A 144,179-nucleotide genomic window follows, 5' to 3' on the forward strand; every position below is an offset into this window, starting at 1 on the left:
CCTGGCCCCAGTTGTGCACTGGTGGTGTCCCTCGGCCTGACCTGCACCCTCTCGCAACCCGGGCCACCTCGGGGGATGTTGAGAGCTGGGACCCCACTGGTGCTAATTCTGAGCATGTGCCAACTCCTATAACCAGACACAGAGACATGGTTCTAAAACGCATGGATGGGGGTGGGGAGTGTGCATTCAATGGAAGAGGAGGGAATGGATGCTGGGAAGACACCACAACGCCCACTATTCTTCCCAGACTCCACAGTCACCCAGATGGTATAGTTGCATTCCAGACAGCACCATTCTCACGAAATGCAATGTGAAGGCTGCCCTTTCCCATCCCCACCTGACGATTTTGCACTTGTGTATGTTTACTCGTTTTGTTTCACAACATCCATGCAAGAATAAGGAAACTAACTCAAGGACAGAGTGATTTTGCCAGAGCCACATAATTAGTTAAAAATGGAAGAACCAGAATTAAAATCCAAGTTTCAGAATTCCTAATTTTTCTCTTTCAAATATCTTCAGTTGAAATATAGACACATCTTTTCTAATTCTGAAGAAGTTTATGCTTTTACAAATGTCACTACAATTCCTATTAACCTTAGAATTAAGATGACATGTTTTATTTGAATGGGTTTGTATCTTTACAATGGAAACAACGTGGTAAGCCAGTCAAAACTCAAACAATTTACTAGTTCTGGGGTGTGTGTGTGTGTGTGTGTGTGTGTGTGTAACAGGAATGTGTTCAGCTGCAAATGACAGAAAAACCAATTAACAAGAATTTAAACAAGATGGGAATTTGTCTCACAAAACAAGAAATCCAGAGCTAGGCAGTCCAAGCTGGTGCGTCAGTTCCATCATTTCAGAAATGTCCCGGATTTCTTTATCTTTCCACCACACTGTCCTAAGTGTTTTGACATTTATCCCCATACTTGCAGCCTCATAGGGACACGACTGGAGCACCATATCCACACACATCCTCATTTCAGGCAGGACAAAGGTAGCACAAACCAGACCAATCATCTGAATGAGCACAGCCCATCACTTGAAGCATTTTTGTAACTCTTCTTGGAAACTGTAACTCTTCAGAGACCCTTACAAGGCACATCAAGAAAACATATTTTTTCATTTACTCTGAGCTTACCAGGTGCCTCCTCACCAGTGCACTCCAGACAGTGTGCTATATGTGCGGATCCAAGGAAAAATTAGGCAGGCCCTTCCTCTCTTCTAGTAAGCCTAAGGGGTAACAAACAACTAATGTGGAATGTAATCGGTGTATAGGTGTATGTGCAAAATGCTCTGGCAGCAGAAAGAAAAAACACACACAATTGATTCTAATTAAAACATTAGGAAAATGCTTTTTTTTTTTTTTGCAAAGAATTCAAGTGAATGCTATACTAGGGATTTCAGAGTTTTGCTTTGAAAGACCATTGAAGTATTTAAAATATATTTTTATTGATTTCAGAGAAGGGAGAGGGAGAGAGAGATAGAAACATCAATTAGAGAGAATCATTGATCGCCGCTTCCTGCACAGAGATTAAGCCCGCAACCTGGGCATGTGCCCTGACCAGGAATCAAACCATGACCTGATGGTTCATAGGTCGATGCTCAGCCACTGAGACATGCCAGCTGGGCACCATTAAAGTATTTTTAAACAAAGGACTGTTAAGAAGTCATGTATTTTGAAAAGGTCTTTCTGGTAGCCATTGGAGCAGGTAAAAGACTGAAGGCAATACCAGCTGGCAAGCTATGTAAATAACTTGGGTTAGAGATTTGAGGGCCTTGACTAGGTCAATGGCCATGGGAATCCAGAGAAAAAGAATCGATTCAAGTGAGGTCTGGTTCAAAATATAATGCTTGATGATCATCTGTTCTTCAGTATTGGCTCTATATGTCATTGTGCTATTTTTAAAAAACTCATCTTCTAAAGATAGATTTTCCACACCACGGGGGGTATTCTAAAGAATGAGTTGCACAGATTCAAACAGATCAGTATGTTCTGTTTCTATAAAGACAAATCAAGAAGCATTATGTATGTAGACAGATAGATAGATAGATGGATTTTGTAAAGATATGGACCCACGTCTTAGTGATTATCTGATGTTGAGTAGGGTCCAGAGTTTATTTTTTTCATCTTGCTAATCGGCATTTTCTATCTTTTTCTATAATTGACAATGTATTATGTAAAAAAGGAGCTATTTTTAATAATTTCATAAAGCTATCGTCATTAAACCTGAGGAGTTGTAACAACGTTAACAATGTCAGCATGGCTAAGGTAAGTTTATTTCCTCGAGTGTATTACTTTGGGACAATGCTCAAGTTGAAATGTGAAAAAGATGATTTCTTTTAAAAACAAACCAACCAAAAGTTCACTATTTTAGAGCTATTCCTTTAACAATTACGGTCTTGGTTATAAAGCACTCCTAAACGGCCTGTCAGCACTAACTTCACTATCGTTCTCTAGATTAGTATCACTTGTAATTTGGTCTCCTTTTCTTTCATGGAAGTAACCACTTCGCTAACCTTCCTGTTGTGCCCAGATTTCAAAGTTCCCAAGACCCCCAGGGAGCCAGTCAGTCCGATGCAAAAGCAAAGAGTCATCTATTTCAAACCCGGGTTTGGCTCCCCTGCCACACTCACCGATGTAACGGTAAGCTCCAGTGGCCGAGAGAGAGAGGCCTGATGGGACAGGGGGTTTTAAAGGGGGGTGGAGTGAGGGCAGGAGAGGGGACTGTGGGCCCCACTGATTGGCCAGGCGCGAGTCGGGTCATCTCTATGGCGCGCAAGTCCCTTGATTGTCATTGGTTAGTTTAAAGAAATCCTGGGCGTGGCCAGCAGGGGCCTGGGCTTCCGGGAAGAAGGCACTCTCCTGAGCACATGGCGGCCGCCCCAAAAATGGAGGACCCAGGGCAAGATGGAGGGTGCAGTCCTAGCCCCCCCCAGGGCGAGCTGAGCCCGGGCTCCAGGGGCCAGTCCGGTTGCTGGGGGTCCAGTAGATCGACCAGTTCCAGCCCAGGCAGGAAGTCCACGTCCTCCGTCTCGTTCCCGGGGGCGTCGGCGATCGCCTCCTCCTCCATCTTCTCGGGCGAGGGCACGCGCCCCGCCCCGCCGCCACTGCTGCTGCTGCGTGGGTCCGGTCCGGGGGCTGTGGGCGGGTGGCAGCCTGAGCCGGGCTCCCGCCGTGGGCTGGGGAGTCTGTGCCCGAGGCCGCCAGCAGCGTGGTCAGGCCCCGAGACGACTGGCCCTTTCACTAGCCTTCCCTCCCCCAAACTCCCATTCCCCACAGGCATAATTAATGAGCACAGGCTTTCAATCTAGGCTTAGGGATATGAAAGCTCCTCCTGCCTCATTCCCAGTTTATGCTTGGATGCCATCACTACTGCACTTCTCGCTGACACTTGCATTGCTGAAAAGTATCTTCTCTACGCTTTTGTACAGAACTCTGTATGTCCTGCTCTCTCTCCCACCTGGGCTGCCGGAAGCATGTTGCTGGTGGTTGGGAATGTGTCTCTCAAGCCCACTTGTTCCCCTGGAACCCTCACTGCAGCTAGCTTCCCAGGGCCCTCTTCCCCCACCTCCAGCCCCAACCCCAGAGTGCAAGCGCATGAAGGAAGGATGGGGTGGTGCACTGAGAGCAAGCTATTTAATAAAAAGCAGAAGAAAACATCAACAAATTAAAATTCCCGACTTGCCTTATTCTGCCAATATTTAAGCATTTTTTTCTATTGAATGTGACTGCCCGTACAGACATCCACACTTCTATTTAGTCTCACACATGAAAAGAGAAAACATAAGGCATGCAATTCTCATCCAAACATTTTAATCACAAATTTCTAAATCCAGTTGAAAACAATAGGAAAGGAATATTTTTTCCCCTAGTATTCTATCAACCTAGCTTGGTAACACAAAATATATTGAATTGTAATTAAAATAAAAGCTTCTACTTATAAAACAGCATTTGAGTTATTGCTGTGCCAAAATATTGCATACTGACTTGCTAAAAGTATGAAATAAGTGTAGGTTTCTTTGTATAGGATGAGTATTTCAGAGGCTTAATAAGGAAGGAAAATCCTGGGAAATAATTAAAAATATATATTTTAAGGAGAATGCTTCAAAGTAATGTATTTATACATATTTTCCCTCCAAGCCTAATTATCAATGAAATACTTTTTGCTGACTATATGGCACTTACCCCATACCTTTTGCTAATTAACATTTATTTTATTTTTTATTTAATATATTTTATTGACTTTTTACAGAGAGGAAGGGAGAGGGATAGTTAGTTAGAAACATCAATCAGCTGCCTCCTGCACACCCCCTACTGGGGATGTGCCCGCAACCAAGGTACATGCCCTTGACAGGAATGGAACCTGGGACCCTTCAGTTCGCAGGCCCACTCTATCCACTAAGCCAAACCGGTTAGGGCGCTAATTAACATTTAAATAGGTGATGACTACAACTATATTAAAACTAGAAAGCCTTTTTCTAAATGAAAGTTAGAATTTATTATTTTTATAAGGTAATACTGAATACTAATTTTATTGTATTCATTATATTTTTGCCTCAGACCTGCTTGTTACAAATTCTGGGTTTGAAAAACATGCAACTTCATCTTATGATGCACGGTAACTAGTACTGAGTTATGCTAATAAAGGAAATACGTGAAACAATAGATAAACATCACCCCATCCTTCGGCTTGTTTCAGAGGTATTTTTGGTTCCTATATTTGCATCTGGGTATCCTTGATCTGAAAATTCAACCTCCAATCAAATAAGAAAGCCACACTCTAAAAATCTGAAGACCTGAATGTCCAGGAATTCCCTATTTTCAATAGGGGATACAGCGCTTTCTCACTCTCCTTTCCTTCCGATCAGCAGGTGTCTCCGCCCCAGCTCCCCTCTCCCCCTCCCCACTGAGAAAAGGAAACAGAGGGGGCGATAAGAAAGGAAATTGTCTTGGTGGCTTGGTGGTGGGGGTAAGGGGTTGTTTTAATTTCATGACTGAAAGCTTTCCTCTTCAGTTTTAAAGTTCTTGCCCATATTAATGATCTGACATTTTAAGGATTACGCAGCAGAGTTTGGGTCTGTCCATCTGTAACTTATAAAAGGAAAGGAACACGAAGGGACAGAGGGATAGGAGGCAGCAAAGGGATGCAGGGAGAGAGCAAGATGCAGGCGCGTGGGAGCGGGAAGGGAGAGGCGGACTTGGCAGTGAAAGGGGTTCGGGAAGAACCGGAATGGAAAGTGTGGCCTGGCCGCCCGGCCCTGCGTTGGCGAAGGTGGAGCCTTCGACGTCTACTCCCCCCTTCCTCAGGCTTTTCCTTTGTAAATGGGGGTCCTCAGGACATCTAGAAAGGATCGGCCACTTGGAGAGCAATGTGCAGGCTGGGGACGCAGGCCTCTCTTGGGGAGAGGAGGGGGCGGCAGGGATGGCAGGGATCAGCAGCGGCCCGGGACAACCGGGTGGGCGCAGGGGAGGGAAAGGCCCCCAGCCCACATCCTGCGGGTCTGGGCGTCCCCAGCCGGGCGGTCCCCGCCCGACAGGCGCCCTTGGGAGCTCTCCATCCATCGCCATCTGAGCGAGACCCTCCGGTACGGACCCCCCACGCCGTGTCCCCGACACACCGCAAACGTGGCGTCCCGGCGTCGGCGGCGCACCTCCGCCCCGGGGCCTCGGGTAAGAGGGGGTGGGCGGGGATGGCGCGGCCCGCGCCCCAGACCCACGAGTGCCAAGCCGGGAGGGGCGGGGGCGGCCGCGGGGTTGGAGAGGCGGGAGCGGCGGCGGCCCGGGCGCGCGCGGGGGTGGCGGCGGGCGGGGCATCCGGGTGCGCGCGGGGCGGGCGCGCGGCGGGGGCGGCGCGGCGGCTGCGGTAGGGAGGGGGGGAAAGCGGGGCCCAGAGCCCTCTTGCGGTCGCGGCGGCAGCAGCGCCAGCCCAGACGCAGCCCGGCCACCGCCGCCGCCTCACGCTCCCGCCGCCCTGGCCGACATGAGCGAGGCGGATCGGGTGCCCTCGCCCGCCGCGCCGCCGGCGGTGGATGAGAGGAAAGGGAAGGACAAGGAGCCGGAGCGCGAGAAGCTGCCGCCCATCGTGTCCGCGGGCGCCAGCGCGACTGCGGTAGGTGCCTGGCGGCGGCCGCGGGACACCCGACGGCGGGCATGGGGAGGGAGGACCAGGGGCACCCAGAGGCCGTGTCTCCTCGGGGATCCCCCGGAATCCCCGGGTAGATGCGCCCAGGCCCCCTTCCCGGGGACGAGTGAGAGCTGTGCCCCGTGGACCGCCGCGATCTCTTGGCCAGCGCACCTTCCACCCTCGGGAAATGGGTGCCCGGGTCCGCGGGCCGTTTTCGGTTATTTTCTGGGTGGGAGGGAGCATTTTCTCTAAGGACCAGCACCTCGGAGTCGGCGTTATCTGTCAGATGAGGATAAGGTGCCAGGCGGGCGGGACTGGGTTTTCCACCGAGCTGTCTGCCTGCCTACCTTTGAGAAGCGGAGATTAGCCCTTTTCCTTCGCTTTTCCTTCCTTCCTCCTTCCGATTGAAGGGGCTCCGCGGCGAGTTTCCCCATCGGTGAGACCTTCGCGTTGCTGTCGGGGTGGTGGGAGGCAGATGCCTCGGTGATGGTTTTCCTCTTCATGTGCTACAGACCTGTGAGGGGAAGAGGGGAGGCCTTTTAACCTGTTTATTTAAACTCAAGTTGCATAGACTTGACAGGGATGATTTCCCAGCTGGATTTTCCTTCTGTTTATTTGATGAGCGCTCTCAGGCTTCAACTACATTTTGCCAGATGATGTAATGGCACATCCCGCTCCCGTTTTTACTGGTGGCTATGGCTCTGGTTACCTGGGAACTCACACACACAAAAAAAATCTCTGATTTTTAAGATTTTTATTTGAAATCATATTTAAAACACTTTGAGAGTTTGCTTTGGTCCATTTAAAGATCATCACTTGTCATGCGGCTGCCAGTGACAAATAGGAAAAGTTTGGAGAGCATGACATGTTTTCTGTTCCTCCGTGCAATTCGTTCCTTAAAACCTCCCTCTTACGTGACTAAAAACTTAACTAAAATAACTCATTCTTCTTTAAAGTAGTGGGAATAATGTTTTGATTTGGTAGGTGTTTCAAAAATATCTAAGGGCCATGATAACTGGAAATTGTTAGGACGAACTCTTTACGTGAAAGCAGTGCAGCAAAGTGGACAGTAATAAATGGCAAATTTAAAATGTGGGTCCAGTTGATTGGTAAATTGGAGTTATGGTTAGAAATTACTTGGGAAAATGCTTTGAAGGAATATGTCACCCATCTGCTGGCAAAACCAGTTCCTTCTGTTGGTACCCCGGCTTCCAGGGCGGATCTAGGGAGTTAATAACTTGCAGCTAGCTTGTGTTTTCACAGTAGCTGTTCTAAATTGATTAAAATAATGCATGCGTGTGCTTTCAGAAACAGGTATCTGAATGGATGTATGCCCTCAAGTGATCGCCCTTCCAAAAATATTCACTTATCTTAGTATAACTGAAAACTTGAAGGTTTGGAATAAAAACTTGGAGGAATTGATGCAGTGTGGACACAGGTCTACAGGCTGTTATCTGAAACCCTTGGGGCTTTGGAATTCAGAGTTTTCAGATTCTAGAAAGGTAATGTAGTACATATATAATATCCACCATAACACCCAATATTCACCATAATCAAGCATATTAAGAGCTCTTCAGTGAAATATGTGTGTGTTCATGCTAAATGAAGAGTATAATTAGCTTAGTATCAGTTCAGATCAGGTTGGATTGTCAAAGAGCTCAACAAAGGTCTGTTTTGTCACCAAATGAGTTACAAAAATCTTTTAGTTTCAAGAGCTTATAGGATTTTGGAAGCGTGAACAACAGATTATGGACTTGTACTACTACTCAAACAAAAGAAGAGTTCAAGTTTTTTTAAATTTTGACTTAAGTTCCGAAAAAACATAGGCTAAATTAGGAGAGAATGAGGATAAGTAGAAAAACTAGAGATTCTGAAGGCAATTTCTGGTACCTTACAAGGTTTTTCAGGGATGGTAGCATTTTTTCCTTTCCTTTTTTTTTTTTTAAATGGCATTCAGAACTTATGGGTCTTTGAATTGACAGGTTTGCCATTAGCACCGATGTTTTGAATCATCACAGGAGGGAAAATGACTTATTCTCAGGTTTTGCGGCAAGAGTTAGAAGAGCAAGGGGAAGATGAGGAACTTGATGATGATGATGATGAGGAGGAGGAGGAGGAGGAGGAGGAGGAAGAGGAGGAGGAGGGGGAGGGGGAGGAGGAGGAGATGTGTGTATTTGTATGTGTGTATTTGTCGAAGAGAGATTTCTAGAGCTGGAGTTCTGAGTTACAGCAGTGAAAAGCCTAAGTCAAGAAAATATGTGCTTGGTCCTCCAGGGCAAGGGAGCCAGGATAGCTGGGATGGTGACAGAGTTCACCAGCAGGTGAGGAAGGCCTTGGTGTGGGGGCAAGGAAAGGCAGCTAGTGTCTGGTTTGTTTTTCAGCCTTCACATGGATTAAACAGAGCTTCTAGGAGTTTGCTTAGGAACCTGATTGCCATCAATAACGTTTTTCTTTGTCATTTTATTTTTAAATATATATATATATATATTTAAACTTTTAGAAATATATATATTTTTATTGATTTCAGAGAGAAAGGGAGAGGTAGAGAGAGTTAGAAACATCAATGATGAGAGAGAATCATTGATCAGCTGCCTCCTGCACGTCACTACTGGGGATTGAGCCTGCAACCCAGGCATGTACCCTTGACCGAAATCAAACCCGGGACCCTTCAGTCCGCAGGCTGACACTTTATCCACTGAGCCAAACCAGCTAGGGCTAAAATATATTTTTATTGATTTCAGAGAAATAGAAACATCAACGATGAGAGAGAATAACTGATCCACTGCCTCCTGCACACCCCCTACTGGAGAGCAAGCCCACAACCTAGGCATGTGCCCTGACCTGGAATTGAACCGTGACCTCCTGGTTTGTAGGTCAAAACTCAGCCACTGAGCCACACCGCCCAGGTTCTTTGAGCCATTTTAGTGATTCTTCCTTTTTACCCCAGGTTAACAGCTCTGTCTATGTAGATTGTGTTTATGACTTAAGTAATGTAGCCCTGCAGTACTAGCTTTTTTCCAAAAATTATGTCATGTTTTAATGAAAGTTTAGAAATAATTTAGAGTGATAGTGCCCTAAAATAATTAGAAGGCCAGGCTGTAATGACCCTAATTAAGCCTAAAGAGTTAGGACTATATCCTGGACGTTTAAAGACAGGTGCAGGGGTGGGAGTGACGATGTTGGAAAGTGGAGACCTAAAGTGATTGATCCTAAGATCACCAAAGTGTGAAGGAAGTCCATTCTAGCCAGGAAATACCTAACACAAAGGTCTTAAAACTGACAGACCACAGAGTTACCTTGGTGCATGTTAAAGTCCTAATTTACAGATCTCATGCTAGAGTACCTTGTTTTCAACCTTTGATACACAGAATAACCTTGGGCCCTGGTCGGCAAACTGAGGCTCGTGAGCCACATGCGGCTCTTTGGCCCCTTGAGTGTGGCTCTTCCTAAGCCTTAGGAGTACCCTAATTAAGTTAATAACAATGTACCTACCTATATAATTTAAGTTTAAAAAATTTGGCTCTCAAAAGAAATTTCAATCATTGTACTATTGATATTTGGCTCTGTTGACTAATGAGTTTGCCGACCACTGACCTAGGGGAACTTTTAAAGCCATATTTGTCCAGGCCCAAATGTAGGCCAATTATATCAATTTCTAGGCATGGGACTCAGGCATTTTCAAAAAATTTCAGGTGTTGGTTGCTAAGATGGGAAATTGACGCTTCATGTACTGAATTAGAAGCTCAATGAAATCTGTATTTTAACCAGACTGCCCGAAGTCTACATGGTTTAGGGAGCAGCATTTGAAGTCGACTAGTGAAAGGTATGGAGGCACAGCAGAAATCAGGTGTGGTGGGGGAATGGTGAGAATCAGCAGTTAAATCAGTTTGAGTTAGAGATGCCCAAGAGGCTCAAATTAGAGCCCTCACAGGACTGTCAGTGTTGGGGTTGGCCTTGCAGCTGTGGAGCGATGATGCCAGTCCACTGAGTGGAGAATATGGAATTTGAAATAGTCATGGGGATGAAGGTTTGATGATGTAAATAGTGAATCTACTGAGGCTGACAGCTTAGAGTAGAGCCGAATATTATAAACTAGTTGCTGATGTAACACAGAAGTTAAAAAAATTGGTGGGTGGGAAAGGAGAAAATGGTCAGAGGAAGAGCAGAAATAACAGTGACAGTGAGGATGAGTTTGTCTACTTCAACATTTACATCAGGTAAACAGAAGGGAGGTTTTCCACATGATAGGGAGGCAAAGAATGAAGTGTCGGGTTTAAGAAAGAGCCTGATTTTACTTAGGTCAGGGAGGTGAAGGGCAAAGGAGGAAACCAGTTTGGGGTTTTAAAGGGAAGTTGCCCACAGTGAAGACCAGGAGATGTGTCAAGTATGTGGACAGTGAGGGGAAGAGTTTGAGGGGAAAAATAAGGGTGTGCAGAGGCTTGGATGGGAAGTCGGCAATAAGAGCGAGAAGTCTGTATATGTCGTGTTGGAAGTACATAAATGGGCTGTGGAGCCACTGTGCCAAAATGTAACTACCAGTTACCATCTATTGTTCAGCTTCTGGGTAGATGTTACCGAAAACACAAAGATAAGGGACTTTTTGTTTTTGTTTTGTTCTGTTTTTCAAAAAAGGTTCCAACTTCTGGGTAGGCAGGGCCAACAGATGACATCACAAAGCAAAGCAGCGTGCGAAAGCCATAGAAACAGTTTGCACTAGAGGAAATCAGAGCGAGATCACTGTGTGCAGAGCTGAGCAGAAAGGCCCTGATGTAAAGGTAATCATTTAAGCTGCTGGCCGTCGAAGGGTGATAGGACTTGGATGGGCAAAAGAAAGTGGGAAACAGCAATCCTGTGGGGAAAACAACATGAACAAGGCTTAAAGGGGAGAACTAGGGAGTAATAAAGCAAGCCCAATGGAAGCATGCTGGGACTGTGTGGGAAGTGGGTAGGATCGCATGGGGGCTGGAGCCAGATCACCAGGCAGAGAAATTTGGACATTTTTTTCCTGTGGTTAGTGGGAAGCCATTGGAGTTTCTTAAATAAAGGAACAACATAATGAAACCAGTGGTAATGGGTGGAGGTACTTAGACTGGAGGGGGGAGGAGGAAGAGTGTGAAGGGAGGAGCTTTGTGGTTAATTCCTGAATTGATGGGTACATCCACTAGGGTGGTAGCCATGTGATCAAGTGTGAGGGATGGAAGAATCTTCATGATGTGGAACCTAGCTAGATAACAGGAATGAAAGAGAAGGAAGCTTAATAAAGAGAAAAGATGCTAGAGTTTCCAGACGAGTTCTGTTAGAGAAAAATGTTTACATAAAAAGGCAATCCAGCCAACATCACTACAAATAAACATATGTATGTGTGAACTTACATAAACCATGCCCATCTAGGTGTCTGAAACATCTCATATACGGAAAATCTTGTGCCTTTTGTCCATTATGTTCTAAACAACAGGTGAGATGACGAAGACTGAAAGTTATAGGGGCGAAGGTGTTTTAAGCAATTTAGTAAGCCACAGATATTATAAGAATATATTATATATGATATGTATGTGATATATTACAAAATATATCATATAAAAATATGTTATATATTATATATTATATATTACTAGAGGCCCAATGCACGAAGATTCGTGCAAGAATGGGCCTTCTTTCCCCTGGCTGCTGGCACCGCCTTCGCTCTGGCCGGAGCCGCCTTTCCACCTTCCTACACTGCCCAGAGGCACAGAGTGGCTGGGGTGGTATGGAACACATGCGTCGTCTCCTTAGCGCCAACGTATGCAAATTAACCCACCACCTTTTTTGGGTTAATTTGCATACACACTCCTGATTGGCTGGTGGGCATCACAAAGGTATGGTCAATTTGCATATTTCTCTTTTATTATTATAGATAAAAATATATCATTCCTTGCTACCCTATCCTGTGGAAAACCTCCCTTCCCAGTTTACCTGATAATCATATATATTTCTCTGCTTTTTCTCCCGTTTTTTTCTAGTATTATAGTTTAGTCTTTGGGTGACAGATCCTTTCTTGCATTGCAGAAATGTTAGATTCCTAAGCTTCATATGAATAACTAGTTGTTCCTAAGTTAATATTTGTAACTTGGTGACATTTTGTAAGCAGTCAATAAACATTGGGGGGGGGAGTGCCTCTTAAAAATAAAAATCACTCACATTTTACTAATTCAGTTGAATTGCAGTCCATCTGAAGTTTGAGCCTAGTCACTAAAGAAAGCTGTATTTCAAATTAACTTGGTTTTGATCCACATTTTTCTATTAAAGAACAAGAAATTGGTGAGGAATGGTGACTGCATCAAATTGCATGTTTTAAAAGTATTTTACCACATATGATAATCTATTGATGCAGTTTCTTCTTTTCCTATGTTATAAATTAAGTGAATAAAACCTCCCATGCCACCTTGCCTTCCTGATAAGTCTTGAAATTTCTTGAGTTTCAGGATCAACATTTCTTTTATATTAAGTCAGGTTAATTTTCAGTTATCTATAAGATTGATTGTATTGTGATGTTTTTGGTGTTAGAATTTTGTTTCAGAATCCACATCCTTATCTCAGCCTAGTCTCCTGTGAAAGATGTGGTTTCTTTCACCTAAAGAAAGCAACTCCTCTTGGGCTGGTGTTATTTAGATTGGGAGGGAAGTTCTCACCTTGAAAGTAGCTAACTTTTCACATCTCACTAGAAGGATGTAGAATAAGCCTCAGCATCCCAACTGTGAAAACACATACAAGAAAGAAAAACAAAACAACTTGACCCAGTAACAGGGCCTAAAAATAGTCACCTTTATAGCCTCTAAATACAGTGGAGGCTTCTCATCTGACGTGGCCCCAACTGGTAGTTTAGGTTCGTTTATTTAAAAAGCTGGTAAAACAGTTTCTTATGTGCTTTGTATTTTAACCTAAAACATAAAAATATTTTTTCACCAATCTTTTAACACAATAACCTTTGCTCAGTATCTCAGGAAGCCACTCACTCTTTTTTTTTTAAAAAAAAAAAATTGTTTTGAGAGAGAGGGGGGAAAGAGAGAGAGAGAGAGAGAGAGAGAGAGAGAGAGAGAGAGAGAGAGAAAGAGAGGGAGAGAAATTTGTTGTTCCACTTATTTATGCATTCATTTTTTGATTCTTGTATGTGCCTGACCGGGAATTGAATCCTCAACCTTGGTATATCGAGATGACGCTCTACCCAACTGAGCTCCTGGGCCAGGGCCTACTCTTTTGTAAAGTAGTTTTTCTGTGCATCACAGATAGTCCCTGAACTCATTGGGATGGAAGCAAGTAACTTATTGCTAAAATATTCATCTTTGGATTTGAAAACTAAATTTCACTGAGGTGTGGCCAAAAGTGTTCAGATTGCCATTGTCTCTACGTACACATCAGAAATTACCAAAGCAGGAAACTCAGTTCTTTTTCATTCAGACATCTTTTATTCTTTGTCTTTAGAATATTTTATACCATATTTAAATTTGTTACCTTTCCAGCAATCCCTTCTTCCAAAATAATGCAGGAAATTGTGAATCAGAATATTAATTCTGTTCTTTTTTCCTAAAGGTATATGTTGGTTTGGATCTAATTTAGGAAAATCTATCTAGTTCAGCTCTGTCCAATTAGGATAATGTGATTCACAAGTGTATTTTAGAATTTTCTAATAGCCAGCTCTGGCCAATGTGGCTCAGTGTTTGGAGCATGGTCCCATGCACCAAAGGGGTCATGGGTTTGATTCCTGGTTAGGGCCTGTACCTAGGAGTCAACCAATCAATGTTTTTCACATCAATGTTTCTCTCTCTCTCCCATCCTAAAAATCAATTTAAGAAAAACAAAACAAAACAAAATTTAATGAAAAAAATTTTCTAATAGCCACATTAAAAGGAATAACAATGAAGAGGTAAAATGATTTTAATAATGTATTTTTAATCCAACATATCCAGAAATTTACCATTTCAACACTTAATCATTATAGATGCATAGTAAGGTATTTTACCTCTTTTTATACTAAGTCCTTGAACACTGTGTATTTTACACTTACTAGTTATCTCACTTTGCACTAGCACATTTCAAGTGCTCAACAGTCAACACTAATGGCAAATGGCTACATTACACAGTGCAGATATAAATTACATCTTCTTCCCAAGATTTCTTAGATTCATTCTTAGTCCTAATTACCCTTTATCCCTATTGTGGCAGTCCTGAAAGTGTGACCCTCCACATCCTATATAATAAAAGCCTAATATGCTAAGTGTGTGGTCAACTGGTTGGCCGTTCAACCAATCAAAGTGTAATATGCTAATGATATGCTAAGGCCGCTCAACCACTCGCTATGATGCACACTGACCACCAGGGGGCAGACAGTCCATCGGTCGACCAGTTGCTATGATGTGCACTGACCACCAGGGGGCAGACGCTCCAACCAGTAGGTTAGCTTGCTGCTGGGGTCCAGCTGAGCAGGACTGAGCAAGATGGGCCAGACATGCCCTGGAGCCCTCCCGTAGTCCCTCCCCGGCTGGCCAATATCCCATGTCTCTCCCCCGGCCCCAATCATGCACCAGTGGGGTCCCTCGGTCTGGCCTGTGCCCTCTCGCAATCTGGGACCCCTCGGGGGATGTCAGAGAGCTGGTTTCAGCCTGATCCCACAGGAGGAGTGCTGCTCAGCCAGAAGCCGGGCTCAAGGCTGGCAAGTGCAGCGGCGGTGGTGGGAGCCTCTCCCGCCTCCACAGCAGCACTAAGAATGTCTGACTGCTGGCTTCAGCCCACTCCCCCTCGGGAGTGGGCCTACACCATCAGTTGGACATCCTCTGAGGGCTCCTGGACTGAGAGAGGGTACAGGCTGGGCTGAGGAACGCCCCCCCACACCCACCCACGGAGTGCATGAATTTTGTGCACTGGGCCTCTAGTCCTTTTATAAGTCCTTGAGGTAAAACTACTTTTACAAAGATACAGAGAGGTTATTTGTCGTATTCCTGCTCATTCTCTCAAGAGTTGACAGGGTAGTTTTCTAGAGGCTACATGACTTGTGATATTGCAAAACTGAATGCAGAAGCAGATGTAAGAATCCAGCTGTCTTCTATTCAACCAGGTGTTAAAAATTCTTCTGAAATTGAACATGTCCTGGTGACTCAATCCTCTTTGACATTTAGCATGCAGACAGCTGAGCCAGTGCAGTCCATTTCCCTATGCATTTGTTACATGCTGTCTCTTCAGTAAATAAAACCTCCAGTCTGACCTGTCTAAATAGATAGCTAAACTGCAATACTAATTTTCACTTGATATAATTTAAAATGCAAGCATTTCCAGCTTGTTTGTAAAGCTAGTAGTTTAAAATGTTATAATTAATGAATTTTATAGACATAGAAATTCAATTTAAAATATTTTAATTCGGAGACTCTAATATAATGAGATATTATGACTTTTAAAAGTTTCATTAGGGAACAGAACCAGCAATTATTCCTGTATCAAATTGTTAGAGAATGTGAACAGAGCCCTGGCCAGTGTGGCTTGAACAGAAATGTTTTATCTTCTAAGGCAGCTTTTGGGGATAGAAGATGAACAAAGTAAATTATACTAAAATATTGAATATAATAGAGCTTGGTGTTCAATACAAAAGCTATTGTGGAAAACCATGAATAACCTTATTGGGGTCTGATAGAAAAATATAAAATTTAACTCAGACATAATCTGTTCCTCAGTAAAGGTTGAAAGTAGGAACTAGTGTATCAAAATAAAATGTTAAATAAGGTTGACAATATTTAATTATGTGTTAGCAGGGGCATAACTGGTACTCTAAGTATTTGTTTATTTAAATTTTTTGAAATTATAATCTTACCTATAAGCTGTGTGATTATACTAGTATAGTCAGAAGGACCATTCAGGTCTATGTTAGGTACTTGTGATATATGAACATGAAATTTTTCTGCTGTTTATTAAACTCTTGGTCAGCCCTTGCTTAGAGAGTCATTTGTTATGCCAGGTTTAAATATTTTGCGTTTTTTTCCTCAATGAATTCTTAGAGTGTTTCCCCCACTGTGTTCCTGGTTTGTACTTATCTTCAACCTATAAAAGCTGGTTGGGTATCCTGCTACTCTCTGTTCTTGAGCACATCCAGCCCTTTTGTAGACTGCCCACATTCCAGGCCTTCATCTGCAGTGCTCTCCTTCTGAGGGACTCAGATAACACTTCCAAACTCCCAGGAAACCAGATGTAATAACTGTGGGAGATGCAATTCTTAGAAGACTTATAATGTTCTCTAACGTTTAATTTAGTCTGAGGTTTGATGTAACGTTAATACCAAATAACTTCTTGATTTGACTCTCTAATTTTTAGCTAATCGGTTTACCGTCGCACAACATACTGCCCTGCTTTTCCTCATGAAAAGTCTTGGGTTACGTCTAAGATTTCTCTTGTGCAAGCTAGTATGGAGCAACTGCCATTGTGAGGGTTTGCTTTTGTTCATCTATAGTAGTGCACTGTCCACCTAAGAAACTGTGCATAATTAATTTCATGTCATCTCATGGATAAAGTATCAAGAGCACAGTCACCTTACAAACAAGAGACTAATTGGGCCAAGGATTTTGTTTCATGTTGTTTAAGTTGTGTTTTTTTTTTATTACAAGGAACAGGAAATCAGGCCATTTATGCCTCCTTTTGGGAAAAATGAGATTTAATGGAATGATGATGTAGATTGGGACCATAAAGCAAACAGGAACAAAAACTGTCTGTTCTCTGTGCCTCTGCTGTTCTCACTCTTGGTTGATCACTTATTTCCATGTTCCTCCATCTAAAATTTGGAAAAAACTCTTCTAATTGACATCCCAGGAAGTATCAATGTCCTTTATCCCAGGCTACCTACTGTGTAGCCTACAGATGATGCCTTTCAGTTGAGTGCCTATCTGCTCCAATCCATGGCCATTCTTGCCAAAAGAACAGCAGTGATGCTATGGGGACCATAGAAGCAAACATTGGATTTGGCAGCTGTGTCTCTTCCCTCCAACCTTTGTACCTTCCAGCCACTGGCCTATCTCCCCTTCCATAAAGCTTCTGTACAGAGCAACCCTGCTCATTGCTTTCATCTTCTAAGTTCCCACTCATTTTTTGTCCATCCATTTCATAGTAGTTTCTGCCACCCATCCCCCTGAATCTGTTGTCTCCACTGTCCCCATGATTTCATAGTTGCTCATTCTTGAGACCTAACCACTTTTCATCATGTGATACTATTGACCACTTTTTTCTTGAAACTTTATCCTTTCCTAGTTTTTAATACCATGCCTTCTTGGATATCTTATCTCTTTGGCCATTCATTCTTAATCTTTGTCAGCTCAGATTATACATCCCAACATTTCCCACGGTTCTGACCTTGTATTAGTTTTGCATAACAGTTGCTACATAACAGCAGAATAATGATGACCCTATCAATTAGAAATATATCATTATTTTGGTGTGAGAAGCATGCTTTTGCCTAATGAGCATTAGTTCCTTTTCTAGTCATTTATAAATCATCCTATATAATAAAAGCCTAACATGCAAATTGACTGAATGGCAAAACGACCAGTCACTGTGATGCACACTGACCACCAGGGGGCAGATGCTCAATGCAGGAGCTGCCCCTGGTGGTCACTGCACTCCCACAGGGGGAGTGCTGTTCAACAAGAAGCCGGGCTCATGGCTGGCGAGCACAGCGGCAGTGGCGGGAGCTTCTCCCGCCTCTGCTGCAGGCGGGTAGTAAGGTTTGAGGAGTCCCAGACTGCAAGAGCCCCAAACTGCGAGAGGAATGTCCCGAGGGGTCCTGGACTGCGAGAGGGCGCAGGCTGGGCTGAGGGAATCCCCTCCCCCGCCAATGCACGAATCTCGTGCACCAGGCCTCTAGTATTTATATAAACTAGTCTAGAATTTTCTCCAAGTTTTTACATATTCTTAAATTATATGCCTTCTTTATGGTGAGATGTCAAAATATGTCTAGTCTTCTGAAATCTGAAATAAAGCATCTTACTTTATTCCTTTTTTTAAAAAAAAAATTTATGGATGGTTCTCTGATTTTCAAAACACTTTACATTCAGACCTGAACTAGCTGTTACCATTTTGCCAGCTTTGACCCAGGCTGCTGCTGTTCTTCATTCCCTGTTACTATGGTCTCAGTTTGGACTTCATTTCTTCATTTCTTCCAATAGGTCTGGTCTAGCTTCTTATATTAACTCCTCTTCAGTCTATTCCCTACACTGCTGCCAGAGTGATTTTTCTAAGGTTTGGATATGATCATGGCATGCCCTGCTTCTAAGTTCTCACTGATTTTTCTCTGTCCCCTTCCAGGGTAAAGCTGTATTCCACAGCCTGAAGGCTTCAGGATAAAGTCTCTGCCTACCTTTCCAGTCTTATATCACTGGGCCATTCTCTGTTTCATATTCTATATTCTAACTACACTGATTTCTAAATCCTATTACTGCTCAGTCTTAGGTAACATCTGTGACAGTTATCAATGAAAAAAACATCCTTAATATATTAAGTTATTGTAGATATTTATAGCTAAGTTAACAAAGGGATTACTGAGGGGCCATTCATTGACTTCATTTTTCCAAATGTGTTATTTTTGTTAATGAGCATGTATAAATGAAGTCTACAGTGTATCAAATTTGGCATTTGTTTCCACTATTATTTAAGATGTTCCGATAGAACAAAACATACAAATGAGCAACTTGGCCCAGTAGTTAAAAATCCTTACTTAAATATTCTAATATTTATATCAAGGGAAGATTTCCTTTTTCAAATGTATAGTTTATTTTGGTTTTATTTTCTTAATCAACATACTAGTTCTGTGAACTTGATCATATTGCTTCAATTTACCAAGATTATGTAAATAATGTTATTTACCAAGTTTATCTTTTTACCTGAACTTTTAAAATTGCATCAAAGGACAAGAAAACCTTCAATGAATTTACCTGTGAAGTATCATATGCATGTTAACTATTGAAAATATTTGTGGAGGTCAGAAAAACTGTGTTACCTAAATACACAGTTAAAATAGCAGTTAACATGAATGGAGTGTGTACTTTGTATAAGGAGCTGTGCTAATTATTTTATGGGCATTATCTCAGTTTAACTTCACAATAACCCAGTAAGGAAAGTACTATTATTATCACCATTTCCAAACGTTATTAATTTATAAGCAGTTAGATGATATGACTATTTTCATTTTATACCTAAAACAATTTAGTCCCAGAAAAGGTAAGTCAATGTTATATACATGTTTTGTATATCTATCCAATATCATCAGATTAAAATCTCTATTATAAATGTTTATGATTTCTGTAATAAATATAGTTAGTAGGAATTTTGCTGCAATGTTACCTTTTTGGTTTTTAGGGTTTGGACAGAGGATCCAAAGGCCAAATTTCGACTTTCAGCAGTTCTATTTCAACTGTCAGCCAGAAGCAAGAAGCCACTGAAAACAGAAGTTCACCCACACACCCTGCTTTCCCTAACATCAAGAACGGTAAAATAAACAAATTTTATAATTATTCATAGTATACATAATCTGAATATCCTGGCTGACAGTATACATTTAAACTATTGAAAGAATAGTTTTTCATTACCCAGCATTGTTCTGACAGGTCTAGTTAGTTAATACAATGAGAAAAATATATAAACTGTGTAAATATTTACAGAAAGGGGCAAAATCATTATTTTTGAGTGGTTGTTATATAGAGTAAGAGAGTGAAATACAAAGCTTATGAATAATAAGGAAGTTTGGTTAGGGAGCCAGACACAATGCAAATATATAGAAACAATAGATTTCCTTTATTTGAGCAGTAATCAATTAGAAGACTTTACAGAAATCATATTGAATACTTAGAAATAAACCTAAAAGAAAGTGAGCAGAACCTAAATGAGAAAAACTATAACACTTTACCAAAAGACTAAAAGGTGGTGTGAAAAGAAAAATTTAACGTAAATATTATAGCAATGTCAGGTACACCCAATGTGCTCTCTATGTTTAGTAAATTTTCAACAGTTTTTTTTGGGGGGGGGATACTTAGGAAAATGATGATCAATTTGATCTATCAGAATAAATATCTGGGAGGATGCAAGAAAAAATGAGGGGTGAGCTCAACCATGGTCGAACCATATATTATAGAGCTTTGCTACTGATAACACAATCACCAAGAGAGCCAACCAGATGGAAATAGATCAGTAAAAAATGTTGAACACAAATGGTATTAAATTATTTTAAAAATGGAATTAGGCCAATGGGCTAAACTGTTGAAAACAGTAACTTTAGATTAAAAAAAAGACACACAACACACACACACACACACACATATCCTATCTAATAATAGAGAAACATTGTAATTAGCCATACCTCCGCTACCCTTCCCATTGGCTAATCAGCAGGATATGCAAATTAACTGCCAACCAAAATGGTGGCAGGCAGCCAGGCAACTTGAAGCGAACAGGAGGCTTGCTTGCTTCAGTGACAGAGGAAGCCAGGTTCCCCGCCTGCCTTGCCGGCCTCTGAGCTTGCAGTTTAAGAAACATTGTTACAAATATAGAAGCTAAACAAAACCCCAGAAACCTGCTTTCAGCCAGCCCGGCTTCAGCCAGTAGGACCGCAACATTGTTTCAATTATAGAACAAACGCAGAGCCCTGCTTTCAGCCAGCCGGAATCTCAGAGCTGGAGTGAGCAGGACCACAACAGTGTTACAATTATAGAACCCAAACAAACCAGATACCTGCTTTCAGCAGCAGAGGCCTCAGAGCTGGAGCCAAGCCTCAGAGCTAAAGCTGGCCCAGAAAAAATGGACAGGTTAGGAGCTTCAGTCACCCGCCAGCCTGAAAACGGCCCTCAGCCCCTCACCCAGACTGGCCAGGCACCCCAGTGGGGACCCCCACCCTGAAGGGTGTGTGACCAGCTGCAAACAGCCATCATCCTCTCATCCAGGCTGGCCAGGCACCCCAGTGGGGACCCCCACCTTGATCCAGGACACCCTTCAGGGCAAACCAGCCGGCCCCCACCCATGCACCAGGCCTCTATCCTATACAGTAAAAGGGTAATATGCCATCCAGCACCAGGATCAGCAGAGGTGCAAGGCCTCCTGGCCCCTGGAGCAGCGTGACAGGGGGCAGCGACCAAACCCCCTGATCAGCCCTGCTCTGTGCCTGATAGGGGGAGCTCCCCAACCCCCTGATCGCCCTGTGGCTCTGTGTGTGACAGGGTACAGCGCCCCAACCTGCCCCCCGCCACGGGCCCTGCTCTGTGTGTGACGGGGTAGAACCATAACCTCCCCATTGGCCCTGCCCTGAGTGTGACAGTGGTGGCGCCCCAACTCCCCTATCAGCCCTGCTCTGTGGGTGATAGAGGGTGGCGCCTCAACCCCCTGATCCGCCCTGCTCTGTGTGTGACAGGGGGCGGTGCCCCAACTCCCCTATAGGCCCTACTCTGTGAGTGACAGGGTGGAGCTCCTCAACCCCCTGGTGGGCCCTGCTCTGTGTGTGACAGGGGGGAGCTCCCCAACCCCCTGATTGGCCCTGCTCTGTGCATGATAGGGGGTGGCGCTGCAACCTCCCTATCGACCCTGCCTTGAGTGTGACAGGGGGCAGTGCCCCAACCCCCCAATCGGCCCTACCCTGAGCGTGACTGAGGGTGGCATTGCAACCTCCCGATCCGCCCTGCTCTGTGCATGACAGAGCACAGCGCCCCAACTCCCCAATCGGCCCTGCTCTGAGCCCGACCAGGGGCTGCACCTAGGGATTGGGCCTGCCCTCTGCCACCCGGGAGCAGGCCTAAGCCAGCAGGTCATTATCTCCCGAGGGGTCCCAGACTGCAAGAGGCACAGGCCGGGCTGAGGACCCCCTTCCCCCCCCCCCCCCCCGAGTGCACCGGGCCTCTAGTATATACATATATATATATCTACAGTATATATACTAGAACACAGGAAATTGTTTTTATAATAAAATTCTTGGAATGACAACAATGCCAGTGGCCATAAAACAATGCCAACAGCCATAAAAAATTGGTAAGTTTGAAAACATAAGAAAATTTAAAACTTCTATAGGAATTTAAAAAGTCATAAAGTTAGCACGGCCATTGTGGATCAGTGGTTAAGCATCTACCTATGACTCACGAGGTCACAGTTCAATTCCCACTCAGGGCACATGCCTGGGATTCGAGCTGGATCCCCAATAAGGGGCGTGCAGGAGGCAGCTGATCAAGGATTCTCTCTCATCACTGATATTTCTATCACTTTTTCCCTCTTCCTCTCTGAAATCAGTAAAAATACATATATTTTAAAGTCATTAAGTTCAAGCATCTCAGTCAGTGAAAAACATGTCCTTGACTCATAAAGATCATGAATATATCTGTAAAATGAGCATTCCATTAGAAAAGAGGCAAAGGGTAGGGACAGACTAATCAAAGCAGGAAATATGGACAATTCATACACATGTGCAACAATGCTTAGTCTCACCAGTATTTAAAGAAGTACAAATTAAAACAAGGATTCACAGTTCCCAACTCATTTGCAGAGAATGAAAGGATTTATATCTGTATTACTGTCTGAAGAGCATGAAAATTGGCACTTTTATGAGTGGAGCGCTTGAAAATTGATAAAAAAACTTTCTGGAGGGCAAATATTGACCTATACTCAACTTTTTAAATGTTCATATACTCACTGACCCAGTAATTTCATTTCTAGGAATTTACTTTAAGGAAATAGTGTAACATAGTGTAACATGGAAAGAATGTACATTATTTATAATAGTTATATTTAAAGCAATCTAAATGAATGGGCTAACTAAATTATGGTAATCCATATTGTAAACACTATGCTTCTATCAAGAAAAATGTGGTATGTATATAAAGTATCAAGGAAAAATGCCTTCAGTACATTGTAAAATGAAAAATGCAAGTTATATACTAACAGGTGAAATAGGACTCCAATTTTTTCAAGCCTAGGCAAATCTTTTTTACTTTTTTGAGCATATTGTATAAAGAGGTAACAGAAACCATTCCATTAGTGGCTTCCTCAGAAAAAGTGGGATTGGGTGCATATTATTAGTATGTTCTATTTCTATGTACAACTCTATATAGTTTTCTCACAGAAAATGTACATCACTTGCATAATTTTAAGTACCCCTTGCTCTGTAGCAAGACAAAACAAATCTGCAAAAGTTTAAATGTCACTCACACCCGAACAGAACAAAACAAACCTAGACATGTTTAAGGACATAGTTCCCGGTAAATTGACTGTGTCCATAAACTGCATGTGGTGTCGGTTACTTCTGCACAGGTTTTTTGTTAACACTTCAAGTTGGTACTGAATCTATGCTACACTCTTTCAGGGTAGTATTTACATTATCCCATAGCCTCCTATGTGTGGACTGTTGATTCAGATTTCTTGGCCCCTGATTCCACACTGATTCCTATCATCTGTTCTGTCTGTACTAGTATCTTGGTCTCTGAACCCAACTTGCTAACTTGTATGCCCACACGCTGCCTGCCGCCTCCTTGGGTGGAAGTATTGACTCTGAATATGTCCACTTACTTGAGCTCCCACCACATGTGGGCTTCCTTCTCCCCTCTCATCTGCACCAGTCTTGGGGAGTCTCGACGCAGTCCTAACTGAAACTGGAGTATTTGTACATGCCAGACTAGAGGAATAGACCTCTTAGCAGACTTCCTTTACCTTCTTGGAGCTCCTAGTGCCGATTTCTCCTAGCTGTTCTGTCCGATGCCACCTGAATTCCGGTGTGGCATGGAGTTAGTATGTCAGGACTACTGCAGAAAGAATTCTTTTACGGAAGGGGAATTAGACTAAATCTTCCAAAAGTAAACATGTTTGTAATTCCTTGATCTTTTGGGAAGCCTCTCTTACTTGCCAATAACGTTCTCTCAACGATGCATCATTCCTGGCAGTTAGTACAGCTTTCTTCCCTCTTCTCTGATAGCAAGACCTGTGCCTGGTATTTTCTAACAGCTTGTCGCCCCGTCTGATCTTCAAGTGGGATGAGAGAAGCTGCAAAAGCCCAGCGTGGGCTTGCCTAGCAGCTGAGGGATGCCTTTCCTCCTGTAGACTACATGACGTGGTATGCCTGTGGAGTTGGCTGTCCTTTTCAAGATCGGCAAGTGTGGGAGTTTTACCTACTATAACAGCTGCCGGGATGATACATCTTTAGAGAAACAGTGTACATGAGAAGTTATGGGGGAAGGGGTAGCACTAACTTCTCTTACTCTTTTGTATCCTCCTTTCTAAAGTGATTATGCCCCTTTCAGACTTATTTAAAACTTCTTTAAACAGCACAGAACATCTTTAAAAGAAATGAATCCATTTCTCCCTAAACCTTTAAAAATATCTTTGCACTCCTGGGTCATTCAGTAAAGAATAGACACGAACTCTGACACTCATGTCAGGGGCCCTGCTGCTCTCCCCACTCAGTCTATCTCGCGAGTTTACTCTAGAAGAGCCCTGCGTGACATAAAGTACAGTTCACACACTCTGGAGAAAGGCATCTCGTGACCTTTGCCACGCTGAAAGCCAAGGGAGGACAGAGTGGCCTTTGGCTCAAATAGTGATCGGATCTGGGTATGAGGGCCTGCGACCTATTCGCAGGTGAACTACCACAGCGTTTCACAGCTTCTCCAAGAGCCAACTTGAGAGGCAGATGGGGAAACAAGCTGTTAGGAGAAACCCTGCACAGGATTTGCCGTCTGGGGAGAGCAAGGGACTTGCAATACAGTAGTTGCTTTCAGATTCCTGTCCAAGACCTCACATGACCCCATCTCCAGGTTTCCCTGGAGAATGAATGGATTTTGGACTAAATCTCGTATATCCTTCCCTAGGTCAGAGTGAGTACCTTGCACGTGGCTTTGCTTAACTCAGGCCCTGGGAGAGATGTTTCTATCAAGAACTCAGAATAGCTTGCTGCGTTTAGTTATTTACTTGTCTATCTCTTTACTGGTTTGTAAGTGCCCTAAGCTTTTCTTTTGGGGAGGGAAAGGGTCATCCTTTTATTTTTTTATATTAAAGTTAATATTTTGAATAGGTAACACATTTATGTGTTTCAAAAATCAAAATCATAAAAATAGGTGTTTCAGATGTCTCACTTTCATCCTCTTCCCTGCTGTCTTTTGTATTCTTTCCTGTGTTTTTTATAAAAATGAAAACATGTAAATATACACTCTCGTTTTCCACCGTTTCTTAATGAAACAATAATTACATACACATTGTCCAGCACCTTGTTTTTTTTAGTTTTGTATGCTGGATATCTTTCCATATCAGGACATAAGGAACTTCCTTATTCTTTTTTACAACCATATTGCATTGTACTGGACATACTAAAACTTACTTAACAATATCCTATTAAAAGAAATTAGTTGTGTTCATTCTTTTGCTATTGTAAACAATGCCACAATGAATGACTCTATACATGTTATTTTGTTCATATATAGGTGTATCTATAGGATATTTCTAGAAGTCTGATTGTTGGGTCCGAGAGTAAATGCATTTACATCTACTTGAGTGTTGAATTCACCTGTGTATCTCCAGGATCCAGATCCCCTGGTACATGGAGTCTTTACTTGGTGCTATAAATGACTTACTCAGTGAGGAAGTATATGGGGGCACTTTTTCTGGGTTTCTGGTCAGTTTGTCCTGTTGGAATGTCAAACCCATCTCAAGGCTATAGTAAATTCTCTAAGTTATGCCAGAGTAAGGCATCTATTCCAGTAGAGATAACCTTCTATGAAGAGGACTTTGGATATTTTTATAACTAGACCCATACAAGAACATTTCACCTATGCTTTTGTTGTGGTTTTACACACACATCATTTAGCTTAGTAAAAATTACATCTCCCCAAACCAGTGAATGTACCTCTTTATTTGGCTCTGATGGCTAACATCCTGTGAGTCAGAGTCTTTTCCCCCTCTTCCTTCCTTTCTCTCTCCCACCTCAATTTTATTTCTTTCCAAATGTTCAGAAAAGTCCTCCTATAGAGTGATATAAACACCAACTGTGATGAGTAATCCACTCTGGTCTCTCCCGGTTTCAGCTCCCTGCCACTACTAAGTAGTCAAAAGCCAAACCAAGGTACAGTGGGGCCTTGACCTACGAGTTTAATTCGTTCCGATACCGAGCTCGTTAACTCAAATTATTCTGTCAACTCAATGCAGAAAATCGGCGGAGAGACAGCTGGTATCTCAAAAAACTCGTTAGTCGGGACACTCGTAAGTCAAGGCCCCATGTATTGAGCTACCTACTCCTAGTAATTGGCACTGTGACCCGTGACAAACTTAGTTCTCATGACCTTCATTTATAGAAAAAGGAAATGGGGCACTAAGTTATAAAATACCCTTCTACACCTAAGTTTTATGATTTAGAGCAATGACGGCGAACCTTTTGAGCTCAGCGTGTCAGCATTTTGAAAAACCCTAACTTAACTCTGGTGCCGTGTCACGTATAGAAATATTTTTATATTTGCAACCATAGTAAAACAAAGACTTATGTTTTTGATATTTATTTTATATATTTAAATGCCATTTAACCAAGAAAAATCAACCAAAAAAATGAGTTCGCGTGTCACCTCTGACACGGGTGTCATAGGTTTGCCATCACTGATTTAGAGGATTAATTTTTCAACATACTGATTTTTTTTTTTCTCCCTGTTGAGTTTTGTTGACATTTCATAATTCACTAGTGTCTACTTCCATGTAAACATAGGGTTCAGTTTTGCTACTTGTTTTTAGACATGGAAGGTTTCACATTACTTGATAGTGGGAATAACATGGGCTTTGTAACTTAACAGGGTGGGTTTGAATCCTGGCTCTGCTGTAACTTACCAGCTGTGTATGATCCTGGAAAAGTTATGTAACCTCTCTGTGCTGGTTTTCCCATCTGTAAAATAGGATAGTAAGGAGCTACCTCATAAGGTGTAAGGATACATGAAGAACAGCATTTGAAAGTGTTCAGTTCCACGCCTTATGGAATTTAGTAAATGTGAGCAGCTGTGTTGTGGGGAAAGGGAGTGTAATGGGGCTGAGCCGCTCTGAGTGAACACATCCAATGCAGCCCCACTTCCCTGAGGTGGCCCTTGAAGGTCTCCAGAACTTTGGGAACGACTGATTTAGGCCATCTCTTTCAAAATGTCAAAACTGAGGCCTAAGGAGTGTCAATGGCTTGTGAATGTTATGAAAGTTAGTAACTGTCTATCCGTAGGACCTCGTCCCTACTGGTGCTTTTTCCATTCTTATTGTTAATTACAAATTACTTTAGAAGAAACTTAGGGTATAGCACTTTGCAACAGTGTGTCACCAGCAGCAAACCTTTTATATCAGCCTTTCCCCTCCAGCAGTAGGGGAATAAGGAACCGGGAGGCCCAGGTTCCTCCTACCGAACACCCAACCTACACAGAAACTCCTGTTTCCCGCGGAAGCTGCTGTTGCCATCTGGCTGGCTGGCCAGGAACAATCTTCCATCTTCTAATCATGGGGCCAATTTCAAACGTTTTGGTGGCTACAGTTACGGAAAGCTACATGTTACTCGTTTTCAACGAGAGACAGCCCATTATAGCACCTTGAAAACACTGAGCTGGCAAAATGTGCCTGATAATCTCGCACCCTTCTACAGAGTTGTATTATGATCTTTACATTTTTAAAAATATACTGCCAGCCTCCACCATAACTTTGACTCTTCTTGCACTGGCTTCAAGTGTTTTACTTAATGTTTCTAAGCAACCAACTAAAATTGGCAACACTATTAAAAGAAAGGGGAAATGATTACTGCTTATCCTTTTAGCACAGAGCGTTCCCAAGTATTGGTTGAATGAAAGCTAAATGACAGGTTTTCACTGATAAATATATTTTGGCCTTTTTCAGTGTATTACAGTATTCTGCACTGCAGAAAAAGCTGCATCTGATAGAACAAATTTGCCTGTTCTATTTATAATATCAGTTTGAGATTTAATTAATCTCATCACCACAGTTATTGATTTTCTCTTTTGAATTAGACTTTAATAACCATCTGGGAGAACAAGCTGAAAGCCTGTCTCTGGAAACAATGCCTTGATATTCGGGAACATGAGAGCAGCTGCAAGCTTTTATACCTCCTTTCTTAATAGCTGAATGTCACATCCTGTAGTTTGGCTCTCATTCACTAATGTGAGCAAGGATTCTGCTTTTATTTCTGACTCAAGTTCCTTCCATTAACATAGTACGCTAACATTTCACATTACTCTTCAGTCCACATTACCTTTGGAACTAAAAATAAATCCGATCTGGGCCTCTGGTTCAGACCTCATCCTGTAATTCTCGTGGCCTTGGCATTACTAGTTCTCCTACGTAAGAATCTCGCCACTCTCGGCTTTGCCAAAATCCAGTTCTCTTCCTAATTAAATTGCACTCTTTCATCTCAGCATGGGCTTAATAAAAATGAGTGGGTATAGAAATGTGTATATATGCTCTGTAAGTGAATAAGGTAATTTATTTTTGAAATCAGAGTCTTTGTTTGTATCTAATAGTGGGTGTTTACAGCCAGGTTGGGAAAGGTGAGTGTGGGAAGGGACAGGAAAGGATGCTATCTGGTGAAGAGGAAGAGAAACTGTAGAGGAGCCTCAAGAGGTAATAGTAACAAGACTGGTTAGTGTTGGAGAGAGGGGACTACGTATCATCTCCTCAGTCACACACTTTGGGGGAAGACCTTGTAAACTGTGGTTTAACAGGCTCTCCAGGTGATTCTGATATACAGTAAGTTTACAAACCATTACTGTTGAGTATAAGAAACTGACATCTCTGTACTACCTTCTAATATGAAGTTTACTTTACTATAGACCTTAACACTAATGAAATGTATCGTAGTCTGTTGAAGTCAGTGGCAGACCCCAGGGATAGGTGCTTGTATGCGAGAGTGGATAAGAGAGGCAGGAAGACTGCAGAGCTGTGTTAGCACTGTGATAAGTGATACGGCTACGTTTGCTTACTTGAAAATATATCCTGATTATATTAGAGGAGAGTTAAATTCTAGATATGTACATTTCCTTATTGTAGAATTTAGAGTCTATAAGATACTAATCTATTCTATTGGCTTGGAAATATTAATACTTGAGAAAACATAATAACCAATGTAAAATGTTTAGAGGGTGGGCTCAACAGCACAATGAAAGGACAGGAATTAAGGAGCTGGAATATAGAGCAATGGAAATTACCCAGTCTAAACAACAGAGAGAAAATAGACTGGAAAGAAAAAAATGAATTGCTCAAGAGACCTGTGGGACTATAACAAAAGATGTTACATCTTTGTCATTGGAGTCTTGGAAGGAGAAAAAAGAGCGTAGGCTGAAAAGTACTCAAAGACATGACTGAAGGCTTCCTACATTTGTCCAAGAGACATAAACCTAGAGATTCAAGAAGCTGAGCAAACTGTGCACAGGATAAACCCAAAGAAATCCACATTAGGACATATAATTAAATCTCTGAAAACTAAAGACAAAAAAAAAAAAATGCTGAAAAGCAGCCAGAGAAACATGACACCTTACCTAGATAGGGGAAAACCATTCAGATAACAGCAGATTTCTCACAGTAACCATGGAGGCCAGAAGGAAGTGGCTGAAAGAACTGCAAACCCAGAAGAATCCTACACCTGGCGAAAATATTTTTCAGGCTGGAGAGGAAATCAATATATTCTCAAATGAAAGAAAACTAAGAATCTGTTACCAGTAGACCTATCCTAAAACAATGCATTAAGAGGTTCTCTAAGCAAAAAGGAAACAAAAGTAGGAACCTTGAAACATCAAGAAAGAAGAACAAGATAAGCAAAAAATAGGTAAATACAACAGACTTTCCTTTTCCTTTTGTGTTTTCTAAGTTATGGTTAACAGTGGAAACAAACATAACACTGTAAAGGAGGTATGTAAAAGGAGGTATGATTTCAACTAGTAAAATGATGACATCAGTAGACTGATAAGTTATCTATATATATAAAAGCCTTGCCCTAACCGGTATGGCTCAGTGGATAGAGCGTCGGCCTGTGGACTGAAGGGTCCCAGGTTCGATTCCAGTCAAGGGCATGTACCTTGGTTGCAGGCACATCCCCAATAGGGGGTGTGCAGGAGGCAGCTGATGGATGTTTCTCTCTCATTGATGTTTTAACTCTCTATCCCTCTCCCTTCCTCTCTTAAAAAATCAATAAATTAAAAAAAAAAAAAAAAGCCTAAGCGACTGTCCGATCATTCGACCGTCCAACAGGTAGCAATGACGTGCAATGACCACCAGGGGGCAGATGCTCCAACTAGTAGCTATGATGCACATTGACCAGGGGGCAGACGCTCAGTGCAGGAGCTGCCGAGCTGTGGTGACTTGGCAGCTGTGGTTCTCGGGTGACGCACCCGGAACTAGAGAGGAGGGAGCCTGAGTTCGGGATGTGTCACCTGAGAACCACCCTCTCGCAACCTGGGACCCCTCAGGGGATCTCAGAGAGCCGGTTTCAGCCCGATCCCCACAGGCCAGGCCGAGGGACCCCACCTGTGCACGAATCTGTGCACCGGGCCTCTAGTGTGTATATAATATCTGGATATCTGGAGCAGCTTTTCAGAAATACTGCAGATAAATCAAAATGGAATTCTGAAAAGTGTTTGCGTAACCCACAAGAAGGCAGGAAGATAAGAAAAAACAAAAAATAAAATGATAGACTTAAGCCCTAACATGTCAATAATCTATAATAATAAAAGCATAATATGCTAATTAGACCGGACATCCTTCTGGACGAAGCCGGGGCAGCGAGACAAGCCTGGGTCCCAGGTGCCTGCTGGCAGCTGGGGGGAAGCCCAGGTCCTGGTGCCAGAGGGAAGCCAGTGCCAGCAGCTGGGGGAAGGAAGGCCTACTCTTGCACAAATTTCATGCATCAGGCCTCTAGTTACATATAAATGGTCTAAAACAGGGGTCCTCAAACTTTTTAAACGGGGCCAGTTCACTGTCCCTCAGACCGCTGGAGCGCCGGAATATAGTTTTTTAAAAAACTATGAACAAATTCCTATGCACACTGCACATATCTTATTTTGAAGTAAAAAAACAAAACGGGAACAAATACAATATTTGTATGTGCATGTGGCCCGCGGGCTGCAGTTTGAGGACCCCTGGTCTAAAAGGATAAGCAGGGCAAATCACCAAAACCATAAGATAGATCTCCTGGGCTAGTTTCCGGGCAGGTGTAAGCGAAGGAAGCATCTGGGCTGTTTGATGGACCTGAGAAAAGGAAAGCTGCAAAATAAGCAACAGGTATCCATTGGAGAGCTCAGGAGGCCAGTGAGAACAAAGGCTGAAATTGGGAGGTACTGCCAAGAGCAAATGAATGCAGAGAGCTCATGCTAAATCTGAAGGGAGCATGTCACCCCTCTGAATTCTCAAAACTGACTAACTAGAGCCCCTTCCAGACCCAGGCCCTATCCTGAGATTAAATTTGATTGATTTGAGCAGCACTGGAACAATAGGGATTAAGGAATGAAGATATCTAAAGCAAAGTGGAGGAGGGAAACAGAGCCTGGAAATCCCAGAAAGCAAGCTACCATATATTTGAGTTCCACATAAAAACAAAACAAAGGGGCTACACCTCCTCCTAAAAGTTTGGGAAACTAATTTCAAATAATATTGGCAGCCCAGCTGGTGTAGCTCGGTGGTTGAGCGTCAACCCATGAACTAGGAGGTCATGGTTTGATTCTGTGTCAGGTCTCATACCTGGGTTGCAGTCTCGATCCCCAATAGGGGGCATGCAGGAGGCAGCAGGTCAATGATTCTCTCCACCATTGATGTTTCTACCCCCTCTCCCTCTCTCTGAAATCAATAAACACGTTTAAAAAAAAATATTGGCAACAGAAAATGAGCAAAATCAAACTCCAGAATTTGTTTTAAAGAATAGTTCATTGGTTTCTTAGAGAGAGAAGAAAGGAGAGGGAGAAAGAAACATTGATCAGCTGCCTCCTGCATGCCCCCTGCCAGGGATCAAGCCCACAACCCAGAAATGCGCCTTTGGGAATCGAAATGTTTACCTCCTGGTATAAGGGATGATGCCCAACCAACTTAAGCCACACCAGCCAGGGAAAAATTCTATAATTTTTTATTACAAAATGTTATTGTACTAAAAAAGAATAAGAAACAGAATAACAGCCACTTGAACAATGAGAGCCCATCAGAAACACATCCACAAAAATAGATAAACCCTATTTCAAGATGAGCTGAAATTCATTAAGAAAATACGACATTTGAAAGAACATGGAATTATAAACATTGAGAAAGGTGGCAATAAAGAAAAGAATTAAAAATATTCTTAAAACTAGGAGAAACACAAAAGTAAACAAACATAACAAATCATGCCGTAAAAGGAATTATAAGAAAAAAGTGGAAATGTTTAAAAATTAATGAAAAAAAGATAAAAAGGAATCTGAGAAATTAATATTAAAATAGGCAGAGTCTACTCAACATATGGGTAGTTGGAGCAAGGAGGGGCTTGTAACACTATCCCTTGACTGGTTAGTGGTTTCAAAGGTGTTTGTTTTATAATAAATACTATTCATTAAGCCATATGTTTGCTCTATGAGATTCTTGTATATTCATTTTATTACATAGTTAAAAGGTTATAAAGTACAACAAAAAGAACAAACAATGAACTATTTGCAAACAGAATAAAATAAAAATTTCATGCAAATTCTTAAGAAAATGCTAAAACTCCAACAAAGAATTGCTGAGAATGCAAATAAATGATTTGGACATATTCAAAGAGCTAATAAACATTTAAAACATTGAATCTCACTGAAATATTCCCTGAAAGACAACTTTTGGGGAAAGAGCAGGGGAAAGAAAGTGTTTTACATCTGTAGATAACTTTTAATGTAAAATACAGCCTAATATCTGTTATGGGTGAAGTTGGGGTAGGGGCGTTAGACCCTCCTGTAAGTGCCCTTCCCTATGGTAGGACTTTCTGTCACATGACCCCAAGGTGAATGCAACACAAAATAATTCATTTGTCTTCTGTTCATGTTGAGTTAGCCTGGCATTTTATAATTTGGAAAATTTTATGATTAATTACTCTGAATGCTTTTTTATGCTTCACAGTGAGAGACCTACCACCAATTTCCCTTGATGTTAGACAGAAACAGCGTATCTCTACAGATGCATCATCATCTGAAATAAAGGCTGCAGTTCCTCCAGAATCTACCCTTCCTATCCAGCCCAAAACTATGAAAGACTTTCAGTAAGTTGGAGTTCACTATTATATGTAGACATATAGTTACCCGCATGTCAGTACTTTATATAATTTAATAGTTTTGTGTGAACAATTGATCTTGTGGATCATGATAAGGTATTAGCCAAGAGTGCGGTCACAAAAGACTAGAAGTCTCAAGTGGAAGATGAAAACAAATGTCTAAGTAACAGGTAAGGGGAGATGATGTTGCAGCAAAAGAAACACTAAATAAGAGAATATGAGTCAAAACAGGCAAAGCAGGAGACAAAGGTAGTAATAAAAATAATAGAATGTTTCCTTTTTAAAAAATAAGATTTTAAATGCTATGTAACACATGAACTATAAAGCTATGTCACTACTAAAAAATTCCACTGGATATATGAAGGAGCAAAGGGATAATGAGAAAGTAGAGATAGAATATAAACAAAGTCTCTCAAGACATTTAGCTTTGAAGTGAAGAAAGAGTGTTACTTGTAATAAGCATGTCAAGAATGAACTTTTCAAAAGCAAGTAAAAGGGAAAGCTGAAGCTGGATTAATACATCAATCTAATTAAGAATTGTAGATCCATAAATCATATTTACATTAATTGGAGCATTTCTGTATTCAGCTTCAGTATATCAAGTTGCATGTTTGGTGACATTTATGTGTAAAGTAATGCTATTTTATCTGAATAATATTTCCTTCTATTATGGTTAGTATATGTTTTCATTTTAGGGAAGATGTAGAAAAAGCTAAGTCGTCAGGAGATTGGAAAGCAGTACATGATTTTTATCTAACAACATTTGATTCTTTCCCAGAACTAAATGCTGCATTTAAGGTAATAATACATAAAACACATTTTTCATTTTAAATTAAAAAAACATAGATGATAAGTTTACCTCTTTTTTCTACCCAATAATTGACTTAAGCAACTGTTTAGAAAAACATATGTATTAATTTCTGAAATTACTTATATCACAAATATTGCGTGATATCTTAGATTTTATTTGTATTAAATGTTAATATTTGTCCCCATTCTTTCAGTTTTAAGTTATTAAAATAATTATTCTATATTCATTTTTCATTTTAGTAATTTTGCCCTGAAAGTTCTTTTTTATCATCATACTAGAAAATATTAGAAATTATGAAGGAACAGTTATGATTCAAATATGAGTAAGAACAGTCTTAAAATTTTATATACAGCTAATTCTTTAACTGGGTTTGCAGAAAGATGCCACCACCTCATTTAATACCACTGAAGACTCTGGGATTAATGCTAAATTTGTGAATGCTGTATATGATGCCTTACTTACTACTGTAAGTATTGTTTATGAACACATGTAAATAGTATAATTCTTTGTCTCTTCTGTATTTCAAAAGCAACTACACAAATATTGTAAAAATCACTGTGATGTAATTTTATAGTAAATGTAGTTGGAATTCTCAGAAAGTTAAGATTGTTTTTATTTTTATAACTAAATGAGAATTAAGCAGAAAATATATTTATGTCCAGTCCTTGTTTAGGGAGTCCTACTAACGTAAAATTATGTTTCACTTAAGCAAAAGGAGGTCAGTTATTTGATTGTATTGGCATTGAATCTGCAGATGAGTGGTTCTCAAATTTTATCATCTATCAGAGTCACAGGAAGGGCTTCTTAAAATGCAGAGTTTCAGATTCAGAATGTCCAGGATAGAGTCCAAGAATCTGTGTTTCTAACAAGTTCCCAGGATACGTTGATGCTCCTGATCCAGGGATCACATTTTGAGAACCCTACTGCTATAGATCAGTATGTGAGGAATTGACATCCTTTCAATCCATGAACATGGTATATCCCTCCAATTACTTAAATCTTCTTTAATTTCTCTTGGTAATGCGTCAGTTTTCTGAGTAAAGGTCTGACATGTCTTATTACATTTATTTCTAAGTACTTGATTTTTTTATCCTATTGTAATTTCATTTTCTAAGTGTTACTAGTATAGAAATACCTTCATATATTTATCTTTATTTACCTTGCTAAATTTATTCATTAATTCTCACAGTACATCAGATTTATTTGGATTTTCTATATAGACAATCATGTTGTTTGTGAAAAATGAGTGTCTTATCTCTTTCCAACCCTTGTACCTATGTATGCATGCATAGTTGTAGTTGCCTTATTATATAATTTTGAATAAAATAAGTTATAGCAGACATTCTTGCTTATTGCTAATCTCAGTACTTCACAATTAAATATATGAAAGGGTAGTTAATAACATTTGTCATTAGAGAAATGAAGATAAGATTATATATCCATTCAAAATTAGTAGAAAAAAAATTTAAGAACCTTGCCAAGAATAGGCAATATTGTGGAGCACTTAGAACTTTCATAGCCTGATTGGGTAAGTATAAACAACCACTTTGGAAAACTGCTGGGCATTATTGCTAACACATTTTGCTTATGCATAAATTGTGACCCAAAATTTCCACTCCTGGGACACTTCTCTGATTTTTTCTGACTTGGAATGATATTAATATTTTATAGTCACTAAAAAATTAAAAATATACAACATGAGGGGAAATCCTTTAAAATGTAATACAAACAGAAAAAAACCCCACCTAGCTATACTTCGAATATTATGACCATACCTTAAAAAAAGCCTAAGCCAAGTAATTTTTATACACAGTATTTTATGTATCTTCAGTCTAAAGATTTTTTAAAATATGTAAACAAATCTTTAGTTTTTCTTAGTTTCTGGCATTAAGACATCATAATGAACTCAGGGATTTTAATAGATGGATATGGATACGTGTGTGTGTGTGTGTGTGTGTGTGTGTGTGTATTTCCTAACCCTGTTCTCTGAAAGGGCCTAGAAGCAATAACACCCAGTAGCAATGAGCACTTTAGCATGCATGGTTTCTAAATACCATTCCTCACAGAAAGGAACCAGAGCTCCCTGGAGAAATGGCTAATTCCAGGACTGAGACAGGGAAAATACAAGATGAACCTATCAGTTTTTCACCATTAAAATTGTTGACTCAAGGATTTTTGTAGATGTTCTTTACCAAATTGAGGAAATTTCCCTCCATTCCTAGTTTGCTGAGGTCTTCTTTATCATGAATTGGTGTTAAATTTTATCAAATGCTTTCATAGCTACTGATATGATCATATATTTTCTTCTTCAACCTATTGATGTAATGAGTTACATTAATTGATTTTCAAATGATGAGCCAGCCTTGCATACCTGGAATAAATCCCACTTGGTTATGGTGTATAATTCTTTGTATACATTGTTGGATTTGACTTGCTAATACTTTGTTGAGGATTTTTACATCTGTGTTCAGAAGAGATATTGATCTGTAATTTTTTTCTTGTAATATCTTTAGGTTGGTATTAGGACAATGCTGATGTCATAGAATAAGTTAGGAAATATTCTCTCTTCTGGTTTTTGGAAGAAATTGTAAAGAATTGGTATCCTTTCTTTCTTAAATTTTCAGTAGAACTCACCAGTAAAATCTTCTGGGCCTGGTGTTTTTTGTTTTGGAAAGTTATTAGTCATTGATTCAGTTTCTTTAATAAACATAAGTCCATTCAAATTATCGATTGTATCTCCCAAAGATTTGGTCTATTTTACCTAGGTTTTTAATTTGTGGGCAGAGTTGTTCATAATAGTTCTCTGATATCCTTTCAGTGTTCAGGTATCAGTAGTGATGATCCTGCTTTCAGTTCTGGTATTAGTAATTACTGTCTTTAATCTTCCTTTCTTGGTTAGTCTTGCTAAAGGTTCATCAGCTTTATTAATCTTTTCCAAAAACTAACATTTGGTTTTATTGCTTTTTCTCTATTAGTTCCCTGTTTTCATTTATATTGATTTCTCTTCTAACCTTTATTATGTATTTTCTTCTGATTACTTGGACTTGATTTCCTGTTTTAATTTCCCAAGATTGAAAGCTTAAATTGTTTATTTTACATCTTTTTGTCTAATATATTCATTTAATACTTTTGCTGTATCCCACAAATTTCAATAAGTTATATTTCCATTTTCTTACACAGCTAAACAAGTTTACGATATGACCCAGAAGTCATACCCTAGTTGTCTACCCAAATGATTCGAAACTTATGTCCACCCAAAAACCTGCACACAAATTTTATAACAACCTTATTCAAAATTGCCAAAAATTGGAAGCAACCCAGATATCCTTTAATAGGTGAATGGATAAACAATCTTTAAAGTCACTTTAGTAGCTAATCCTAATTATCTTCTGATTTTCTTTTGCCTACAGCCTCAAGACATTCAGAAGACAGTATTAAAGGGAATCATTAACAGCCTGTTACGAGAATGGAAAGGGTAATTGTAATTAATATCTAGCTAGTCAGTATAGATGGTTAGTTTACACATCTCATACACCTTATGTTACATAGGTATGTATTTTACCGAGTCAATTTTAGTTGTTGTAATAAAAACAAAGATAGAAAGAAGTTATAAACCATTAACAACAAATTTTTTAAACTTGAGATTTGTGACTTCTCAGGATGGTCTATGGTTGGGCTTCAGAAGATCTCTGAATCCTTTAACATCATATGTAAAATTTGTTGTGTACAGACATGAGTGCTATACAGACACGGGATGGATAGTTACATGTAACCTAGGATGAAATAATATGGGCTTAAATTTAGCCTTGGACTTTCTGGTAGCCAAAGCAAAATTTTTTATTTCTAATATAAGGAAATGTAAGTTTGACTGCTGAAATGTTTTTTCTTAGGACTAAATATTGAATCATTATTTAAGGAATGATGGGCAATGCAACTGATAATGTTTTGAACTGAGAATATGTAGAATATAAAAATATACTTTCAAAAGTACATATTATTTAAATTGATATTGTTTAAACAGCACTATAATTTCAATTAATAGCTTCTATAAAGTCATATGAGTACCATAAAATTATAATTTACATGTTTATATTAAGCCCAGTCTAAAAATATTACCAAACTAGAATTCTTAAATATAATGTCAAAATTTAATAAATTTTCAAAGAGATGCCTGGTTATTATAGAAAAAATTTTTAAAGCTAGAGTAGTGTAAAAAAAGTACAAATGTTTACATTTTGCTATTTTTGTCTAGTCATCTTTTAAAATAATTGAAATCATAACATATAATTTCATGTGATTTTCCTAATTTATCATTCTAGTAATATATTTGCATTTTCCTTGAATTTCTGGTTGAACACATAATGCTTCATTAAAAATGAAGAGAAAATTAGAATGTAAAGAGCATTTGTAGGAGAATGAGGAAGTCCAGTGGTCTGAAACTGCTGGAACCTCAGTCCCCTCTAGTAGGCAAACCCTCAAAGCTTCCCCTCTCTGCCCTTGAAAAGTGTGTCCAATACAGATTAAAATGACAATGTGACAGGACTCATGTTTCAGAGGAATGTGTGTGCAGTACCTAAAAGTCTTGTTTTATTTTGAATTTATTGTAACAACAACAAAATCTAGTTTATTGACTATTATGGGCTATAAGCATCTTCCTAACAATTTTCCATGTGTTTCTCATTGAAATTTTACTACAATTCTATGAGACAGGAAATATGATTATTTTCATTTTACAGTTGAGAAAATTTACAGAGTAAATTGCCCAAGTTAACCCAGTAACATGCGGTTTGGCAAAGAGCCTTTGATCTTAACCACAATTTCTATAGCCTGAACTGTATACTGTACTGCAATACTAGTGCATAGGCCAGAGAGTTGGAAATCATAATGGTGCAGCTATAAAATGGAAAAAAGTAGGACTCTCCTATCACCAGGAATTTTAATATTTATGAATTGCCTTGAGTGTTTTAAAATATTTTCAAATATAATTTCTAAAACAAAACATTAGTCCCATTGAGAAAATAGTCTGAAAATTATGTAGAATATTATAGACAGAAATGGTTTCAATTTGGTTTAAACCTAAATAATATAAATCATTATTTCATTGAGATAATTCTACAAAGAAATATTACTAATTTAAAAATGTTATATATATAAGCATATACATATTTATTTCTAACTTTAATACATGTAATACATAGTTATATTTCAGATTAGGTGGCTTTATATTTTGTAAAGGTCATCAGGTATATTTTGGGCAAAATTTATATTTTCATACTTAATTTATAACTATAACAGAAAGGTAAATTATTATTTCATCATTTTATTTTCTTAAAGGGAATTCAAGAAGATACTTGGAGGTGAACCATTTTCCCCCCAACACTGAATTTTGAAAAATTTCAAATTACAGAAAAGTTAAAGATAATGAAAACTCATTCACCATCACCTGAATTCACGAGTTGTTCACTTTTTGCCACATTTGCTTTTGCTTTTTCTCCCTCTGCATGGAATCTGTTTTTAGTAAATGGAAGGCATCATGATACTTTGCCCCTAATTACTTCAGCATGTATTTCCTAATCACATTTTTCTCTGTGACCATAATACATTTAATATTCATTTAATACTCTCTAAAATACAGTACACATTTAAATTTCCCTAGTTGGCTCAAAAGTGTTCTTTAATACCTGGGTTTTATTTTTCAATCCAGGATCCAATCAAGGATCATTAATTGCATCTAGTTATCACATAGGGGAACCATTTGTAATGCAAGAAGTTACTTACTTCCGAGTGTCTGTGAGTGTATTTAATAGATCTTCAGAGGACAAGTAACACTCATCAGCTTGGGGAATAACAAAAACTTGGTCAAATTTGATCATGTGGAAATCCAGATTAACATGGCACAGATTAAAATTTAGTTACTTTTCAGAGGTATTCAAAATAAGATTCTTTTCATTAGAAATAGACTAGATGTATTCAAAGTGTGATTTGACTTGCAGACACTTCTACAACTTTCATTTCAGTAATAGACCTGTACTCACAAACCTATTTCTTTTTTCAATGCATAGATATTTTTGAGATCTCAGTTATCCTTTATTAAAACAAAAACATAAGTATTCTAAAATTGTTAATTATTTTCCAGACTCTTAACTGTTTCCAGAGTTAATCATAATATTTACCTCATAAAATAGCCTAGTTAACTCCATTTTTAGTTATCTTCAGAATCAGCCTAGAGTAGGCACACAGGAACCTATATTCTCAGCATATTAGAGATATGTTACTGTCTCAATAATAATACATATTAAGTCTAGTTTTGGGCTTTTATCAACTCAATTCAATGGATCATTTTTTATTATATACTGTAATCTCTAATCAATTATACTTCTTTTTCAGTCCACGAACAAAAGATGATCTTAGAGCATATTTTATACTTTTACAGGTAAGAAAGCAAGAATTTAGTTATCTAATTTAGACCTCAGTCTATGCATGTATGTAGGTGAAATTATATCAAATATTAAGTATTCTTTTGAGCAACATTACTGATACTTTTGGATTGTAGTTACTTGTAACTAGAGAATTAAAGCTACAACAAACAAACAATGGGAAGCTAATTTATCTCTGGGATTAAATTTTTAATTCTTGCCTTCCTGCTGTGGTATTCGGGCACAAACAGAAGGGAAGAACATCTTCCCCATCCAATTATTCTCCTTTCTTATAACTAGAATGGTTCCAAGACTTTCTTTTATTTTCTAAGTAGTAAGTTTCCAATTTCTCTGTATTTTCAATAAATGCTTAAGCTAGAATACTAATAGAAAAATCAGTGGTTTATATTTGCAAAACAAAGATGATGGCCCTAACCAGTTTGGCTCAGTGGATAGAGCATCAGCCTGCGGACTCAAGGGTCCCGGGTGCGATTCTGGTCAAGGGCATGTACCTTGGTTGTGGGCACATCCCCAGTGGGGAGTGTGCAGGAGGCAGCTGATCGATGTTTCTCTCTCATCCATATTTCTAACTCCCTATTCCTCTCCCTTCCTCTCTGTAAAAAACAATAAAATAGATTTTTAAAAACACACAAAGATGATGAACTTTTTCTTCTTGAGAGCTACAGATTCACAGATAGAAAAAATTAGGTCCAGACAAATGAAAAGCAATTTTTAGTTTTTACTATTTTTATGAAAGAATTATATTAATACCATAGCTAGCACACTGCATCTGTGTCATTCTTTACAATTTGTAAAAGGTGCAAATATGTTATTACCTTATTTTAAGGTAATAAAAAAATACATACTAAATAGGATAGTGTTTAGTTCATTACTGTGTTCAATAAAAGGAAATATGCAGGGTAAAGATAGAGAAGCAGGAAGAGAGGAAAAAAGAAAAGTGTGTGTGTGTGGAGGAATAGACAAGAAGTAGTTGAGAGATGTAAGGAAGGAAAATAGGGAGGAGGAGGAGAAAGGCAAAACTAGGGGAGGAAATATATATATGTAGAGATAGTGAATGCTAGAAAACAACATGAAGCTCAAGTTTTTGAGGACTGTATATTAGCAATAAGTTCTGCTCACGCAGACCCAGATCTGTCCCAATTCCAAAGCCCGTGCTCTTTCCACTGTACCACAGCAGAACTGTACCAAGTCTCTGCTAATTAAATAAACAAATAAATTATTGTTTTAAAGGATTTCACCTAGTATTTCATAACTTCAAATCTCGTCTTCTGAATTTACCACTTAGCTCATTAAGCTTAGTGTCTTTCTTTTTACATGTTAACAATATTTTAACACAATTACTTTTAATATCTTTCTCAGAATCCTCAGTTTAATAACACATCTACGTACGTCATCTATGCTCACTTGCTAAGACAGATAGCTGCCTTAGTTGAAGCTGACCATCATTTCTTAGTCCACTGGGTTAAAAAGTAAGTCCTTCTATGATATTAAGAACCTTCATAATCTTAGAGTTTTAAGTTTGCTATGAGTTAAAAATATTAAATGTTTGCAGGTCTTTAGAAATGATACTTATACTTCACAGTGCCTCAAAAGGCAATTATATGCATATATTTTAGTACTACATAAAGGATAATTAAAATCTGTTTCTAATGTCAGTAACCATTTTGCTTGTGCAAGCTGTGGTTGGGATTTCTGTCCACTGTTCTTGCTTTTATGCAGTGCATTTCTATCACTGGTTTTTCAAACATCTCATAGATGGTGCCTGGATTTGCTTAGAAATTAGTATTTTAATTTGTGTCTTTTTATTTCCTATCTCTGTATGAATATAAATTTCAGCATTATTTACATGGTGCTTTTCCTTCCCCAAAAGCATCTTTATAAAATGTAGTTTAGCCATCAATATCAACTTATAAAGGTATCATACTTTTTTCATAGAACTATACTCACATCAACAATTACTTTTCTTCATGATTGATAACAAAGAGGCAAAATATTTTCAAAATTAATTTTAAAATACAGTTGATGCTCATTATTCACAGTAGTATCCTATATAATAAAAGCCTAATATGCTAAGTGTCCATATTAGGTCGTCCGGTCGGCTGTTCAACCAATCAAAGCATAAGATGCTAATGATATGCTAAGGCCACTCAACCACTCGCTATGACGCGCACTGACCACCAGGGGGCAGACACTCCAACTGGTAGGTTATCTTGCTGCTGGGGTCCAGGACTGAGCGAGACAGGCCAGACTCGCCCTGGAGCCCTCCCGTGGTCCCTCCCTGGCTAGCCAACCTCCCATGTTCCTCCCCGGCCCCAATCGTGCATCGGTGGCGTCCCTTGGCCTGGCCTGTGCCCTCTCTCAATCCGGTACCTCTCAGGGGATGTCAGAGAACTGGTTTCGGCCTGATCCCGCAGGCCAGGCCGAGGGACACCACTGGTGCACCAGGCCTCTAATGTTTTATAAATGTACTGTGAATAGTGAATTAGTGAATACTAAACTATTGCCCCTAAAGGAAACACAGCGTTAGGCTCCTGCGAGCTTTAAGGTCAACATTTTCATCAGCTGATGACTACATAACCTTGCTTTACCTATACTTCTATTTAAAGACATCTTATTTAATATAAATTGTTGTTTCATTAACACTGAATTTACAATCAACAGCACTATGATTCATGTCTGAACAAATGTTATCTAACACAAGTGTATCCTCTGTATGGCATACAACATCCTTCTTGTACTTAGGAAGACTGGACAAAACTTTAACACTACTTCTGGGGGCCATTTTAAAACAGCAAAATCACTAACAAAAAGCACAAAATGTGAAAAACATGACACTATGCAGACTGCATAAAGGCCGCTTGCTTACAGCATGACAGCTAGAACAAGACAGAGCATTCCTTTTTCAGCTTCAGCTGGGAATGTGCACATTGAGCAACTAAAATGTTTTGCCACTGTTTGCACATCTACAAGTGACAATGAAAGAGCCACATTATCAATTTGGGGGTTACAATTAATTTTAGCAAGTAGATGAATTTGCACATACAGAGTCTGCAAATAATAGAATTGACTGTTGAAAGCCTTTACACATCTTCGTTTTTGGCATAACATGAAATGTTTAATACTAACTTTATAGTAATATTAATGTTTATTTCTTATTCAATTAAGAAGTAATTATTCCAGGTAAGATCTTCCATCTTTTCAAATGTTTGGCAATTTAAAAATAGAATTTGGGGGAATATTCTAAAAGTTTATGCATATAGAATGCACTTTACTATCTAATGAATATATTGCCAAAATAGACAATGTGAATTTTGATTGGAATTATTTCAAAATCTTTACCAGATTATCCCAGAAGAGGTTCAAACAGTTGGTAGAGAGATTGCTGCAGTTTATTTCTTTACGACTGTTTCCTGCAAAGCCTGAAGAATTTCCACCCCTAACAAAATGTTCCTGGTGGATCCCATCAGCATCTAAAGTGCTGGCTTTACTTAGTAGGTTTTGTTCTTCTATCATCTTTACTTTTCTTTTGTTAAATATTAGAGACATTTCCATAAGGGTCTCAAAGTACCATGGAGGGATTTCTTTTGAAGTGGAGAGTTGAAATTCACTTTCTGTTCTGATAATGGAGTTCACAGTTAATTAACAAGCATGAGAGAGCTTTATGCTTTTTATTGGGCAGTATTCTGTGTTATGGCTAACTGCAAATAATCTGCTAAGTAGTGACTCCTAAGAACAGAAGAACTTCTATGAATTCCTGAGGGATGCTAAGGAGAGAACACACTTACGGCGCGAACAGAAAGAGCAGATGGCCATCTGGGCGTTCCTTTTACTATACTAATACAATCCCCACCACAAGTTCTTTTAAAAAAAACAAATTATTGGCTCCATTTTGATCACAATTATAAAACTACTTTTTCCATTGGAAGCTACAATTGCTTAAAATAGGAATAGGTAAAGACTATTTGGTAGACATTAAAATGGTATTATTATTAGAGTAAACCATGCGCATGTTACAAAAGATCATTATGTTATAATTTATCTTTACAGATACTGCAAACAATTTGGTCCACCCTCCCCTTATTCCTTATACCGATTTCTATAATTCTACACTGGATCACATTGATCTCATGGAGGAATACCACACCTGGCAGAGCTTTGGAAACTCCCACAGGTACAGTCAGAAGCTCATTTGGCTACTCACCTAAATGAAATACTATTCAAAATAATGACTGGGTTTTAAGTTTGTGTAAATAAATTTAAATCTCCCCGTACCTTTAGATATAAACTTATAAACGTAGTTTAATTATTCAGCCTTGAAATACTGTATTTGTGAAAGCATTTTCTTTTTCTGTTACATTTTGAATTCACATGCATGTTAATTTGTTTTTGGTTTGATTAATAACATCTTTTTAGAAGGGAAAGGTACTATCTTAATATGCAATTTCTTGTAGCTTCTTATTCTACATGCTATTGTCTAGGACAGGGGTTAAAAAAGTTTTTCTGTAAAGTACTAGTACTAGATGGTAGATATTGTTTGCTCTTTGGGCTATACAATCTCTGGTCTGTTGCAGCACAAAAAGACAGCCTTAGACAATATGTAAATGAATGGGGGTGTCTGTGTCCCACAACACTTTATTCACAAGCACAGGCGATAGGCCATCTTTGTCCCATGGGCCATAGTGTCCCAGTGCCAGATCTAACACAGTGATCACACACATGTGCATGTACACTCATACATTCACTCCTTTTCTTCCTTACTCTGTAGGAAAAATTGTTGACCTTTACATACAGTATTTAAAAAATGGATGTTGGAGAAAGATCTTTACCACAAATGATTTATTACAATGGTATAATAGATTTTCAAAACACTTGACCAAATTCTTTAGTACACTGCCCCTTATATCCACACTTACTATTTGAATTAAACCAGCAAGAAGATCCCAAACAGTTTATTCCCAGACCAGGAGATGTCCTGGAGAGTTCATGGAGGCTGACTAAGAGATATGGGATGGATGTAAGTAACCCCAAACCACAGACTAGTTTATAAACTGGTTTAAGCTTCCAGGGACCCTTTCTACAAGAATTGGCCTAAAACATAAAATGTCTCTCAGGACATATTTCAGTCCATATATGAACACTTGGAACTGAATAAGAATTCCATTTCTGGGGACCTCTGTCAGTGTGATGAATACTTTCTTGGGAAAGTTTATTTTACAAAGAAGCTTTTTTTCTCCCACTTTATATAATTACAACGTTGTAGACAAAACCACAAAACAACTCCAAGAGTTATTGTGTGTATTTTAGTGACAACTTTTAATACAGAGCACCTCTAACCACTGTACCACAGCATTGTACCAAGAATGAATTAGACTTTTATCCTATACTCCCTCCCGCCCTTGGGAAGCCAGCCTGGACCTAGAGTGGGACCTGGAGCCCTAGGGCAAGTCACCGCTGGCCATGAGCAGCCTCAGCTGTTTATCTAGTATCTCATACACATAGTATCATTCTTCTAAGTGCCAGGACTAGGGACACTCATTTCTTAATTTTTAGTTAGCACTTAGTGACTCAAAAATCATTACACATTAACACTGAACAACTCTTACTGATTTTAACAATTCCGATCCAGGGGAAAGCTATTTCATTTTCAGTTCACACTAGTGCTACCTCCTGTGTCCCCATAGTGCCTTCATGGCACCTGGTGGTCACGGATGCCTTGCCTGACTGCACTCGAATGGATTCCAATGAAAACTGATGGATGCATCGCAGCCACTTCTGATGGAGTCTAACTCCTGAAGTGTCAGTACTGCCATGCTAGTTCTCTCCAAATGCCTTTCTCTCTTTGTCTGTGGCTCTTTTACATAGCATAGAATGAGCTCTGACCCAGGAAAAAAAGTTGTTTTCATTACCTTTGATCATAATGTTGTACCTTTACAAACACATATCATTTCATATTACTATATCATTAAGTGCAGTACTAACAGTAACATACTTTTATTGGTCTTAAATTTATTACTCTGCTTGTTATTACTATAGTTATTACAAGATTTCCTCATTTCTGAAGCTCTCATTTCAGAAATATCCATTTAATAATGGATTTTTATATTACTTTCTGTACTTGAACTTTCTGTCCTAATCCTCCTTCATCAACACTCTGCCTCTTGGTTCTGGTGTTGGCCATATTTTTCACAGGTAATGATGTACAGATGACTGTACATAAACTGGAATTACTATATAACAATGTAAGTAGTTAGCACATATCTCACTAGATGTAGCTTCCTCCAGAAAACAAAGGTACTGCACCCCTGGTAATAACACACACTTCACAGGGCTGTGGGGATTAAGAGAAATTATGTACTTGAGATCATTTTGTAAATGATAAGACATAATTCAAAAGTAATGTTATATTGTTAGAAGGGGTACCTTACATTCCTTCCCTTAGTATAATTTTGCTAAAAAATACACAATTTTGCTTTTTCTGTTTCCACTTGTTGGGCAGGTTTTCCTTCTGTCAGTACCCATTCGTTATTTCTATAGCTGCAAAAAAAATCATTATTCAGAGAGACTCAGAGCAGCAGATGATAAGCATCGCAAGGGTAAGCCAGCTACGTAAGCATATTTGTGCTGACTATAATCAATACAGTAAATAATTTAATACATCAAATGTCTTATGAATTGTTCTAGCATAATTAGGAAATGTTGAAAGTAAAATTCACATTATATTTCCCCAAAAAATGTTTAAACCTGTTTATGATACAGGAAAAAGATACCCCTCACCAACTTCTGATTATGTTATAAATATAGCAGGAAGATTAAATGTGTCTCATAAATCCAAAGTACTGGGAACTTGTTGGACATTATTTTGTAGATACCATATTCTAGCTTCAGTAACGAGCATGGAGCTCTGGTGAAAATTACAGTGAGGGCAAGGAGTGTCCGTATGAGCAAACGTCTAAAACGTTGTCTTGGTTTTATGAAAATCAAATAGAAACAACCATAAAACTGAAGATGTAATCAAGTGTCATCTTAGAAAACTGAGAAATATGTCCAAAGAAGGTAAAATATGTTTTATGGTTTCTTAGGAAACCAAATGCACAGAGGCCCATAGAAACTGGGGGAGCTGTCAAGTTGGCTGTAGTCGAGTTACGGAGCAGGACAGAGTTTATCTCTGTCCCGTCCTCATCACTCCCTACCACCTGTGTTTCAGCACAGCACAGTCAAGTTATATACTTTAGTTAGTAGGCATCAGATTAAGTGAGCTTTTTTTATTAGAGCTTTAGACTAGACACTTACATGCTCATATATTTTGAGTATCTGACTTTGGGACATGATTACTTACAACTTTAAAAATTAGAGGAAAGGTTGGTTGCAGTCTTTTTAAAATAAAAAGAGACACATAGAGTAAAAAAAAAAAGTGGTTTCCATGTCTTGTCTGAGAATACAAAAAGAATGCAAAAGCATAAATCACATTACTTCAAAATTGCATACAAAATAAGAATTGTTTATTCTTCAGTAATTCAGTTCCCAGAAGGTGAGTACTTTTTTCCTATCACAGAGCTGGACAAGAGATTTGAGGGACTGGTAACATCTCAAAGTCAGCCTACACCAAGTATGGGGATGTTAGAAGAAATGTTATTAACTATGTGCAAGGGAGTTCCATAGCCACCCTACTCCCTTCCCCGAAAAATTTCAATAGGTTTATTTAGCACCAGAATTCTTAATCTTGGGTAGATACTGGCTCAAAGATTAGTCTATGTAATAGTCATTTTGACATTTTTTATTAGTTGCATTTAAGCAATTTCATGCAACTTTTTCGTATTTTGTTTTTACATTGGGCTATTTTTTTTATATTTGTAAGAAAAAAATCTAAAGAGCTAGAAGTTTATATAAGTTCCTCTGAGCAGTTTTCTGCTGTTACTCCCCATTTTAAGATAACAAATAACTTCTTCAGTGGAACTTTCCTTCCCAATACAAGGAGAGTGGCGACTGTAGATTGTCCCAGGCTGTCTTCCACACGGCATGGACACAAGTTATAGAGACGGAAGAGTCAAGTGGCATTGTCAGTTCTTATAGGTGTTTCCCAACATTTTTAACTTGTAAACTGCCATACCATTTGGAATTAATGATGTGAATATTTTGACGTGAGGACAGCCTTACAGGTAGTTACTGTAAACAAGAGTTTACTTACATGGTATAATCTAAAGTTGTAAAAGAGATTCCCAATCTAAAAATATCTACCCCATCAGACTATATCTAAAATGTCACTACTATTACTTCTTTCATTTGAAGCACTTTTTATTAAATACTAGAGGCCCGGTACATGAAATTCATGCACTGGAGGGGGGTCCCTCAGCACGGCCTGTGCCCTCTCAAAGTCTGGGACCCCTAGCTCCTTACCGCCTGCCTGCTCACTGCTCCTTACCGCTTGGCTCGCTGTTCCTTAGCGCTGCTAAGCAGGAGAGGTTCCCGCCACCGCTGTGAGCCTGGCTTCTGGCTAAGCAGTGCTCCCCCTGTGGGACTGCACTGACCACCAGGGGCCAGCTTCTACATTGAGTGTCTGCTCCCTGGGGGTCAGTGTGCATCATAGCGACCGGTCTGGTTGTTCCACTGTAATGGTCATTTAAGCTTTTATTATACAGATGAATTCCTGATGGGAGGAATAGTCACTGAGCCTTGTCATGCTCAATTACCATCCTAGTATAAGTGTGGGGGGACATTTCCAGTATGATGGCTTCCCAGGAGGTATAGATTGGGAACAGAAGGTAGGAAAGGGTAGTTTGAGCATGAAAGGTGGGACCCAGAGAAGAGAAAAACTATTGAAAGCCTTTAGAAATAGAAATTAGAGAAATGAAGAAGGGTCTGAATTAGAATGTTTTATTATAGTAACTACCAAATCATGACAGTAGGATTAATAATAGAGATTTGGGATATTAAAATTTTATGTACTAAAGCAAATTGCTGCATATGCCAGTATTTAAAATGTCTGAAATGACAATCTTTAATCTGTATAATAATTCATTTAGTTTGCTACCAAAGATGAGGTCATCTGAAAAAGATTTAGATAAATTAAGTATGCAAATATGTAGACTTTATATTAGAGGATATTTATATAGTCCTTATATTTTTTTATTTTTTTTACATACTCATTGTTTATATTTTGAAAAAAAAAACAAAAAATAGGTATTTTTAATCACCCATGTTTTCATCACCCAGACATAACTTTTACCATTTTGATAAATGTTCTTTTGATATTTTTTATGTATATTATCTTTTAAGAGCAAGAGTTGTATCCACAATTTTGTTCCCTGATTTTTTTCAGTTGTGCCTTCCTTAAACATTTTCCATTTACATAGTTTTTATGACCATCATTTTTGATAGCTGTATTATATTCTATTAGATAGATACAAATGTAGTATATTTCTAAAGTTTTGCTTTTATAGTAATGCTATGACCATCTCACTGTATGAAATATTTTCTGTTTTTAGAATTCCTAGAAGTAGAATTATTGGGACAAAGAATATGAACATTGTTAATGTTTCTGATAAATACTGACCAAACTACTTTCTAAAAGTAGACTAATTATGCTTTGAGAGTAATTCAATATCTAAAAAACCTTAAGCCAAGTTTATCATCTAAGTATATGTTTCAAATGTTCCCACACCATGCTATGTATTTATTAAACAGAAAACCTTGCTATTTAAGAGATGAGATATGTGGAAACTAAAACACAGCACACTTTACTATAGAAGGTGAATTATTTTTGGTCCTCCATTTTGGATCCCCTTTGGTTACCATTGTTTCAAAGCAAAATAATAGAGCATTTTCATAAATCAAAATTTGTATAACGGAGTTTATGAAATTTATATGGGATATGGCATAGAGAATAATATCGTGATTTTTACTGAAGTTTAAATGTTTTAAGTGAAATTACAATTTTAAGTAAAAGTGAAAATGTTTGCTTTCTTTTTCAATTAGCAAAGTCTGGTGGATAAAGTATCTCGAAGACAAAGACCTGATATGAATATGTTATTTCTAAATATGAAAGTAAGGAGGACACATCTGGTTAGCGATTCCCTTGATGAGGTATAGATCATTTATTCAAAAATGATATCCATTGATTAAAGCTTTAAGTACATTCTATAATTCTAAAATTTTAATAAACTGCCTTATTTCTTTATGCTAATAAGTGTGCTTCCTTATATTTTGATACCATAGTTAAAGTCAGTTCTGTATTCACAATTAAGCCCATTTTTATATATTTATTAATAGCTTGTTGTTAATTCCCCAGAAAGGAATTTTATATAGAACTGTATGACTATGTAACCTAGATTGTAGACCCACTTTTATTACTAGTTGGGTGTGTAACAAGTCATTTTAACTTTGCCGAGCCTCAAATTACTCATCTAATAAAATTAGGGGTCTAATCTACAGGGTATATTTGGTCAATTAAGGGTCAAGTCTACTTTGATTTTATGTACTATGTATTATAGAGCTTCATGCATGTACAATTCTTAGCCAGATCTGCATGGGGCTATTATAAGTTCAAGGCTGTTTTAGTTATCTAATTTTTAAAAGTTTAGTACTGAAGGCAAGTTAAGAGAAAAGGAAATGAATTATTTTATATTGTAATCTGTTAAATTAGAATCTTGGAGACAATATGAACCTGGGATACAGTCAAGGTACCTGACCTCCTCTAATTCTGTTTCTTAATCTATACAACAAACTTAGTAATACCTAGTTCACAGTGTCTGACAGATTCATTGGATGGATGGATGGATGGATGGATGGATGGATGGGTGGATGAGTGGATGAGGGGGTGGATGGGTGAGTGTTTTGGACACTGTAAATAAGATCCTGACTACCTAACACATTTTCCAGATTTTAAAAAGTTAATTTCCTTTTTCTGCCTTTTGTTCTCCTCTACTATATACTTTCTTCAAATAGTTAACCCGGAAAAGAGCAGACTTGAAAAAGAAGTTGAAAGTTACATTTGTAGGGGAAGCTGGTTTGGATATGGGTGGCTTGACTAAAGAATGGTTCCTTCTTCTAATTCGCCAAATTTTTCATCCAGATTATGGTGAGTATTTAATTTTTATGAATAGTATTTCTTTGTAATTATTAGATTCGATTAGGCCCTCTTATTTTTAATCTACCCTATGGTTTTACAGATTTTTGTCAACCATAAATCTTGAATAATTTTTTAAGGACTATTATTTAAATTTTAAAAATTGACCAAGTTGATTATCAAAATGTTATTTTATTGGGGAATCCTACACAAAATATATAGACTTGAAAGTATATATTTGCAAGGGAGCATCCACTTCCTTTCCAAATAAGCCAAATGCATGGGAATTTAATTTGTCATTGAAATAAAGAACATTTGAAATTTTAAAAAATTAGTTTGCTCTTCTAAACTCATATTTAAAGCCTCTCTCATTAAATAATGAGCCATTTTAATGAATAAGAATTCATTAATTTTTAAGACAGATACAATCATTTGAAATTTAAATTTGGGTTTATGTTACTTAGAGAAAACACCTACCTAATCATTATTTTTATTGTTTTTTTTTCAGAGTAGAGTTTTCAGTGTTTATTTTTCTTTATTTTTATGTATTATATATATCTGATCTTTCTGGTAATGGGAATTAGAGATGACATGGATAAACTGAAATCTCTACATAATCCTCAAAATTAATTTTGATCATAACCACTAACTTATAAAACTAGAATTTTTATAAAGAAAATCAACTGATTTTCTGTCTTTTTACCCCATGTTTCAGGATACCAATGAACAGTAAAATGCTCCTGCATGCTCTCTGTACATAGATTTGATATATTTTAACATGAGAGATTGTTTGTAACAGAACTATTACTGAACTGGTTTGCTTCTAACAGATGAAATGTCATATATATTTTTACCACTCTGATTTTTAAATCAATCACACTAATGAAATCATGTTTCTTTTTTTCAGGCATGTTTACATATCACAAAGATTCACACTGCCATTGGTTTAGCAGCTTTAAGTGTGATAACTATTCTGAATTCCGATTGGTTGGAATTGTATCCTTTAAACTTTCCACTAGGAGGTGCTAGGCGACTAGAGATTTTTTAAAATTTTATCTGAATATTAGAAAACTGTTTTCAAGCATTTTACTCAAATTAAGCATGCTTGTCAAATTTACTAATAGATTTTCAATAACCTTTATTATTTGTAATATCACAGCTACACGTCAGCAGATTTAATTAATTGAAAGGAATGACTGAATTTTTATATTTTCCTGAAAACCTTATCTCCAAATAAAAATATTTTATATTTCATATATTTTCTAATTTAGCAGAAAATTAAGACTTTTAAAAATCAAAGTATCTTCTATGCATGATTAGTTGTTTTTGTTCTAAGTACAAAGTGAAAAAACTAACAGAAAAATCATTTATTTCACTCAATTTACTAAATCAAAATTGTGGAAATTAAATCTAGGTCTTTAATCTGCCCCTCAAATCCTAAAGTATTAATAAAAATTGAAAATATTGGGGATATTTAAAGTGTATGGCATTACTTTAAGTATTGTTAAAATTACATAAACCCTTGTACCATCCTCTGACCCCTATCAGGTGTACTACAGAAGGCATCTTGTATTGAGTGGAGACTGGACAAGATACCTTTCACATTAGCTTTTTTAATCTAAGAAGTATAATTGTGAAAGGATGGAAGAGTAAATAAATGAGCAAGCACTGGAGATACATAGGTTGAAAGAGGAAAATACTATCCTCCTTTAACAAGTTCACCATTTAAATGGGCAGATGACCACCATGCAAGATAGTCAGTTTCTCAGAGTCAAATGACCACTTGACATTAATTGCTAAGGAGTTCTGAGGAGAAAACGATTCAATATAGTCCTCCCACAGAAGGTAGACATTTAAAGACGGAGCCATTCTATCTGATTCACACAGGTCTGTAAAAGAATAAGACACCCGTCAACCTATAATCAAGAGGTCACGGTTTGATTCCCAGTCAGGGCATATGCCCAGGTTGTGGGCTTCGTCCCCAGTGGGGGGCGTGCAGAAAGCAGCCAATTAATGATTCTCTCTCATCATTGATGTTTCTCTCTCTCTCCTTCTCCCTTCCTTTCTAAAATCAATATATATATTTTAAAGACATACAGTGGAAGAATGCCTAGAACAAAAAGCTGTGTTACAGCACAATGTAAGGTCCAGTTGACTGAAGCAGAGGGCACATTGGGAGTTATGCAAGACACCTTCAGGAGGAGAGTTAAGAAAGAGCTATCTTCCTCTCTGAAATCAATAAAAATATATTTTTTAAAAAAGAGCTATCTTATGGAGAGCTTTGAATATCTTTGTTGCATTTGTTGGAATAAATCCTGAGAAATGTATATGGAAATTGAGAAACTAGATGGAAAAAAGGTTCTAGAAACAAAGATACACATTGAAATGGTAAACTCAATATGCAGTTTTGTGTATACTGTCATGTCTAAAGATCCAAGGTGCCAAGTTCCACAATATAGAACACGTAACAATTCTTAGACTTTTGTTTCTATTGTATTGTTTACAGTAATCATTTGTTAATGTTTCAACTTCACTGAAAACCTGAGTCATTGATGCTTCTCATTACACTATGAGCTATTTGGATTTCCTGATACATGTTTGTCACACTTTACATTCTCATCACAGCTCACATTTGAGTGATATTTTGACTTTCTAATATTTGTACTGCAGTGTTAGATCTTATTGAGCTATCACATTTTTATAATAATGTTATACATAAAATCATTAATTTGCTTATTGTTTTCTTTTTTAATGTTTTTTTATAAATTGATTTTTTTAGAGATGGAGGAAGGGAAAGGGCGAGAGAGATGGAAACATCGATTGGCTGCCTCCTGCACGCCTTCCATTGGGGATTGAACTACAACCCAAGCCTGTGCCCTGAGCAGGAAACGAACCAGTGACCTCTTGGTGCATGGGTCAATGCTCTACCACTGAGCCACACCAGCCAGGCACTAATTGTTTTCTTTACAATAGATATTAGTTTCTATTCAGTCATTACCCAAAGGAGCATATTAAGCATATTTACTTATGTTGCATATTTCGAGTTAAACAATTACAGTAAGTTCTCACTTAACATTGTCAATAGGTTCTACAACTTTAAGTGAAATGACATATAATGAAACCTATTTTACCATAAGCTAATTGATATAAACAAGAGTTAAGTTCCTGCAGCATCTGGTCAGCATTACAATGAAACAATGTTATTCAAGGACCTGCCATAAATCTAAAATTATTATAGCCACCACATCTCATTGTTAATGTGTATTTATCTCACACAAAGATAATCTGTAGAAAATAAGACTGATGCCGCAAAAGTATGAAAACATATAGGAAAAATGTGAGGCAATAGTGGATTGTGATCATGTAAGCGGTGGAGAGATCTACTGAAAGTGAGGAGAACTAAAAATTGAGAACAGGCATAATGATTGAGAAAATGTAGTTAGTTCTAATACTTCATTTTTATTTATTTTATTTATTTATTTATTTTGGTGGAGGGGACCGAGAGGAGAGGGAAGCGGCTGGGAGGTGGGAGCACGGGTCTAATACTTCATTTTTAAATATGTTATGGCTTTGGTGTTTACAGGCGAAACCTATAATAATAAAAATTTTTGAAGATTGCATGATGAGACATAACAATTTTTAAAAGTATGGTTGCTTATACCACAAGGGGCATTGGAACTAAGAGTAGGAACAGTGTAGTACAGTGTAGGGTTTTCAAACTCTGTAGCACATGACGCCTCATCCCCATTCCTGCTTCCACCAGAGCACATTGATTTAGTGCGAATGGAAGTTTCCTGCAGCAAATCCTGTAAGGCTACTTCCTCATCTGTTAAATATAATTAAAAGAACTTTTTAAAATGAAAAGTGCATAGAACTTGTCACTAGAGTGAATACTCAAAAATGTAACTACAGTAGTATTGTGGTTTTTGCCATTATTGCTATATCATAATTAAAGACATATATTAGAACTTCTTTTCAATATCGGTTCCTTGCATACACTGCTCAGCCTCTGTTACTATGGTTACAAATAAAACAGCATATCCATTCCTTAAATTATTAACCTCATCCTGTCTTAGCAAATTGAAATACAGGCTGTCTTCCAATTTTTTAAAATTGTTTGCAGTAATTTGTCCAGCCCATATAAGATTTCCTTTTGAGCCTACAAAATGAATGACTTCCTTAATAACTTGATATAATAATCTTTATTTGATAGTTGAAGTATGAAATTTGTTCTGAAACCCCTCTTTCAGCAAATGGATGTTACATTCTGCCATATAACTGATAAATTAAATACAGTTGGCCCAGAGGCTCAGTGGTTGAGCATTGACCTATGAACCGGGAAGTCACGGTTTGATTCCTGGTCAAGGTATATGCCCTGGTTGCGGGCTTGATCCCCAGTGGGGATTGTGCAGGAGGCAGCCGATCAATGATTCTCATCATTGATGTTTCTCTCTCTTTTCGTCTTCCTTCCTCTATGAAATCAATAAAAATATTTTTAAAATATAATTGGGCAAAGTTTATATAGATATAACATCTGTAGCTTTTTAACTTTAACCCTTTGAGTAAACTCCAAGTATTAAAGGCCTTTCAGATATTACCATAGGAGAGTAATTGTCCTGTTAGCTTATCAACAGTGTGTATGTATGTCTCTGTGTGTGTACCCATATGTTTATTCAGCTCAGCTCTCTTTAGTCTGTATTTAATTTTAAAATAGATAAAATGGTTACCAAAATTAGTAGTGTGTTCAGTGAGTTCTATTAAATTGCTGCTACTTATAAAATCACCATCTTTGTTTAAATTTAGAAAGTATTTCTTTTATATTAATTTTTGGATATGTGTGAAACTGTTATCTGTTGTGATCTTAAATAAACTTTTCTAAAGAAATCATTAAATATTATCAACTAAATCCCTCCTTTTTACACGACTTGATAATCAAAGAATTATGTGGGGAAATGAAAGGAAAGGAAGTATGTGGGATTCATTAAAAAGTATTAAATCTGAAAGAAGTATACAAGAAATAGACTGATGCATAATTTAAAACTCACTTGCTGTCATGGATTTTATGTTAATACTTAACATTTAGTATGCATAGCTTATGGGACTAGCTGTTTATAACAGCATTACACTGGATATTCGTTTCCCCCCCTGCTGTTACAAGAAATTATTGAGCCCTCCCATCGTTCCTAGTGATCAAAATACACCAGTGGGCATCTGCAGTGTCACCACTGATGACTTAAGTCAAATTATGCCTGTAAGTATAAAGCTACTAGCATCATATCCCTTAATCCTAGCATCCTTTACCTGCACAGTCTTTCTCCTCCTAATGCTATTCTTATTTTTAAATATGGTTTCTCTCTACTTTGTAACCCATCTCCTTTTTTATCTGGATTTCTCCTTTCTTGTGGAGACACATCATTCACTTTGCAGCACTCTTCAGCTCTTATACCATAAACAGGCTTTGAAGTCGGAGATGCCGAGAATTGAATCCAAGCTCTGCCACTTAAGTTAGCTCTGTGAATTTAGCTATGTTGTTTAAAGTTTCTGAGCTCTAGTTTCCTTATGTGAATGAGACAGTAAAACTCGTATTTGGGGATTACAGGAGATAAGAAAGCACTTAGTAATTGATTACTTCTATGGATCCTTATTAAGATGATACTGTGCAGTATCGTTAACAGTGTATGCAACAGCATCTCTTAAAACAATACAACATGAATTTCATGGGACTGTCTCATAATATTCCTCAGTCAAAATTTAGATTTCTGATCAAGTTTAATCTAAGGTGAAAATTTAGTAGAAAAATGGATAGTATGCACATCCTCCTGACAATCCCTTATATTTTTTACTGCTTGCAAAATAGAGCAGGCTCTGATGAAGAGATCTGCCTACTGTAGTCTTCTCTGCAACATACTGTACTTAGCTGTGACCCTGGATGAGTCACTTAATTTTCTTTCCCATAAAACAATGGGAATAGACTAATCTCTGAGTTACCGTCTCATTTTAGTTTTTTGTGATTTTTTTTTTGCCCCACATATTTAGTTTTTGCCAAATTTTTTACTGATAAATTTCCTAATTTTATTAGTGATTTTTGTCACTAAATTGCCCAATTCTATGATTAAAGCTATGTTAATTTGATTCATTTAGAGTTAGACCCAGCTTTTTTTTTTTTGAAAAAATGGATATTTTATGAATGACTATGCCAATAAGTTGTTTTATATTATGGAGCTGAAGATTTCCCTGAGCCTATATTCTTTTATTAGCTCTTTAATAATGAATCCGGATGGTGGCTATGAGATCAACTATTGAAAAAACTGTTTCTGTACATGCATCAATAAAGATTGAAAGCAAACAGGAAAACTGCTGCTGTGTTAGGATGGTGGAATGTGGGTAATTTTAAAAGATGTTTTATAAGTGGATTATTCATTTATTAATTTAAAAAAGCACCTATTAAAATTGGCACCTAATTTCCATTTCATAGATGGTAAAAATGTACCCTAAAATTTTTAACTGCTTTTTTATTCAATTCTTTATCATATGTATTTGTACACTGTTTTCAAGAAGAGGGAACAGGAAATTGAAGAGAAACACATAGTAGATATGCTTCTTAATATAAAGACAACATCTGTGACTGTAGGACAAAAAGTAGAGAAAGTAATCAAAATATTCCTCAATGGAGACGTCAATATGGTGTTAATAAATGCGATAATTTTCCATGACCATGTTAATGAATACTCCATTGCTTCTCTGAGAGGTGAGCCATGACTTGGAGCAACAGAATTGTCCAGAAACAATAAGAAATCTTCCCAACAATCTTGTGAAAATTACACTGGAGGGTTTATGTTGAAAACAGAGGAGAGGCAGCATAACCTAGAATTAGTATGTGTGCTATCTCTTTGGCTTTTGCTAAGTCACTCTCAAATATGCTGTATTAAATAAGACCAGGATATTCAAACTGTGCAAAAGCACTATTCTGTAACTTCACACAACTTTAATTATACGTTTACAAAAATCGTTTTGAAAGTTTAACTGAATGGGTAATAAATATTTTAGAGTTAGCATATTACAGGTAAGGGTCTAAGACTGACAGTATTGATGGACAGTTCTCAACAAAAATTAGGGTTTGAAAATGCAAAGTCTGGGGTAAAAAGGTCTACAGTCCTGAATGTAACAGATCTGAGTATATAACTTCATGACCTACTGACATTGTATTTTGTCAGTAAAAATTTAATCTTTGAAAGATGGTAAGTCCCTTCCCTTGGGTTCACCTGATTGTCCCTGGAGTTCTTAATAGAAATCATAAACTCGCCCTAACTTGTTTGGCTCAGAGGACAGAGTGTCAGCCTGCGGATTGAAGGGTCCCGGGTTTGATTCCGGTCAAGGGCATGAACCTTGGTTGCTGGCACATCCCCAGTAGGAGGTGTGCAGGAGGCAGCTGATCGATGTTTCTCTCCCATCGATGGTTCTAACTCTCTAGCCCTCTCCCTTCCTCTGTGTAAAAAAATCAATAAAATATATATTTTTTTAAAATCACAAATATCCCAATTATAATTTTCAGCACCCATAATTTTTATTAATAATTGCAATCTATGCCTATCTATATTTTCTATAAAATTTTCTGTTTTTAATGGATGGAAAACTTATTATTTATGTAATCTCTTAATAATTTAAAATAAAGTAAAACTTTTTTCATAAAACCTAATTTTTTAAAAATATTTGGTTACTTTTTACGTTTGTTTAAATCTTTGCTCCTTGGTAGCATGAATTGTAACCTAATTCAGGAAAATGTTTTTTCCAGTGTTCTCAACTTCTTGGATAAAAGAAAGGCATTGTAACTGAAATATAGACCCCACTTACATGCATGAACGCTGTGTTTTTGTGTTTTAAAGATGTATCCTGAAACATCAGCATTATTTTTAAGAATGTAAGTTGAAAATGAGAAATACTGCAAACTTATAAATAGTAAGTTGCAGATAGCAGTGAATCATGATGAGAACTATGCTCTTAGCTTGCTGCATAAGAACAGTATGAACTGGATATTTACCTCCTATATGACCTTTTCCAGTGAAAAGGTAGATGGTAGAAATCATTAACAAATATTTTGTGCTCTGGAAAATACATCTCAAATATTATCTTTATTTCAAAATCTGAAAGTTTATCTGCTCTATCTCACATGTAGGTGAGTTGTACATCTGCTTTTAGGAAAAAATCATTTGGTTTAAAACCACAGATAATAGATTTCTTTTTATAGGAGCTGGCCCATGGATTAAGTGAACTCCTGTCATATGAGGGCAATGTTGAGGAAGATTTCTACTCAACATTCCAGGTACAAATAGCTTTCTGTTAATCATCTATTTCATATATGAAAAATTCCATTTGTTATGAAACACCCATATTAGAAAAGATGAACAGGATTAGTCAAGACATACCAATAATATCCCCTCTCACAGAGGATCTTAACCTGATGAAGTAGACAACGAAGACACAGGTGAACGAAAGTGCTTAAAGAAATTCACCAAAACTCATTTCCACTCGGGAGCCTACCAATAATTGGGAAATGGAAATTAAAGTAATCCACATAGCTCCAAAACACCTAAATGGCCACAGGTGTTTTGTGCATATCAGTAAAGTGTTTAACATTCAACAGAGAGGGTTAAGTTAAAGACCTACTTTTTTACCTTGCAATGCATGTGACTTGTACTAAGATGGAGAAAAACTGCTTTTTAAAATTTACAAAGCTGTTCACTAAAGCCTGTTATCATATCAACCATATCAATAAATATCTTGTGCTGGAATCTCCCATCAGGTTTTTCAGGAAGAATTTGGAATAATTAAGTCCTATAATTTAAAGCCAGGTGGTGAAAAAATTCCAGTTACCAATCAAAATAGGAAAGGTAAGTTAGACACCATTTCTTAATTCAAATGCATTAGTGTTTACCTTTTACTTTTACTATGTAACAGATGGAAAATTGCTTTTCAGAATATGTACAGCTTTATATTGACTTTCTTCTCAACAAATCCATCTATAAGCAGTTTGCTGCATTTTATTATGGATTTCATAGTGTGTGTGCTTCAAATGCCCTTATGGTGAGTTTAAATCTTTAAATTATGCTTTCAGTTAGGTTTTATAATGTGATAATAACTGACAAATAATTCCTTAAATATTTTAGTAGATAAGCTTTTAAAATAGAAAACGTTTTCTACTTTTTAAAGGTAGAGCTAGAAAAAAAATACTTCTCCCATTTCAGCCTTAACTCTCTGAAGAGAAACAAGACCAGTCAGCTCCATTTTTCTCCCCTTGTGCTATGTCTTATGCTATGTCTTTTAGGGCTTTAAAAAATTCCCCCAAAGTGGGTGAAGAAATCCTGCGGGCTCAAGGTCTTAATACTGAGGGGCAAAGCACAGAAAACAGTTAACACATAAGCTCGGGGGCAAAAGCCACCTCTTATTGACTAAAGAACATATTTAGAACTGCTTCCTGCTGCTTCAAGAATCCCTTGACAACTCTGAGTTGCCTTTTACCCAGAAAAAGTAGTTTGTCTCCAGGGTCATGATGGACTCTGACTGGTTTGCCTTATCTGAGGCATGTGAACATGGGGCAGCCTCTTTCTAGAACTCCATGTTGAAAATATAAGATAAAAGTACAGTTTTCTAAAGAACTGGTGCTCTTCACCCCACTCTGTCACGCCACTTTCATTTCCCCGCAGGTTTATTATGCAAGTTTGGAGTTAGGTCTTTCATTTGAATTACTTTTCATAGGAGAGAGCTAGTTTCAGAGTAACCTTTGACACGTGTGTGTTGTTGAAAGGACCTTTGAAAACGGAGCACTGAGTTTTGTCTGTGACACACTGGTAATTGTGGGGGTGGAGGGAGGGGAAAAGGAATTAAATGGCATAGCAAGGTTTTTCTTTCCCAGTTTTAATCTCTTTAAGTGGAAGACAACATATGTAGGTAAAGAAAACCAGTGAGTAACACAAGCAGACTGTATGTAACCAAGTACCTAAACTCTAGAGTGCACACATCCTGTGCACTACTGGAAGGGATATGGAGGTATTGGAAGGAGGCAGGCAGATCAGTAGAGGCTGAGACAGCTTCAAGCTGGGTTCGGGGAAAGAACTGTAATTTGGATTCATGTTTAGTCATCTGCTTGTTTTTCGGGCAAACTGCAATTAATGTTTGCAAGAGGGAGAGAGAGAGCCCCAGTAGTTTGACAAGATTTATGAAACTTTTAAAAGCAAAAATATCTTACCTCAGTAGGAAAAATATAAATGGAGATTTTTTTTAATGATTTGATTTACTGCAAGAGAAGTCACAATTTTTGTAGTTTGATTCAGTGAAAATAGTTCCAATTTCACTGTTTTAAATTATGTTTTATTATCATTTTTGGTAAATAATTATTGGCAGCTGCTTCGCCCAGAAGAGGTTGAGATCCTGGTGTGTGGAAGCCCTGAACTGGACATGCATGCTCTGCAGAGAAGTACTCAGTATGACGGCTACGCGAAAACTGACTCGACTATAAGGTGAGCACTTCATACTCCTGATAGCGAGGTCACAGAAGAGGGGATGAAAGACAAAGTGGTTTCGTTTATTTGTTTAACTGACAATCTCAGGATCAAGTCAGTCAGCTGAACTATTGTGGAGTTCCACACCGCCTTATTTAATTTCTAAGGAGAGAGTGATATAAATAAGTTTCTACAAAAGTATAGAAATTTTACTTTTCAAAAAATGACTTTGGTTCTAGAATTTCAGGGATGCTACACATCTAGGATTTTAATAGCAAATGTGTTGGAAAAATAAGAAAAATTATGTGGGAGAAAATTGGCTGTTGTCCTATCCACTGTTGGGCCACTTTCATAATTTTATAAAAATGTATATTTATAATAAAGTTAGTCAAAAACCTAATTCATATATAGAAGCTTGTCATTCCTTAATTTCACAGCAAGAGTACTATGTATGTTTAGGGAAGTTTTATTTCCTTAGAGCTTACTTTTATGTTACTTTATTCCAGAAATTTTCAACCTTTTCTAGTTACTAAAATTCTGCAGCACACCATAAAATATATTTTTTGCTGATCTGACAAAAAAATAGGTATAATTTTGACTCATTCACACTGGATAGCTATTGTGTTGGCTGTTGTCATTTTTTTATTTGACAGTCTAAGGGAAAAAAGAGTTCATGGCCCTAGGTGAATTAGTATTGCATATTTTAAAAATTCTTGCGGCACATTGGTTGAAAAATTGCTGCTTTCTTCTGATCCTCAAGACATTCATATAAATTTACTTTGGTGTTCTCCAGATACTTTTGGGATGTTGTGCTTGGATTTCCTCTTGATCTTCAAAAGAAGTTGCTACATTTTACCACAGGAAGTGACAGAGTACCTGTAGGAGGAATGGCTGATTTGAATTTTAAAATCTCAAAGAACGAAACTTCTACTAATTGGTAAAATTTCCAGATTAAAATTTTATTTTTAATCTATAAGTTTTGCTACTAATATGTTTATAATTAGAGGATTCTTTCATAGAAAAATCTTGGGAGTAAACATGGCCTTTAAATGCGAGAGACTGTGGCTTCAGGTCCTCTATTAATTTTCAGACATACCAATACTAACTGATAATAACCCCTTTCCATTAACCTTTTGCTTTGCTAAATCTGCTGCTTTGTGGTCTCTTTTAGAACTAGCTTGCTTTTAGTAGTATACTGCCTAATCCTCATTTTTATTTAAAGGTGTTTTTTATTAAAAATACTAAGGTGGGGGTTGGCTATTATTATCAGTACTAGAGATCCTCTAGTACTAGAAGTACCTCTAGTACTAATCCTCTTTTTTTTTTTTAGTCTAATACTCTTTGCATATAAAAGTGATGACAATAATGATGGCTTTATTTTCTAATAATGTTGATGAATTAATGTTGATCTACTTATTTTCCTAACCTTGTACTAGCAATTTCTAAAGCTGATTTGCGTAGACAGTACTTTGATTATAATCATTTTTCCTGCTGCCCCATATGTTTCCTGAATTCTGTTAGTTCTTTTCATTCTTGAACTGGATTTTGTCCTTTCCCACTGCTATCACTGACAAATATTCTGATGGTGTGGAGTTCATAGAGACTGAAGGAAAGAGTCTAAGAAATCTGTAGAAATCTTGAAGAAAGATGACAGTGTCATCAGATAGAGGCTGGGGGAGCTGATCACAAGGAGTCAGAGGATGAATACTGCATGTGCATTGAGGACAGCAGCAATAAAAGTGTGGGTAGCAAGTGTCTCAAAAATTTTGTTTCTTGTTACAATCAAGATTGAAATAATAGTAATAGTCATACTATCTACTATTCTGCTCGGTGTTTTATATAGATAGCTCTTTTAATCCTTTAAACAACCTAGATGGATAGTTTACCAAATCATGGTGATGAGGAAACTGAGATTTGGAAACATGAAGCCATTTGAACAAATGAACAGCTAGTAAGTGAGGGAGACAGTATTCAAATTCAGATTCGTCTGAATCCAAAAATAATGCCTCCAGAATGAAAGTCTGATGAGAGCAGAGACACAGACTATCTTGTCTGTAAACCTAGCCCCATTTCTGGAAGGGTGCCTAACTCATAGTAGGTCCTTCATAAGTCTTTGTTCACTAAAGGAAAGAACGAGTCATCTCTTGGGAAAGTAAAAGAGATATGAATGGTATTATGAAAGGTGCTCAGCAGTCATTCTGTGTGTGTTTTAGTATCTTTAAAAAATTTTTCTTTCCCTAGGTTGCCTGTGGCTCACACCTGCTTCAATCAACTTTGCCTTCCTCCCTACAAGAGCAAAAAGGACCTGAAACAGAAATTGATCATTGGAATTTCTAATTCAGAAGGTTTTGGACTTGAGTAACCTAGAAGACTTGAAACATATTTTATATGTAGCATTCACTTCCCTCTTATTGTGCCTTTAACCTTTTTATGTTTTCATCTCAAAACACCTTGACAAAGATCACCAACTTTAAAATTCTGATTTTTTTAAAAAAAATCAAATATGAGTATGTTAGTGGAGGCATGATTTTCTAAAAACACAGACCTTGATTGAGTGGGGAAAAGAGCAGATGGCAGAGGCAGGTGGGTTCAGTCATTCTTTTTTATAGCACTTTATCACTCTCCATAACGTAGTTTGTCCCAAGTGTTCCACTGGGGAGCAACGTGCCGTAAAGAAAGCACCGATGGGATGGTGCAGTGGAACCTAGTGGCAGATTGTATGCTGCAGGACACAGTAGCAACACAGACAGCTGCATTATCATTCATGTAAGGCATGTAGCCATATTTTCATATAGAGGTAAACAACAGTATAACTGCAAATGCAATCTACAGGGTTTTTTGATATACTGGCTTTCATCCTAATAAGATTCAACTGTTGCTGAAAAGCATGTAAATAATTCCATAATAGCCTGAGAACAATGGGATTTTGATAGTGCCATTTATTGCTAAAGATTTATTTTTACAAAGTAAATTCAGGGTTTTAGATGTGTATACAGCTTTTACAAATCAATAAAGATGATTGTACAAGAGTGTAACTATTTTCAGATTAATTGGATTCAGGTTATATTCTTTTAAGTATTGTTAGTCTGCATGCACACTGGCACTACTTTAAATATAATGTAATATTTGTATAATGATCATTTCTTCTTAAGAGTTGGGATATTCGAACAGAAATCAGATAACTAATCATTGATAAATTAAGTCAATTATAAGCACAAAAGAAAATAACTGTTTTATATATGCTTTGATTGATGTACAAGGCTTATTTCTAATATTTTTTGATCACCAATTGTACTGCAACACTAATTTTTAGAAAACCTTAGGATAAAATATTTGACAAAAGTGAATACAATAATAACATTTGTGTTAAAATTATGTACTTGGTGTAAAAAATCAAGTTCAATATTTTGACCAAAATGTTTTGTTTTTCACTGGATTCTGAATATAGGAAATTCAAAAGTACCCTTTTTGGAGTTTCTAATAAAGTAGCATGTAAAAAGAAACTGTATTTTAAGTCAGACAGTAGATGGTTTTCTTAATTTACAGCAAATGAAGCAGTTTTATTAGCATGCTACAAATATTTCCTACTCAAGACTTCTCTATTATTCTTTGTTAGTTTTATTTCAGAAAACTCTGAAGATATATTTGCAATAATAATGAAGCCAGCATTTAGTACCAGCATCTAGTTCTTCCCACAATTTTTTCTGAGCTACATTATTCTCTTACTGCTATGCTTCCTGCACCCAACCAGCAGAATTCTTTTAGGGTGGAGGGACTAATCTGCTTGTTTTCCTGCAGTTTTGAAGCCAACCCATGAATCTTTAAGGAAAAGGAGTTACTACTTGGTTTACTATTCTCTTTGAAATAGACGTGACTCTGCTTTTTCATTTGGATATACTATTTAAAGGATTTTCTTAAAAATCTTGGAAAGCCTAAGAGAGTTAAAGGCATGTTGGTTTCATTTTGTTTGTTGTGTTTTTAATCCATATGCAAATAAAACTGCTTCTTTCATAAGCTGCTTGAACTAGAAAGTAAGATGTTTAATGTAGGTTACTACTAACTAATAAGCACAAAAGAATCATGTATAAGAAACCAGACTTAAGTGTTTTAAATAAAATGTAAACAAAGTTTTTATTTGGTAGTGATGGAAAATTGTACTGGCTTGGTCTGCATGTTTAGTGATGTGCTTGTTTATTGATAGTTATGTCACTTTTAAATAAGAAGTACACAAGCAAGCCAGACTTTTAAATGACAAAGTCCATAAATAACTGGAAAATTTTTGTTGTCCGTTGTTTAGTTAAAATGTATAACCATGTATCACTTAATTGCACATTGCCTTTATTTATTTATGCTGTTTTTGGTTTACAGTGTAATAATACCTCATTTTTTTAAAAAAAAATACCACTACTGTTATATTTCATTAATTTAAACAGCTAAAAATTCATATAGTTGCTTTTTTTATACACTCTGTTAATGAATTCTTGATTTTTGTATCTGCCACAGTAACTTAAAGCATTACAATATTTACAAAATGTCCTGTCCTTTTTTAATCTTTGCTTAGTCATATTTTTGTCTGTATGATCAGAAGTTTTTAACGGTTCCTGTTTTTTGTACAAATCTGTACTGTATGAAGTTGTTAACTTCTGAATAAAAATTTTCAAATATTAAAGTTATACAACCAATCAAATTTCAGTTTATTTTTTAAATATTAGGCAATTAATTAAAACCATAAGTTTAAAATATCTAATAAATGCAAATTATTCTCTTCATTATACTGTCTCTTAAACTGCTACTTAGGAAAACTGCTAATATAGATAGCTTCAAAATGTGTGTTGTTATTGACCCCAAATATAAACAATTCTTTAACATTATTTTTATTCTGAAACAATGTGTATCCTGGATGGTCACACTGATATTCCACCAAATAAATAATGCCATGGAGGCAACCCAGAAATTAACTACCCCCAGAAATTAACTAAGTATGACATTCCAGTAGCAACTTCAGAGCTTAAGTATTTCTCCCCAAAAATGTTTGCCCTCCCCCTTTTTTTACTTGCCCACATTTCCTATGCTTAAGAAAAAAGAGAGGAGAGTATGAGAATGCAGGAGAAAATGTCATTAGTGGAAAAAGATAGGTAGCTGTATGGAAGACTAGGGTGGGTTTTCACAGGGGAAAATGCAAGATCAATTTACCCAAATGGCCACACAGGCTTGTAGTCCAATGTAGTGGTTAAGAATTGAGCTTTGGCCTTAGCTGGTTTGGCTCAGTGGATAGAGCATCAGCCTGCAGACTGAGGGGTCCCAGGTTCAATTCCAGTCAAGGGCACATGCCCGGGTTGTGGGTTCGATTCTGAGTAGGGGACGTGTAAGAGACAGCCAATTAATGATTCTCTCTCATCATTGATGTTTCTATCTCCCTCTCCCTCTCTGAATTCAATAAAAATATATTTAAAAATAAAAGAATTGAGCTTTGGAGCCAGACTGCCTGGGCTTGGGTCTACTGTTTCCTTGGGCAAGTTACTTAATCTCCCTGTGCCTCAATTATCAAATGAAAATAATGTGTAAAATGGAATAAACCTACCTATTTCATTTAAAGGGTTAGGAGGATTAAATGAGCATGTGAAAAGCCCTTACACAATGCTTGGTGTAAAGTAAGTAATAAAATGTGATACATGAGGAATCATGGTGCTAATGTGATACCATCTCACAACCACTGCTTCTGGGGCCTTCTGGGGGGTTCTGACTATCAGATATTGGGTGCAACTACAGATAACAACCAAAGTGCTTTTGAGGCATTAAAATTGTTAGAATATTTCTGACTCTAAACCAGCCCTGGGCAAACTATGGCCCGCGGGCTGGATCCGGGCCCGTTTGAAATGAATAAAACTATTGAAAAAAAAGACCGTACCCTTTTATGTAATGATGTTTACTTTGCATTTATATTAGTTCACACAAACACTCCATCCATGCTTTTGTTCCGGCCCTCCCGTCCAGTTTAAGAACCCATTGTGGCCCTCGAGTCAAAAAGTTTGCCCACCCCTGCTCTAAACAGTGCTTTAGAATTTATCCTTATAGATGTGTCACTATGCAAGGGTTTTTAATACTATTTTACAGATTGTGTAACAAGATGTAATTTTAAAATTCAAAAATAAATGAGTTTATTTTTAATGAAATATTTCAAATGTAGAGAAAATTTTCAGAGTAACAATAAAACCATATTCCCACTTTCAGAGCTAACAAATGTTAACATTTTGCAAGATTTTTTAAAAATAAAATATGACAGATGGAGTAGAAGCCCCTTTCTCTGTGCTTCTCAGTCCCAATATATTTTCTCTCTTTTCCCCATTAAACTGCATTTGGTGTGATTACCAATGTCTCTGTAAACACCACACAGTATCATTATAGTTGTATATCTAATATCATACTCTACAAACTTTTTATACTCAATATTATCTTTTCTAGATTTATCCCTGATTATACAATTAGATATAATTTCCCCATTTTAATGGCAGAATAGAATCCTATTAAATGAATATACCAGTTTGTTGAATCATCCCACTGAGGATTCATTATGGTTCTTGCATTTGTATCTCTTAATTCTAGAAAATTCTTCAGCCATATTTTTCTTTGAATATTGCTTTTCCCTGTTCTCCCTAATCTCCTGTTAAACATATGTTGGACCACCTCATCAACCATTCCATCTCTATGCCTAATCTGTTGATTAACAAACACAGAGTGGTTGTTTTGTTTTGTTTTGTTTTTCAGTGGCTATATTTTTCATGTCTAGGAATTCTTTTGGTTCCTTTTCAAGTCCACCTGCTCTTTTTTCATACTATTCTTTCCTATCGTTTTCTTCTTTAATACTTCCAGCCTGCTTGTTTGATACTCTTGGATTGTTCTACTCTCTTCAGTTCTTGACATACTAATTCTTTACGCCTTCATCTACTGCCTCTCATAGTGATTTGTTTTCTTATGTATTTGTAATTTTGTATTTTTCCTTTTTTAATTTTGTGTCCTGAATAGTAGAAATGCCTTACCAGAGTTTCATGTTGTTCTCAACCAAGGCCTTATGGTTTCCCACACCAATTTTGATGTTCACTTCTTGGATTAGGGTCCCTTTTCTATTTCTGTAACTTTGTGACCCCTCAAATATAGTGGCACAGGTTAGGGCTTATGAGTAGGGTTTTTCTATCCCCCTTTCATAGACATAACAATCCTTTTAAACTCTTGCTTTAAGAAGTGGGATCAGTTTTGGCTCCTCACCTTGAATTAGGCCTAAGGTATGGCTGTTGAACTCATGTGGGCATTAAAATCTGTTAGAGGGTTCATCACCCTCATAAACCACCTAATCCTGCTTACTACTTTTGGTTTTTTATTTCTTCCTCATTTCCCTTATATGATGACTTCCCTTCCTTTCGATCTTGGCCATTTACATTTTAAGATTTTTGTAGAGATATGTTGTCTAAAATTTATAAAAGTTAATAGTGAACAGCCTCTTCCATTTCAGCACAGCCTGTACAAGCATGCCCTTGATTCTTTCCCTCAAACCTATATAATAAAGAGCTAATATGCTAATTAGACCAAACAGCCAAACAACCTTCAGGACGACCTTCCAGATGAAGCCAACCCTGTAAGGGCCAGCCAAGGCTGCGAGGGCTGCGAGGGCTGAGCCCCTTGCACGCATTTCATGCATCGGGCCTCTAATCCGATGTATAAAACTTTTAAGCACATTGTTCTCTGTAGATTATTTGCACCAGTGTTCACTAATTTGTTAATTTAACTTTTGTTTATTGAGTTCCTATTACATATTTTAAAATATGTTTTTATTGATTTCAGAAAGGAGAGGGAGGGAGAGAGAGAGAGAAACATCAGTGAGAATCATTGATTGGCTGCCTCCTGCACACCCCACACTGCCCTGACCAGAAATTGAATCATGACCTCCTGGTTAATAGGTCGATGCTCAACCTCCTGGTTCATAGGTCAATGCTGAGCAACGCTGGCTGGGCTGAGTTCCTATTATGTTATAAACTGGGGGCTGATCTTCAGCTCCATACATCACTTGCTTATTCTTTACAGATGTAAGAAGCAGTTATAATGCTGAATACCTATGTTATGAAGCACTAAAATGTGTATCACAGCAAGAAAATATCCCCAGGATTTCCATGACAATTATACAACTCAATGTTTTCATGCCATTTAGATATTACAACTCTGAATGCATGGGTATGCACAGAATAGGAGCATTAGTCACCACTGAGTTAAGCTGCCAGATTTGTCTGCAACCTGACTTGACTTTTCCTATGTGCACACAAACAAATTACAATGAAACCAGAATTATTTCAGTAGGGTTTCTCAAGGAGCACAATCTTGTGCTGTGTTACCACTTGTATATAGGCCACCTTTCCTTATAAGACTCAATATGCCTTCCTTACTTGTCTGTTTCTGTCATTGTTAATCTTACTCTCCTGATTTGCTTGGCTTGTAAACATGAATCTTATTTTTACTTTTCCTTCTCTTCAATGTCATGTTAGCAAAAGCTTCATCTTTATGTTGCTTCTCAGATTTGACCCTTCCTTCTACTCCATTCTTACAGCCTCCTCTTTGGTTTAGATGCTCAACCCTTCATAGCTAACCAGCCTCCCTAACTGTAGACTTATTTTTCCCCCATTTTTCCTAAGGTCCCTGCAGATAATCTTTATAAAATTACTAGAGGCCCCGTGCACGAAATTTGTGCACTGGGGGGTGGGGTCCCCCTCAGCCCAGCCTGTGCCCTCAGGCAGTCCGGGAGCCCTCAGGGGATGTCCAACTGATGGCTAGGCTCACTCCCCAGGAAGAGTGAGCCTAAGCCAGCATTTGGACATCCTTAGCACTGCCGTGGAGGCAAAGAGGTTCCCGCCACCACCGCTGCGCTCACCAGACGTGAGCCTGCTTCTGGCTGAGTGACACTCCTCCTATGGGAGCGCACTAACCACCAGGGGGTAGCTCCTGCGTTGAGCATCTTCCCCCTGGTGGTCAGTGTGTGTCATAGCGACCGGTCATTTCACCGTTCTATTGACTTGCATATGACCCTTTTATTATATAGGATATTATATAGGATGTCTTAAGATATAACTATTGTTTATCTGACCACCTTCAAGTCCAAAGCCTAGCATTTGTTCCATTTTTATTTTGCATATTCCCCAACACCAACTTCCAAAAGGTCTCCTGACACACCCTGCCCAGTCCCATCCCTGCTCAGCCTAATGCTCCTAAGGTGCTCTCCCTGCTCCTCTTCAACCAACCCCTCCTTCAGCTCTATCCCAATCCAGCTCAGGTCCTCTGCTCTCCACAACCTCTCTGGTACAGAATTATTCTCTGCAACCAAACTTTGTCCCGAACCATCACAACCACACCGCCCCGAAACAAAAAAGCCAGCTGGAAGGCAAATTTTCCTCTTCTTCACACCCATCCACCTACCTTCTTTTCTCAGGTAGCACTTAGTACAGCCATGGGCAAACTACGGCCCGCGGGCCGGATCCAGCCCGTTTGAAATGAATAAAACTATTGAAAAAAAAAGACCGTACCCTTTTATGTAATGATGTTTACTTTGAATTTATATTAGTTCACACAAACACTCCATCCATGCTTTTGTCCCGGCCCTCCGGTCCAGTTTAAGAACCCATTGTGGCCCTCGAGTCAAAAAGTTTGCCTACCCCTGACTTAGTATCTTCAAACCTGTGTATGGCTCAATGTGTGTATATCAACAGCTTGAGAACAGGTATTTCCCTGTGTCCCCACCTAGCAACTAGCACAGTACAGGGTCAGTAAACTCAGATAAAATCCTATCTGACTTGTTGATTTGACTGGGCAGGTGAAACACTCATCAAATCAGTGGAGTGGACCAGAGACCTGCATGAATAAATAGTTTCATCTTTAGCAGCCTATTGCCCTGACTCACACAAACATGTTCGCCTGCTGGCTGTCAAGACTTCAGTGTCTTACCTGTCTACCCACCTAACTAGATGGCTATGAGTTATTGAAACAATGGAATGATTCCACTGATGGAGGAATCTTGCTCCTCTTCCTATATACCAACCCTGAACCATGAAAAAAGCCTTTGATTTCACCTCTCCCCTCAGGGAGTGTCAAGATGAGAACTTGCTCTCTGACTGCATCCCCCAAGGGAGGACAGCTGCTCTTTGATTGATGAGAGCCTGGTAGCACTTGGCCACATTTCACAGGATCTATGTACAGAAAAGCTGCCCCTGGCCTTGCTCTTCTCTCTAGTTCTCCCGGAATTTCTGGCCTGCTTGAGCCTAAGCACAGTGGGCACGTGATCTTCAGTTTCCTCTGGTCAATGGCCACCTCCCAGAGACCCACCATTCTCTAGCTCCTCCATTGTCTCTGAGAGGTAAGTGCATAGAGGAGATAAGTCAGGGAAGACTAAGTTGAAGTTACAAATAGATTCCCCAAACTCAGTGGCTTTATGTAATAGTTCATTTCTAACTCACTTAACAGTTCCAGGCACATGTTCAGGTCAGCAGGGCAGCTCTTGGCGCCATGATGCCCAGGCTCCTTCCATCTGTGGTTCCACCATCCTCTGGGGCTTCACTGATGTCTGTATCCAGCAGGCTGAAGGAGAAAGCATGATGAATTACCCAGGTTTTCAAGGGCCAGGGCTGAAAACAGCACACACTGCTCCTGCTCACACTGCACTGCAGAGAACCCAGAAGGTCACAGACTGGATTCTCAGGAAGCAGGTGTAGACATGAAGTTTGGGAGGTGCAGGAAATTTATTAGGAATCATTATCTGTAAAAGGAAGGGGGAGGAAACAGAGTTGGGCAAAGGGAGAACTCAAGCTGTAACTCAGTCCTGACAAAGCAATGGCCAACCCAGTTGGGGAGCTCTGGAGCAAATGGTGCCTGTCAGAGTCTTCCTCTACTGGACCAAAATGGCCAGGCGTCCCTGTCCTGCTTCAGGCAGTCAGGCGGAAGGCAGTCATACCTTGGGAGGGTGTGACATTGGGCGAGGTGGCTTTCTGCAGCTGAGGACTACCCTGAAGGAGCTGACCGCCAGAGGCGGTCTACTGACTGTACTTCCTGCACCTGGGCAGCAAGACCTTCCTTGATGAGGGTCTGGAGGCACACCTGCATGTCTACCATACCTGACCACACCTAACTGCAAGAGAATTTGAAAAATAAAGTCCATCTCTGGGCCTAAGAAGAGAGGGAAGCAGTGTGGTGACAGCTAGCAGTCAGGCATGTTGTCAACATGTTTGACAAACTGATTTTACAAAGGAGCCTGCCTGCACATGGGCGTTAAAGGACACAGCAGATAGTCTGACCTCTGTTTAGCCACATGTGTTTACTCCATCTGCTAGAACCTGAGGGGGTGGCCTGACAGACACAGGAACCTACCCCTGGCAATAATGTCCATCAAGTGCCTGGATTGGAGGTGCGTGGTCAATGTGGCTCCCATCAGCAGCTTTTACTTCTGAATTGGACTTGAGAGTGTAAACAGTCCAGCTCATCAGTGCCCCGAGGAAAAGGGGGAGATGAAATGGCCTGAAAACAAAGGTACTTCCTGTGTCCCCACTTAGCAACTGCCCTTGTTTATGCCTGGGCCCATAAGCCTTGACCTCTGAGGTGCTGAGGACCTACAGTCACTTTCTGGGTCCAAGACAGAAACCTGGAGATGTAGAAAAGAATCCCCCACCTTGTACCAAGTGACCTACTTTTCTCTTTTGACTGGCACTCCTGAGGTTCCAGTGGTCAAAAAAAAAAGTTGGGAAGCTCTCTGTGCCTGCCACAGCTAAGGACACAGCCACCAGGCCCTCCTCTTTAACCCCACACATGAAAGCATTGGGAAATTTCAAACCAAACACAAGTCCTCATCAGCCAGGTAGCTCCTGAGCATTTGGAACCACAGAGAACCAGGACTGGGTACCATCCCACCTCCCTGAACAGGAAACCTGGCAGACTGCCTGCAAAGATGGGTGAAGGTCAGGAAGGTTGCAAACTTGGCTGGATGGGCAAGTCTGGGCCCACCTCCTCATCCTATCACCTCTCAGTGATGCCCAAAGCTTGGTATTCCCTTTAGGGAACAGAGGATCCATCACAGAACCATCTCAGGCCTGATAATGCCCTAGCCTAATCAAATGACCTCACAGAGCCTCCAGGATGCAACCATTCAATGGGGCGACAATAGCAAGTCCACCTACCTCTCTGTTGGCCTTTTAAACATTGGGTCTGTGGACCTCCAGGATCCATGCACTTCCTCCTGGAGACCAATGGGCTCCCTCTGTTATTTTTATTTTTTATTTTTATAACCTATAATGACTTCTGCAAGCTGACTCTAGCTTACCCAAGGGCCATGTTATACTGAGTACTGGGTTAGTTCCTGGACATCTGGAACCACAGATGTTTCATGATCTTAGACAGTATTTGTGTTTGGATCCAAAGGAGACCAAAACATTTCAGCATGCAAAGACACATGAATGAAGGTGGTGTAGTTATTACTGCTGTAACAAATCACCACAAATTTAGAGGCTTAAACAACACAAAGTTATTATCATACAGTTCTGGAGATCAGATAATCCAGGAGAATCTGCCATTCCACGATCCTTAGCTTAATCACACCTGCAACATCCCACTCACCGCATAAGGTTGCATATTCACAGGTTCTTGGGATAAGACACGGACATCTCTGGAGGCCACTATTCTGTCTACCACAGACAGTTTTCCATTAGTTCAAACAGTCCAAAGGCAGACAACATGGGCGTAATAATAAGGAATGGTCAAGATGGCAGTGAGCCTTTGCCATTTATTCACTAATTTCCTATAACAATCCAACTATCATTCCTGTGGTTCTTTAATTTAGCTATAGCTGAAGTATTTGAAAAATAATTTCAGATATTCTCTTCCTGAACAGAGCAGAAATAATATTGAAAATAAAAGAAAACAAGCTTTATAGACTTCATGGTTTCTTCCCTTTTCTAGTCCCCCCAAAGCAGTAAGATCTCTTCTTGTTGAAAGGAATGAAATAGATGGACTTGTACATGAAAAGCAACCTTCAGAGCAGCATGTTTACTGTGATCCCATTTCCATAAAATAATAGATGTTTGTTGCCACATAGGAAATATCCACAAGAATATAAACCAAACTAATAACATTGTTATCCTGGGGGCTGTGGGCAGCAGGCAGGAGGCAGCAATAGAAATCTAGAGATTTTCAGTTTCTAAATCATAATTTCTGTAATGTTTAATTATACTTTTATTATATGTTACACATTATATTATACAATTATTTATGTATATCATATTTTGCTTTTATATATTAAACATTTTATGCAAAATATTATATAACATAATATATAAACATATTTATAACAATGAAAAAATAGGACTGCTTATTTATGTTAAAGACTAAAAGGCTCTTCTAAAATACAGCTTTTTCTGGAGAATAGCATCAACCAAAACCTCAGGATTCTGCCCAATCAATGTGAGTCTTAGGCCTTACCTCTGAGTGCTATCTATTCCCTCCTTTCCAATTCCTCCTTAGAAAACTTAGATCTGCCCCCTACCATTGCAATCACAGGAAATATAGGTCAGGTAATAAGTAACCAGGGTTTATTTTCTTTGGAAAAATAGTACACCCAAGCAAAATAGGCCAGTTCCCACTTTCCAGGGCAGAATCCTAGAGCTTTGTCCAGGGGAGGGACCCTGAGGTCACTGAAAGCAAGCCCCTCGTTGTACCCAGAACTAGGTCACCAGCTCGTAAGCAGAAGCACTGGGATTCAAGCCAGGTCTGTTGGACTCCTGAGCCATGTTCTTGCCCCTTGATTGCCCCTGGCCAACTACTGAACATGATCTTTCCTGGGGCTCCAAACTGGGCTCCAGAGAGCTGGCAGGGCCCAGGTATGCAGTAATGGCTCCACTCATGCCCCACTTGGCCTTGACCTGGGACAGTAGTGACCATGGGGAGTGACTGCAAGCATGTCACCCAAACAATTAGCCCTGAGATAGGCATGTCATAAACAGATCAAAGGTTTTAGGGGTGAGGTCTGGGCAGCTGCTGCAAAGCAGCACCACCTGCATTAACACTGCAGCCTTGACAATTTCTTAAATAGCCTTTGGCTCTTTATGTGTGGTTTTACAACCAGGCCATTCTCTAGAGCAGTGGTTCTCAACCTTGGCTGCACATTAGAATCACCTGGGAATCTTTTTAAAATCCTGATTTCTGGGCCTCATCCTCCAGAAATTCTGTTTCTTTGTTATGGGGTGGGGCCACAACATTAGTAACAAAGAAACAGAATTTCCGGAGGATGAGGCCCAGAAATCAGGATTTTAAAAAGATACCCAGGTGATTCTAATGTGCAGCCAAGGTTGAGAACCACTGCTCCAGAGTGAACTAAATGTGATATGACTCACAGACCCCAAAATGGTTCTGGCCAATGCAGAACCATTCTGGGGTCTGTGCAGACAAATGGGAACAGCTTCCAAAAATTATTGGGAGTGTTTACATCACCCACCGAGCTTCGGGAGAGCTGGAAGAGTCTCAATGCAGAAAAGCCTGAGGTCCACGCAGAGGGTCAGGACAGGAGGTCACAGGATACAGCATGTGCCCCAGGGCTCACCAAGGAGCAGGAGTCCAGGCAGAAAGGTAGCCTTCATGGCAAACACGCAAACATGCAAACACACACACACACACACACACACACACACACACACCACACTGCGTATAAGCCTGTGAGTGATAAGTGGCCCACCACCGAGAATCCTGTTTGGAGTGCAGGGTGGATGCGAAACATCAAGAAGCCCTATCTTCCAAATGCAGGCATTTCGTTCTTTCTGAATTCCTCTGTTCAAAGGCCTGGGCACTACAGTGAGGTGATTTCTGCACCGCTAACGCTTGATTTGTTCAAAGGCTTGCTTCTTGCTTGCCTCTCTTACTGTGGCCAATTATCACAGCCTGGCTACAAGGGAGGCCCGAGCCCACAGAACCTGAAACCTTCCAAGCTGGGTCAGACCTCAGGGACCACCTAGGTCCTAGGAAGAATCAGAGTCACACCATCCGGGCTTTGTACGCAAGATCGCAACAGAGATGAATGATCTTAGGGCCTCCAAGCGCTCAGGGAGTCCTTTCGGAAGAGGAGCCGCTTTTGCGCCTCCGATTTTCAGTTTCCCTACCCAGGGTGTGCCAGAAAGCAAGAAAGGGCAGGCGTCCCGGGGCCCAACCACGTCGGCAGTGTTCCCTCCCTCCTCCACCCCTGGACCTCCCTTCCCCTCCCAGGGCTGGAAGATTCCGCCGGGTAGGGGCGGAAGCTACAGAAGGAGCTAAAATAAACCAGGCGCCAGGGTCTGAGCCAAGGGCAGGAGAGGGCGCGGACGTGAGAAGGACGAAGACGGGACAAGAGGACCAGGAGAGGAAAGAAGGGGAGGTCCTGCGCTCACCTCTTCATCCTCTTCCACCGTCTGAACTTCGAATATGTCGCGGTGCAGGTGCACTAAACTGCGTGGACACTCTACGTGGTCTCGTTTGCGTGCGCACGTGCGTAAGCGTGTGCGTCTCATGCGCGTAAGCGTGCGTGCATGCGTGCGTGGGTCTCGTGCGTGTTCGTGCGCGCGCACGTGGGCTCGTCAGCAGAGGGAACGGAGATTGGAAGGTTTCCTCTCTCATTTTGGAGACCTGACCTGCACGGGCGCGGAAGAGCCTTGCAGCCACGTACAGAAACCAGCTGAGAGAGGCTGCCTTGTTTGGCATTGCCACCTGGCCTCCATCTTGCAGTTGCCCCCCTGTCCCGTCAGAGAACCTCAGGGCCTCCAAAACCCTAAGGAGAAACAGTCACCCATCCAACCAACCCCTCAGGGAGCAGCTGCAAGAGGAACCGGGGGAAGGGGGACGTGCTCCACGCTGGCACACCCAGGCGGGGCCAGGCAGGGCCCGGCACGGGCTCCCTGGGCAGCTCGGCCTTTACCAAGCCACTCGTCTTTTCAAAGTTTCTTGGAGCCCCGACAGTCATGTCAACTTGCAGGAAGGCCTGGGGTTGCGTCATGACGGGTCCTAGACAGTTTGGGAAGGGGTGAGACACTCCGGGCTCCTCAGAGCCGGGTGGCCCTGAGCTGAGGCGCGTGATAGGGATGGAGGTCCTCCTTCCGCCTCTGCTCACTGTGCCTGATGCCTCTAACCAAGCTACTGCACGGCACCGAGGAAACCCTCTGAGCTCAGAGGGGTGAGGCTGGAGAGGTGGAGGTGTGTGTGTTGGGGGCGGGGGGTGGGGGGGACGGGTGGAGGATGGCAGCATGATGGTCTCTCTGGTGTCTCTGAAAAGGCAGTACAAACAAGAACTTGGGAGTGATGTCTATAAAGCAGTGGTTCTCAACCTTCCTAATGCCGCGACCCTTTCATACAGTTCCTCATGTTGTGGTGACCCCCAATTTCATTGTTACAGATTGAACATAATTAAAGCATAGTGATTAATTACAAAAACAATATATAATTATATATGTGTTTTCCGATGGTCTTAGGCGACCCCTGTGAAAGGGTCGTTAGACCCCCCAAAGGGGTCGCGACCCACAGGTTGAGAACCGCTGCTATTAAGCATTTGAGACTTGATCATTGGTTGGCATCAGCTATCAGTGCCTCTTATTTCTCTTACCCCCCTCGCTGACCTCCCCACTCCTCCCTAAGCCCTTGTCCAGGCAGTTAACACCCAAAGCTCGAGGATCTCCACTCCTCTGCCGTCTTCTCATGGGACCTCTGTCCCAGTTCACCACCCTCTGCCTGAAAGATCTCAGGATCCTTCCTGCTAACTTCAGCCCCCAAAACTCTGCCCAGGGACTGTACACGCAAGTTTGTCTATAGTCCAGATCTGGGCTGCCTTCTCTGCCAACTTGGAAATCACAGAGATGAACGAAGATCCAGCCCCAACCTAACAAAGCTTTCCACCTGGGAGAGAGATGGAATCTATATGCACTAGTCCCATAGAGTGTATGGCACAGGGTGCTGTAGGAGAGAAGCATCAAAGAGCTGTGGAATCCCGAGAAGGGAGCCATCATTCCGAAATGAGTAGACCTGGGACAGCGAAGGAAGGGTCAGACGGTAAAAAGATGATGAGCAAGGACTCTTGGGTCAGGCAGACTAGGTAAATCTTGCACTTCCTACTGTGTGACTTTAACACAGTACCTGTTAACACCCTGAGCCCAGTCTCTCCAGTCATGTAGGGATAATACCCACCTCACAGGGTTATTGAAGACTTACTGAAGATTGTGTACTTGGAACTTGCTTCCTTGCGGATGCTCACTAGGCATTATTTCCACAGAGGAGGAAACAGTGTAAACTCTCTGAGGCCAAGGCCTACAGTAGAGTTTAGGACATGGGCTCTATGGAATCAGAAGAACTGAGTTTGAATCCTGACAAAGTAGGTGGCCTTCCTAACTTCAGTTTCCTCATGTATAAAATGGGAATGATAGCCCTAGCCGGTTTGGTTCAGTGGATAGAGTGTCGGCCTGTGGACTGAAGGATCTTGGGTTATATTCCAGTCAAGGGCACATGCCCGGGTTTTGGGCTCGATCCCAGCATGCAGGAGGTAGCCAATCAATGATACTCTCTCATAACTGATAATTTCTATCTCTCCCTCTCTCTTCCTCTCTGAAATCAATAAAAATGTATTATAAAAATAATAAAATAGGAATGATAATAAGACCCAACTCAGAGGCCTGTTGGGAGGACTAAATGGAACTAGCTTAGTTCAGGACCTGGTATTTAATAAGCACTTAATAAATGTCAGCTATTGTCACAGCTTACGGGTTCATGCAGCCTTGCCCAACTGGTACATGTTACTCACTGGCCCAAATCCCAAATGGCCTCCTGGGTGGACATGAAGTGAGAGTCTCTTGGAGGCCACAGAGAGAACAGACATACCCATGGGCTCTGGTGTGTCCTTTTATAAAGAGACCATTCCGCCAATGTTGCACAAGCTCAACTAATGTCACCAACCTGCCTGATGGCTCCTCTATCCCATGATTCCAACCTGTTTGTCTGAAACTTTCTTCCTGATAGATGTTTACAAGCTCAACTTCAAGTAATCAATAGTATCATCAATGTAGTCAGCCCACTCTTCAACTTAGTCACTAAACACCAGTCAGGTTGGACTTTGATCTTGCCTCTGAACTGTTATGATAACACAGTAGTAAATAATGTCTGTCCAGCGTATGCAGCATCTTTGCCACACACTGGCACACGGGATCCCCACAACAATCCCATGAGACCGATGAGGCAAGGATGTCCCAGCTGGTGGAGAGTAAATAGACCTTCAGCAGCTGCTCTAGTGTTTCTAAATTGTCATTGTTTTAGGGGTCAGCAACATGGAGAGGGGAGTCCCTTGAAAACTGGCATTCATAGAAACACCCTGCTGTGGGTTAATGTGGGGGTGGCTTGGGGAAACTAATAGCCACCCCTGGGAAACACCAGACCTTCTATGTCATCTAATTCAACTTTCTCATTTTACAAATGGGAGAAGATGAGGCCCGAAGAAAGGAAACAACTTACCCAGGGTCATAAGATGGTCCATGGAGAGCTGGAAACAGCACTCTAACATTTTGCTGACCAACTAATAGGTGCCCAGATTAAATAAAATTGGAAAGCTTTCTTTATTGCAGAACTTGTCAGTCTTGATTATAACAATGTACATTAATTTCTAAGAAGATTATTTTTTTAAGTTTTTCTAAAACTTAAATCTTTCCCCCCTCAAAAAAAATGTATTAATATCTTGATAAATAACACAGGTGGTGTTGGTGCCATCTTGCCAATCTACTTGCATCTAAAAAAGAAATCATTTCTTACGCCAAATATCAATCTTGATTAAGATACAAACAGGGACTTCTTGAAAACAAGCAAAATAAAAAAAAAACTCAAGAAAGTTTCGTATGAGTACTAGTATGAGATTACATTGGCTGCAGGTCCTTCCTCCATTACCCGATGCCTGGAACCTAGTTACCCACCTAATAGCAGGTAAAGCTTGAGGGAGTGAGCCAGATGGTATTCTTCAAAGATGACTGCAAAAATATCTCGTCCCTACGCATTCTCTCTCTTACAAAGCAAACTTGCCACATTTCCATCAGAAAGCAGAGTCCATTCCCCTTCCCCTTGAATTGCAGTGGTCTGTGACCGCTTCGACCCATAGAGTATGGCAAGAAGTAACACTGAGTTAACTCCTGGAGCTGAGTCATAAAGAGTAATGTCATCTCTGCCTTGCTCACTGGCATACTCAAGGCCATGTAAAGAGTCCAACTATCCTTGAGGCTGCCATGCTGTGGGGAAGCCCAAGCTACATGGAGAGGCCATGTAAGTGCTCTGATCAGCATTCCTGGTCTTTAAGTCATAGCAGCCAAGGCCCAGTCATGTGAGTAAAGGCAAGTAAAGGCACCTGCAGATTATTATAGCCCCTACCTGTCTAGTTACCTCAGTCTTTGAATCTTCACAGCTGACGTTTCAGATGTCATGGAGCAGAGACAAGCCATTTCCTTTGTGCACTGTCTAAAATCCTGACCCAAAGAAACTGTGAGCATAATAAAAATGCTTATTGTTTTGAGACACTAAGTTTTGGGGTAGTTTGTTATGCAGCAATAGTAACTGGAATAGGGAGGGTGTGTGATATGAGCATGAATGAGCATATTTAAATTGAGGGGTTAGGTTGGAATCAATATTATATTTAATATTAATACATGACTCCCTCCTGTATACGTTTTTGATTGGCTTCAACTTTTTGATTGGGGACTCATTTATTCAATGATATGGATTAAGATCCAGTTATTTGCAAGATCAAAGGGACAAAGCACAGATATGGTACTACCTCCACGGGGTTTCTATTCCATGTGGACACTTAGTCAAATACTAGTATCACACAACTGGAAATACTAGTACTCAACAGGAGGGAGAGACTGGGGGCAGGTAAAAGCAGAGAAACCCCTTGGTAACTAGGAGATAAATAAAACTCTAGATGCTCTAAGCCATAGAGACAGTAAGTCAAAAGGCTTAAAGCCGGAAATGGTTATCCAACCAGCTGCGAATTCGAAAATCCCATATGTGGTACAACATTAAGCTGCTATTTTAGAAATTCTTTCATCTTTTTCAGAGGCATCTCAGGAGCCCTTCCTTCCTCTTGGAAGGCGGCCAGTTCTCTGTAGAAATCACTTCATCAGCAGGATGAGGCATTACGCACGCAACTGTATAATTCTGGAAATGTAGCTTAAAAATACTCTCTCTCGAAAGAAACATCACAGAGCAGTGTTTCTGTAAGCACCAACTGGGCAGCTTTGGATGCATTTTTTTCTCCCTTTTTTCCCCTTTGAAATGTCAGACTTCTGGCACCTGCAGGTGAGTGTAGTGCAACATTGTTGATTTTCTTAAATAAGTGATCATTTCACTTCTGAGTTACTGGGATTTTTTCATTATCACCAGTGTCCATGGCACCACCAACATCCTCTGAAAGGTTCAATTGAACTTATAATTATTCACTGAGTATCTGTGTGAGACACTGCATCGGGAGTTGAGATGGAGTAACAAACAAGGCAGTCATCGTGTCTGCCTTTACCTAGCCTGCACTCTAGCAGGGTCAGCAGACAAATAATTGTTAAGAATAACAGGTATTACAAAGAGAGAGGAAGGTGCAGGGTGCAAGCTGGGGCCAGGGAAGTTCTGTCTAAGCAGACACTAGAAGAAGGAGTAGGAGGTAGGCAGACAGAGCTGGTGGAGGAAAAAGCATGACCAAGCTCTGGCCACTAGAGAATTGAAGGCACTTAAGGAAAACCCCTGGATGGAGAAAGCAAACGGGGAGCAGCATGAGATAAGGGTGGGGTGGATAAGGCTGGATTCAGGCCGAGCCTGTGAGCATGTTGAGTATTGGGATGTCATCTGAAGCACAATGGGAGCACACACTAGTGTCTTGGAAAGATCACGCTGGCTTTAGTATAAAGTATGAGTTGGTGTGGGCCAAGAGTGATGTCAGGCCAGGTAAAAGGCTACTGTCATAGCCCAGGTGAACAATTTTGCTGGCCTGGACTAGTACAGTGCCAGAGGCTATAGAGGATGTAGAAATAGGAGTTGGGAAGCCAGAAACTCTGACTTTTTTGATGGCCCTTTTCATTGTAGTAAGAAGTGGTCCAGAGGTGGAGGAGTTAGACCAAGGGCACCAGGTTCCTGGCCTAACAGTGCAAGAAGTTGAGGTCTTCCTGAGCAATCTCAAAGGAAGGGGTGAGGACGCACAGGAATGGGCAGACATTGATGCATTGGGAGTAGAGGGGAGCCCAGCAAGATGGCAAAGGGCTAGGATTCTGGGGAGAAGCAAAGACCAGTGAGAAGTCTCAGGTGACAGGGATGGTAGAAGGGCATTTAAGGATCTGGGTTCTGTACTGTGTTGCTACAGTTTAATGAGTTCTCCACCCACACCACCCCAGCTTCCAATTCCCTCTGAATCCCCTGAGAGCTATGTGCAAGCAGCATTTGGAGGAAAGGAAGGGAGATGAGCCATGATCCATGTGTGGGTGGGCACTCGAAGGAGAAAAGCAAGTGGCCTTAAGAAGAGGATGGTGAGACTTTACAAAAGCAAAAACTGGAACGAGGTGACCATGAGAAAGGCACAGGACCCCGGGATTTTCTGCAGGCTATGGAAAGGGGGTTTGGGCATTCGTAGTCAGATAGCACAGGTCAGGTAGAATGTTAAGTAAGAACTCTACTTGCAGACTTGGGATTCTGATTTGAAAACCAACTATGAAAAGTAATTGAGCTTTCCAGCAGTGGTGAGCTCCCTATGAGAACGTGCCTCTCATAAAGGACCTCCTTCATCCCTCGTCCCTCCCGAGAAGAGAAGAGAAGAGAAGAGAAGAGAAGAGAAGAGAGGAGAGGAGAGGAGAGGAGAGGAGAGGAGAGGAGAGGAGAGGAGAGGAGAGGAGAGGAGAGGAGAGGAGAGGAGAGGAGAGGAGAGGAGAGGAGAAGAGGAGACAGGAAGAAGTGCCTTGTACAGAGCGCCAGTTCCTATGTCATGGGTGTGAAATGCCCGGATGCTATCCAATCGCCATGCCTGTAGCCATGTGCAAACTGGGGTCTGGTGTGTTTGCTGCTCCACTGTCTCTGCCAAGTACAGGAGCAAAAGCAAGGCTTACACCAGGATGCCCTCAGATGGAAGCAGCACTAAAAACACCCCACATCAGGGTGAGTGGAAAACCATCCTGAAACACACATTTTGGAGATTGTATAATTAAGTGTAGGAATTAATTATATTTATGTGATAATGGCATTGTATATGGGTGGACTGATTTTGTTTTTTGGTTTTAAATCTTTTCTGTTACGGTGATATACTGAGGTATTTATGTGTGAAATAATGTTACACCTGGGATTTGCCTTTAAAATGTCCAGGGGAAGCCTGGCTGGTGTGGCTCAGCTGGTTGAGCATTCATCAAAAGGTCACCGGTTCGATTCCTGGTCAGGGCACATGCCCAGATTGCAGGCTCGATCCCTAGTGGGGGGTGTGCAGGAGGCAGCTGATTAATGTTTCTTTCTCCCTCTCTCTTCCTCTCCTTTCCTCTCCTCTCCTCTCCTCTCCTCTCCTCTCCTCTCCTCTCCTCTCACTCTCTCTCTCTCTCAAAACATTTTTTAAAAAATAAACTATAAAATGTCTAGGGGAAAGAACATACACAGAAAAGCCCCAGATCAAGATGGCTTCCCAATAGTATTCTACCAACCCTTTAGGAACAGATCACTGTGATGCTATTTGAATTGTTCAGAGTACTGGAGATGGATTCAGTCATTTAACCATCACAACAACCCTATGAGGCAGGTAGCAAGTATCCTTATTTTACTTATGAAGTCCCTAAATCAAAGAAAATGAAGAATCTAGTTCAAGGTCACATAGCTGGATCAGGGAAACAGATTTGAAACCAGGCGATGCAATCCCAGCACAAGTGCCCGTAACCTAGGGCTTCCACATATGGTCCTTGTGAATAGCACCCCCCAGAGTTGTGCAGAACACAGCACAACCTTCAAGAATGTTCATGTGGGCCCAAGGGGGTGCACCAAGAGTGTCCACCTCAGGTAACAGGGGAGGCTGAGCCACTGGGCCCTACAGGACACCTAGCACACAAAACTACTCTACCAACACAAGGAAGCATAAAAAATGCGGAGACAAAGAAACAGGTCACAAATGACAGAAATGGAGGAAAGCAAACGACTGGATATAGAGTTCAAAACCACGTTTATAAGGTTTTTCAAGAATTTTATGGAAACCACCAATAAATTTAGTGAGACCCTCAAGAAATCTAGTGAGACCCTCGAGGATATGAAAAAGGACCAACTAGAAATTAAGCATACACTGACTGAAATAAAGAATAACATACAGAGATCCAACAGCAGACAAGAGGATCCCAAGAATCAAGTCAAAGATTTGAAATACAAAGAAACAAAAAATACCCAACCGAAAAAGAAAAAAGAAAAAAGATTCCAAAAATATGAAGATAGTGTAAGGAGCCTCTGGGACAACTTCAAGCGTACCAACATCAGAATTATAGGGATACCAGAAGAAGAGAGAGGGCAAGATATTGAAAACCTATTTGAAGAAATAATGACAGAAAACTTCCCCTACCTGGTGAAAGAAATAGACTTACAAGTCCAGGAAGCGCAGAGAACCCCAAACAAAAGGAACCCAAAGAGGACCACACCAAGACACATCATAATTAAAATGCCAAGAGCAAAAGACAAAGAGAGAATCTTAAAAGCAGCAAGAGAAAGAAAGTCAGTTACCTACAAGGGAGTACCCATACGACTGTCAGCTGATTTCTCAACAGAAACCATGCAGGCCAGAAGAGAGTGGCAAGAAATATTCAAAGTGATGAGTAGCAGGAACCTACAACCAAGATTACTTTATCCAGCAAAGCTATCATTCAGAATAGAAGGTCAGTTAAAGAGCTTCACAGATAAGAAAAAGCTAAAGGAGTTCATCACCACCAAACCAGCATTATATGAAATGCTGAAAGATTCTTTAAGAAGAGGAAGAAGAAAAAGGAACTCTTACCATTTGCCACAGCATGGATGGAACTGGAGAGCAGATAAATACCACATGATCTCACTCATTTGTGGAATATAATGAACAACATAAACTGATGAACAAGGGCTGATCCAGAGACGGAGAGGCACTGATTGGACTGTCGGGCCTTGGAGGGAAGGTAGGGGAGGGTGGGGGTAAGGGGGAAAGATCAACCAAAGGACTTATATGCAAGCATATAGGCCTAACCAATGGACACGGACAACGGGGGGTGGGGGGATGAGCGGGGGGGGGGGGGGGGTAGGGGGTAACGTGGGGATAAGGACACATATGTAATATCTTAATCAATAAAAAATATATTAAAAAAAAAGAATGTTCATGTGGGCCTACGTTAACCACTATGCTCTTCAGCCTTTCACAAATAAATGAGTGAGTGAATAATTACATGAACAATGAATGAGTGAATTCTCTTCTTTGCTTCTTACTAGTTCAGTCTCAGCAGATGGGTTCCCTAAATCCTGCCTTGTTCTCAAGAAGGCTGAATGAAGAGGTATCCATGCCAAGACTGCAGTGATTAAGTTCCAGCAACCTCTTTGCTAACTCTGCTTTATTGCTTGGGAACAAACCAATTATCAAGATTCCCTGTTGGGAAATGAAGTGATGTTGGCCTTGTTCCTTTTGGCTATCTTGGCTTCCTCCAACTGAGAAGGACAGTAGTCAACCCCTGACAGAAACCCTGGCCTGAGATAAAGGAAAAAGCCACCGACACAGTGGGACGCAAAAGAAGCCAGAGGCCTACCCACCCAAAACCTCCCTGGACTTCTTCTGTGCTCGAAACTCCTGCCATTAGCTTCTCTTGCCTGGATGAAGGCCCAGTTAAAAAAAAAAAAAAAAAAAAGTGACTCTAAGCTGAGGGTAAGAGCATACCGATAACACTTAGTAACACTTGCACAGAAACACAGATTTCTTCATCAACAAACTAAGAGAGAGCAGGACCAAGAGGAATGGCACCCAGATGGGTATAATGAGAGAAGAGAGGAACCCCCAAAAGTCTCAAGTGTGGAGCTGTGTGTTGGGAAGAATATGCCTCTGTCTAGAGCCATTTTGAAAGGAAGCATGGCCTGTGAAGATGGGGCCAGGCAGCATGTGGACGTTGAGACCAACAGAAGGAGGATCTGGGAGACTGGGAGTTATAAGAAGAGAGAAGACTAAGAGAGGGCTGTGATGGACGTGTTGGTTTTCATTTTTACGTGTCCAGCACACTCTCACATGCTCTTCCCTTTGGATTCTTGGGAAATTCCTCCCCGTGTCATAAATTCCTCCCCGTGTCATAAATTCCTCCCCATGTCATAAATTCCTCCCCTATTGAGGCTGTCAGTCACAGTGTCTGACTTCATCTCAATGAAATGAGTATGTGACCCAGGCTAACCAATCTTTCATGAGATTGCTATATGGACATTGAGAGAGAAAGGTCTGCAGTTAGCACCTTTTTTGGGGTTAATTTTTAATTTAAGTTTTCAAAACAATTCGAACATATGAAAAAGTAATAAGAATAGTATGATGAACTTAGTATGCCCTTCACCTAAACTAACATTTTGCCAAAATTGCTTCATCATTCTCTTTCTCTCTGGATATTCTATTCTATTCTGTGATATTCTAGTATTGTTGTTGCTATTGTTTGAACTATTGCTGTGTTTGATATACTTTCTGAAATCAAATGGACACCGAAAGACATCCTGCAACCAGCACTTGCAACATTTTGTCACTTGCAACCAGCGATTCCTGACTCATTACAAAGGTAATAAAAATGTATGTCCCAATTGGAACAGAAATCTAAATTGTAAGGAGCCTTACTGATAATCTCATTCAAATCCACCTTCCTGGAACTTTTATTCTATGGAAAGAAAGCCCACAACATCATCGAAAGGAAGTATAGGAGAAAATTCTAAATGCCAGTGACATGATGACCAGCATATTACCCCATCGTAGGCAGGTTTGCATTCTGAATAACGGTGAATGGTCCCACACTTACAAGTATTGGAGGTTCAGTGGATGGTCTTAAGAGGCCCAGAGCTTCTGGTCCTAGAAGTTGGCTGGCAGTTCAGTAATGAATTCCTCACATTACGGAATAATCAGGAAACTTGACTCCCAATCAGTTTTCCCTCTGTTGATTTTTAACTCTAAATAACCACAGGGGCTATGTCCTTGTGAGAAGGAGAAAATGAAAAATGACTCCATAGAACTGAACATCCAAGTGTTTGCCACAGTGTTGGCAAAACCCAGCATGACGAAAGGTGCAGAGCCACAGAGAATGACTCTTGCCTCATTAAGACCTTGGAGGAAAATTCTGGACTATTCAAGCACTTCTGCCTCTTCCAAATCTCTTTAGCTATAGTTCCCCCCCCCCATTTCAATCCATTAATAATCCTAGTCTCGGGTTGGGACAGAGATAGAAGAGAGTAAAAGGCATGGTCCATGCCCTCACAGAGCCCGCATATAGCTGGGGACAAAAACAATTGGAAGCAAAACTGTGGGTTCTCTGAATAGTGTATGCAGGGGAATCGGGGAATGGGGTGGTCAGAGTGGCTAAAATGACCGAGGAGACTTCCTGGGAAAGGACTTGAACTAGGTCTTGAGAGATGAATTAGCTTTATTTATTTATTTTTAATATATTTTTATTGATTTCAGAGAGGAAGGGAGAGGGAGAGAGAGATAGAAGCATCAATGATGAGAGAGAATCATTGATTGGCTGCCTCCTGCACGCCCCACACTGGGGATTGAGTCTGCAACCCGAGCATGTGCCCTGACTGGGAATTGAACCGTGACCTCCTGGTTCATAGGTCCACACTCAACCACTGAGCCACTCTAGCTGGGCGATTAGTTGGCTTTAGACTCATACAGAAGGGACGGGAAATGTGCATCCAAGCAAGGCACAGAGGCAGAGATGAAGTCAGTACATTCAGGGCCCACCAGGGAGGCCAACTGGAGAGGAGCAGGAAACCTAGCCGATAAGTAGGATGAGGTCGAGAGGGAGGCTATTAAAAACAGATGGAAAGTAGAGTGAGCAGTTTGATCTGATGGGCCCTGCCAGCACACAGGTCGCTGATGCAGGCTCGTGGGCGGTGGTGTGGCTGAGGTCCACAGGGAGAACTGGGGACAAGGAGCATCACCGGGACACCCCCTGAGCCCAGAACAAGATGGGCAGACTGGAGAAGCTCAAATAAAGGCAGAAAGGGCAGAGCTGCAGGTTTAGGCACAGAGAGGAGACACAGACCAAGAGACCTGGCTCTAGGGCTTCCCAGCCAGGACACCAGAATTTCCCCTTGTGCAGGCTGACGACACACACAACTGCTCCCCATCTGCATGAACATTCACATTTACACCCCGGGGTGGTTAGGAAACGGCTTGGCAAGGTCCTTCTCTGCTTTTTGGAAATCTCTCTGAGGAAATGTCTGCTTCCCCTTCCCCCTCTTCTCCTTCCCAAGCATCCCCCTGCTCTCTCCCTCCTCCTTCCCCACCCTCTCCTCTTGCCCTCCTCCTCTTCTAACTTTCTAGCTTTTAGGGGAAAAGCAGCCACAGTCCCCTCCCACTGTTCCCCCAATTCCTGGAGGACAGACCCACCCTCTCTCGGAGCCCAGGAAGTATCAGGAAGATGCCTGAACTCCTCTGCCCCCTGCTCCCACCAGCCTGGCTCCCATGGCCACATCCATAGAAACCTTTCCAAAGGAGAGGGTCCAGTGACACAGGGAGCCCCTGTTCCTCTCAAAACTCCCCAAGTTGCTGCCAACAACTTGGGAGGAGAGGGAACACAGTGGCATTTAGGACAGGCAGGACATCAGCTCACTAGGACAGCTGGCTTCTATTCAAAAGGACCAAGTGGTTTTGATCTCATAAATATTTTTTGTTTCTTGGTCATCCAGTGAGTATTTATGGAGGGCCCGCTGTCTGGAAGGCCTGTGCTGGTTGCCAAGGTGGATACTGAGCCGCTGATCCCATGGCTCTGAGCTCTGTGGCCATACAGCCAGCACAGCCCTCTTTCAGCCTTGGTATGTCTCCTCAAGGGGGCAGGGCTTCCTCTCCTTGCATGTGTGCCTGCAAGTGGGCACGCAGATATGGCATACACACACTGACTCACCCAACATTAGGAAAACATTGTTCCCAGTTGGTAGGAATGGGCGCTTGCAATTCTAGATGGGAATTTAAAACTCCGGGTCAACAGGGAAACCAGCGGTAACCACTCCATTGAGCCACAGTCAACTCCATTAATACATCTGGTGCCTGTGAAATCCTGGATCTCAAAAAGAGTGAGAGCAACAGAGGAAGGAGGGAGGGAAGCAGCGGGGGGGGGGGGGGGGGGGAGGAGAGAGGGAAGAGAGAGGGAAACGTTCTGCCGTGGAAGCCATTTGACCTACATAGGCTGAGATTTCTAAGCCCTCTCCTTTGTGCAGCTGTCCTCCCAGAAAAAAAACACTGCACACAGCGCTCTGCACACTGGAGGTGCCCACAAATGCTGTGCAAGGGGATGTGGAATTTCCCAGAGAAGCCTCTAAACCACCAGTGGTCTTGGCTGCAAGGTGGCAGCTTCTCGCCAGCCTCTCCCATTTGTAATGTATCCAAAGCCATTTGGTTAAGCTCAGAGCCCTGAAACAGTCCCATCACCCACAAACAGGTGATGCTTATGTCAAAACTTTGGATCAAGGTGCACATCCTTGAGGGTCTTCCCCAAGGGCAAGGGTTGGAGGATGTGACCAGTGTCTGGAATTCACACCCTAAGTACTGTTCTCCCTTGAGGCTTCCTCTGCAATACATACACATGCACACCACCCACATAAACACGCAGACACATATGTACCTGTGTACACACATTAACATAGTCACATGCACACATGCTGACACGCACTTTCTTCTTTTCTGCTTTGTGCACGTTTTTTGTAATTAGGTAACGGCTTTCTGACATAGGCAACTATTACAGAGCTAATGATTTAACGTAATAATCTCGATCCCTCAGTGTCAGAAGTAGTAGATAGGGCATATTCTTCTCTATCTTTCTCTGTATCTTTCTCAAACATAAACATTCATCAAGGAATTTTAAATCTAAAAATAGGATCATTACTAAACTTGTGTTTTCAGCAATTTGCATCTTATTTAACACCATATTTTGGACATTCCTTCATCTCAGTGCATATCTAACTCTTTTCAATGGCTGCACACACACACACACACACACACACACACACACACACCACCCCAAGGTGATTCATGCTGGCACTGGCCCCAGCCTGCCAAACATGAGGTTACTGCTGTGTGGCTTCCCCCTCACAACCACCTTCCAGACCTCACTGGCTTAACTGTCAGAGGTGGTTGAAGGCTGAGCATCTGAACAGGCTGCTCTTGAATCTTCCCAGCTCCTACTCAGACATCCAGGGGTAAAATCTTTACCTGGGAACATGGACCACGCACAGGGCCAGGCAAACATATTTGGAGGCTGCTATAGTGATGGGAGGAAAGAGAGGAAACGGACCAGTCCAGTAGGGGATCTCTCTTAGTGCAGCAGCAGGCCCCCAAGTGTAAGGATGAGAAACCTGGATTCAAGCCCTAGCCGGGACACTGATTCACTGTGTGACCTCCAGCAAGCCTTTGCCCTCTCTGGGCATCTGTTTCATCTTCCATAAAACCAGGGGTGAGCACGGACTGATGTCCTTACCGCCCTTCCAGCACAAACACTGAGTCTTGCGTCTCCCTCTGTGCTGGGAGCTCCCTCTCACATCTATCCTCCCCTGGTTCTCTGCCCCTTCAAGTTTGAGGGTCACTGGGAGGGAGCTGGTGAAGCCAGGGGAATGGCTGGGCCTAGCCAGATAGGCTGGCAGAGAGCCGTCTTGAAGGCCAGAACCAGACAAGGGTTTCCTAGGCCAGGGCAAAGCCTTGACACCTCCTCCCCTTCCCTCACAGGCAGGAAGTGCTCTCGCTGTGCTTGGGAACCACGCTGTACAGTAATTACACCTGGTGACGCTATGTGCTTTTTCATCTTACCTTTTTTTAAAAAGGTAATTTTCAGCAGACTCTGAGCACTTTCTACCTTGCTGAGTGAGTGCTTGTCTGTTCTCCCCTTATTGAACTTGGCCCTTAAGTGCAGTTTCTACTATTACTCATCTCCATATCCCCAGGGTCCAGATCGGGCCTGAGATATGCTGAGTGCACAGTAAATATTCCTTGTCTTACTAATTTATTCTAATTGTAAATGTGATGCATTCTTGTTGTTAAAAAAAAATTCCATACATGAATGATTATACTTAGTATGTGGAAAGTTTCCAACTCTCTCTCTCTCTCTCTCTCTCTCTCTCTCTCTCTCTCTCTCTCTCTCTCTCTCTCATATAAATTAATAATCCTGTTTCTGATTCCCAGTTTTCAGTGGTTATAGTCTATTCATTCATTCTTTCCTTCATTCACCAAGTAGTTATTAATTGTGCACTATGTACTAGGAACTGTGCTCATAGATATACTTAAAATACTAAACTATAAATTTTCTACCCTTGCCCCCGTCACAGGTATTTTCAACGCCCAAAATGAAGAGAGGACATGGGAATGATCATGCCCAGGTTCAGACAGTTGCACCTGAATTTCCACCCACGCTTGACCTACTCCCTTTCTGCCTCCTGTCCACACTTCTCCCTCTGACTGGCGGCCATAGTGGGTTAGGAAGAGAGAAGGGGCAAAAAAGAGAAAGAAAAAGGAAAAGGTATTGCTGGGTACCCTTGGCTTTCCTTGGAATGGACAACTGAAATAAATGCCACCCAGAAAGACGGGGGCTCTGGGTCCTCTTAAACCCACCACACCCAGCACCACCATGCCAGACCCCTGCTAGACACATCTAAGTGCTTTGTGAGTATCCATCTCCCAGAAGTATTTAATCCCAGTCTTGCCCAACCAGTCTCAGCCTTAACTGTTTATTTGGGCTGGGCTGGGAGCAGAGCCTGTGGCCGCCCGCAAATCAGGTTACTGGCACAGCCTCCGGGTATTGATTGATTCAAAGATTACAGTTGAGCAAACAGTAGCATGTTAATTTTTAATTTCTCTTTGTTGATTGATGGTTAGGATTTCTCTTTGTCCTGTGACCTATAATTACCCGGTCAGAAGCAACAGGCAATCATTGCCCTGCAATGAAAGTCCACTCGTCTGGCCTTCCTGGCCCAAACTGGACTTTTTAAAGCAGCTTCCATATTGATTTGGCCTCGGTCAACAGTTAGAGAATCAAGGGATTTCCTCTGAGTTGGGCAAACCGGAGCAACATAGACCCAAGCTGAACAGCAGGATCCTCTGAGGATTAAAGAGGAATTCCCAGGGGAGGTCTTTGAGCTTTGGACTTAGGGTAGGGATGGGGCCTTTCTTCTAACAAAGGAGAGATGTGACAAAGAAATGTTTGTCTCCATAGCCCCCAATTAATGATGTCACCATTTACCACAGACACCCTCGTGTCCTGGAGCCCAGGTTGTTCTCACCCACAATGCGATGTGAGGGCAGAAAACAGCAGCAAAGTATGGGTCACCCCATCCTCCCAGGAGCTCTGCTGCTCAGTGTGTCCCTTAGTTCACATCGACCTCCTGCCATTCCTGCAAGGTCATGGTCAGCACCCACAGGTGTGGAGGAGGAAACAGGATAGCTGGCCTGCCCGAGGTTGCACAGTTCTTCATCTCTTCAGGGGGCGCAGTCACTGAATGCAAAGATCTGCCACATGCTCTTGCTTTTCCCCTTTGCTTTTTAGAGGCAAAGTGATTTCAGTTTGAAAACCATGATGACTTTCACAGATCAAGAAAAACCACAGAAGCGATTTTTCCCATCTGGGAAGGAATAGATTCTTCTATTTTATGCCATTTGTCTACCCTGTCATTAACTGTGGAGAAAACATTCTATCACTGTCCTTTGTGGCCTGAAGCCATTTCCCAAGAGGAGGAAGAGGAAGAGGAGAAGGAGGAGGAGGAGGAGGAGGAGGAGGAGGAGGAGGAGGAGGAGGAAGAGGAGGGGAGAAATGAAAAATTTGGTCAGAGCCTGAGTAAAACTTAAAAGTTCATCAGAAACCCTCTGAGCAGGGATCCACTCAGTTGGTTATTTTAAATAATTCCCTCTAGAATAAGACTGTTTGAGCACATGTGAGGTATATATATCCCCAACTTCAACTTCACTCACAGATGTTGAAGAGTGACTAAAAAAGGAAGGGAAATGTTGTTCAGTGCTCAGAGATGAATGTACCAAATCATACAAGCCCCACAGAATTTGAGAACTGAAAGGAGACTAATAAATCAGTAGAGTAGGTCAGGACTTGTAACCTTTTTCTGGAGAGCAATTTCTGAGTTTCCTTAAATTTTATAATCACAGGAGACATAATTCTTGGTGTGGCTGGGGAAGCAAAGGGTGGCGTTTACTGAGCACATAATGCTACCGTTTCCCTGCTTTAAAGTCTCACAGTCTCCCCACTGCCTGCAGTAGCATTTCTGTGGAACATCAGTCCCGTGGGGTTCTTCTCTACGAAGGTTCCCATGGTGACGTATGTTTGGGAAATGCTACATGTCATATCCTACTCTTGGATATTTGCAATGCACACCCACAGAATAAATGCTGTTGCACAGAGAAGTCCGAGAATAAAGAAAATTTCATTGGCCCTGGCTGGATAGCTCAGTAGGTTAGAGCATCATCCTGATACTCTAAGGTTGCGGTTCCAATCCCGGGCCAGGGAGCATACAAGAATCAACCAATGAATGTATAAGTGGAACAACAAATCAATGTTTCTCTCTCTCTCTCTCTCTCTCTCTCTCTCTCTCTCTCTCTTCCCTCCCTTTCTCTCTCTCTTTCAAAATTTCATTAATTTTATTCACGCCAAGCCTTCAATCATATTTATGATTATACCAGGTAGAATACAGCTTCAAGCAACAGGAACTCTGGCTCAAAACTGGGATAAACAATAAGGATGGTGATAGTTCACAAAACAGATGTTCAGTAAGTAGGGCAGGCTTTGAAGACTTTTCCTCAGGTTCTCTTATTCTGGCAACCTCAGTGTCAGCTCCTCTTTACATAGATCATGAGCTAGCAGTGCCAAGCACCACATTCAGGCCTGATACCTGGCAGAGGAGAAATAAGGAGAAATTTCCCACAAGGATTCTGGTATTTATTCAGGCCTCAATGCCCAGATCCAGGTCACATGTCCACTCCTGAATCGACCATTGGCAAAAAGAATGGCATTTCCCTCTGATCAATCCTACTCAAGCTCCCCTGAAGCAGGTGGCTGCATGGAGCAGGAGTACATTTCTAAACAAAACCGGATCTCTGTTAGGAAAGCAGAAGAGGAAGGATAGGCAGCCAACAGTGTCCACTACAACCACAGACCTCCTTTTATACCTAACACCTTGCGATGGTTAATATCATGTGCCAGCTTGACTGGCCCATGGGTGCCCTGACATTTGGTCAAACTTTATTCTGGGTGTGTCTGTGAGAATGTTTCTGGGTGAGATTAATATTTGAATTGGTAGACTGAGTAAAGGAGATCAACCTTTCCAATATGGTGAGCTCATCCAATCCACTGAAGACCTGAATAGAACAAAAAGGCTGAGTAAGAGTGAATTTCTGCATAAGCTGGACCATTGCTTTTTTCTGGCCTTTGGACTTGAACTGAAACTTGAACTCTTTTGGGGTCTCATGCCTGTTGGCTTCCAGACTGGATAGTACATCATTATCTCTCCTGGTTTTTAGGCCTTTGGAGTTGGACTGCTCTTGAATCTTCCCAGCTCCTACTCAGACATCCAGGGGTAAAATCTTTAGCCTGGGAACATGGACCATGCACAGGCCAGGCAAACATATTTGGAGGCTGCTATAGTGATGGGAGGAAAGAGAGGAAATGGACCAGTCGAGTAGGGGATCTCTCTTAGAGCAGCTGCAGACCCCCATGAGCTCTCCTGGGTCTCCAGTTTGCTGACTATAGATGCTGGGTCTCTCAGTCTCCAGATCCTTATGATAAATTCTTAGATAGATAGATAAATAGATAGATAGATAGATAGATAGATAGATAGATAGATAGATAGATAGAATGTATACTAATATATATTAATCAAGATATTCCAGAGAAACAATACCAATAGGAGATAGATAGATAGATAGATAGATAGATAGATAGATAATTGATAGATGCAATTATTCTCTATTGGTACTGTTTCTCTGGAGAATCCTACCTAATACACACCTATTAATGTCCCTCAGAACTTTGGCTCCTCCATTCACTTGGTAAAACGTTGAAAAGCTTTCCCAGATAGAGTTCAGGTTCTCTCATATACTAGTAGCACTCAAAGTCCATTATGGTTGGTTCCATACTATTTTCTAGCCTCATGTATTTTTCTCCTCTTCTAGCAAATAAAGTGCTCTTTCAGACTCTTGTTCTTTTGCATGTGCGATTCCCTCAGCTGGTTGCCCTTTCTCATCTACCAAATACCTACTTACCTTTCAAGTGTGGTTCAAGCATCGCATCCCTATGAATCCTTCAATGAACATCAACTTCCTTCTCCACAATCCACCCTCAGTCTGGTTAAGAGCAATCACACTGGGTCCTGGCTCTGCCACTTACTAGCTGTGGAAACTTGGGCACATGATTTAATCTCTTTTTCTTTCTGGAAAATGGGGATTGTATATCCTCAGAGGGTTTTTATGAGGATTAAATAAGCCAGTACTTGCACAGGCTTTGAATAATGCCTGGTGCACTATAATTGCTCAATGAACACTTAGCGATCACTCTGGAAACCCACCACATTTTTGTGTATCCCTCAATGAAAGTGCACTCCACACAGTAATGAGTTACTCCCTTATACATTTGTCTCCCCAAAGAAATCATGATTTCTTCAAAGACAGGAGGTCTCTGAAATTCCTAATTGAGACTTAGCACAATATCTGGTACTTGACTAGTGTTCAACAACTGCTTTGTGAATGAGTGGCTGAATGATCTTCACACTTCAGGAAGTTGAAATTCCAAAAAGGTGGAGTGAGTTTCACAACATCATATAGACAGAAAGTGCCAGAATTTGGAATCTGGGTCTCCCGACTTCTGAAATCAGGAGCTCTGCAGACACCTACAGATTGCTTCCCACCACGTGACAGCATTCCAACAAACTTTTTTTTGAAAACCTATGTGCCAAACACTCTGTTGGGCATCTGTGATGAAGAAGACACAATCCCCGCCCTCAAGGCATCACATAACCTTTCCCTGAACCAAAGCCTCCAGGCCGGACTTCCTACATCCAGGTTTCTGCCCCTTAGGGCACCATCAGAATGACTTCTTGGTCCTACAGGCTCTAAAAGCACAACCTCCTAGGAATAATATACACACTCCTGCCTGATACTGTGGCAACCCATTCACAATTTAATTTTATTTACCCACACAGGTTGGTACCTGACGGCTGGCAAATTCAACCTTCTCATTTGTGAGGACAAGACTTCCTACCACCCAACAAACCACATGGCAGACTTATTTCCATCCCTATACCTTTATTCCTTTGGTGCCTCCCACCTGACAAAGTGCCTTTGCTTCCTGGTTCCTGCAGTTGAAGGATCAGTCTAAACCATTCAGAGTACTTATCTGCCTTAGGGATACATCTCTGTCCTAGGTCCAGGTCATAGCTCCTGTAATCACACCTACCTGCCAAGCCCTGTCCCTGTCCCTGTCCTCAGAACTTGGTTCTAATGGTTTCTAAACCCATTACTATGACTGTATTTGAGCCCAAGTCACAAAGCCAGACTCCCCTTTCCCTATGGTAAGCCCTCCTCTAGAGACCTAAGAGTAATTTTCTGCCAGTGAGTTGAAGGTCCTGGCCACCCCAGGGCACCCCCAGCAGATTCCCTTCAGTTCCAAGCTCTGCAAAAGGAGGTGGTGCTCCTGTCCTTTCCCACCCAGAAGAATCCTGGGCCTTGTATGCAAATTGACTCAACCTTCTTCAGAGTGCTGCAAACCAAGAGGAGAAGCAGTTGCCATTAAGCCACAAAAGAAAACAAGTCCCTATTACACCTTTCTCCCAAGCCAATAGGTGTCCACTGTATGTACTTATTAAAAGACACCATTTGGGTGACTCTTCGTGAACCAAGGTGAGCAGCTGTGTTGATCTTCTCAGAGGCGTGCTGGCCGCTTCCCACTCTAAGTTGGTTTTTAGCTTGTTCCCTATCTGGTAGCATATTACATAGCCACCTCCTGTCTTATCCTTCAAAGACCCTGAAAAATCTAAAATAAAGTCTCTCTTCTAAAACTCCTATTGTGCTTATATAGAGTCCATCTCTTGATTCATTTGCTTATTGAACACATATCTATTGAGCACCAACAATACCAGGTCCAGGCACTGGGGATGCAAAATTAAATGGGCCTCAGCTTCTGCACCCAGAACCTTCCCTATAAATTGGATCTTATTTTGGCCTATGTTGGTCAGTGTAACAGTTACCAAAGCCCTGTGCCCACAGCTGTAATGCCAGAAGGCCACTCACTCTATTGCGGTCAATCTGGTGGGTGATAGATCAGGTTGCAGCTATGATCAAATTGCAGCCCAGCTTCTGCCTGCCGTGGCCATTAATAGTACAGTACCTCTTTCTGCCTCCCAGCCTATCAATACCTGCTCCATTTGAAGGACTGTGAAAAAGGATCCCCTACTATCCTATAGAAATATTTGTAAATGATAAAGCTAAAAGCATCTTAGCTGAGGCATACACACTCAGGATTGGGTTGGATTTCTGAAAAGGATGTAACCTGGTGCATTCATCAAACAACAAATTCAGTTTCACAAATGTTTAGTATATAGCAATTGCCATATGGCTTGATGAGTAGTAGACAGTTTCAATCATGTTGGACTTTCCCTCTTTTATTGTTAGTTGCAGCTAACAACAAACCTATTATACATAGAATTGCAGCTAACAACAAACCTACTATACATGGAGTTGTTTTGTAAATATAAATTCCTCTTCGAGTGAAGGGGAAGTAAAAGAAAAAGAAATGCCTGGGAGTATGTTGGTAGCTGCCTAAAAAAAAGACAGGGGGTTGTAGTTGAGTGAGATGCTGGACATTGAGAAAACTCTCCCCAGGCTTGGGGAGCCAGGCGGAGGAAACAGTACAGGTTTCTGAGTGAGTGTAGAATCCAGGTGAAGGCACCAATAGCACGTTTTGGCTGTGAAAGAGTTGTACTCGATGTCCAGCCAGAAAGGACCAGTTTCTCCAAGAGCTGACACTGAGCAGACGAGCTGGCCAGGCTGGGCGATGAACAGAATGCATACAGGTAGGCCGAGCTGGACTCGGAGACATTGGAGCGCACCTGTAAATTACCTGCTCACACATCACATAGGCCCCGAAATTCCTCACAGGGGAGTCAAATTCAGCTCTGGAAAGGTCATATGCTTCAGAGATGACTCACCACAAAGCAAGTTTAAGAGAGAAAGAGGAACAAGAAGTCACATCTTCGGTCTTAGCTCACAGGCAAGAGAAGGAAAGGGTCTCAGTTCCTTTGGGGCTGGAAGTGACCAACAGTGAAAGTGGGAGCTGACCAAGAGCTGAGATAAGAATTGTTTGTCTGCGGGAGGAGGAACCACGAGTTCTCCCATAGGGGCCAGTTGGCAGGGAGAAAGCAATCATGCTGGACACTTTGGCAGGGTCCTGGCTGCAGCCTGGCTCTCCTCTAAGTGGTGGATACCACTTAAAAATATATGAAAGAAAGAAAGAAAGAGAGAGAGAGAGAGAGAGAGAGAGAGAGAGAGAGAGAGAGAGAGAGAGAGAAGAAGAAGAAGAAGAAGAAGAAGAAGAAGAAGAAGAAGAAGAAGAAGAAGAAGAAGAAGAAGGAGGGAAGGAAAGAAGGAAGGAAGGAAGGAAGGAAGGAAGGAAGGAAGGAAGGAAGAAAGAAAGAAAGAAAGAAAGAAAGAAAGAAAGAAAGAAAGAAAGAAAGAAAGAAAGAAAGAAAGAAAGAAAGAAAGGGCAAGTTGCCCTAGAAGGAAAGCTCAGTTGGTAGAATGTTGTCCCGATATGTCAAGGTTGCAGGTTCGATACCAGTCGGGGCACATACAAGAATAAAACAATGTAAATAAGTGGAACAACAAATCGATGCTTTTCTCTCTCTCTCCCTCCCTCCCTCCCTCTCCCTTCCTGTCTCACTACAAATTTAAAAAAGAAAGAAACAACAAGTTGTCTGACTAGGAGGGAAATGGCCCAGAGTATGACACTGACTCACGGCCGGCCCTAGTCACTGATGGAGTTCATGCATATTTATAAAGGGATCCTTGGAGGTAGAATTATGTGATGCCAGCCTCTTCTGTGTCCAGAGGGGGAGACAGCAATTTACCTGGGAGCAGATTTTTATAATAATGAGAATATACTTGCGTGACCTTTAATCCAGAGAAAAGGAACAGGCAATTTTTCCTGGAGACTAGCCAAGGCTGCCCTTTGTATGCAGAGTCCTGAGGCAGTGGGGCCAGGAAAGGATGACAAGCACTTTCCAAAGAAGCCCTTCTGGAAGGGAAGGAACCAGGACCACACCCCTCTTCCCAGAGAGGAAGGTTAGAATTGAGTAGCCCTGACGACCACCCCCCTAGGAGGAAAGAACACCAAAAGCCCTGGATGAACTTGACACAGGTAAAGGGGGCCCTGGACTGGTGTCCTGAGTTTCATACAAAGTTAAGGCAGTTGGTGTGTCACAGGGTGAGGACAGTGGACACAGGGGCCCTTGGATCTCCAGCCACCCTGATCATGCTCTGGAAGCATCCATTGAGCATATAAGAGAACTGAGAACTATGAACCTGGGTCCAAGAGTGCTGCCCAGCTGTGATCACTCAGAGCTCTCTGCACTGTTGGACCAATGTCCATGGTCAGTGAGGGATAAAATGCTATAACCAAAACATTGACTCTAGCCAAAACCGGTTTGGCTCAGTGGATAGAGCGTCGGCCTGCGGACTGAAAGGTCCCGGGTTCGATTCCGGTCAAGGGCATGTACCTGGGTTGCGGGCACATCCCCAGTAGGAGATGTGCAGGAGGCAGCTGATCGATGTTTCTCTCTCATCGATGTTTCTAACTCTCTATCTCTCTCCCTTCCTCTCTGTAAAAGATCAATAAAATATATTAAAAAAAAAAAAAAGAAAGTATTACTTATAAAAAAAACCAAAAAACAAAAAACAAAAAAAAAACACATTGACTCTATTAGAGTAATAGAGCATTCCAGTTCTCCGTCTGCCTAGATTTGGAAATGGGATTGATAGCCACTTGTGATTTTTGGCTAATTGTGAAGGAGAGGAGCTTCAAAGGCAGGCTATCCAACTTTCTGCTGCTGAGAGCAGAGGAGCTAGAGCAACTAACTGGGGAAAAAAAGAAATTGAGATGTGACCATATTTGTACTTCAACCTAACAATGTGGTTAAGGTTTTCCAGAAATGAGAAAGATATGCCCAATAATGTCCTACAGCAATAAAGCAGGTGACTGGTGAGTTACAATCTGGTAGGAAGAGGGAGGAGCCTGAGGAAAAGGGGCCTTGTCGCAAAGGGTGCCTCAGAGAGGTGAGACCCTGGAATGAGTAGCAGTATGAGGATAGCAGGAAAGACCATGAAAGTAGGCTGATGCCATGGAAGAGACACTTCCTCTATGCGAAAGGCCTACCTTGGCCATCAGCTAGTTCTCATCTTCCACTTCAAAAACTATAGATATTTAGGATAGACTTAAACTGCCACACAGGGATTTAATTTCTATATATAAGGCAACAGAGAGGGTTCCTGTCCTCAGCCACTATCACCGACCCAACTAGAGTAATGGGTCACAAGTCTCCTGTGGGCCCTGCTCACGCCACTTGCTCATGTCCATATGAGCACTCCCATGAAGGTTAGCTAATGCCCAGTGTTCCAAGATTCAGCCATTTCTTGGCATTGGTTCCCTCCCAGCTTTCGTAACACCCTTTAGTGATGGGCAAACTGAAGTGGTGCCACTCCCACACATTAACACCTCCTGCAGCCAAGCTGTTCTTGAACTTCTCCCAAAACATCTTCAGAGGGGAGACCCTCTTCAGAGTCCCGCTGGGCCAAGCGCCATTAGATGCCATCCCAAGAATGACTATGGAGAGTCAGACTCTGCCCATGGAATAATCAGAGATGAAAATGACAGACAGCAGGACACCAGCTTAGACTCCAGTGACAAGGCCCAAATGAATGCCCAGTAACCCCACACTCACTGTGGCTTGTTCACCATTGGATCTCCCAAGCCTGGCACAGTACTTGGCACATGTAGATGCTCAGCAGATGTTTGTTGAATGAATAAAAGAATCACCAAGTCAGGAGACTAGGATTTTCTCTGGCCCTCCCTGTCATTAATTAATGTGTGACTTAGGACAAACCACTTCTCCTCTTTGGGCTTCAATTGCCATTTAAAAAATTAGATAGTGAGGTTCTATAAGTTGTTCTATGGTACTGAGAGTTCCTCAAGAAATGAAATATTGTTCACTAAAAAATAAATAGTTTATATTCCTAGGACACCATTCATTTTGTTATTAGGGTACAAATTTGGATTTTGCATAATATTTTTTGAAACTTTATTTCCTGATCTATTCTTAGCCTATCCCAAAGGGATGATAAGGTCAAACTGAAAAAGTGAAATTAATTGCCCCTTAGTTCCACCTCCAGGTAAAATTATGACAGAGACCAAGAAGACTAAGGTAGGTTCCCATGTCCTCTGCAGACCCCTCATTCTGACACCACCCACCCTTGGACACACTAGTGTGTTGGGCCATTAATCAGCTGGATCTCAATCCTGGCACATGCCTCCACATCAAATCTGTTTTTCCTCATATCCCCCTCAGAGCCTATTACGTCAGCTTATCTGTTGGATTAGCCAAGCCATGCTAATGCCTTAGGATCATAGGGCTGGTAACAGGCCCAGAGCAGGACAGTGATTTGTCCAAGGCCAGACTCTAAATCCAGGTGTCCCAATTCTCAGACTATGGTTCATTCCACTGACCAGGAGTTCATACCCTGGTCTGTAAGTGAAGGTCTCCGGGAGGGCTTTGTAAAGTACTGTACTCGGGCTCCACCCCCAGAGTCAGGTTTCATTTGTCTGGATTTAGGTGCAGGCATCACTAACTTTTTAAAATATTTTTATCAAAGTATAACATATACACAGAAAAGTCAATAAATCAAAAATGCACATGTTAATAAATTTTCACAAACACCCATGAACTTAGACCAGTGGTTGGCAAACTCATTAGTCAACAGAGCCAAATATCAACAGTACTTCTTCAAAATAGACTCGCCCAGGCCGGAAACCGACTTCTGCGCATGGGCCACAAAGTTTCAATCGCACTGTACATGCGTGCCCACACGTGGTATTTTGTGGAAGAGCCACACTCAAGGGGCCAAAGAGCCACATGTGGCTTGCTAGCAAAAGTTTGCTGACCACGGACCTAGACCAACAAACAGAAGATCCCTAGCACCCAAAACTCCCACCAAAGATAATTGCTATTATGATTTCCAATACATAGATGATGACTTTATGTAAATGAAATATACAGAATGTCCTCTTGTACACCTGATTCCTTTTGCTCAGAATTATGCTTATAAGATTCATCCATACTGTTCATTCTCATTGCAGTACAGTATTTTATGGTGTGAGTATACTACAGTTGGGATCATTACATCAACACATTACATTTGGGTAGTTTCCAGCTGGGGATTTTGTAGTGTACATTCTATAACATATCTTTTGATGAATATATGTATTCGTTTTGTTGTTGTTGTTGTTTTTATTTCTTTCTCTTTTTTGCTTTTATTTTTATTTTATTAATTTTGTTTTATTGCTTAAAGTATTACATATGTTTCTTCCCCCCCCGCCCCCCCACCATGTGTTCGTTTTTTAAGTGTGTGCTTAGAAATGGAATTGCTGTGTCATTGGGTAGGCCTATGTTCAGTTTTAATAGCTACTGTGAAACAATTATCTAAAGTGATCATATCAATTTTTACCCACAATCTGAATTTTAAGAGTTTCAGTTATTTCCAAATTTTCACCTACACTTGGTATTACCAATTTCATTGTGTCGTCAATCTGGTGAGTGTGTAAGGATATTACATTGTTTTAAGTTCCCCTAATGATTCTAATGGGCCACAAAGATCAGAACCTCTGCTTTATCCCTACACTCATGACCACTTGTAATTTATGAAAATAATGCTCTTTCTTTTATAACTCAGAGCCTCTATAATCTATATAATAAAAACCTAAGCAACCGTTAGGGCAGAATGAACAGTTGTTATGATGCGCACTGACCACCAGGAGGCAGATGCTCAACGCAGGAGCTGCCCCTGGTGGTCAGTGTGCTCCCACAGGGGGAGCGCTGCTCAGCCAGAAGCCAGGCTCACAGCTGGAGAGCACAGCAGCAGTGGTGGAAGCCTCTCCTGCCTCCGCAGCAGCATGAAGGAGCAACGAGCCGAGCAGTAAGGAGCAGTGAGCAGGCAGGCAGTAAGGAGCAAGGGGTCCCAGACTGCAAGAAGGATGTCTAACTATCAGCTTAGTCCTGATCCCCAAGGGGAGTGGGCCCAAGCCGGCAGGCAGACATCCCCTGAGGGGTCTGGGACTGTGAGAGGGCGCAGGCCAGGCTGAGGAATCCCCTCGCCCCCCAGTGCATGAATTTCATGCACTGGGCCTCCAGTATTCTTTAAGCCAAACCCAAAGTGTTAGGCCACTAAAATAAAATTTTTCAGAAAAACTTTTTCTAATATATACAAAAAGTAATTGGTGGATAAAATTTTGCTTAATTTTAAGTTTTCCAGTAAATTTTTCTTATATTTTTTGGCCTCCACTGCTGCTTTCCACTAGTGAATGCTAGCAATCAGCAAAAGAAACAGATAGGAAATGAAACAATAACCTCTTCCACGGAATTGTAGAATATGCAATTTTCTTCTGTAAGTTTTTTTGGTAACCACAAGGATTTTCTGCTAAGTGTACAAGTTTCTCTGTGCTCAAGAGGCCCTTAGCATCCTTCATCTTCCTCTTAGGCAGTGGTTCTCAACCTTCTGGCCCTTTAAATACAGTTCCTCATGTTGTGACCCAACCATAAAATTATTTTCGTTGCTACTTCATAACTGTAATGTTGCTACTGTTATGAATCGTAATGTAAATATCTGATATGCAGGATGGTCATAGGCGACCCCTGTGAAAGGGTCGTTCGACTGCCAAAGGGGTCGCGACCCACATGTTGAGAACTGCTGCTCTTAGGGATTCCATCCTCCTCACTCATAGGGCTAGGAAAAAGAAGCCCTATGTACCACATGATCCTCTCCCAACTACAACTGATTGGATCAAGAGTAAATACTTGATTCAAGTTGGGGCAATCAGAACCTCTCTCTTTCACAAATTAGGAATTAAGATTTACATAGCAGTATTTGGAGCCATACCGCTATATAAAATTGGAACAAAAATTGGCATCAAGTTACCTGAAAGACACATAAAAGCTGGTATGACATTAGTATGAGCAGAGCTTAGGAGTATACCTACAAGAGAATCTAAGAAGAAAACTAAATGTCGATTGTACAAAATAATTTCAATCTCAAAAATCCAAATTATTTTAGTTTTCTGTTATCATGGCAGAATTGAGGGAGATGGATGTCAGCCACTTTGTGTCATTAAATCAAAAAGGCATGGAGTCTGAAAGAGAGGACCAGACTCGGGGGGAAAAAACCCTTCGCATGTTAAGAAGAGTGATCCTGAAGAGATCCTCTTAAGTAAGGATGATAAATGGAAATGAATGGTTCAGACATCACTAATAGAAATTTAACACATATTAAATACCATTGATTATCGTATTTGATCATTAAGTATACCACTATTTTGTCATTTGTGTTGTCTTTATGGTGTATTTTAATGAATGTAAGATAATTCGTAAGTTTTTGTCAGTTCATCTACAATCATTGTCCATTTAGTATCATTTTTTCCTGTATAGTTCTAAATCCTTCAAACATAAATTATCCAATCGGGTGGCTATTTGGTACTAGACCTCCAAAGTTGCAGGTATTGAGTTAACAGAAAGGTTATGACAGAATCAGCAATGGTCTGTTTAACAGGTTATTGGTTTACGTTTGATAAATGTTGGTATCCGTCAGGATAGGCTAGGTTTTGCTATAACAAAACTCCAAAATATTAATGGCTTAAACAAACATGTATTTTTTGGTTCACACTGCATTTGCTGTAGATAGGTGAAGAGCTCTACTTACCATAGTATCACCAGATGGGGTCTAGGCCAGGAGCAAATCTGCCTTGGACCTGTCGGTAGCGTGTGGGTTCTTGACTCCGTGCACAAAAGATTTCACAATAAGAGTCCAGGTGATTTTGAGATTATGTTTATTAACGCTGGGGACAATGAAACAAAGGAAGGGTTTAAGAGGCAACAGGAGAGAGCCTAGGCAGGACTGCTTTGGCTCATCGAGAAATAGAAGTCACAGTATAAGAACTGAGCCAACATGGGGCTGCTGTTAGCTCACTGGAAAGTCAAAGTAAAGGGGTCCTTAAAGACAGGTTCCGGGTTAAGCTCAGGATGTGCTGTTGCTGCCTGCTGCTCCCCTGGTTGCAAGTCTTGTGGGAATCCTTAGTTTAGGAGAAAAAGAGTGGAGATACAAGGCATGGGTATGCTCTAGTGACAGCTCACAGTGGGTCCTTTGTCTTGAGGCTTTTTATCTTTCTTTGGCTGGTGGGAATCCTAGGGGAGATCTCAGGGGAGGGTCTTAACAGAATATTCATTGGCTTTCCAGGTGTGTCCTTCAGTCTGTTGACTCATCAAAATGTGTTTACAGAGAGGTCAGGAGAAAAGGAAGCCCTATGTACCACGTAATCCTCTCCCTTAGTTTTACTTTCAAGGAATGTCATCGAAGAGGCACCGGAACCAAGGCCATTCTATCCCAGGACAGTCTCAAATGTGTAAATCATTTGCTTGTGTCCTTGGTTAGGGAAGATAAATATCTTGTGACTCATTAGCTGGCTGTAAATTGCTCAAATTATTTGGCTTTGTTTTATTATTTTGTCTCAGTTTCTCTTATTCCACTTACCAAGGAACCTCCCTAGCTTCTTACTATCCTGTCTCAATAGCAACCCTAGGACTCTGGCAAACAGAGGCTCCATCTCAAGGTGGACTTCCACAAAGACTGCAGCACAGGGAAGGTGAGGAGGAGAATCATACGCTGACTTTAAAAGTTTCTACTACCATTTCTTTGGCTAACGCATGTTATACGGCCACACCTATCATAGGCAATGGAGAAGCACATTCATTGTGTGCCTGGAAGAACCAGAATATGTGTGCCTAGTCCTAACAAAGAATGCAGTGTGTGTGATCACAATGTTATACTGTGTGCCTGTAATACAGCTAGCTTTTCTGCTGGCAAATTTGCTTCTTATTTGTATGATGGAATTAAGTAAGTCAATAATTCATGGTGTTCCACAGGTGCACTGGCACCTGAGTTCATTTGAAAACTGCTGACCTTAACCCATGGTGGGAATTCCAGTTAGATGGGAAGTTATTGGGGGCTGGCTGAAGCTCACCTGTACCACACCACACAGACAATCTTGTCTACCATGCCTCAGGCCAGTCCACTTTCCAGCCCATGGTGTAAATGGGATATTGTAAATCTGGCTCTAGTTTGGGTTTTGGTGAGGTTAGAACTAAAGAAATGGAGCAGAATAAATAAGCCACTCTGAGGGAAAAAGAATCCAGCTTGGTGTTTTGAGTCCTGTTGACCTACAGTAAGTACCACAGTGCCACCACAACCTAAGGGGTGAGGGTCAGTGAACACCACAGTGTTAAGTCATGAATAGGCTGTAAGTCTCAAAAAAGTCACCTTTCTTTTCTGAGCTGTGAAATGATGAAGTTGGAAAAGAACAATTTTTAAGCATATAACTCTTTGTGGAAATATTTCATATTCAGAGTCCCAATGTGTAAAATCTATACAAAGTGGTGATACATCCCCTTATACCATACAGCAAACAACAATCCCCCCCAAAAAACCTTCACATAGAATCTTCAGAGCTCTAGGGAACATGACTTGAAAATGCCAGGATTATGCAACCTCAAAGATCCTTTCCTGTGGTTGTTATCCTAGCTTCCATGCCAGCACCTCCTGGTCCCAAATCTAAAGCAGCAGCCAGCACACAATCCCTCTTCCCTGGACTATGCTTGGCCCAGCCTGGCCCTCACCCCTTCACTCCTCCTACACCAAACAGCCTTTCTCACCTACTTCTCATGTCCTGAAAACCGTACTGCAATCCTAAAGCTCTGTCCCCAAAGCTGCCAGCAATGCTGACATTTTTGCCTCTATGTGTGAGGGGTCAAGCCCTGCCTGTGATTTAGAAATCCCACAAGCCAAAGGCCTTTTGTTTCTATGCCTTGGTTCCTTTTCCACGTCTGTTCTCATCAAGCGCAGCTTTTTCATCACCCCAGCGTCACGAGGGTGGCGAATTGATGTGCAGGGAGAGGCTCCTGTCCCCTCTGAAAACCCCTTGGTAATTCTCCAGGTAATTAATGAGAACTCTGGGAGACACTGGGGATGCCTCTGGAATGTTAAACAAAATGGCTTTTATTCTGGCTGCCTCGCTGTGCTGCTTCCGCTCCATAAAGGGGCCGATTGTGCTGTTGATGGGTGTGTCTGGAACATCACTTGCCAACACAGCCCAGGCCTTCCCTTGTCCTGTTGAGTTGGTCTCATGTCAGGGTGTTTCTGGTGGAAGAGGGACAAGACCTTTATTTTAAGACTTTCATAACAATCAGAAACACCCTTTCCAGTCACTGGCATTTAAAATGTTGTACCATTTGCCCATAAGCCCCGTCTTTATCTAGGCCGTTTGCTTTGTCTTTATCTGAGCCATTCTCTAGCTGCTTGTTATTTACTCAAAGAGTGGTCTGGATCCATAGACATCACATGGGAACTTGCTAGAAATGCACAACCCCAGGCCCCTCCCCAGACCTACTGGATCAGTACCTACATTTTAACTAGATCCCTGGGTCATTGCTCTAGAAAACTGTGAAAGTTTGAGTGACTTGGTCAGTGGTGAGACCTCAGCTGTTTCAGAAAAGCACGTCGTCAGAGGGCACTGGTCCAGGAGTCGGAAGACCGGCTTCCTGTTCTGATTTGGCCACTAATTCACCTGGTGACCTTGGCCAAGTCACTTAACCAGTCTGGAAACTTTGATGATCTGAACTCCCAACTCTCCAAGTGCCTGCTCTGAGGACAGGAAACAGGAAAGTGAGCTCTCTCCCAGATGCTGAAGACATGGTTTTATTGCCAAACATTTCACAGGAAATTGTCCCCAAGATCTAATTAAGACATAAACAGGAGCTCCAGAACTGCTATCATAGTCATTTTGTTTTGTTAACTGTCCCTCAGTATTTGTTTTATCAATGCCAGCCTCTTTATGGCAACTCACTTCACTAGGTTGCCTGAGGGTGCCTTGGGTACCTCTCTGCAGTTGAGCTCTCTCAGCTTCCAAAATATGAATGATCATATCAGCCCTGCCTGCATACAGGGCCATCATGAGGATCTGCTGAGAAAGCACCTTGAAAAGTCTGACGTGCTGACACACACACATACACACACACACACACACACACAGTAAATTGGCAGAGCCTCCTGGGGAAGGCCATTTGGCAATATGAAAGTTTAAAACCTTTAAGATATGCTTACCCTCCCATCACATCATCCACTCGGCGTAGACCCTGGGGGAAAATCATGGATGAGTAGGAGGCTGTTTGTCACCATAGCATTGTTAGTAATAGTGAAGAATTGTAAACAACCTACATGTTCAACCACAGGGAACTGACTAAATAATACACCAGTAATAATAAACAGTTAATGGTGGCATCCCGTAACAGAATTCCACGAGCCATGGAAACAAACGATGCTGAAGATGCTAAGTATTGAAAGAAGTGGATAGCTGTTGGTGATTTTTCACTAACGAATGAAAATATACTGAAGACTATAGTACAAAGTATGATTATGTTCTGTTTAAAAATAAAGTGTATAAATATGCATTGGAAAAAGATGGATATCATAGCACAGGCCTTCCCTTGGCCTGTTGAGTTGGTCTCATGTGAATACTGGTGCACTCTGATTATGGGTAGTTTTATGTTCCTCATTATATTCCTCAGTTTGCTTCTCTCTATTTTCTATAGTGCAGGTACATTGCAATTTTAATAAGGGAAAAGTATTTTTAAGAAATAAAGGCACAGCATTCCTTACAAATTCAAAGTACTGTTTTTACCATCATTGAACTCATTAGTGGAGAAAGCCCCCTCTGACTGGGGAGAGGGGACCCAAAGAGCAGGGTCCCACATTGGCCACATTGCTGCCCTCGCACCCACCATATGAACAGACGTTAGACGATATGCAGCATATGCAGGGGGAGAGGAGAGCTCTCTCTTGCATTCAGGGACTCAGAGGAGAGGGGAAACGAGGAAGGAAATCATAAATTCTTACTGAAGAACAGAAACAGACTCGCACAGCCCTGCAAACAGAAAGGCAGCAGGAGGAGGGGGCATGCCTCCTACAAGGCCATCAGATCCAAAGCATTACTCTGAAGCCAGGGTGTGGGAGGTAGGGGGACAGCCTGCAGACAGCATTTCTCCTATCTCCTTGGGCCAAGAGCAGCGAGACCAATTGACCTGCCAGATGGTCCTTCTAAAACCCAAAGGAAGGTTATTTGTTTTCAAGAGTGAAAAGAAATTTGATTCTATGAGTCTTCCCACCCAGTTCAATGGCAGGTAGATGTGTTTTCTCCATTTTAAATACCTCCATCTGGAATAGAAGAGAAATAACAGTAAAGGGAAGCCTGCTTTGTCTTTTTTATTATAAATAACTAGAGACTCAGTGCACGGATTCATGCACCAGTGGGGTCCCTCAGCCTGGCCTGCGGGGATTGGGCCAAAACCAGCTCTCCAACATCCCCCAAGGGGTCCCAGATTGCGAGAGGGTTCAGGCCAGGCCGAGGGACCCCACCGGTGCATGATCAGGTCCAGGGAGGGACCGCGGGAGGGCTCCAGGGTGTGAGTGGCCCATCTTGCCCAGTCCCAATTGGCAGGACCCCAGCAGCAAGCTAACCTACCGGTCAGAGCGTCTGCCCCCTGGTGGTCAGTGCACATCACAGCGACTGGTCGAATGGTCGAATGGTCAGACACTTAGTATATTAGGCTTTTATTATATAGGATTATATAGGATGGTGTTGGTGGTGGTGCTTAGTGGTGATGGTGGTTAATGTTTGTGGTGGTGGTAGTAGTGGTTGTTAATGGTGGTGGAGGTGATAATAGAGGTAGGAGTGATGGTGGTAATAGCAGTGATGGCAGCAGTAGTAGTAGTAGAGGTAATAGTGGTAATAATAACATGTGCCAGGTATTTTACCTGTATGGCTTTATTTTAAATCTTCATAGCAACCCTATGAGATGGGCAGTGTTATGAAAGAGGAACACAGGACTCAGAGAAACATAGAGTCCTGGCCCAGAGTCACATAGTTAGTAAGGGCTAAAAGCTAAATCCCAACTAAGTTTGTGAACTCCAAAAACCTTTCCTTCTACTATACTACACTAGAAAATTAAGATGCTGCTAGCCCCAGCTATATTTATCAAAAACCTGATGATTATGGGCTAATTCAGTCCTGTATTTGCACCCATACATGGCCTGAATGATCTACAACAGTCCAATTACACTCAACAAACACAGAATGCTTTCTAAAAAATTCAATGGCTTTCTACGTCAATAGTTAATGAGACTCTCAAAATATTTTGTCTCCACTAAAGAACCACTTCACTTTCCAGGAGATATTATTCTTCTGCCTGGATAATGTATCAGGCAACATTCCCTGATTTGGCTATCACCAAGTGGGAGGCTTTTCCTGTTCTCTCCCCTGCTAGCACACTATTTGCTGATGAGAAGAATTTGATATAAGACTAGTCCACTCTGACGCTAGCTAAGACTGTTTGGTTCAAAAGAATGAAAAGAAACTTTATTTTTTCAGCTTTTATAGAATGATCTGTTAAGTCTTCCCCAAAAGGAACCAGGCCAAGAGACATTGTGAGAGTTTAAGAAATTTTATTACATTTTCTCACAGCAGGCTGAGACCAGTGTGTCGGTGTTAGCCCTGATGGGGTAGTTAGGTTCTCTTACATACGGTAGAAGTATGCAATATAGGGTCAGGATGTGGGTGCATGAGTCAGTCAAGCAGAGAGGAGGGCACAAGTCAGTCAAGGGAGGAGAGTGCACAGGTCAGTCAAGCAGAGAGGAGTTCTTATCTTGCTTCTGCAGGCACCAGCCATCTGCCCAAAACTATGGGAAAAGGCTTATAACAGTACTAGAGGCCTGGTGCATGAAATTCATGCTTGGGGGGGAGGCCCTCAGCCCAGCCTGCACCCTCTCACAATCAGGGACCCCTCAGGGGGATGTCAAACTGCCAGTCAGACATCCTTCTCGTAATCTGGGACCGCTGGCTCCTAACTGCTCGCCTGCCTGCCTGCCTCATCGCCCCTAACCACTCTGCCTGCCTGCCTGATTGCCCCTAACGGCTTGTGCCTCAGCCCCCGCCATTGGGGCTTCGTCCGGAATGACGTCCGGAAGGTTGTTTGGCTGTCCAGTCTAATTAGCATATTATGCTTTTATTATTATAGATATTAATATTAAAATAAATGTTCTGGAAATTTCAGTCTGCTCTAGGAAGGAGCTTACAAAAATTCAGAGCCAAGTTTAAACAGGAAATTCTCAGGAGTAACAGGTATCCTGCCAGTGACAATGGACAAGCCTAGAATAATAGTTCCCTATGGGAGGCATCTGGCAGTAGGACTCCAGATGTTTGTGATCCACACATTGGGGCATTTGTGAATTATTTCCAGTGCTCCATGCATACTTCCAACAAGCTATGTGCAACATTTTAAAATCTTGCATATTGTTTGTTCTTTATATATTAAAACTCGACAGCGAATCTAAGAATATAAACTTTATGTCATTTCATAATTATTATTTGCCAATAAATTGTTATCTTGGAATGTTATATCTTACAGAAAAGCAAGGTTCTTTGTCAGCTGTTTTATGGTCAAGTCTTTAAACATGTCATTTTAAGATTGTCATTTATTCTAGATATAAAGAAGCTTATTTATTTCCCTAGAACAATTTGGTAAATATATCTTCATAAGAAATATGAAAACATTTATATGTTTCTCCCTACCATATCCCTCCAGAAGTTGACAACTCTCAATGAGTGAGTATTATAGTTCCCATGGCAATGTGTTTATTTGCATAAATCCAATAAGAATCTATTATCTTTATAAAACCAGGTTCCCATTATGGTTTTATTAACCAAGACTTTGACTGGAATGTCATATCTGAGAGACATGCCAGGATTCTGGATGTCACTGAAAGCCTTAAGGAATAAAAGATTAACTTTAAAGCCAGCAAGACTACCTTGGAGAAATGGCTAGTACCTTGCTTGTTCACTTGGTTCACAGCAATCTTTCCAGGTGAGAAACGAAGGTTGATTTCCTGAGAGACAGCAGAAAGAACCACAAGACATCTTGGGGACCTCAAGAACCTGAGGAATCCACCCAGACCGTTACAGGCAAAGCCAGATGGCAACTGTGTGGCTTGGCTCCTGTGCCCTGAAGGGCTGACTGAAGTTCAATCCAAATATTCCTTATAAGTTAAACTCCAGCAAAGTAAATCTAAAAGAGCCTATATAACCAATTGCTATTCTTATTGTGTTTATACAAACCATCAGGTCGAGTTAAAACCTAATGCAGTCTCTTTGATGAAAATGAGGATGATTTTAGGGAGAGAAATTCTGTTCCAATAAAAATCACAATGCCCAATTATAGGTATTACACTCTAGTACAATTACCTGCCTTGAGAGTTTTGTTATATATGCTATGGACCTCAACACCTGATAACATTACCAGAGATGTTCTAAAATACAGACAATGTATCAAATTGCCATTGCTTGCTTTCTTTCAGCAAAAGCTTTGCATTTAGAAATCTTCTTAACTGGTTTATAATTTGCTATAGTGGTTTAACTTTTGTGTTGTTCTTTCTATTTCATAGGGATGACCTTATTAAATACTGTATGACCTTATTAAATACCTGATTACTTGTTTACCTTGAATTAAACCTATTTCTTATAAGTCCCCACGGGAACCTCAACCTGAGACCTACGCTGGTGAGCCCATTGAGCACCTCAAGATCAAGAAACAAGAATTATTATAGATAAGTTATGTGATAACTAAACATTGATGTCATTGTCCTCCACTCCTTACAGCATAGCCATCCTCCTGCCACAGCGCTGGCCTTCAGGACTGTCCACTACAAACCCCGCCCCCTGGGTGGCTCTCGTTCGGACTCTTGGACTCTCAGGCAGGGTCGCTGCCCCTTAATAGCACGGAAGTCACTATAGAAGATGGGCCTTTGCCCATGCTCCCCAGTTATGAGTCTATTATTAGGATTAATATTGTCTGAGGATCAAGAGAGAGGTATCCCCCAAAGGCTAAATAAAGCTCTTATAGAGAAGCTCTAAGTATCTAAAAAGATACTTATGAATTCAGGTTATTCATTCATCAAGTGTCTTCCATGTTCCAGGCACTGTTCTCAACACTACTGACTCAATAGGAAGCATATTAGACAGAGCCCTGCACCAAAGGAGCTTAGGGAGGGGTGGGAAATGCACCAGGAATGCTCTCAGCTGCAAGTAACAGGAAACCCAGCGAGCAGGAACTTTCTATTTATTTTTTATTTTCTTTTTCTTTTTTTAATAAATCTTTATTGTTCAGATTATTACAGTTGTTCCCCTTTTTTCCCCCCATAGCTCCCCTCCACCCAGTTCTCACCCCACCCTCTGCCCTTACTTTTTAAAAAGCAGTCATTTTTCTCCGTAATAACAAGTCTGTGGGTAGACAGCCTTATAGCTTGTGTAACAGCTCGGTTGTGTCATCAAAGTCCTTGTGTGTTTCCCTCTTTCCAATTCAAATCTTCAGCATGGTGGCTTTTCCATTTTGTTTACCACATGTCTCAAGATGGCGATGGCGGCCACAGCTCTAATATTATATCTATGTTTAAGATAAAAAGAGAGGGGAGAGTGGTGCCAGCAATGTCTGAATATTTTATTCAGAATATAAAGGCTTTCCAAAAAGTCCCTCAGTTGACTTCTGGTTAGATTGCATTGGCCAGAATGGCTATATGAACCAGCCCTTGCTGTAAGGGACACTGGAAAAGTAAGTATCTGGTGAATGGAATTACAGTGAATGACTGACTAATCATGATTCAACCTCTGAGGCTAAGCCAGTGGTCGGCAAACTATGGCTCGCGAGCCACATGCGGTTCTTTGGCCCCTTGAGTGTGGCTCTTCCTAAGCCTTAGGAGTACCCTAATTAAGTTAATAACAATGTACCTACCTATATAAGTTTACGTTTAAAAAATTTGGCTCTCAAAAGAAATTTCAATCGTTGTACTGTTGATATTTGGCTCTGTTGACTAATGAGTTTGCCAACCACTGGGCTAGGCCATTGCCATCCTAAACAAAACCAGGTAAATCAGAAGAGCTAAACAAATCACGCTTTGTGGGGAGAGAGGAAGGAAAGCAGGTAGCTGACACAAACTGTCACGATGAGTAAGATTCAAACCAGCGTGAGGAGTTAAATGTCTAATGCTGCAAACACCCAGCCGTTGCATGAGGCTGAAGATGTACCTTGGGATCCCAGGTACACCTCTCTCTGGGGGAACACAGGCCCAGGACCAGAGGCAGCAAGAGCTGCTCTAGAATCAGTAGTTGACAATGTTGTATGTGAGTATTCTTATGTGAACAGCTGCCTCCATGTGTCCTGGGCTTATAACCTGTCTGGTCACCAGGAATCTAGAGGTCTCTTTGCTCCCTGTCACCATTCCCAATTCCTTGTTCTTTAGTACTTAGAAGCTTTTTTCTGGACTGTGGATTTCTAAGAAATGACCTTTTCCTTCCTTAGGCCCGTGCTCTCTGCAAAGAAAGAAAAATATAGTCATAATGGTTAAAGAAATGATGGTGTATCTTTACAATAAAATGCCATTTGACAGGTAGAGAGAGTGATGCAATTCTATATGTGCTGATACGGAGAGATCTCCAAGGTGTTTTGTTAAATAAAAAAAAAGCAGATTGCAAGACAACAGAGCATCATACCATGTGTAGGATGAACTCTGTGGTGCTTGTAAAACATGTCCAACTCTGTGACGCAATCCCTTCACCCCTCTGCCCTGGAGTGTGGGCTAGATTCAGTGGCTCACTTCTAATGAACAGAATGAAGCAGAAGTTGTGGTTTCGTCTTCAGAGACCAAGTCATAAAAGGCACTGTGGCTTCCTCCTCACTCACTCTCTCTTAGATTACTCACTCTGAAGGAGGTTAGCTCCCATGTCACAAGGACACTTAAGCAGCCTATGGAGAATCCATGTGATAAGAAGCTGAAGCCTCCTGTCGACAGCCATATGAGTGAGCCATCTGGGAAGAAGGTTCCACACATCCTGACAAGCCTTCGGATGATCGTAGCCCCTGCCAACATCCACACACATAAGAGACCCTGAGTTACAACCACCCACCTAGGTGCTCCTGCACTCTTGATTTACAGGAGCTATGAGATAATAAGTGTTGGCTATTGTAAGCCACTACGTTTTGGTATAATTTGTGATGGAATAATGCATAACTAATATGACCTCTTATTTGCATAGGTAATCATAAGGCTCAAGCTATTATTCCGTGTTAGTTACTGTTTTACAAATGCCAACATTGAATCCTCACAATAACCCTGTAAACTAGAGACCAATATTATCCTTATTTGACAGGCACTCAGAAAGCTAGGCACTGAGAAACAAAGTAATTTTCCCAAAGAGGTAAAGCTATTTGAACCCAGGCAACTTAGAGTGACTACTTATAACCTCTTACACTATACAATACTCTTACAGTATACTATGCAAGTCCTCACAATGTTGTTGGTAGGTTCTTGGAAACTGTGACTTTAAGAGAAATGATGTACAATGAAACCAATTTTATCATAGGCTAATTTTATAAACAAGACTTAAGTTCCTATGGCATATTTCTGTTTCACAAAACACATCACTAAACTTCTAAATAAAGACCCAAAACATTTCTAATGTTAAAAATTGAAATGAATGTGAGCTATGCATGCATTTAAGAGACATTAATAAAAACGAGATCATTATTTTCCAATCTGTTTATTCCAGTCCAGGGTCCCAGTGGGAGGAGCCTATCCAGGCAGCTCAAGGCGCCAGGTGGGACCCAACTAGAACAGGACACCCCTTCCATCACAGGGCCACTCACACACACCACACTCACTCAGACTGGGATGATGTAGATACGCTGATTCCCCTCGAGGCACATCCCTGGAATGTGGGAGGAAACCAGGATCCTCCGAGAAAACCCATGCAGAGATGGGGAGAATGTACAAACTCCTCACAGACCTGGCAGGAGTCAATTATTTTTCTCATCAATGTTATAATGAAATGACGTTATTTGAGGACCTGCTAAGTGTACTATTATACTATACTATACTATACTATACTATACTATACTATACTATACTATACTATACTATACGTGTGTTGCAGGTATAGTATTGTGCTGTTCTGTGTGGTATGTGCACAGAAAAAGTATGAAAGACACATATCAAACTGTTGGCCACAGTTACTTCTGGGGACAAAGGTTGAATTGGAGAGAAACAGGGAAAAACGGAATTTTCATTTTTTTCCTCAACCTACTTCTGTATTGTTCAAAGGTTTTTTTACAATAAAAAATGTATTAATGTAATACTTGTGTAATTAAATTTTTAACTGAGCTGGCTGACAGGTGTATGGTGTTTGAAGAAATGAAGTATTAGGGAAGGAATAAGCACATCTGACCAAGTACAAGTCTTCAGCCATGGACTTGCTTAGGAGTGAATCAGATTGGCACCTTCTGTGGATTTGCAGATGTAGAGGGAGCATTCTCAGCCCTTGCCCTCCAGCACCTCCAGCACCTCCAGCCCAGAGCTTCCTCCCTTTCCCACAGCCCCGGAGGCTGGCAGAAGGTACACCCTCCCTGACACAAAGAATTTTTTCAAGATATGTCCAGGAGTCCTTCGAGCTTATTAGTACATGATGCATGGAGTCCTGTCTGGAGATCACAAATAGTGCTGGTGGCCAGGACACAGGGAATCTATTTTCAGTCTGGGCCTGAGCCTGGTTCAGGAATAGACTCTAAGAGCAGAGTGGTTAGGGTTTCTCCCCTTGTGCCTGAGAAGAATCATGTGGCCAATGTGCTCCCTGACACTGTCCTTGTCACTGTGATGAAGATATATTTAGCGCCTGGCCTGTGACAGAGCTGTCACTAGAATCTCACTGCCTTGGCAACTCCAGGGCACTGATCCCAACCTAATCCTGTCTATATTTGCAAGCTCGGTTTGGAAGTGATGATAAGAGTTATCTTTCTTATGCAAGACTATCAGATCAGCCAGCCCTGGTTGCATTTTGGGCATGGGGTGATGGATGGCCTTGAGCTTCTGATATGTGAGAAGTCACACCACTGCCCACTCCACTCCCAGGTGGCTGCAGTGTGGTAGGAGGTTCACCCAGCATATGGGAACAGGGTTGTCACATGTGAGTGTCAGATGCATTATGAAAAAGTCCAAAGCCCAGAGGTCACTGTTGGATTCTTGGTCAGGGCACATGCCCGAGTTGTGGGCTAATCCCCATCGTGTGTTGTGCAGGAGGCAGCTGATCAATACTCTCTTATCATTGATGTTTCTCTCTCTCTCTCTCCCTCTCCCTTCTTTGAAATCAATAAAACAAATATTTTTTAAAAGACCCAAGAAGGCTTTTTCCTCACCTCTGAAAGAAAGGAAACCAGGGCTCAGACAACAAATTCTTGCCCCAATAGTCTCCATTTCTTGAGCAACAACCACAGTGATATCATTAATTGATCCCAATAATCTTTCCCACTGAGCCCTCAAAATTATCCATGGGTGATCATCTCTAGACACCTCTAACAAACACTACCAGGTGCTCTCTAAGATGAAAATTATGAGCCATCTTTGGGCTGGAGGGACTAAGAAAGACATTAGTGGAAGACTTGATTGGGAAAGGGGGAGAAATGGTGCCAGTTTTAGGGGGTGGAGGTAAGGGGAGAAAGCCTGGGTGCATCGCATTGGCAGGGAGGAATCAATGAGGGTTGAAGGCTGGGATATGGACATTAATATGAGTTGGTGGAGACAATGGGTTCAAGAGCGAATTAGGCCCTAACCAGTTTGGCTCAGTGGATAGAGCATCAGCCTGTGGACTCAAGGGTCCCAGGTTCGATTCTGGTCAAGGGCATGTACCTTGGTTATGGGCACATACCCAGTAGGGAGTGTGCAGGAGGCAGCTGATTGATGTTTTTCTCTCATCGATGTTTCTAACTCTCTATCCCTCTCCCTTCTTCTCCATAAAAAATCAATAATATATATATATATACTAGAGGCCCGGTGCACAAAAATTTGTGCACTCGGGGGGGGGAGGGGGGTCCCTCAGCCTGGCCTGTGCCCTCTAGCAGTCTGGGACCCCTCGGGAGATAATGACCTGCAGGCTTAGGCCTGCTCCTGGGTGGCAGAAGGCAGGACTAATCCCTAGGTGCAGCCCCTGGTCGGGCTCAGAGCAGGGCCGATTGGGGAGTTGGGGCGCCGTCCCCTGTCATGCACAGAGCAGGGCCCATCAGGGGGTTGGGGTGCTGCCCTCTATCACCCACAGAGCAGGGCGGATCAGGGGGTTGGGGCGCCGCCACTCTCACACTCAGGGCAGGGCTGATGGGGAGGTTATGGCTCTACCCCGTCACACACAGAGCAGGGCCCGTGGGGGGGGGGGGGAGCTCCCCCCTATCAGGCACAGAGCAGGGTGGATAGGGAGGTTGTGGCCCCGCCCCCTGTCACACACAGAGCCGCAGGGCGATCAGGGGGTTTGGGTGCTGCCCCCTGTCATGCTGATTCCAGTGCCAGGAGGCCTCTCGGCTCCGCTGATCCCGGTGCTGGGAGGCATATTACCCTTTTACTATATAGGGTAGAGGCCTGGTGCACGGGTGGGGCCGGCTGGTTTTCCCTGAAGGGTGTCCTGGATCAGGGTGGGGGTCCCCACTGGGGTGCCTGGCCAGTCTGGGTGAGGGGCTGAGGGCTGTTTTCAGGCTGGGGGTGACTGAACTCCCAAACGCTCCTTTTTTCCTTTTTTTTTTTTTTTTTTTTTTAATTCTGGGCCAGCTTTAGCTTGAGGCTTGGCTCCAGCTCTTAGGCCTCCGGCTGAAAGTAGGTTTCTGGCCTTTGCTTACAATGTTGCCAATCTGCTGGCTGAAGTTGGGCGTATTTGTTACAGAGTTTCTTAAACTGCCCGCTCAGAGGCAGCTGCAGGCGGGGAACGTTGGTTTCCTCCGTCACTGAGGCAACCAAGCCTCATGTTAGTTTCAAGCTGCCTGGCTGCCGGCCGCCATCTTGGCTGACAGTTAATTTGCATATCTCGCTGATTAGCCAATGAAAAGGGTATCGGTTGTATGCCAATTACCATGTTTCTCTTTTATTAGATAGGATATATATATATATATATATATATGTATATATATATATATATATATATATTTTTTTTTTTTTTTAAAGAGTGAATTAGAAAGACTTGAACCTATGACCCTGAATAAGTCCCTTTGCTACTCTGGACTCAAATGCCCTACTTTAAAAATGAGTGAGCCGGACTGGAAGCCTTTATGACCACTTCTAGCTCTGACATTCTATAATACATGTTATTTACTATAGCATGGAATTCAGTGACTGCCAATTGTAGTGTCCTTAATTTTCTCTTCAGGGTCATGTAGAAGACACTGCTAACCACTTTCAAATATCTTTATCCCCTTTTTCATGAGTAAAAGAACTTCAATTTTTTGCAAAGCAATACCATTCAACTAAAAGACTTAATTTCTTGGCTTCCCAGAAATGTAAATATGTTCTATCCACTAAGATGTAAGTGGAAGCATCATGGGAAAGTCTCCTTAAAAAGGAAGATGCCGATAAGATGGATAACACAATCTCTGCCTTCAAGTTGCTTAAACTCCACTTTGAGAGAGAGAAATAAAACTGGAAAAATTAACATACACCAGTTGTTCTAGATGTTTCATTCAGTCTTCAGGGAGGAAGTAATTGGAAAATCTTTTAACTCTTCATTCAACAAACATTAAGTTCTCATTATATTCCAGATTCTACCAAATTAATTACAAACAAAAGTTGACCCCAAGTGCTCCCAACCCAACAAACACACAATATTGATGTAATATTTTAAGAATAAAATACAGATTTGTCTAATTCTATTGAATAATGGAGAGTTAGTAACATGAAACTTGCAATCCCACCTACTAACAATTTGCTGGAGCTGAATAACAATGCCTTCTTTCAAGGAGGTTGTATTCTTCAGTTTATGACAATTGTCACCACTTGTTTTCCTTACACAAAAGTACTCTATCCATTTCATCACTTCCTAGATGGGCCTCTAGGGCATTGGGGGTCATGACCCCTGTCCTAGAAGCTGGAAAGCAAAGTTCTCATCATCATCAGAAACACACATGTATTGAGCACTAATATATCACTAAATTTGAAATATAGTAGGCTCTAAAGCCTACTTTGAGCCTCTATGCTGGTATTTGGGAAGAGAGAGGAAGAAAAGAGGGAAAAGAGAAGCAGTACAAAGAACAATAAATCCTATTTCGTTCTTTAAAGGATGAAGGGTAACACTTCGTCCTGCTTTATAGTTGGCTGTCTGGGACATAGTGTGATATGGATCTCTAGCATCCATCTTGGACAGGAGAGTAAAAGTTACACTCTAGAAATGATGGATCAGAGATGTGCCAGGAGTCTGAGTCCCTGATGACTTCCTAGAACTGCCACAACAAGTATTATGTGAAAGAATAAGACCTTGGAGTGAAAACCATTATTTTGCATTTCCTGTCTCATGAAGCCAAACCTGATCTTTCTGATTCCAAGATGCAAGTCCAAATCACAGGCCTACCTGAGAGATCTTCCTGGTTGTCCCCTGACCCCCACCCCATTTTATGCAGAGGCACAATCTAGCTGCTACTCAGTAGACAACCCCAAATACTTTCTTTACTCCCTCATTACCTCCTGGTAGTCACAGAGATCACTCCAGCCACTCCAAGGGGCCACCTAAACACCAGATAGCAAATCTAATCCTACCTGGCCATATACTATATAATAAATAGGTAATATGCAAATTGACCGTCACACCCTCACACAAGATAGCCATGCCCATGTGGTCACAAGATGGCCATGCCCATGTGGTCACAAGATGGCCACCCCCATGTGGTCACAAGATAGCCATGCCCATGTGGTCACAAGATGGCTGCGCCCATGTCATCGCAAGATGGCCACCACAAGATGGCCGGCAGGGGAGGGCAGTTGGGGGGGACCAGGCCTGCAGGGGAAGGCAGTTTGGGATAACCAGGCCATCAGGAGAGGGCAGTTAGGGGCAATCGGGCTGGCAGGGGAGCAGTTAGGCATCGATCAGGCTGGCTGATAAGTGGTTAGGGGGTGATCAGGCTGGCAGGCAGAAGCACTTAGGGGCAATCAGGCAGGCAGGCAGGCGAGCGGTTGGGAGCCAGCAGTCCCGGATTATGAGAAGGATGTCTGACTGCCAGTTTAGGCCCGATCCCGCACGAGTCAGGGGATCCCCCAAGGGGTCCCAGATTGGAGAGGGTGCAGACTGGGCTGAGGGACACACACACACACACACACACACACACACACACACACACAGTGCACGAATTTCATGCACTGGGCCTCTAGTGTAATAATAAGGATACTGTGGGCAACAGATAACAGAAAGTCCAAGTAAACAATAAGGACACTGTTTTATCTTACTTAACAAGAAGTCCAGAGGCAGAGCAGTTTTAGGCTAGTTAATCCAGTGGCTCAGAGACACCATCACAAGCTCGGGCTCTTTTTTTTTTTTCTTTTTTAAAAATATATTTTGTTGAATTTTTTTACAGAGAGGAAGGGAGAGGAATAGAGAGTTAGAAACATCAATGAGAGAGAAACATCAATCAGCTGCCTTCTGCACATTCCCCACTGGGGATGTGCCCGCAACCAAGGTACATGCCTTTGACTGAAATAGAACCTGGGACCCTTCAGTCTGCAGGCCAACACTCTACCCACTGAGCAAAACCAGCTAGGCAAGCTCAGGCTCTTTACATCATTCCACTTTGCCATCCACAGTGAGCTGGCATGTGTCCTCCATATAATCCCTCTTGGTTGCAATTACTCCAAGCATCCTGTCCTCATCCAATAAACTCCAAAGCCTTTGAGACTAAGACTGTAGTCTTTACCCTCATTGCTCTTTCAGATGGAAGAAAATTTTTCCAAAAGCCCCTGTCAACAGGCTTCCCTTTGTGTTCCATTGGTTAGAACTGTATCACATTATCACACACTCATCCCCAAACCAGTTACTGAGATAAAGAAGGTAGAATTAGTACAATTGGCTCAAACTAATCAAGATTCATTCTCCAGGGACAGAGAAGGGTAGGTAATATTTTTCCTGAAACTGTTACTGTCCAATATCATATAAAATTGAGGTTCTGCTAGAAAGGAACAGGAACAGGAAATGGCTGTTGGGTAAGCAATGAATAATTCCACCAAATCATGCAACCTTGGGTCATTCATTTTCCATTTCTGTGCCTGAATTTCCTTATCTTTCAAATAGGAAGAATGGACTAGAAGACCTCCAGGATCCTCCACGTTATCTTTCCAATTGATTATGAGCATCCAGTGGTATAGTGGCAGAAGATGCTGACTGACATTTAGGCATCAATAAGAGCCTAAGAAGGTCTAGAAAAGAGGTGGTAAGACTGTGGTGCCTCTCAGGTCATTGGCTTTTCCAAGGGGATGCTGATGCCTATCACTGATCCTCATTCATTCATTCATTCATTCATTCATTCATTTGCTACTTAGGACCTCTTATATATTCTGAATTCTGCATTGGGCCTCTGCTCCACTCTCCTAATGGATAAAGTGAGGAAGGATTTAGGGACAGGGGGCAGGGGATGGATGGAGGAAGAGCTATATAAAATCTAGGCTCCAGATTTTCCTCTGCCAGTAAGTTAAATTCTGTTTCACAACTCACTTCTCCCAGGAAGTTTACAAGATTCTTCCCACTTTCTGTTCAACCTGGAACCTGTGTACCCACATAGACACATTCTAGTCTGCCAGAAGAATCAGAAGTCACAAAACAAGTAGGATGCATCTTTCTGAAGCATCAGTTAACATGGAGATTGGGGGAGAGGGTGAGGTAAGTTATGAAACTGGTCAATGGTTTAAAACACTAATTTAGGTAGAATTAACCATGGGCATAACAGAAAGCAAAGATGGTATGGATTTTTTGAAAAAAATTTTCTTTAAAATGTCAAGTTCCAAGCTATGGCACACAGATCACTTAGAGAGTGACAGACATTCAGCCTCCTTGGTCACTTCTGGGAACCCATTCATTCAAACTCTGGGTCTGCCACTTACAAGCTTGATAGTCCGTGTCCTTGGACAAACTAACATCTGGAGGCCTGTTTTCTCTTTTGTTAAAGGAAATCCCTCTGTTCAATGGAAGTGTTGACTACATTTGCCTCACTAGATGAGTGTAAGGGCCAGAAGTGATGGTGCCTGGAAATGCTTAGCTTGAAGCCTCAATAAATACTAGTTTTTACTAAGTAATAGGTGCCTACTAGTCAAAAAATAACAAACAACTAATATGTGTTAAGCACCTCCTATGTGCCAAGCACTGTGATAGGCATTAGGGAAATAACGGTAAGAAAGGAGTATCTTACAATCAAATGTCTACTTTGTGCCAGGCACTGGGCAAGGTCTGAGCCAGGGGCTTTCACAGACACTTTTTCATTTAATCAAAGATAAATAAAACGTAATCCTGTCTTTCAGGTGCAAGGCAGTGTGCTGAGGGCACGGAATGTCTGGTGGATAGAACTTTACCTCATTGGATTATCATGGTTATGACAGTGATTTATGCTGCTCCGGGTGTCTTAAAACCCACCCCCTTTAATTTACATAATAACAAGGCACCCTGTGGATTCTTAGTAGATATGTGTTATAGTCAATTATCAAAAGCAAGGGACCAGAGACAAAATGGGCAACTGCCAGTCACCAAAACCCTATCACCTCTAATTTAACCATCACTTCCAGCCTCCTATATCACTGTATTGTTCTGTGCACTTTCTGTCACTTTTGCAATCAGACCCTGGGCCACAGCTGGAATTCTGGCTGTGCCCTGTACCAGCTGAGCAACCTTGGGCAAGCCACGTGCCCTCTCCAAGTTTCTTTTTCTTTCTATTTGTAAAATTTGAAGTAAAAACAGTTCCTTCCTCAGAGGACTGAGTGGTTGTTTCTTTATGCGCTAAGCAGGACAGAATAAGTTCCAACCTTATACAACTGAATAAAGCAATACACCTAAGTCCTTGGTACATTGCTTGGGATGTAGAGGGTAACATAAACGAAATAGCGGCTGCTATAATTATTATTAGCTTCTTACCATTCTACCTAACCTTTTCCCAGAGTTAGCACACTGGCTCATTTTGGTGCTTGGTATGAGTCATCTCCTGTCATCTCCCCTGGGATAAATATGAGAGACCAGTGGGAGTCAGTGAAACATGGGAGCAAGCAAGTCCTCGGCTAGAATAATCCGCTGTTAGGGATGATAACAGAGCTGCCCCTGACCAAGCAGGTGTTGTGCTGGACCCTTTACATGCCTCTTCAGAGTTGATCCTCACCTTGCTCTATAAGAAAAATGTCCAGCCCACTGCCCCATGGTGACTCTTCATGAACCATTTATTCTTCCTCCAGAATCAAAAGGGGAAAATGTCACCCTGGCCAGTGTTGCTAAATGGTTAGAGCAGCACCCCACACACTGAAGGGTCATGTGTTTGATTCCCAGTCAAGGGCATGTACCTGGGTTCCGGTTCACTCTCCACACTTGGTCACGGCATGTGCAGGAGGCAACCAGTCGATGCTTCTCTCTTTCTCTTTCTCTCCCCCTCCCACCCTTCCACTCTCTCTGAAAAGCAATGAAAAAAAAAATCCTCAGATGAGGATTAACACAAATCTATAATAAAAGCATAATATGCTAATTAGACCAAACATCCTTCCGGACGACCTTCTGGACAAAGCTGTGGCAGCGGGAGCCGAGGCAGAGGCAGCCACGGGGTGGCGGGGACCGAGGCAGAGCAGTGGCAGTGGGGGCCGAGCCCCTTGCACGAATTTTCGTGTATCAGGCCTCTGGTCTATAACAATAAAAGTGCAATATGATAATTCGACCAGACATCCTTGCAGACGACCTTCCGGACAAAGCTGGGGCTGTGAGGGAAGCCCGGGTCCTGGGTGCCAGCAGCCGGGGGAGGGAAGGCCTACTCTTGCACTAATTTCGTGCATTGGGCCTCTAGTAATAATAATAAAGGGGGAAGTGTCTCCTCTGACGTTAATAGCTATGACCTCATGTGTTTCCCTGCCTAGCTGAGACCAACAGGATGACATCATTGTATATATTCATTCCTTACCCACGTGTCAGCCCATTTTAACTTTTTTCAGGGTGTTTATATGAGCATCTGTATGTTTTCCATTTTCAGCCCAAGTGAGCAAACTGCCTTTTAGCTTATTAGGGTGCACACTGGATATTTTTGGCGCTGTAACTGTTCAGAACAGGAAATAATTCTTCCCAAATAGAAAGGCAGACCATTACCATCTGTTGGTTCCAGAGACCCTGGAGAACTGAGGAAGAAGCGAGTAGGGAAAGAGCTGGTGGCAGCGGGGTGGCTGGCACAAGCAAACTGACACTGGGCACCTTAACCCTTCTGGGCCTCAGTTTTCTCTTTCGTAAAATGAAGACATCGGACTCCATGATCTTAAGTTTGCTTCATTTACTCATTAAACAAGTAACTATTAAGCTCCTACTTTATGCCAGGCAGTGGGGATACAGTGATGACCAACACAGCCTAGGTCCTGCTCTCACGGAGCTTACATTCCCATCACAAAGACAATAAACAAAGAAAACACTTCTGATAGTGAGGAGTACCAAGAACTAAACAAAGAAGGATGATGAGCTAGTCAGTGCCTTGGGTGGGGCAGGGGAGTCACTTTTGATGGGATGGCCAGACAGGCCCTTGAGGAAGCCACATTTAGGCTGAGCATTGACTAAGGAGATGCAGCCAGCCCTTGGGAAGAGGAGACCAGGCAGAGAGGATCATTGTAAAAGTTGTAGACTTTCCCTTGGAATCTAGGCCAGGAAACAGGAGCCACTGAGCTGGCCCAGAGGAGGAAATGCAGATTGTACATATGCTGTGATGACACTGACCCCCAGCCACTGACAGCTCCCCGCAAGGCCTAGCACCGCTCAGTCTGCATCACTGCTGAGAGCCAGGGGCTGGAGGCAACGAAGATGAATGCGAGCTGACCTTTCTGAGCCCCATGACAGTGATGAATGAAGGGAGGATTCGGATGCCTGCCCTTGACTATAAGAGGAAACAGGCGACTGTAAACTGAGGCTCATGTTTTGCAGCTTAAGTTTCACCAGCCACGCAGTTTCTAGGGCTGTTTGCTCCCACAGAGCATGTCAGGCATTTGGACTGGCCCTCTGGTCTTAGGGGCTACTCAGCTATCAGCCGAAATCTCTAACCCTGGAACCTCACAGAGCTTTCGGCCTCTGCTGGGGGATGGGCCAGCCTGGTGAGCACTCATGTGACTGGGGCAACATCAAGGGCCCTGCCGGGGGTCAAAACACCTGAGTAGCAGCCCCCGCAGCACCCACAGGAGTCAAGGAACCTCTCCAGCCCAGCCGTCATAAACAAGCGGGCATCTGCTGGGGCCGGGTGTGGTGGGGCTCCTCGAGTACAGGATCCCATTTAACCATCACAACTCCTTGGGGAAAGCACTACCATTATCCCTACCAGACGAACAAGGCTGCAAGAGATTTTGCAACTTATCCAAGGCCACTCAATGGCAGAGGTGGAATTCTAACTTGGGTCAAGCTAATTTCAGGTTGTCTATTCCATTCTCTCTCTCTTTAAATAAATAAATATATATATATATAAATTGTTTGGGATGACATTGGTCTACATGAACATATAGGTTTCAGGTGTGGGTTTCTATGTTATAAGATCTGTATATTGCATCCTGTGCCCACCACCCAAAGTCAAATCTTCTCCTGTCACCTTATATTAGGACCCCCTTCTCCCTCCAACCCCTCCATTCTCATAACAAGGCATCAGTTACATGGAAATAATAATTATGTGTCCTACCCTGATCACGTGGCTGTTAAGAGACTCAAACTAGAGGAGGAAGTGCTTTGTAAACATTGATAAGTGACTCCAGGGTCTTCTGCTCCCAGTGTAGGTCCCAGCAGCGTTGCTGTCTGCAGTTTCCTGCCCACGGTCCCATCACACATCTATTTCACCCTTTCACTGCCGTATGGAACGCCCACCTGTGCCGCTGCTGCTGCTAGCCCTGAACTTGCTGCCCATGCCGCCCCTGTGGCTGGAGGGAATGGAGGTGAACGTGGGAGATTAATGCTGTGATGGTGCCTCCCTTCCTTCCCCCAGAGCAGCGGCAGCCCTGCCGCAGCCTTGCTGGGAAGTCTTGGCATACGGCCAGGAGAAGGGGTGGATGTGTGGAAAATCTGAGGAGATGTTTGTCTTCTTGGGAAGAAAGCCAAACTGCAGTTCGCTGGAATTCTATAAATTATGCACCCAGAGAGGCTTTAGTTTAGGAAAAAAAAAGGGGGGGGGGGTGGAGGGGGAAAAGGGAATCTCGTACTATTTGCTTAGGGAGCTCGGTCGGCTGAGCCAGGGCCAAACCTCACATAGTTGGCCTAGTTTTCTGTGCTTGCAAAACAGGCCCATGTTTCAGGAGATGGCTGGAAAGACCACAGAACAGCCAGCATTTCTCTGCAGGACTTTCTTCAGCCGACTTGCCATGCCCTCGCTCCAGTTCGGGCCCATAGCTTGATTTCTTGGGCCTAGAAGGCTGGGGTATTCAGGGGCTAGGTGGGCCAGGATGAGCTCTCTCTGCACACAACTATCGCACTCTGTACCTCTTCAACCCCATGAGGCCCCGCTGTCAGGAGAGCTGACCAAGGACACCACCTCCAGGAAGCCTTCCCTGGGCCCTGAGGCTGGGTCAGGGCTCTTTCCTAGGGGCTCCTGCAGCATCTAGTACTTATCACACTGTATTACTGACCTGGCTGCCAGCCAGTCTCCCACCGGCTCCTTGAGGCCCAGGACCTTGTGAGTTGTGCTCACTGTGGTATCCCCAGCGTGGCATTTCAGTGACGAAACAAACAGGGACCACCGCTAGCCTCCTAGAGCTCTGAGGCTTTTCAGCTCCAAGAATTCCTGGCAGCAGAAGACAGGCGTCCTGGGTGTTATGTTGTCAGTTTGTGTTGCGTTTTGCTCTGTTTTCCCAGCCTCATCTCCCACTCTTCTCAGCCTTCCACTAAATGCTTCAATCAAGTGTGAACTGCTTGCAATGACTCACCAGTTTCTGCCTCCCGTGCCTTTGTTTACCCTGACTGCTCTGCACCCCATCCCTTCTCCCTCACTCCCAGTTAGCCTGGGAGTGTCTCCTAACCCTCCCCATCCTGCATAGACTCCCCTCCCACACTGGTCAGGGACCCCTTATCTTGGGTCCTATAAAACCTGGCCATGCTTATCGCTGGGCTTATCACAGCCTCCAGGGATTTGTTTATATAGCTGTCCCTACCCCACCCCCAAACTCCAGGCTACTTGGAAACAGAGAACCTGTCCCAGTTACCTCTGTGTTCCCAGCACTTAGCACGGAGCCTGACAGTAGCAGCTGTTCAATACATGCTTGTTGAATTAATTCATTAATTGACTAACATATGCAGCAGATAATAATAGTATGCCGTGTCATGGGGCAGAGTGTGATTAAGAGCCCAGCAAATGCGGTGAGCTCAAATGCGGTGAGCTCAGAGGAAGGAGCAATTGCTGTGGGCTGGAGCTGGGGCAGTTCTGTAAAAAGAGAAATGGACAGGAGATAAAGCACAAAAGGCAGGATGGAGAATGGCCAGAGGGTAGCAGGGGGAAAGTGAGAAAACGTCTGGGCTTTAAAAAATATAAATGAGATCATGGCCTACTCCTACTTAAAACACCAGTGGCTTCTCCCTGTATTTAGGGAGAAATCCAAATGTCTTATCAAAGCCTGTGAGACCCCGCAGACCTAATCCAGCTCTCAGTCATTGAAAAGAGAAAACGAGTCCCAGAGAGACATTTACAGGGATGCTCTGAGCACAGTGTTTTTATTTAAAACTCTCTCTCTCTCTCTCTCTCTTTCTCTCTCTCTCTCGTTAAGAAAAAAAAAAGTTTAGCAAATCATGTGTAATATTTCTACTACAAGTGTATTAGCCTTCAGTTTGAAACCCCTGGTCCAATTTTCCAGCACTTTTCTTATGTGAGCCAAGTCCTGTGAGCCTGCCTTTATATAACACAGTGACGATTTTTGTTTTTTCCATCACGACCCATTTGAAAGTTGCCCTATTTAATGCCGTAGGAACCTATTTTGGGGTTGTTTATCTTTTAAATTTCTATGGAACCCTAATGTTACTGCCTTCCAACCAGGTCTCCTGAGAACCAGGGAACGAAGTATTTGTTTTTTCCATCACCAGTTGCTGAGGCCTCTCATGCCAGCACTGGGCTGGGTGTGACTCTGATGGGTGCCTGCCCACGAAGGATTTATGATCTGAGGACAGAAGTGTAGACTCAATATCAAGCGATGAAATTTGAGCCAGGCACTGCACTGACCACCTTACATCCTGCACTTCTCATTCTCCCAGTAATCTGAAGGGGTGGGTACTATTTATCCTCACGTTATAGGTGAGAAAACTGCAGCTGAGAGAGACTAAAGATTCACCCAAGTCTCGTGTGGGTGTCAGAGTGGGACCCTCAGCCCAGGCGTGTGCCTTACCTCAGTCTAAAGCAAAACAGGACTGCCCCAGCTGGTTTGGCTCAGTAGATAGAGCGTCGGCCTGCAGACTGAAGTGTCCCGGGTTCGATTATGGTCAAGGGCATATGCCCAGGTTGCGGGCTCGATCCCCAGTAGGGGGCATGCTGCCGATCAATGATTCTCTCTCATCATTGATGTTTCTATCTCTCTTCCCTTCCTCTCTTAAATCAATAAAAATATATTTAAAAACAAAACAGACTAGACCTTCAAAGGAAGAGAAAAAATTGATTCAAGCATTCTAAGTGGAAGCTTCCTACAATGCACCCAGCCCAACCCTAGCCCCATTGCAACACATTTTTGTACAACTGTTCCTCACAATAACCTCCAAGAAAGATAATGCAACTTCATAGCTACAAAGTAGGTAAGCAATTCCATTTTTACAGTGAGTCTTAAGAGATGCTGACTCATACAGTTGGAGACAGAGCCAATAATCTAACTCTGTCTGTCTTGGTGCAAAGTCTTTTTCCCCGACTGGGCCCAGCTTAGAAGAAGCAATAATCATCACACTATTCGGTGAACTACTTATAGTTCCAGGAAGATCACTTAGGAAGGACCTCAGAAATTGTGCTCAGCAGAGAAGGGCTCATCCTGAGGCCGGAACTTTTCGGAAATATATGTAAGAGTTTCAGCCTCTGAAAGGGCTGGTGAGAATAGGCCCAGGAGATTGGGACAGACAGATCTCCTATAATATCACTGCAGAGCTGGGGTCCTTCCAGTAATCATCACCATCCCGGAAACAGCCTGGCCCCAAATAGGGTCCGGGCCAAAGTCAGGTTACCTAAAGGCATAACTGATCATGAAACCCAATCTAGATTGAATGAAAGATATAGAGTCAAGTTTAGGAATCAAAAATCATCCCTGGCCAGTGTTGCTCAGTTGGTTGGGCATCGTCCCATGCACCGAAAGGTTGCCGATTTGATTCCTGGTCAGGGCACCTGCCTGGGTTGTGGGCTCAATCCCTAGTAGGGGTCATGCAGGAGGCAGCTGATGGATGTTTCACTCTCACGTTGATATTTCTTTCTCTCTCCCTCTCTCTTCCTCTTCTCTCTCTTTAAAAATCCATTAAAAATAAATATGTAATAATTTTTAAAAATCTGCAAGAGCCACCAAGGGACAATCCAAGATGGCAGCCTACAAAGAAGTACCACTAGGAAGGTCAGAGAGATCAGGAAGCAGACGGATAGTGCGGCTTGTCTGACACACCAGGGCCTGGCACAGAGCAAGCAGCTACTAGTATTTTCATAGCACGGAGCCCCTTCGTACTCCAAGCCAACTAAATGCACTTGGGAGAGGGGAGATGGAGACAGAGAGAGAGGGAAGAAGGGAGAGAACCATTAAAGGGGTGCCTTTGACACCTCCTGTCATTGCACTCCAGGAGCATATACCCCTGGATGTGAGGTGGAGATCAGCTGTCCCTCAGGAGACTAGATCCCCTCAGAGCTCTCAGCAAGAGCATCACATGACACTAAAGGTGACTGGTGTGTTTAAAGCTAAGTATTTTAAATATCTAAATGAATTGGTGTTTGTCCAAAGAAAGAATGGTATGTCCAAATACTAGAAGATAAGATCTCTGTGATGGACTAAGTGAAAATTCTGCGAAGGGATACTTCCCTGGTGCAGAACCATGGGGAATTTTGACCATATAAGCTTATAACCTTTTGTGCAGACTTTGGAATTATCCCAGCTCGATGAGATGCCACTGTCTGTAGATGTCTGGTGTGGTGAGGCATCTTCTGAAGGCCCCGGGCTCAGAGCCCGAGGTCTGACACAAATTGATATTTGGTTCATGAAAAGTGGTTTTGTTTTTCAAATAGATGGCTAAATTCCTTACCACCAGCAATTATAGTGTGGCAGGATAGCCCCACGGGGAAATGTCTGATGAAGGCTCTTCAAGAAAGAAAAGCATTTTTTCCCTATTGCTCCTCCGCACCCACCCACTCACCCTTATCCTTTTACTCAGGAGATCTGACTTCTCTTGCATCAAGGGAGAGTTTAGGGACCTTTGTTTTATAAAGCCCAGCTCTATTAAGATATAGATGAGGTTGATATGAGATGTTGGTAGACTATTTTTTTTTTAAGTTTATCTGAGCCTAGTTAACAACATATGTTCGGGAGCAAGATCTCAAATGCTCATGGCAGACTCTTAAAGAAAAGGCAAGTAGAATTCCTAGAGGGAGAGAACAATGGACATGGGGGTGGGGAGTATCTGAGAGGCAGGGACATGTACCCTGCTCCCATATAGAGTCCCAGAGAGGCTTGACCTTGGATGGGAGGTGATTGCCAGATGCCTCTGGAGACTGGCTTTGAGCTGTGGTCAGAAGGCTTAAGGTTTGCAATGCAGAGCAAGGCCAGGACAGCCAGAAGTCCCTTCCAAGAAGCAGTCTTGAGAAGATGGCAGAAAATCACAGAACCAGACACCAGCATAGGGAAGCAAAAGGAGTAATATAGCAATGGAGCTACCATGAGTTACAGCCCAGTAACTTATGGTCCTCCCTCATTTTCCCAGAACCAGAACTCTTGTATAATACAATAGAAGGGACAGGGGTAGCCCCACTAATGACTAATATTGACATTCTCTTCTACCTGAGGAGTGGGTGAAAGGTACTCAAGCTATTTTACTTTTATTTAGAATAATGAATGAATGCATTATTTCTTAAGCCTGAGTTCTGCTTCATAATGGCTTCCTGAATATAATTATTGCTGTAATAGCAGTAATAGTAATAACAATAATAATAATAAATGAGATTTAACATTAGTAGAGGGGTTCTTCATTTACACTTTCACATGCAAAAGTTCCTGAATTCTGGATATTATTATCCTTTGGGGTATGGATTATAGAAAGGACTCATGGTCTTTGATTTCAGCCTCAATATTTGGGACCTCTTTCATAACACCCTTCAGTGTTCCATTGGCAATTGCCATTAGTTGTTCTAGTCTTAAAGAACTGAGTTTCTTTTCTTTTTCTTTTTATTGCTGTTTTAGAGTGAGAGGAAAAGAGAGGGATAAAGAGATAGAAACATCAATGATGAGAAAGAATCATTGATTGGCTGCCTCCTACATGCCCCCTACTGGGGATTGATCCCACAACCCAGGAATGTGCCCTGACCTGGAATCAAACCTTGATCTCCTGGTTCATAGGTTGATGCTCAACCACTGAGCCACACCCGCCGGGCCTGAGTTTCTTTAAATAACATCATTGGATCTCCCTCTCTAACAACTGTCACTAGTTGACTTCACATGTATGGCCAGTGTGATGATCAACATGACTGACACATACATGCTAAGAGCTCAATAAGTATTTGCTAAAAATAAAAAAAAATGAGTAAGGCATAAATTATTTGATTAAGCAAGTTTTTTTAAATTAATAGACTAATTCTTAAAGCAACTTCAGGTTTATAGAAAAATTGAACAGAAGGTGCATGGTTCCCATACACTCCCTCCCTTCCCCCACCACATACAGTTTTCCCTATTATTAACATCTTGCATTGGTGTGGTACATTTGTTACAATTGGTCACACAATATTGATGCATGATTGTTAATTAAAGTCCATATTTTACAATAGGTTCACTCTTCGTGTTGTACAGTTCTATGGGTTTTGATAGACGCATAATGTAATGTGTCCACTATTATAGTATCATACAGAATAGTTTTACTGTTCTAAAAATCTCCCTTGCTTCTCCTTTTCATCCCTCCCTCCCCCTAATTCCTGGCAGCCATTGGTTATTGAGTTTTGTTTACCATCTCTATAGTTTTGCCTTTTCCATATATGGGTAAATTTTTCATACTAGCTTCTTTCACTTAGCAATATGCATTTAAGGTTCCTCCATATCTTTTTGTGGTTTGATAGTGCATTTCTTTTAACCCTGAATGATTTCCCATTGTGTGGATGCACCACTCTTTGTTTATCCATTTACCTATTGAAGGACATCTTAGTTGATTCCAATTTTTGTCAATAATTAATAAAGCTGTTATAAACATTTGTGTGCAGGTTTTTATAGGGACATAAGTTTTCAACTCACTTAGGTAAATACCTAGGAGCATGATTGTTGGGTTTTATGATAAAGACTATGTTTAGCTTTGTTAAGCCTGCTTGTTATTTTTTTTTTATTATTTCTAACCAACATTATCCCATAAAATAAGAGGGGTGGTAAGTTACGAGTGGACTTCACACAGAGTGGAACTATAAAAGCGGCCTTGCTTTTATTTGGAGTAAATAAAATGTTTAGCTTCAAAGTGTATACCTAAGACCTGGTATACTTGGATTTAGTAAATAATATGGTATATAATTGCCCATGATTTCACTTTGGCCTTTTCAAATGGCTGCCAAGACAGACTAGTCTGAGAAGGTTCCTACCCGCTGGAATTATATACACTAGTGGGAAAGACAATGAACAAATATTCAGCTGAAACCTGTCCAAGTGAAAATACAGGATAGGAAAAACCCACAAATAAGCAGGCAAATGAATTCGCTTATTTACTTATATGGTGAGTCTACATGCGCAGCCACACTAGGATTTGGGGGAGAGGGAGCAGTGTGGAGAGGGCAGATAACTCAGAGAGAATTTGGCTTCAAAGAGATACTAGTAGTCCCTATAGCAGGAGAAGGCAGGTATATTCAGGGGAAAGATTTATGTTTGTGGCAAAAAAAAAAAAAAATTCCTTTAAAACATGAAAACAGAAAGTGAGATGTCTTTACCTCTTCTCTCTCCAATGTCAGCTGCCTTTCTCTGTATCTCTACACCATAACCTCTTCACCTGATGCATCTCTCTCCAACTAAACTGGAAGAGTGCTATCTTTTGCTTACTGTCCCTCACATTGCTACTTAGCACATAGTAGGTGCTCAAGAAGAGCTCACTACATTGAAGGGGGAGCTTTCACCAATACACATATGAAAAAATGACTCCAATTTTACTCTCAAAGTTCAACCTCCACAGAAAAAAACAAACAAAACCAGAAATCTCCCCCTCTTGGTAATCAAGTGTTTTTAAGTGGTGTTGGAATGAAACCAGCATATACATTTCCAGAGCTTTGTAATCATTAACTATTCTCCACCTTCCTGGAAAATGTGAACTTGGATAAGCTCCAAGCACCTTAGCAACAAGCCAGCAGCTCCCAACCAGAGCCTCCAGTCCTCTGGTGGGGCTAGAATCCCAGAGACAAAGCATTTTTTATCGACATAAACTGCCTTGCTTCCAAAGCTGGAATCCCAAGAACCAAGCTAATGAGAAGACTCAGTGCCAGGATGTCATATTGAGTTAGGATGGCCAACCCATGAACAGTCTGTTTTTCTGTGCTCAGCCCAGACGGGAGGAGACACGGGGCAAACATATACAGTGGCTTCTGAAAGGCCCCAACACTTAACACTTGAACACCCAGACAATTGCTGTCTTCAGCTGGGAGTGTGGGAAAGGGCACCGACTGGGGAATGTTTTCTGAAAGGACAGGCAGGGCCCTGCGCAGAGTAGCAGAGGCTGCCAGCTACAGGCTTGGGCAATGGGATGCCCGCAAACTCCTAAGGATGACAACCAGGGCTCTCTGCTTGATGAGCCTGCGGGTGAGACTCTACCCCTCTCCTCTCCTAATCCCACCTCTACCAATGGCCTCATCTAGGGCCCAACTGCTGGCACATTTAGGAGATGCAGCCTCAGCATAGCAATCGGGGCCCCTTAGTTTCAGGAGGGTAATTTACCTTTCTGAAAACTCCAACAGGAGGTGGCATTTCTCTGCATCCCATCCAGAATTACCTGCGAGTGTTTCCTGACTCTGAACAGCTTAGGATGATTTAGCAAGCCGACCACAGAAGAGGGCTTCAATTTGCATTAAAAACAGTGATGCTCTTTAAAATTTACTGAGCTCTACACATAGCAACATGCTAAACACCTCACGTCTGTCACCTCACTCAGTCCTCACAAGAGGATTGGAATTTAGGAACACGTGAACCCATTTGACAAATAGGAAAGCAGAGGCTAAGAGAAACTAGCTTGGCAGTTCCCAGACCAGCAGCATTCCAGGGAACATGTTAGAAATGAGCATTTCTTATGCTCCACCCCAGACCTACTGAATCAGAAATGCCACGGACGGGGTCAGCAGTGAATTTCAACCAGCCCTACAGGTGACTATGATGCAACTTACCGAAAACCACACAGAAGCACTTTGGCTCCAGAGCCCTGCTTCTAACCTCTGTGTAATACATGTATCTGGACACAGATATAAATGGCCTCTCTCCCTCCTACAATCCCAAGCTTCAAACTTACAGAATTGACCATCATTAATGGATGCTTGGCTACTGAAAGTGTCTGGTCAGATTCACAAGAGGGTTAAAAAAAGGATAATTAGCCTGCCTTTTCTACATTAAGGCTTCTCTTTGACTTCATGGGGGCACTGTCACATTCCTCACAAGCATGAAGATTTTCTGAATTCTAAACATTGCACTTGCACCCCACCCTAGCCACAAGACCATTCCCAGGGGCTACACGCCAGCCGTGTGGAACCTTCATTTCACACCCAAGAAGGCAGACAGAGAATTCGAAAGAATGAAGTGGAGAGTAGCTGATGTTAAAAACTAGCAAATTAAAAGCATCTGTATTAATTTTCAAGGGCTGTCATAATAAGGTACCCAAAACTGGGAGGCTTAGAACAAGGAAATCTATTGTCACCCAGTTCTGGTGGGTAGAGTCTGAAATCAAGGTGTTGGCTCCCTCTGAAACCTGTAGAGCAGCGGTTCTCAACCTGTGGGTCGCAACCCTTTGGGGGTCAAACGACCCTTTCACAGGAGTCGCCTAAGACCATCGGAAAACACATATATAATTACATATTGTTTTTGTGATTAATCACTATGCTTTAATTATGTTCAATTTGTAACAATGAAAATACATCCTGCATATCAGGTATTTACGTTATGATTCATAACAGTAGCAAAATTACAGTTATGAAGTAGCAATGAAAATAATTTTATGGTTGGGGGTCACCACAACATGAGGAACTGTATTAAAGGGTCATGGCATTAGGAAGGTTGAGAACCACTGCTGTAGAGGAAGGATCTTGCTCTGCCTCTTCCAGCTTCTGGTAGCCCCAGATGTTCCTTGTGACAGCATAATTCACATGCAGTTCTCCCGTGTCTTCACATCATCTTCCTCCTGTATGTGTCTGTCTCTGTGTTCAAATTTCCGCTTTTAATAAGAAGATCAGTCATATTGGATTAAAGGCCCACCTAATCCAGTATGAAACCATCCTAATTAACTCCATCTGCAATTACCCTATCCTATCTAATAAAAGAGAAACATGGTAATTAGCATACGACCACTACCCTTCTCATTGGCTAATCAGGGCGATATGCAAATTAACTGCCAGCCAAGATGGCAGCCAGCAGCCAGGCAGCTTGAAACTAACATGAGGCTCGCTTGCTTCAGTGACTGAGGAAACCAACGTTCCCCGCCTGCCTTGCCGGCCTCTGAGCCTGCAGTTTGAAACATTGTAATAAATATAGAAGCAAAACAAAACCCCAGAAACCTGCTTTCAGCGAGCCGGGATCTCAGAGCTGGAGTTATACATTGTTTCGATTATAGAACCCAAACAAACCAGATACCTGCTTTCAGCAGTAGCAGAGGCCTCAGAGCTGGAGCCAGAGCTAAAGCTGGCCCAGAATAAAAAAAAAAAAAAAGAAAGAAAAAAAGGAGCAGTTGGGAGCTTCAGCCCTCAGCCCCTCACCCAGACTGGCCAGGCACCCCAGTGGGGACCCCCACCCTGAAGGGTGTGTGACCAGCTGCAAACAGCCATCATCCCCTCATCCAGGCTGGCCAGGCACCCCAGTGGGGACCCCCACCCTGAAGGGTGTGTGACCAGCTGCAAACAGCCATCATCCCCTCACCCAGGCTGGCCAGGCACCCCAGTGGGGACCCCCACCCTGATCCAGGACACCCTTCAGGGCAAATCAGCCGGCCCCACCCATGCACCAGGCCTCTATCCTATATAGTAAAAGGGTAATATGCCTCCCAGCACCGGGATCAGCAGAGCCGAGAGGCCTTCCGGCACCGGGATCAGCGTGACAGGGGGCAGAGCCCAAACCCCCTGATCACCCTGCGGCTCTGTGTGTGACAGGGGGCGGGGCCACAACGTTCCTATCTGCCCTGCTCTGTTCGTGACAGGGGAAGGCGCCCCAACCTTCTGATCAGCACTGCTCTGTGCCTGATACGGGGGAGCTCCCCAACCCCCTGATCGCCCTGCGGCTCTGTGTGTGACAGGGTGTGGCACCCCAATCCCCCCTCCCCCACGGGCCCTGCTCTGTGTGTGACAGGGTAGAGCCATACCTCCCCATCGGCCCTGCCCTGAGTGTGACAGTGGCGGCACGCCAACCCCCTGATCCACCCTGCTCTGTGTGTGACAGGGGGCGGTGCCCCAACTCCCCTTCGGCCCTACTCTGTGAGTGACAGGGGGGAGCTCCTCAACCCCCTGATGGGCCCTGCTCTGTGCGTGACAGGGGAAGCTCCCCAACCCCCCTGATGGGCCCTGCTCTGTGTGTGACAGGGGGGAGCTCCCCAAGCCCCTGATCGACCCTGCTCTGTGCGTGGCAGGGTAAGGAGCCCCAACCCCCTGATGGGCCCTGCTCTGTGCATGACAGGGAGTGGTGCCGCAACCTCCCCATCAACCCTGCCTTGAGTGTGACAGGGGGAGGTGCCCCAACCCCCCAATCGGCCCTACCCTGAGCGTGACTAGGCATGGCATCACAACCTCCCGATCCGCCCTGCTCTGTGCATGACAGGGGGCGGCGCCCCAACTCCCCAATTGGCCCTGCTCTGAGCCCGACCAGGGGCTGCACCTAGGGATTGGGCCTGCCCTCTGCCACCCAGGAGCAGGCCTAAGCCAGCAGGGCGTTATCTCCCGAGGGGTCCCAGACTGCGAGAGGGCATAGGCCGGGCTGAGGGACCACCCCCTTCCCCCCCGAGTGCACGAATTTTTGTGCACCGGACCTCTAGTCTATAATAATAAAAGCATAATATGCTAATTAGACCAGACAGCTGAATGACCTGTTGGACATCCTTCCAGATGTTCTTCTAGATGACCTTCCGGATGAAGCCCAGGCTGGGAGGGCTGAGGCAAGCCATCATGCCTACGAGGGCCAAGCCCCTTGCAAGAATTTTGTGCATCAGGCCTCTAGTTTCCAAATAAGGTCATATTCTGAGGTACTAGGGCAGCAGTTCTCAACCTGTGGGTCGCGATGCTTTTGGGGGTTGAACAACCCTTTCACAGGGGTCGCCTAAGACCATTGCATATTGTTTTTGTGATTAATCACTATGCTTTAATTATGTTCAATTTGTAACAATGAAATTGGGGGTCACCACAACATGAGGAACTGTAATAAAGGGTCGCAGCATTAGGAAGGTTGAGAACCACTGTACTAGGGGGTTAGGACTTCAACATGCATTGGTGGGGCGGGGGAGGGGAAGGGGCACATAATTTAACCATAACATGAAACGGGGAATTAGACTACAGAAGTTTTCGTACATGGTGTTTGCTGCAAGACCATTTTAGAGATTTTTAGACTAACATCAACTGGGCCATCTACCTGAGGACAGTTTCCATCACCATCATGGCTGAAGATCAGAACCATTTGGTATTTGTTAAAATGAGAGCTTCCCAAGCCTCATCCCAGACAACCTAAATCAGAAAGAGATTCAGAGATTTGTATGTTAATAAGCACCCTTGTGATTCTAATGTAGCCAGCCCTTCAATGATCCTAAAATTGGGAAGCATTGTTCTAGTCAACCTCATGGGATGCTCAACATTCTGGCCCATGTGAGAACCAAGTACCTCTGAGGTGATATCCAGATTCCCTCAACACTCCAGCCCTCATGATGCCCTTCCAAGCCAGATGATTTCATTGAGTGGGAGTCAAGTTGAACCAGATTCCCTGGAATCCACCTCCACTAACCCAATAACTTCTCCCCTTCAGAAAAACATAGACAGGGAGGCCACCAACAGCTGGTGCCCAGCTCAAGGAGGAAAACACCCAAACCACCGTCATTGCTCTGAGCTGAGCCTAGGAGAGCAGCCACATAGAACACAGAGGAGAAGCAGAAGTCACCAAGGAGACATTTCAGGGCAGGACTAGCACCACATCTGCCCTGACAGCCACACCTCTTCCACAACAGACTCTCAGCAGCCAAGACAAGGGAATCATAGCTATAATAACTGCACTTTCTAGACAAGGAGAGATAAGGAGTATTATATGGCAACAAAGAACAATAAAATGAGCCCTGGACTGGGTGTCTAGATTCACCAACTCATTCTACATCTCAGAAGCCTCATTTCTTCATCTGTTTGGTTCACTGATCTTCTCGTTACAGGGAACAGATACCGACTCAAGCCAGCCCAGGAAAAAGGAAGGTGACTCATTATAAGGATACAGGTCCCATGAAATGCAAGGGAAAGAAAGAATTCCCCTGCCTTCATGAGAACCAAGAACTGTGATTCTCTTTTAAGGGCTGCATGACCCATCTCTTCTCCCTGTGCCTCTGCTCACTTCTTCCTTACTCTTGGTTAAAGGACTTTCTCTGCAAGTACCTCAGTGTATATGGCAATCATCCTAGTTGATTTAGTCCATGAGACTACATGGCTTTTCAACTCAGTTCCCTGCAGCTCAGTGGCTCAGTTCCTCAATGTTCCAATTCCAATCCCAGAGGAACCCAAGCCCACCTTGGGTCAGACAACCTTCCTTTACCCAATTAGGTATGACTGACCAGTATGTCACACAGTACAAACCCAGGCACCTCAGCTGGCACCTCCTTAAGGGCTGTGGATGGAAGCAGCACCATATTGGGGCCTGTGGGTGGGCAGCACCCCAAGGCATGTCTATTGCAGTAATACCAAAAAGTCATCACCATTTTTCAAGCATTTCCTAGATGGCAGATACATCATACTAGATGAGCTGCATTAGTACATATAATCCTCATTTCAAACATGCAAGCTCATTATTGCAAATATGGAACCCGAGGCTTACAGAACTCAGGTTGCTTGTCTAAGATCACTCAGCGAGTAAGGGGTGGAGAAGGAATTTCAATTCATATTGCTGGATTCCATAGCAGTGCATTTTCCCTTTTGCCATCTAGCCTAAGGCACTTAGGCCAGGAAATTACACCATTTCATCCCATCAAGAAAAGATAATGGAGGTTATCAATCTCTACCCTGCCTATCTGCCAGATTATATTGATGATAAACTAAAATCACAAACTGAAAGGTGTATTGGGAAAGCTGTACAAAGTTAAATTGGGTAGCAGTCTTGAACATGCCTGCTACCACGATCCCACAGCGTGATGTTTGCTCATTGGGCATTTTTCCCTGAGGACTATGGGGCAATTATTCACCTCCCCTATGAGGCCAAAATTGGCCTACCCACAGCAGAGGTCTTAGCAGCTGTCCAAGATTCCCCTGGGAAGAATCATGCACGGCCTACAGGCTGGTGGTATGACCCCCACATAAATAGGGTCTGAATACCCAACCCGGAACTTGACACTCTAAGGCAACTGCTGTTTGAATTAGAGTAACTTTCTTGTTTTTCATAAGAAATTTAGCCCCCAATGCCAAAAAGTTGGTCAACTGGGCTCAAGTTGGGTAGAACAGAGCACAACCACTGTCACAGGCAATTCTCTATTGTAATGCCACTCTTCAAACCCCAAGATGGGAGTCGGGCCCATGGAGTTTCTGTCCCAGAAGGGAGGTGTGTTTGAGAGACTCATTCACACTCTGAAGATCTCAAGACATGGAACAGGCCAAGCCCTTTGGCTCTTATGATGCTTCATGTTATGTGTCACTTGGCGAGGCTATGGTGCCCAGTTAGTTGTTCAGTCAAACACTAGTCTAGATCAGCAATTTTCAACCAATGTGCTGTGGCCAAGAATTTTTAAAACATGCAATTCCTTCCTATTTAGTCAGGTGCACTGACCTCTTTTCCCTTAGATTGTCAAGTTTAAAAAATGACAACAGCCAACGTAACAAACAACCATCCAGTATGAATCAATCAAAATTATACCAATTTTTTTTTTTTGTCAGGTTGACAAAAAATATTTTTGGGTGTGCCGCAGAATTTTAGTAATTAGTTTATTTATTTATTTTTAATATCTTTTTATTGATCTCAGAGAGGAAGGGAGAGATACAGAAAGATAGAAACATAAATGATAAGAGAGAACCATTGACCGGCGGCCTCCTGCATGCCCCCTACTGGGGATCGAGCCCACAATCTGGGCATGTGCCCCTGACCAGACTTGAACCCGGGACTCCGCAGGCTGATGCTCTGTCCACTGAGCCAAATCAGCCAGGGCAGTAATTAGTTTATATGTGCTGTGAGGTGAAAAAGGTTGAGAAACACTGGTCTAGATGTTGCTGTGATAGCATTTTGCAGATGTGATTAACACTTACAAAGAGTTGACTTTAAATAAAACAGATTACCCTCTAGATTAGAATGTAAGTGAGCTTCATCCAATCAATAGAAGGCATTAAAAGCAAAAATTAAGCTTTCCCAGGGAAGAAGTAATTCTGCCTCAAGAAATCCTAGCCTGTCCTACAGATTTCAGACTCAAGACTTTAATATCAACAATTACCTGGATTTTTAGCTTGCTGGTCTGAAATAATAGCTCTCTCTCTCTCTCTCTCTCTCTCTCTCTCTCTCTCTCAATTCAATGTTCAACAATTGGGCTACTGGTGGTGGCCTGATGACATTGACTAGCTACTGTAGGTGGGGCAGTGGGCCAGGCTCGGAGAGGGAAGCAGGCCATGGTGCACCATGGCCAGAGCAGGTGTTATAGACTGAGTCCCTCCTCCTTCCATAGGCTCCTCACTCTCCCCCAGAGAGTTCACTGAGAGTTCACTGAGGTTGGTAGGTTGGTATGGATCCTCACTACTTAAAATGTGGACCACAGACCAGCTGTATGGGCATC

The 144,179-nt window shown here is 41.7% G+C and overlaps 1 protein-coding gene across 5 annotated transcripts; it reads left to right on the plus strand.

Moving 5' to 3' along the window:
- The first annotated feature begins 5,878 nt into the window (after nucleotides 1–5,878).
- Nucleotides 5,879–65,632, plus strand: HECTD2 (HECT domain E3 ubiquitin protein ligase 2). Of its 5 annotated transcripts, XM_059662818.1 has the most exons (21): nucleotides 5,879–6,110; nucleotides 19,488–19,617; nucleotides 33,216–33,354; nucleotides 34,062–34,164; nucleotides 34,554–34,643; nucleotides 37,588–37,652; nucleotides 40,565–40,610; nucleotides 41,974–42,083; nucleotides 43,957–44,105; nucleotides 44,662–44,785; nucleotides 47,111–47,207; nucleotides 50,587–50,694; nucleotides 51,556–51,688; nucleotides 52,584–52,672; nucleotides 56,769–56,927; nucleotides 59,922–59,996; nucleotides 60,477–60,564; nucleotides 60,651–60,757; nucleotides 62,075–62,190; nucleotides 62,966–63,109; nucleotides 64,414–65,632. In XM_059662818.1, exons 1-21 carry the CDS (start codon nucleotides 5,982–5,984, stop codon nucleotides 64,532–64,534), a joined length of 2,322 nt encoding a protein of 773 aa, XP_059518801.1. In that variant the 5' UTR covers nucleotides 5,879–5,981; the 3' UTR covers nucleotides 64,535–65,632. The 5 variants fall into 5 exon arrangements, 3 of the variants coding, with proteins under 3 accessions (XP_059518801.1, XP_059518803.1, XP_059518804.1); XM_059662820.1 differs by lacking the exons at nucleotides 59,922–59,996; nucleotides 60,477–60,564; nucleotides 60,651–60,757; ... (1 more) ...; nucleotides 62,966–63,109; nucleotides 64,414–65,632 and having other exon boundaries at nucleotides 56,760–56,890; XM_059662821.1 differs by lacking the exons at nucleotides 56,769–56,927; nucleotides 59,922–59,996; nucleotides 60,477–60,564; ... (2 more) ...; nucleotides 62,966–63,109; nucleotides 64,414–65,632 and adding an exon at nucleotides 51,254–51,290.
- Nucleotides 65,633–144,179: the final 78,547 nt, after the last annotated feature.

Source organism: Myotis daubentonii, chromosome 13, assembly GCF_963259705.1.
Source record: "Myotis daubentonii chromosome 13, mMyoDau2.1, whole genome shotgun sequence".
Taxonomy (NCBI): Eukaryota; Metazoa; Chordata; class Mammalia; order Chiroptera; family Vespertilionidae; genus Myotis; species Myotis daubentonii.

Bases quoted from the DNA above. Each gene is read 5' to 3' on its own strand.
- HECTD2 (XM_059662818.1), top strand. From the start codon at position 5,982: ATGAGCGAGGCGGATCGGGTGCCCTCGCCCGCCGCGCCGCCGGCGGTG. The intron at 62,191-62,965 runs GTGAGCACTTCA...GGTGTTCTCCAG, and splicing joins AAAACTGACTCGACTATAAG to ATACTTTTGGGATGTTGTGC. The intron at 63,110-64,413 runs GTAAAATTTCCA...TTCTTTCCCTAG, and splicing joins AACGAAACTTCTACTAATTG to GTTGCCTGTGGCTCACACCT.